At 36.2% G+C, this 144,179-nt stretch overlaps 1 long non-coding RNA gene across 1 annotated transcript, besides 2 other annotated features; it reads right to left on the reverse strand.

The window, feature by feature from the left end:
* Positions 1-262: 262 nt before the first annotated feature.
* Positions 263-36,343, reverse strand: LINC02174 (long intergenic non-protein coding RNA 2174). The gene is made up of 5 exons (NR_147157.1): positions 36,240-36,343; positions 33,565-33,657; positions 18,076-18,155; positions 1,638-1,732; positions 263-443 (listed from the first exon to the last, which is right to left on the reverse strand). It is a non-coding gene; the product is annotated as a long intergenic non-protein coding RNA 2174 (long non-coding RNA).
* Positions 48,177-48,246: an enhancer, noted in NCBI's record as "active region_22150". NCBI's record gives its function as "activates an Ori minimal core promoter by ATAC-STARR-seq in GM12878 lymphoblastoid cells {active_cell/tissue: GM12878}" and the evidence as "EXISTENCE:reporter gene assay evidence [ECO:0000049][PMID:35858748]".
* Positions 48,407-48,456: an enhancer, noted in NCBI's record as "active region_22151". NCBI's record gives its function as "activates an Ori minimal core promoter by ATAC-STARR-seq in GM12878 lymphoblastoid cells {active_cell/tissue: GM12878}" and the evidence as "EXISTENCE:reporter gene assay evidence [ECO:0000049][PMID:35858748]".

Below are 144,179 nucleotides of genomic sequence, written 5' to 3' on the forward strand. Positions count from 1 at the left end.
TTAGAGAAAGAAAAAGTCAGTTCTATACTCATTTGCTGAGTGAGGAACTAAAATAAAATAGCGATGCTAGCCACCGCATGCTTTCAATTAAACAACAGTAAACATACAAAGTACATTATTTCATTCATTTAAAAATAAGAATCTGCTCATCATCCGATAGAATCTTTATCAGATCAACCAGATCCTTAAATGATGTGAACATTATGATCTCACAATACTAATTCAGGAATAAGCTGTCTCAGTATTTCCCATAGAATGTTTCTTGGTATGTTAAATGTTTTATTATAATTTGATTTTCTATTACATTTGAATAATACTGACAAGACGCCCTATTTGATGGCTATTTTCTCCTCTGTTCCTGACTTGAGACTCCTTGGCAGGCATGCTTGAGATTTATAGGTGAGATTCTCACTATCTGATGAACTCTTCCACTGGAGTGATATCTAAGGAATATAAAAAAGCATCCTCTACAAAACAAATGCAAACATTAGTCTCCTCATCTAACACCGTTAAATAAAGAGGTGTAGCATTTGCTATGGATAAGTCTTTTAATTGTATTGCATGTTTTAAAATTGCAGCTGAATATAATATAATTTTAGTAGCTCATTTCTCCTGAGGCATCAACATCATTTATCACTCCTGCTGCCATCTGGCGTGTCTGAACCATCATGATCAGCAGTTTATGTGGAAATTAAAACATTCAGTGGGTCGCTCTTCAATAATGCTCTGAGGTCAGGGACAATATTGCTAGCAGCAGTGAAGATGCATTTTTATTGCACACTTGAGAGGCATCCGTTTGACGTACTTTATAGCTTTCTAGGTTAAGACTAGCCAAGTTTCCCTTATTTGCACCGACCTGACATGGGGGTCATTCCATATAATAACTATCTAAGGATCATTCAGAGTAATTCCCCCTTGCTATCGTGCTTATGCAGCTACATTCAGATAAAAGCGCAGCAGCAGTAATAAAAGTCCCATTCTCTCTCTCTCTGATTGCTTGTTTGTTTTCTCTGTTAAAGAATTCAGAAACAGCAAGAAAATACCAACCACAGGACTAATTAACATAGTAGTCCTCTAAACAAACATATCTTTGCAATATTATTTGGTGATATTGTCAAAGATAACTTGTTTGAATTTAAATTGAATTCCCGTGATTGAGAATGTGAAGGACATATTTTAGTCCATAAGCTAAGTTCCACAATTATTGAGCTTCTCAGAATGGTGAGTTACTTAGGTCAAATGGACTAAATGCCCAAGTAATGTAAATGCCTAATCTTTTAAAGTGTTGCACTACAGAAATATCCCAATCTAGAAGAAACTGTTTCTTTGCCATCAGGAAGATTATGACTTAACATTTTTTAAACGATAAAAAAATACAGTAATGTCATTCCTTCCCCAGAAAATGAATGTTTGCCGAAGTGAAAGGAAAACGTGCAAATTTCTTCTCTTGGTTATTCACTCAGTCTTCTGGTTTTTATTTTATCTGCCCAACATCACTACACAACATACACACTTGTACATACACACACACACACACACACACAGAACACCAGTCCCGTTCATGAATACAGTCAGCAGACATTAAAACAGAGATGTTACCATAGAAAATATGGAACCTCCATGGAAACAATACCCACATGTGCTCTGTATTTAAGAACCAGTACTTTTGACAGTACTGAGTTTGTTGTGGTATATTTCAACGTCAGGAAAACTTCAGAGAGGAAGTAAGTCTCTATAAAAAATGATGGAAAAGGAGAGATTTGTATCCATTATATATGTACTCATACTCATCCTAAAAAAACTAATAATTCACAAAGATTCTCTCTTATATTTCCTTAAACTTTTATACATTTTATGTTTAGATCTATAGTCTTCACAATTTAACTTTCGTACAAGGTTTGAGGTTTAGTTTAAAGGTTTTTGAGTATTTAGCTTTGGAAGGGTTTTTAAAATTTTCCTCCTAATGCTCAAATGTTCCAACATGATTTGTTGAAAAGGCCCTACCTCCTCCATTGAATTAATTTTATGGTTTTGTAATTCTGTCAAAAGTCATTTGGCCCTACTAGTGTGACTCTCTTTCAGAATAGAATATAAGAATTTCTGTTCTGTTCCATTGATCTCTGTATCGATCCTCCACCAAAATCAGTCACACAGCTTTTAATATTGTACCTTTACAGTAAGTCCTAAAATAAGATTAGTGTGACTTTTTCAGCTTTATTCTTCTTTTTCAAAATTGTTTTGACAATTTTAGTTCTTCCATTTCCCTTCCCTTCCTCCCTCCTCCGCTCCCCTCCCCTTCCCTTTTTTGTTGCCTAGGCTAGAGTGCAGTAACATGATCTCTGCTCACTCCAACCTCCGCCTTCCGGGTTCGAGTGATTATCCTGCCTCAGCCTCCCAAGTAGCTGGGACTACAGGCACCTGCCACCACACCAGGCTAGTTTTTTGTGTATTTTTACTAGAGATGGTGTTTCACCATGTTGGCCAGACTGGTTTGGAACTCCTGACCTCAAGTGATCTGCCCACCTCAGCTTCCCAAAGTGCTGAGATTACAGGCGTGAGCCACCATGCCCGGCCTAGTTCTTTCCGTTTCTATATACATTTTAAAACCAACTTATATATATATATACATATAATCCAGCTAGGACTTTTGATAGGAATATTGTTAAACTTGTAGATAAATTTGGGGAGCATTAATACTTTTACTATGCGGATTTTCCAATCCATGAATTTGATATACCTCCATTTATTTAGGTCTTTTTAAAATTATAACATTACCATAGTTTTTAGTATACTGATCCTGTACATGTTTACAGATTAGTATTTAAGTATTTTAAATTTTTGGACCAATTATTAATGGTATTGTGTACTTTATTTTTACTTTCTGTTTTTTATTGCCATAATAGAGAATTTTGATTGAATTTCATATATTGATCTTGTATCTGTAATGTTGTTAAATTCATTAATTAGCTCTAGAAGATACTTTTTCTTATGTAAATTCTGCTGGATTTTCTACATGGACAATCAAATTATCTACACATTGGGACAGGGTCGTTTTCTCTTTTCCAATCTGTATGTCTTTCATTTCCTCTTTTTGCCTTACTGAACTGGCTAGGGTTACCATCACTGTGCTGAATAGAAGAAGTCAAAGCAGACATTCTTTCCTTGTTTCCAGTTTTAGGGGTAAAGCATACAATCTTACACCATAAAGAATGATGTTATCTGTGTTTTTTTTGTAGATGTTGAGGATAAAGTTGAAAATACTACCTTCTGTTGTTTGTTGAGAATTTTTATCAGGAGCGACGTAGAGTTTTTCCAAATATTTCTTCTATATTAATTGTAATGATCATTTTTTCCTTCTTTAGACTATTATTGAGGTGAATTATATTAATTTACTTTTTAATCTGGAACAAGTTTTGCATTCTCTGAATAAACCACACTTAGTCCCAATGTATTTTGTATATAATGCAATGTCGATTTTCTAATATTTTTTTGAAATTTTTTGAAGGTATCATTATGAAGGATATCGTCAGTGTTTTTCTTTTTTCTTTCTTCTTTCATTTTTTTTTGTACTGCCTTCGTCTAGTTTTGTTATAAGAGTAAAAATGGCTTTATAAAATGAGTTGGAAAGGGTACTACTCCCTTTTTTTATCTTCTGGAAGAAATTTGTTAGAAGTGATACTAATTATTTTGTAATATTTGGTAACATTCACCAGTAAAACTATTTGACACTGGAGACTATAGAGGAACTTTTAATTACTAACTTAATTTTGTTAATAAATCTAAGACTATTCCACTTATCTGTTTTATCGTGGATGAATTATAGTAGTTTATCGTTTTCAAAGAACTGCTTAATTTCAGTTATATCATCTGATTTTTATCTGAAAATGTGATTTGTAGTATTCCCTTGTTATACTTTTAGTGCTTGTATGATCTATAGTGATATCTCCTTTTTCATTCTTGATATTGGTCATTTTTTTACTCTCTTTTTTTTATTTGTAAGTATAAATTTTTATAGATTTCTCAGAGAATCAGCTTTTAGTTTGACTGATTTTTTTCATTGATTTTTCTGTCTTCATTTCATTAATGACTGTCATGATTTTTATTATCTTTTTTATTACATTTACTTTGATGTATTTTGTTAGTTTTCTAGTTTATTGTGGTGGAAGCTTAGAGTATTGAGTTGAGACCTTGTTCCTTTCTAACTTAAGTATTTAGCGCAATAAATTTTTCCTCTAGTGCTCACTTTCACTTAGTCCCATAGATCTTGATATGTTGTACTTTCATTATCATTCAGTTCAATAAATACATGTTTTACTACTCTAGAGACTCCCTGTTTGACCCAAAAATATTTAAACATTTATTAATATCCAGGATGTCAGAGATTTTTTTTATTACCTTTTTGTTATTTCCTTTCAGTTTCAACTCTTTATGATTAGAGAACATATTGGTATTGTTTTAATTATTTAAAATAGTTGAAGTTTATTTTATGACTCATAGTATGGTCTATCTTGATAAATGTCTCCTGCAGTTATGAAGAGAATATTTATTGTCTTGTTCTTCAGCAGAGTGTTTTATAAATATTTAGAATCCATTGGTTGATGATGTTTTTCAGTTTTTTTATATTTGTGTTGAATTTTTGCCTAGTGGCTTTACCAATTACTGAATAAATGGTGTGGAAGTTCCTAACCAAAATTATACATTTGTCTATTTATTCTTTCAGGTCTATCAGTTGTGATTCTTTATTTATGTATTTATTTATTTATTTATTTTGATATGGAGTCTCACTCTGTCACCCAGGCTGGAGTGCAGTGACATGACCTCGGCTCACTGCAGCCTCCACCTCCCGGGATCAAGTGATTCTCCTGCCTCAGCCTCCCAAGTAGCTGGGATTACAGGCACCTGCCACCATGCCTGGCTAATATTGTAATTCTAGTAGAAATGCAGTTTCACCATGTTGGTTAGGCTGGTCTTAAAATCCTGGCCTTAGGTGATCCACCCACCTCGGCCTCCAAAGTGCTGGGATTACAGGCGTGAGCCTCCGCACCTGGCTTGCTTCATTTATTTTAGAGTGGTATGGTTTGGTGCATATTAAAGATTGTTATATCTTCTTGGTGAATTGACTCTCTTATCAATATGTAACCTCTTTTTTCACCCCGATGCTTCTTTTGCTCTGAAGTGTACTTTATCTGATGTCAATATTGCCATTCCAACTTTTTTTCTTAGCGTTTGTATAGTATATAATTTTTCATAGCCTTTAACCTTTAAATCTGAAGTAAAGTTATTTTGGCCATCATAAAGTTGTCATCATTTTTATTCTCTTCTGCCAATCTTTGTCTTTTTTATTGATGGGCTTAGGCTTTTTACAACCAACATAATAATTGATATAATTTGTCTGCCATTTTATTATTTGCTTCCTGTGTCTTCCCCCTTTTTTTCTTCTTATTTCTCCTTTCTTGTCTTTCTGTGAGTTACATGAATGTGTTTTATTCATGTTAAACAGTAGTTTAGTACTGAGTATCGTTTTTTATATTTTTAAAATGGTTATTCTAGGGATTGCATATGCATGCATAGTTTATGTCAATTCACTAGCATCAATGTTTTATCATTTTAAGTAAAATGTAACCATTATTTAGCTCCCCATACTGGTCCAGTCTGAAAAGATCAGATTACTGAAGGAAAGAAGGAAAGACAAGACTTAGCTCAGAGGCACCCCAGAGATAGTTGACCCCGTCTATTTAGTGGGGGTTGGGATGAAAGTTAGGTTCTGCCAATGGCCTCTGCTGCTGTAGCACATGCTAGAGTGGAGACAGAGCATGGCTATTTTCATGGTGTTGCCTGGAGCAGATGTAGCTAAAGGTTTTCTACCCAACTGGCCTACCAATTTTGTTCTCCTTTGGCTAGAGAAAGCAGTCTTTTTGTGGGATTATTTCTTTTATCTACTAACATTTATAAGTTGTGGCCTTTTCTAACACTCAGGTCAAAATACATATGAGGCAAGAAAAAAATTAGAGAATTCACTACCAGGTTAACCAAGGTCCCTAGTCAATCTGCCTTATTTTCTTCACTTTTCAGAGCTCTCTGGTGGGTAACTTATGTGTCTTATCCTAAAAGTTTTGTTGGGATTAGCAGAAGGAATAAAATGGAATGCACCACATTTTGTCTGGAACTGAAATTTCATGCTTTGATCATAATCTTCAAGTATTATTTCAAAATTGCAAGAAAATTAATATGGTAGTTTAAAATGGATAGACAGTTGATATTAGGTTAAACAGAGGTAAAATATGGGCTACTCAGCATTCAGGCTTTTGAGGGACTAGTCTCTTCAAGACGGCAGATAGGAGGCAGTGTTATACCTCTCCCACTTGGAAGGACAGAATAGTGGGCAGAGATTCACACTGTGAATATATTTTTCCCAAGAACCATCACAGGAACTTACCAGAAAAACTGAAAGAACCCACAGACCCTTTGAAAGAAGTAGCAGGCTACAGTCTACTTCTTAAGATAGGCAAAAAACTATAAGTTTCCAGAGTGTGAAGGGGTAAACCTGCCTCTGAGCACACATTCCCCACTGGGAAATATGAAAATCCAGACCATGGGAGAAGAACTCAATCCTACCCAAAGCTGGAACTGATTTAGGGAGTGGCAGGAAATATAAAAGTAGAAGCAGCAGCATGAAGTGCCTTGTAGGCATTCCCAGTCTCCAGTGCAAGACCAGGGAAGCCATTCCTGATTCTGTCTCACAGGAGTCCTTGCAGAAGGCAGCCAGTGAACTCAGGGAGAAGTTGCAGAGTGAAAGAAGCTTCCAGCTGAATTTTGTGATATAATTTCGAGTGGGGACAAATTTTCTTTAATAGAACCGTGGGGTAAGCAGGAAGTACTGCAGATATGCACACAGGAGCCAGGCACCTGGCCTTATGAGCAAATGGGAAGGTATATGATTTGAAAACCATGCTTGCTATTTGCATGGAACCCTGAGGAAGGTCTGATTCCTGTCTGCTGGCTGCCTGGATCTACACCTGGCACTTTTAGCTGAGCACTGAAGGAACAAGATCAGCCTTGCCAACTGCATGGGAGCCAGGTGAGGCTTACTGCTGCCGGCTACTCTTCAATCCCTTTGTGAACTCTTGTGCACAGCAGAGACAGTTATACTGCCTCTGCAACATTACCCCAGTGGCGTGAGAACCAGCCCTTATCTCCCACAGTGGCCTCCCACATCAGACCCTGCCCAAGGAGAGTCTGAGCTGAGATCCGCAAAACTCTGTCCCTACCTGGTGGTATTTCTCCACCCACCCTGGTAGCTTAACACAAAGGACATAAGCTTTTAGGCGATTTATGGCCCCACCCATCACCTGAGAAACCAGAATACTTCCCATGGGCACCTTATGGCAAGCTCATATCCCACTGCTACTACTGCAGCTGGTGCTCTTGCAAACACCACATCCTGGCTGGAAACCAACCAACTCAGGCCATTACAGCACCTCTCCATGGAATAACACTGCTCCTAGGAAGGAGAGAACAGCTGTGGTATCTTAGCTAATACCACTGCCTGCAACATCCTGGCTAGCCAGAGGTCCTGAATCTGTTCAGGTGACAAATTCACTACTAGTATAACCAGCATTCAAGAAAGCCAGCATACTAAGCCTATCTACAACCAAGAACTCTCACAGAATCTACATTACTCCCCTGCCACTTCCATCAGAGCAGGTGCCGGTAGCCACTGATGGGAGACTTGAAAACGGTCACATCACTGGATCCCTTGCAGACATTCCCGAGCAACAGCCTGGAGTTTGGTAGACCCATTGGATGGCTAGACCCAGAAGAGCAATAATAATCACTGCAGTTGTCTCTCAGGAAGTCCCGTTCCTAGGAGAAAGGGGAGAGCACCACATTCAGGGAACACCCTGTGAGACAAAAGAATCTGAATGACAGGCTTTGAGTCCCAGATCTTTCCACTGGTGAGATGTTTCTTACAGCAGAAGCACAATCACAGTGCACCTCTACCCCAATAGGAAGGCAACCTCTGGGATCGTGAAGAGCCTTGGAGCAGGAGTCCTTGTTCCCCCCGGTACACCACTGCAGACATACCTGGGGTTTCTCCCAGCTCTCCCAGTCTCTGCTATCTTCAAGAGGTACACCTCACAAGTAAGGACTTACATAAACTTAAGGTAAAGAGGTGAAAAAAGATATTCCATGCAAATGGACTGAAAGTGAGCAGGAGTAGTTACTCTTATATCAGATAAAACAGACTTGAAAGCAACAACAGTAAAAGAGGCAAAGAAGAACATTATATAATGGTAAAAGGGTTAGTCCAACAGGAAAATATCACAATCCTAAAATATAAGCACCTAACACTGGAGCTCCCAAATATATAAAACAATTACTACTAGACCTAAGAAATGAGATAGACGACAACACAATCATAATAGGGGACTTCAATATCCATTAACAGCACTAGACAGGCCATCAAGTCAGAATGTCAACAAAGAAGCAATGGACTTAAACTATATCCTAGAACAAATGCACTTAACAGATATTTGCAGAACATTCTTCCCCAAAACTGCAGAACATAAATTCTTCTCACCAGCACATGGAAGATTCTCCAAGGTAGACCATATGATAGGCTATAAAAAAAGTATCAATAAATTTAAGAAACTAGAAATCATATCAAGTATCCTCTCAGACCACAGTGGAATATATATGAAAATCAGCGACAAAGGAACCTTCAAAAGTACACAAATACATAGAAATTAAATAATCTGCCTTTGAATGACCTTTAGGTTAACAATAAAATCAAAATGGAAATTAAAAAATATTATTTGAACTGAATGATAATAGTGACATCACTTATCAAAACCTCTTGGATACAGCAAAAGAAGCGCTAAGAGGAAATTTCATAACGTTAAATGCCTACATCAAAAAGTCTAAAACAGCACAAAGAGACAACCTAATATCATACCTCAAGGAACTAGAGAAACAAGAACAAACAATCCAAATCCAGAAGAAAAGAAGTAACAAAAATCAGAACAGAACTAAATGAAATTGAAACAACAGCAACAACAACAAAATATATATAAAAGATAAATAAAAGAAAAAGCTAGTTCTTTGAAAAGATTAACAAAATTGATGGATCATTAGTGAAATTAACCAAGAAAGGAAGAGTGTAGATACAAATAAGCTCAATTAGAAATAAATCTGGAGACATTACAAGCAATACCACAGAAATACAAAAGATAATTCAAGGCTACTATGAACATCTTCACATGCACAAACTAGAAAATGTAGAGGAAATGGAAAAATTCCTGGAAATATACAACCCTCCTAGATTAAATCTGACAAAAAATAGAAATTCTGAACAGTCCAGTAAAATGTAACAAGATTGAAAGAGCAATTAAACAATTGCCAACAAAAAAGTCCATTACCAGATGGACTCACAACCGAATTATATCAGACATTCAAAGAAGAATTGGTACCAGTTTTACTGAAACTATTACAAAAGATAGATAAAGAGGTAATCTTCCCTAAATTCCTCCCTATATGAAGCCAGTATCACCCTAATACCAAAAGAAGGAAAGGACATAACAGCAACAACAACAACAAAAACTACAGAGTAATATCCCTGATGAACATAGATGCAAAAATCCTCAACAAAATACTGGCTAACTGAATCCAACAGCATTATGATCAAGTTGGTTTCATACCAGGGATGCAGAAATGGCTTAACATAGGCAAGTCAATAAATGTGATACATCCCATAAACAGAATTAAAAAAAAATCATATGATCATCTCAACAGGTGCAGAAAAAGCACTGGATAAAATTCTAGTACTCCTTTATGATAAAAGCCCTCAACAAAACAGGAATAGTGGAACTTACCTCAAAATAATAAATGCCATATATGGTAAATCCCACAGCCAACATCATACTAAATGGGGAAAAGTTGAAAGCTTTATCATTTTAAGTAAAATGTAACCATTATTTAGCTCCCTGAGAACTAGAAAAAGACAAGGATGCCATTTTCATCACTTCTATTCAATATACTACTGGAAGACCTGGCCAGAGCAAACAGACAAGAGAAAAAACAAAGAGCATCCAAACTGGAAAAAGAGGAAGTCAAACTGTCACTATTCACTGATGATATGAACTTATACCTAGAAAACCCTAAAGACTCATCCCAAAAGCTCCTATATCAGATAAACAAATTCAGTAAAGTCTCAGGATACAAAATCAATGTACACAAATCAGTAGCACTGCTATATACCAACAATGACCAAGTTGAGAATAAAATCAAGAACTGAGTCTCTTCTATAACAACTGAAAAAAAAATACTTAGGAATATACTTAACCAAGGAGGTGAAAGATCTCTAAAAGAAAAACTACAAAATACCACTGAAAAAAAATCATAAATGACAGAAATGAATGGAAACACATCCTATGCCCATGAATGGGTAGAAACAATGTTGAGAAAATGACCATACTGCCAGAAGCAATCTACAGATTGAATACAATTCCTATCAAAATACTAACATCATTCTTCAAAGAACTAGGAATGATGTCAGAGTACGTGTAGCAGTAAGTTTTTGAAAACCACTAAATTAACAGTGAGCACCTTTTAGATGATCAAGGCTTGAGAAAGAATAATTGAACTTTTGAGCTTAAGCCTCTTAGGTGGATTGTGCAATACCAGTAGAAGTACCAATTGAGCAGACTGCTATCTGGGTGGCCTCTCAGAAGCCTGAACTCAGACTGGCATGACTGATACCTAGGGTGGAAATGATTGGAAAGAGATTAAGGATCCCTACAACTTAAGTGCTTGAATACCCAAAAGACAAAGCTAGAGAAGCTGAATGTTCTAGGTCCAAACATCAAACCAGGAAACGTCACTAGAAATAATTCAGAAGCAGGACAAATGTAGAAATAAATTCTGAGGCAGAGAGGAAGGGAATAAAAAGAAGGGGCACCAAAGGGGAAGTCGGCACATCTACCACACAGAGAACCTTACAATTGCCTGTGGTTTATTTGGTATATGGATAAATTGGTTTACTTCAGATGCTTAAAGTCATGATACAATTTGTGCAGTTTTGATAAAACAGTATTACAAGGAAAGCACAGCCTTCCAAGATAGGCTTTGGTTGATTATTTTACATGGAAGAAAATCCAGAAAAATCCCTATTCAAAGTTAAAATGCACATATAGATGTACATACACTCTGAAAATAAATATTATAAATTTTAAAAACAGATAATATGTTTTTGCTCTTCTAAGTGAGTGCATGTTTCTTTAAAAAACTACACAGAAAAAAGACAGTAAAAGCACTTACACAGTTGATAGAAATTTTGGAAACTAATTCCCTCAAATGATGACTATATTACTGTAGCTAACTTTCAAAGAGTGACCTTGTTGAAGAAAATTGTCTTTTATTGCCATTATCATAATTACACAGTGGTAATATTTTGTAAATTTTAATTACAGTGATAAAAAATCCTTATAATTGGGGTGATTTATTTTTTATTATTTGAATGCTATTAAGCTTTAACACTATTTCAAGTTTTTTATATACTGATATAAAATATTCCAGAATATCAGTATAGCTTCTTTTAACTTTATTAGCTATTAAAATGTTTGAGAATTAATTATATAAAAGCTGTCAAAATGAAAATTCTTATGTTTTAAGAATGCGACATATTTCCTATTATTAAGACATATCTCAAATCTCTTTTCTGGAAAGAGTTTTGTGCACTTGAATCAGTGTACTGTTTTCTTTTCTTATTCAAATGCATATTTCTACAAAAGTGGTGTTAACACTTTATATATTAAGCAATTTTCACCAGAAAGCTGACAGAAGCATGAGACAACATATTATCTATTAAGATATTGATCTGTTAGAGAATTCTAGATTGCTATTCCTAAAATATTTAACTGAATAGAACCTTTTTCACATACTATAAAGATGTTTACAATGATATACTTGGACTCTATTCAAATGTGATATCACACACAGAGTTTCTGATCAATGTTTTTAAGGGGCAGTACCACACCATACAACCTATTAGTTATTATACCTTAAAAGTCTATACATGGTGCAAAAAAAATCAAAAAATCAAACGTTACTCTTTTGCCTCTGTGGTTGTCTTTCTTTTTTCCAATTTGTCTTTTAATTCTCTCATAATCACACCCATTCTGTACCGTAACACAAAGACTGTAGTATAGTCTGGCAGATCTCATTTGAATCTTTACTTTCTCCTACTTACCACAGGCAATGACATTGACACCACATTAAGAGTTTTTACTCTTTGTGTGTTGGGTTTTTGTTTGTGTGTTGGGTTTTTGATTTGTTTGTCTCTTTATCCATTCCCAGTAGGCAGATTGAGTTGGAATATAATTAATGTCATAATATTTAACAACAGAGGGCAGTTTTAAATTGGTTCCTTAAAAGAGGGGTGCCTCACCCCCCCACCCCCCACACAATGCAGTGTTCCTAAAGAGCCGCCTTACTAAAGTCTCACAGAATTTAAGTAAGTCTCAACTGCGGGAGAAGAGTAAGCAATTGTACCCTGACTTACTTAAGCTTCTGATGCTGGTGGGCCAGTCACGTCTTCTGACAGGAAATAAAAAAAAAAAAAAGAAACCCAGAGACAGCCGAAGTGATACTTGTGTACTTACCTTGGACCTGACTGGCCATTTACCATGAATGGAGGAACCTGGTCTTTACTACACGGCAGAGTTAGGTATGAATCTAATCCTAGTATCTGCAAGTGATAGCCCAGTAGATCTTGGAAACACACATATGCACACACATACACACACACACACAAACACACACACGTATACTTACTTACTCTATGGTAAAGATGGTAAAACTGAGGTGATGGGGGTGGATAATCTCAACTTGCATTATTAATCAATTATGATAAATATTGAAAGTAAAACTTTATGTTTAATATTCAATGAATTATTACACTAAAGGAAAGACAATGTGAGTGGTCTTTTATAAGCTTTTACAAATTGTACTTTTCTATTTATAGTTCACAATTTTGTAATGTCTTTTTCCTTCTTCTCAATTACTCATTACATCTACAGGTTCCTAGGCAAAGGCTGAAGTAGAACCCTGCATTCTCTCCCAGCCCTTCTCATCAACCTCCCATTGCATCTTACCAAGAGGAGCCCCATGTGCCTATGTTGAGCCTCTCCCTATATACTGCCTCCGCTACAAACAGATACAACTTTGGCCCTCCTCTAACCAAGAAAGAATTGAAAACATTTCACTAGCCTACTCTTGGGGAAAGAGACAGTGGGGAAGAAGCCCATGTATGCTCTAGAACTGGAACTGGGTAATTATCCATCTAATTAGGAATTTCCAAGGTCCCATGCATCTGGAACATGATGTATAGGTGGGGCTAGCTCTAATGGGGACATCTCCTTAGCCTCATGGATTTCACATCCCATGGAGAAGGACATTGCCACAGTGGGGGTCATAGTAGAGAATTTAAAACTCAAGTGCTACGTTTAAAGGCCATACTACTCATGCTGCAAGAAAGAAAAAATAACTTGTGTGTATGTGTGTGTGTTAAGTAGCAATAACTGCTTTAAAATAAAAATAGTAATCCAAAAGTGGTAGGTAATTCATCATTTTTGGCACAAGACTTTCCTAAAAACAGACCCTGAGACAAAAATTTTGGGCAAATAACTGATTAAATGATTGCACTTAGGAGAAATTGGTAAAGAAGCAGAAGAAGAAAGAAAGAGACCAACAATAATGTGACTTTAGGTGAAATCGTGCTCTTTGCCTAGTTGTATAGGGAGCTCTGGAGCATAAATTCCATCATAGATTTTGTTGTGCCTTGTGGCAGGGAGCTGGGATTTCATGACCCTTCACCAGTTAGCTTTTGGCAATGGGCTATCCTAGAGCCTAGCAGACACATACACCTCTTTAGGAAAAACTGCCATAGTAGTCCCAGCATAATTTCTTTTAGAATCTCCATAAAAGCTAGAAAATGGGCCTGTGAAGGAAGCCTGGAGATCTGGGAGGAGCATAGAACACAGCTCTATAGAAGTGAAGCCAGGATGCAGTTGACAAATGAGATTACAGTAAAAAGATGAGGTTCAGATGAGATTTAAATGACTGTGTCCATCCTCATCACCATTGTCATCATTATTGTCATCAGACTTGGTGGAAGCAAATGAAGAATTCTGAAAAATATAATTATTTAACCTTTTGACTTTTTTTTTTTTTTTGAGACAGAGTCTCACTCTGTCACCCAGTCTAAAGTACAGTGGCACAGTCTCAGCTCACTGCAACCTCTGCCTCCCAGGTTCAAGCAATTCTTCTGCCTCAGCCTCCCGAGTAGCTGGAACTACAGGAGTGCATCACCACGCCTGGCAAATTTTTGTATTTTTAGTAGAGACGGGATGTCACCATATTGGCCAGGCTGGTCTGGAACTCCTGAACTCATGATCTGCCCTCTTCGGTCTCTCAAAGTTCTGGGATTACAGGCGTGAGCCACCATGCCCAGCTTGACTCTTTTATAATAACACTTAGCTTAAAACAGAAACACATTGCAGAGCTGTACAAAAATATTTTCTTTCATTATATTCTTATTCTATAAGCCTTTATCTATTTTGTTATTTTAACTTTTTAAGCTTTTTTTTGTTAAAAACTAAGATACAAACACACATATTAGCCGAGGCTTACACAGTATCAGGATCCTCAATATTACTATCTTCAACTTCCACATCTTCTCCCACTAGAAGTTCTTCAGGGGCAATAACAGGCATGGAACTGTCATCTCCTATGATAGCAATGCCTTCTTCTGGAATACCTCCTGAAGGACCTGCCTCAGGCTGTTTCATAGTTCATTTATATTTTAATAAGTAGAAGGAGCACACTCTAAATTAACGATAAAAACACAGCATAGTAAATATTAGGCGATGGGAATTTTTTAGCTCCATTGTAGTCTTATGGGACCACCATTCTATATGCCATCCATCATTGACCAGAATGGTGTTACGCAGCTTATGGCTGTATTTTCTATGGCCCTTTACTTTTTAGATATATTTAGTCAAAAAAGAAAAGCAGCAGATAGGAGAGAAGTTTATACAAAACATAACACCAATTGTAGAATCTTCAATGACAGTTTAAAATGCCTTAGCAAGGTGAAAACAATATAATAAACACAGTATCTTCTGAACTAATAAAATTGGAACTGAGAAAGCAAATTAATGCACAGTAATGAAATTAAAATGGGGCATACTTAAACTTAAAAATAGACTCTGCTCTTTTAGTACTAAAAACAATACTTATTTATAATTACTGCCTAATTCATGTGTCACCAATTTTAAGGCCATTTTTAATGTATTTCTATCCTTACGGGATATACACTTTTTTGGCGTCTATGGTCACTAAGTCCAGATCCTCCAAAGTCCATTCAAAAGAAATGAAGATTCCTTTGTTTAAATTCTATTTTTAGTTTAGATTCAGGGAGTACATGTGCTTGTTTGTTATATGAGAGTATTACATGTGTAATAGTGGAGGCTGGGTTTCTAGTGTACTCATCACCCAGATATTGGACATTGTACCCAGAGGTGATTTTTCAACTCCCCTACCCTACACCCTTTAGAGTCCTGAGAGTCTATTTTCCTTATCTTTATGTCCATATGTACCCTTTGTTTAGTTCCACTTATAAGTGAGAATATGTGATATTTGATTTTCTGCTTCTGTATTAGTTTACTTATAATAATGGCCCCCTGCTCCACCCATGTTTCTGAAAAGGATATGATTTTATTCTTTTTTATGGCTGCGTAGTGTTCCATCATGTATATATAACATATTTTCTTTATCCAATCAACTTTTTGCAGACACTTAGGTTGGTTCCATGAGTTTGCTATTGTGAATAGTGTAATAACATATGAATGCCGGTATCTTTTTAATATAACACCTTTTTTTTTTTTTACCTTTGGATAGATACCCAGTAATGAAATTACTGGGTCAAATGTATTAGTTCTATTTTTAGCTCTCAGAAATATCTCCATACTGTTTTCCATAGAGTTTGATCTAAGTTATATTCCCACTGACAGTGTATGATTGCTCTCTCTTCTCCACATCCATGTCAACATCTTGTTTTTTGACTTTTTAATAAAAACCATTCTGACTGGTGTAAGATGGTATCTCAGTGTGGTTTTAATTTGCATTTCTCTGATGATTCCTGATATTAAGTATTTTTTCAAATGTTTGTTGGTCACTTGTATTTCTTCTTTTGAGAAACGTCTGTTCATGTTCTTTGCCCAGTTTATAGTGGTTTTTTGTTTGTTTGTTTGCTGAGTTGATTGAATTCTTTTTAAATTCTGGATATTAATCCTTGTCAGATACATAATTTGTAAATATTTTCTCCCACTCTGTAGGATGATTATTGTGCCCTGCAGAAGCTTTTTACTTTAATTAAGTCCCATTTGTATATTTTTGGTTTTGTTGCAAACGTTGGAGGTCTTCATCATAAATTCTGTGCTAGGCTAATATCCAGAAGAGTTTTTCCTAGGTTTTCTGCTAGGACATTTGCAGTTTTAGGTCTCATGTTTAGGTCTTTCATCCACCTTGGTTTAATTTTTGTATATGGTGAGAGATAGTGGTCCATTTTCATTCTTCTGCATATGGCTAGCCAGTTTTTCCAGCACTATTGGTTTAATAGACTGTCCTTTCCCCATTGTTTATTTTTCTTTACTTTACTGAAGATTGATTGGTTGTAGGTTTGTGGCTTTGGCTTTATCTCTGTGTTCTCTGTTGTGTTCACTTGATCGGTGTATCTATTTTTGTGCCAGTATCATACTGTTTTAGTTAGTTATAGCCTTATAAAGTAATTTGAAGTCAGGTAATGTGATGCCTGTAGATTTTTTTTTCCGTAGGAGTGCTCTGGCTAGTCAGGCATTTTGTTATTGTTCCATATGAACTTTAGGGTTGTCTTTCCTAACTTAGTGAAAAATGACATTGGTACTTTGATAGGAATTGTGTTGAATCTGTGGATTGCTACAGGCAGTATGGTCATTGATTCTTCCATTTCATAAGCATGAGATATTTTTTCATTTATTTGTGTTGTCTACAAGTACTTTTATTTGTATTTGGTAGTTGTCATTATAGAGATCTTTCATTGTCTTCTTTAACATATATTTCTAGATTAGTGTGTGTGTCTGTGTGGCTATTGTAAATGAGATTGAGTTCTTAATTTGGTTCTCAGCTTAAATGTTATTGAGATATATAAATGCTATTGATTTATGTATTTTGATTTTGTATCTTGGAGACTTTACTGAAGTCACTAATCAGGTCCAGGAGCTGAATTTCACCAGACATACAAATAAAAGCTGGTGCCAGTCTTACTGAAACTATTCCAAAAAATCAGGAAAGAGGGATCTCTCCCTAATTCATTCTATGAATGCTGTATTACCCTGATACCAAAATCAGGCAAGGACACAACAAAAAAGAAAATTCTAGTCCAATACCCCTAATGAACATAGATACAAAAATTCTCAGCAAAATACTAGTAAAGCAAATCCAAAAGCACATCAAAAAGATAATTCACCATAATCAAATAGGCTATATTCTAGGGATGCATGGATGGTTTAACATACATAAATCAATAAACATGATTCACCGAATAAAAATATCTAAGAACAAAAGAAAGATGCAGAAAAAGCATTTCCTAAAATCCAGCAAACTTTCATGATAAAAACCCTCAACAAACAAGGCATAGGTGGAGCATACCTGAAAATAATAGAAGCCATATATAAGAAACCCACAGTCGACCTTATACTGAATGGGGAAAGTTGAAAGCAATTCCCCTGAGAACTGGAACAAGGCAAGGATGCCCATGTTCACCACTCTTATTTAACGTAAAACTATCTGGCAATAGAAAGAAATAAAAGTCATCTAAATTGGAAAAACAGAAGTCAAATTATCTCTGTTCACTGATGACAAGATCATATACCTAGAAAAATATTTTTTTAAGAGGCAAATGTCTATTAACATCATATTAAGTATTGTGCTTAGCATCCAGATTCTATTTGCAGCCAGGGCATTGTAAAGATTATTTACCTGCTAAAATGTGTTTATACCAGATCCCATTAGAATCTCAACGGCCCATCAAGAATCCCCAGATTTCCATCATTATTTGCCTAAAGAATGAATGTACACATTGCACATATTGAGTATAAAACATTCCTAAGCAGTTTATGAGCAAAGTACTGTATTAATTTCAAGTTGACAGAATCTGAAAACATGATATTTCAACCACTTGTCATTTATTATTCTCCACTCTAATGGCTCTGTCAAATGGTGATCTAGATGTTTTTTTTGAATCGATGTGGTCACAGGAGTTTTATCTACCTTTGTAGCGGAGCTTTCTTCTTAGGTATTATAAAGCTCTTTTTTTAGGGACATCTGGTATAATAGTAGAGACCCCATTACACATTGAAATACTATAAAACATTTAATAAGGTAAAAACATCCATACTGGTACATTAAATGTATATTACGACTATGTAACAAAACACAATAAGGAACTGTACAAAACATATATCTAAGTCATCTGGTCACTATATCCTGAGTCAAATTTATGATTCAGGCTATGAATGAGCAACAAGGCTCGTTTAACAGCCGCCACCTTTTCACGTGCAGAAGTCTCCTAACGAGGAAAGCTGCATTGTCCCAGAATACAGGTTACAAGGGAAGAAGAGAGGATTGGAACAATATTACTTTTCCCTAATTTTCAGGCTTTATAATTTTCTGTACAAGCATAGGGAAGCCTGGAGGTCCTTTGCCAGGGAGAATAAGCTTAATGTTAAGCTATAAAGGAACATTTACATTAGAAAAGATAATGCAGGTGTCCTTATCACCCGCTTTATGATGAAGCTCATGGCAACTGACAATTTGTAAATTTCAAATGCCAAGATTCTGCAGCTATCATTACCAGAGAAGGATTAACATATTTTATGGTACCAATTTTTTAAAAAATCAGTGGATGTCTCAAAATGCTCCAACCTGAAACAGATGGTTAGCCTCTGGGTCAATTACCCATGGCTGGGTTGGTGGTAGTGAGGATGAGTTCTGAGCACATGGCAGCCTGCATTCTGCAGCAGAATGGACCAAGGAGACATCACCTACCAAGCGGGATGAAATCACCGTTTCTCTCGGTTGAGTTAATGTCTCTTGAATTTTCTTTCTGCTCACATATTTGTTTGCTTATCAGTCTACCTCAAGCAACCAGAGTGAATCTTTAAAAAACATGTCAGAGCATGTGGATCCTCTGCTCAGAACTTTCCAAGGACACTCTCCCAAGCCACAGATTAAAGCCAAAGCCAAGGACTTTTTCAGCATCTACCACACCTTCACAATCTGGCTTCCTATTCCCTCCAGACTTCCTTTCTCATGACTCTCCTTCACCACATTCTGTCCTGGTTGCACTTCCTCAAACAAACCAGGCAAGTCAAGGCCTTTCAAACTACCCTTATCTTTGCCTGTAATCCTGGAGCCTAGCTCCAGGTCTCTCCCTCAACTCAAATCATACCCTTTCATTGAGGCTTTCTCTGAGCCCATATTTAAAATTGTGAAAATCCCAAATATCTTACACTCCCTTATCCCTTATCACTTTATTTGTTTTCATAGCAATTAACACCTTCTTAAATGCCCTCAGATTTACTGAGAAGGCAGAATGTTTGTCTGTCTTGTTCACAGCTTTGTCTTTAGTGCCTAAAACAATGCCTGAAATATAATGACATTTCCTTAATAAATACTTGTGATTGAATAAAAGTTAACTAGTATTATGATAAAGGTCAGCTATGGACAGTTTAAATGATTGTTCTCCAAATCTCACTGTTAATAAGTCTTAAGGATAGGGTTCAGAAATATATTCCTGTGAAGCCTGAAATTTTTTACTATTAAAAAATTAGCATATGTGCCAAAGTTCACAAAGCTTTACGAATATTCATTCATTTTGCCCTCACAAAAAGCATGAGATGAAGTTACTCCTATTATCTCTACTTTAAAGAGTAGGAAAGCAATCACTAGACATTTAGTAACCTGACTAAGATCACAAGCTAATAAATAATCTGTGCTCTGAACTAATTTCTATAAGATCATGTTAACATGACTTGTTTTTATAACTGTGATTTTATATTTTCTTTAGTATATATGCATGCTTTCAGACATTTTATTTTTGAAATTCTAATAAGAACGTACGTATGCTTGGGCCAACTTCAATGTGGAGCGTGTGCAGCAGGGCTCCTTACCAGCCCCGTAACTCCTGTTGATATGGTTTGGGTCTGTGTCTCTGCCAAAATCTCATGTCAAGTTGTATCCCCATGTTGGAGGTGGGGCCTGGTGAGAAGTGATTGGATCATGGGGGTAGATTCCCCCATTGCTGTTGTGTGATAATGAGTGAGTTATCACGAGATTTGGTTGTTTAAAAGTGTGTATCACTTCCCCCTCTCTGGTCTACTGTACAAAACCCAGACTTTTGGCCAGAGCTCAGGGGAATTCAGGCATACCTAACTGTAAGAGAGGCTAGTAAATGAAATTTAGCTGCATGCTCAAGAAGTAGAGGAAATAGGTTTTGGTGCCACACGTGTTTCAAGAGAGAGCATGGGAAAGTGTCTCAGGCATAGAATTGAGAAGGCTCCTGCTCTGGCCGTGTAAGAGGCACCTGCTTCTCCCTTACCTTCTGCCATCATTGTAAGTTTCCTGAGGCCTCCCCATCCGTGTTTCCTGTACAGCCTGTGGAACTGTGAGCCAATTAAACCTTTTTTATTTTTTTAATTTTTTTTATTTGAGACGGAGTCTTGCTCTGTCACCCAGGCTGGAGTGCAGTGGCGCGATCTGAGCTCACCGCAAGCTCCGCCTCCCGGGTTCACGCCATTCTCCTGCCTCAGCCTCCCGAGTAGCTGGGACTACAGGCACCTGCCACCACGCCTGGCTAATTTTTTGTATTCTTAGTAGAGACGGGGTTTCACCGTGGTCTTGATCTCCTGACCTCATGATCCGCCCGCCTCGGCCTACCAAAGTGCTGGGATTACAGGCGTGAGCCACCCCACCCAGCCTAAACCTCTTTTCTTTATAAATCATCCAGTTTAAGGTATTTCTTTATTGCAGTGCGAGAAAAGACTGGTATACCTGTACACCTTTGAACTGCCACATGACAGTTTTCTGTTTTGCTCTAGTTAATATATGACAGATCTCTTCACTAGAGCACCTTCACATACACACTAAAATATAATGATGTTATAAAATAATTGTAGGAGAATGGTTAAATAGGTTAAGCCACATGCCTAAGCTATAATAGTAGATAGTAAAAAAATAGTTATTACAATTATTACCATGCTAAATGTTAGGTTATGAAAATTATTATAAAAAATTAAATAGATAATATAATCTTACATGCATACATGTAAAAAGACCACATTGTTATAAGAAAAAGTACTCCAAATATATATTATATATGGAAATTATATTATAATGTAGCACAGTATTACATTATAGGGTTAATATAATTGATTTTGTTTATTCTATTTTACTTTTAGAGGAAAAATCACTTTTGTTTGTTCATTTATTTGATTCCTTTACTGTATTGAACACAAATATGCCTCCCTTTCGCATTTGTACTCTATCCCAGGACACACAGAAGATGAATGCTAATTATAAATGAGGCAAGTATGTGTGTGTGTATAATTTCTCTCCCTTGGTCTTTACTTATCCAAACTAAATCAAAGTTGGTTTTACTTTTGTTTAACTGGTAGCCAAGAGATAAATACCTAAAGTTCCTTTCAAATAAAATTGCTGTAAAGTGGCCAACAAACATATGAAAAAATATTCAACATCACTAATCATTGGAGAACTGCAAATCAGAACCAAAATGAGATACTATCTCTCACCAGTCGCACTGACTACTATTAAAAAGTCAAAAAATAACAGATGTTGGTGGAGATACAGAGAAAAGAGAACACTTACATATTGCTGGTAGGAATGTAAATTAGTTCAGCCCCTGTGGAAAGCAGTTGGGAGATTTCTCAAGGAAGTAAAAATACAACTACCATTTGACACAACAATCCCATTACTGAGTATATACCCAAAGGAAAATAAATTTTTCTATGGAAAAGACACTTGTATTCACATGTTTATCACAGCACTATTCACAATAGCAAAGACATGGAATCAACCTAGGTGCCCATCAACAGTCTATACACCATGGAATACTACACAGCCATATAAAAGAACGAAATCGTGTAGCAAGAGGGATGCAGCTGGAGGCCATTATCTGCAGTGAGTAATGAAGAAACAGAATACCAAATATTTCATATTCTCACTTACAAGTGGGAGCTAAACATTGGATACACATGGACATAAAGATGGAAAAAGTAGACACTGGGGAATACTCGAGTGGATAGGGAGTGAGGGGAGACAGGGCTGAGAAAATTTCTACCATGTACTATGTTCACTATTTGATGATGGGATGAATAGAAGCCTAAACTTGAGCATCACAAAATATACCCTTGTAATATACCTGCACACGTACCAACTGAATCTAAAATAAAATTAAAAGAAGTAGCCAGAAGCAATGGCTCATGTGTATAATCCCAACATTTTGAGAGCCTGAGGCAGGAGAATCCCTTAAGGCCAAGGGTTCAAAACCAGCCTGGGCAACATAGTAAGACCCCATCTTTACCAAGAAAAAAGAAAAAAAAGTGCTGGGCCTGGTGGCGTACACCTGTACTCCCAGTGACTTCAGAGCCTGAGGCAGTAAGATTGTTTGAGCCCAGAGGTGCAAGGCTGCAGTAAGCTGTGATCCCTAACCCTACTCCTAACAAACAGTAACCCCTAACCTTAGACAACTACAGTCTGGGCAACTGAGGAAGACCCTGTGTCTAAAAAAATAAAATGTAAAAAACTCAAAAATTTTTTTATAGAGAGAAAAAAGAAAAAAGTAAAACTGTTGTAAAGTTTTGAAGGAGTGTGGATAAATACCATATATCTAGAATTATGCAGGAGGTTAGTATACAGCTTTGAAAAACTTTTGAATTATTTTAAGTAGAATAGATCTGAGGCATTACTTTGTTTTGTACTGAATTGTGTACCTGTAGAAAGAGGCTTTAAACAGTTATGGTTAATAAAATGCCTTCTCCGTTATGTTATTACACGTAAGACATTTAATTACATGACAGAATTATCAAGTCCCAGATTGAAAGAAGCATAAGGTCTACATACGGCCTATAAACCTTGAGGCCATTTTCCTCCCATTATAATTCTGGAGGAAATAGACACTAGTTAATCTGCTAAATTTTGTTCCCACAATTTCTATGTCTAAATCTCAGGTTAGAAGTAAATGTATTAAATTTACTTGTTCTAGGCTTATTTGGAAGTAACAGGAAGTTTGTGTTGTATTTTATGTTTAATTTTCCTATGATAAACTATTTTATGTTATAGATGACTAGTTAACTTCCTTTCTTAGCTTCTAAACTGTCATCAAAAATTAGATGAGACCTTTGTGTTTTTGAGTATTAGGGAGAGAATACTTTCACTCTTTTATTTGTAATTGGTGAAAAACAAGTTTTTCTCAATTTGCTTATTTAGATGTTACCCAAAAAATGCACACAAAAGATGATAAGAAACATAAATTTCTCATCTCTATTAGAATTAATCCACGTATAGTTTTGCCAAAACCTCAGCAGACACTCTGTGGCTATATGTGAAACCATCTTCTATGTGTCTGCTGCTTAAATCCAATCAGGAAAATGAGTAACCACCATTCCTTTAAACTAGTTTACACAGTGGGTGGTCAAAATATCACCACATTCCCACTGCTCACCTCCAAGTTCAACTCCAGGAGTCTCTATATAGTAACATTAATGTCTGAAATTGGATTGAGGGATTCCCGTATGCTGTCATCTAAAACCCATTATGATGGCTATAAAGCAATGGCCACTAAAATTGATAGAGGAAGATGAACTGAGAAAAGAGTTTAATAAGTGAAAAACAAGAGTTCTTGAGCTTAAAAGCAATTTTCACAGTAGGTCTTTGTATGCATCTGCACAGACATGAAACTCAACAGGAGAAAGTAGAAAGCCTACTATCTTTTCAGGGAATTATCTTTGAAAGAAAACCTACAGACTGGCTGGTCAATGTCTTTAAACAATTTATGAGACCCCACAAATGCACAAGAAGGAAGTGACCTGTGAAGAATGTGCAATCCCCAAAAAGGGCTTATTTTCCAACACCCTCCTGCCATATAGTCATGAAAAATTTCAGACGTTAAAGAAATTCCAAGAAAACAAATTTATCAGTCAATGCAGGCAAGAAATGTTCACCAAGAGAGCAGAATCAAGGCCTTACACATGGATAAACACAGGATCATTATCACCGGTGAAGGTACCCCTCACTCTTCTTGTCTTGGCGTAGTTCCATCAGAACTCTGGACATGTGAAGGCTTTGTGTTTTTCATGTATGCCTCTCTGAATAGAAAACATTTTCTTTCACTGATTTTTTCACCGTATTTGTGCATTGTATATTGATACTTCATGGCAGACTTCTCTAGACCTGATGGACAGAACCAACTATAAGTCGCCCAGATATACTCAATTTTCAGCTGGATGAAGTTACTTGAAAAACTTTGATTGGTTCCCTCCAGGAAAGAGTTCTGTATGTGAGAGAAGAAACATGCATGTAGCCAAAGAAACAGTCTGCACTAGAGACTTCTACTAGTCCTTTGTAGTAGAATTCTCCATTTTTTAAGCCTGTACCATTTCCCTGCATGTAAATTACATTATCAGGTTCCTTTGCAGTTACATGTGGAAATATGATTAAGTTCTAGCCAGTAAGCTGTAAAGAACAGCCTGTGAAAGTTATTTCTAAAGAAGGAGAATGTACCCTTTGTCCCTGTAATTTTCTGCTACCTGGATTGCAGATTTAATCGCCAGGGATTGAGCAGTCATCTTGGACCATAAGGTGACATCTAGAAAAGGAAAGTAGTAAGCTCAAAGGAGCCCATGGTATGGTATCTACCCGATTCCTTTTATGATAAATAAACATATCTCACCCAAGCTATCATTATTGTGGGGTTTTCAGTAGGTGGTAACCTAACTGAATCCTATGTAAAGCAGTATGTCTAGTCCCATTCTTTACATATGGAAAAAAAAGCGGTAGTAACATTTCCCAAACTATACAGCCTCTAAAAGCTGATGTGGAATTTCCTTTTTTTTAAAATTTTATTATTATTATACTTTAAGTTTTAGGGTACATGTGCACAATGTGCAGGTTTGTTACATATGTATACATGTGCCATGTTGGCATGCTGCACCCATTAACTCTTCATTTACTCAGCTGACTTTAGAAATTTGTTTCTTAATCCCCAAAATAAATAAGCATTCACTGAAGATTTACATGATATATTTTATTCCGCTGGTTAGAAATTAATATAAGTAAACCTAATTTTGTGAACATGAACCATCCAAGAGCCTGAATGAGCATAGATATATAGATATATATGCTTATTTTTTATAAACCTATACCATACACACACACACACCACACACACACACACACACACACACACACACACAGGTCATGGGAGTGGTAAGGAAAATGATTGCTATTTTAAATTTTATTCATAATATTTTTAATGTTAAATTGGAACTAATATACTATAATAAAATATAATAAATTATGAATTTTAGGTGACATATGATCAGTAGTAGGCAGTTTATTATTCCACTTTTTTATGTCAATTTTTTTAATGAAATAATGAAAAATAACAGTAAAACAGCATAGGTTAAAAACAAAACAGCAAATTACATATGTGCCTTTGTGTAAACATTTTTTCTTAAGTAATTTAAAATACACTTTTTTTTTTTGAGACAGAGTCTTGCCATGTCTCCCAGGCTAGAGTGCAGTCACTTGATCTTGGCTCAATGCAACTCCACCTCCCGAGTTCTAGCCATTCTCCTGCCTCAGCCTCCTAAGTAGCTGGGACTACAGGTGTCTGCCACCATGCCTGGCTAATTTTTGTTGTTGTTGTTGTTGTTGTTGTATTTTTAGTAGAGATAGATTTTCACCACGTTGACCAGGCTGGTCTTGAACTCCTGACCTCAAGTGGTCTGCCCACCTTGGCCTCCCAAAGTGCTGGGATTACAGACGTGAACCTCTGCACCCGGCCTAAAATACACATTTCCTACTTGGTGATATTTTTTGACAAGATAAATATTGACTTTTATAACCAGCAGTGTTAATTAGCTATTTGATGTGAGGTGTAGAAACATTCCTCCATTGTGTCGACCGAGTCATGAAAGAGTTTCCAACAACAAAAACACTCCTTGGGTTTGAAGGTCACTGGCTTGTTACCTTCTGAGGTGAATAATTTCTAGAAAATTCCTTTGTTGCTCTTAATAATGTAAACTATTTAGATTAGCAAATGTTTAAATAAGTTAAATGTTTTCATACATTTGAGTAGCTTTCCTTAAAAATATAGCAGTGCTACTTGGCAGAGGGTAGTCTGCTAAAATAGTCAAATAATTACAATGAAAAGACGATAAAAGGAGTACAACATAAATTAATAAATAAATACCAAGAAGAGATTACTGTAAAGTAGGGATGGTTGTAACTTTTGTGGGAAGGGGAGATTCAGGATGAGGACGGTCTCATGGATGGCTTCGGGAGTCAAAGTTGTGTTTCTTGACCTTGCTATCAGGAAGTCAGGGAGAAGGGTCATTAAAAAGCTGTTTTTTGTTTGTTTGTTTTTCCATTTGGTAATTAATTAAGCTATATATTTCTTTAGGCGGCTTTCTGAATCTGTATTTCACTTTAAAACAAATAGTCAATAAATATGAATGCACAGGCAAGAAGCTAACTAGAGTACTCATTTCCTCTTCCCACCCCAGAAATAGTGTCCTATTTAGAAAAACTTTAACCACAACATGACGATCATATATAATAGTGCAACTCTCTCATTTCTCCTATTTTACAGTTAGTGATTCTTGATGATTTGGTTCAGATTTCCACACCAAAGCATCATTGCTCTCCATCATAGCACCACTAGCAGTATCTGTCGAAGCCTGCTAAGGCAATTGGTATTGAGGGACAGGACTAGCTGGATTTCCTAGGCTGACTAAGAATCCCCAAGCCTAGCTGGGAAGGTGACCACATCCACCTTTAAACAGGGGGCTTGCAACTTAGCTCACACCCAACCAATCAAAGAGCTCACTAAAATGCTAATTAGGCAAAAACGGGAGGTAAAGAAATAGCCAATCATGTATCGCCTGAGAGCACAGGGGGAGGGACAATGATCGGGATATAAACCCAGGCATTCGAGCTGGCAACGTCTACCTTCTTTGGGTCCCCTCCCTTTGTATGGGAGCTCTGTTTTCACTCTATTAAAACTTGCAACTGCGCTCTCTTCTGGTCAGTGTTTGTTACGGCTCGAGCTGAGCTTTCACTTGCTGTCCACCACTGCTGTTTGCCGCTGTCACAGACCCGCCGCTGACTTCCATCCCTCTGGATCCGGCAGGGTGTCTGCTGTGCTCCTGATCCAGCAAGGTGCCCATTGCCGCTCTCGATCAGGCTAAAGGCTTGCCATTGTTCCTGCATAGCTAAGTTCCCGGGTTCGTCCTAACTGAGCTGAACACTAGTCACTGGGTTCCACGGTTCTCTTCTGCGACCCGCGGCTTCTAATAGAGCTATAACACTCATCACGTGGCCCAAGATTCCATTCCTTGGAATCCCTGAGGCCAAGAACCCCAGGTCAGAACACGAGGCTTGCTGCCCTCTTGGAAGCAGCCCGCCACCATCTTGGGAGCTCTGGGAACAAGGACACCCTGGTAACAGTATGAGCTCGAAAATGAACATCACACAGCACAGATTTGGAGTCCAGAAGTAAACTGGCAAAAGTATATGAGGAAATTCAACAATACCTTACCAAGGTATTTTTTATTTCACATTGGTGTTAAAATTGATTAAGATAATGATAATTCAAATTTATTGACTCAATTATACAATCTATTTTCTTACTTCCTATTGCCAGATTATTCTTATGCCTTATTAAATTACGAGCAAATATGATTAACAGTATGTTCAAACCTTGGTCAGACTAAAACTTAATTTCGGTAACCCCAAATATTTCAAATATAAAACTATAAAGTGAGCCATAATTTTGTTAGTTCAGATTTGTATACATGTTTAGTGTTCATAGTAAAGATCCAATAAATTTTAAAAAGTTAAAATTAATTTGAATCCACTCTATTAATTTTTAAAACAGTCGTTTCATTTGGAAAAGTACTCAGAGAAATATTTTTGTGAACTTTATATGACTGCATATGAATTACTTCTGATCTACTTTTAGATGAAACTTCTTCCTTTTGAAGAGTATAAATTATTTTCTGAACTAGACATTTAAATACAGGAATATAAAATGATCCTTCCTCTTGACATCTGTTTAATGTGCTTACAAATAATCAAACTATTGTATTTTAGAAAGTGTTATCTCAAAACTTCCAAAAATGTAAATGGATAAGAGTCATTTTAACTGTTGAATAGTATAGTTGCATCTCTTTGCAAGCACATGTCCTACTAATAAGGCATATGGGTACCAGAGTGTCCAGAGAAATCAGAGTGAAATTTCAACAGCACCGGACAAGAACTAAAGCAGATTAATGCATTCAGACTAATGGTAGAGAAGACCCGAGTGACCACCATTGCAGCTGACGTATATGAAAGCTTTTAAAATTTCATTTCTTGTTAGTTTGATCTCTCTACATTAAAAAGGATGTGCTGGGAGGCAGTTTAAAATGAAAAGGTTCATTTATCTCTGGGCTAGAAAGTTAGAGTTACCCAATTTTACCTCTTAAAGAAAGGAAAGTGAGAAAAATTGATCGATGGTGGATCAGGCTCAAGGAATCTTAGAAATGTGTCTAAAATTGACTTGTTCCAGATCTTCTCACAGATGAAACTGACACTTTGCCTTTCACTAAAAACCTTCAGGAATTGAGGTCTAAAACAATACAACCACACTAAGATGTCATTAGCTGATTAGATCTTAATGAGTTATTTTTTCACATTGAGCTCATATTATGGTCAGAAATATTCTTCCTCAGGGAACTAATATCAGATGCTAGAATGATAAATAAATTTGCCCATTTTTAGAATTTTCTCCTTTCTATAGGTTTTCGGGAAACAGGTGGTATTCGGTCACATGTGTAAGTTCTTTGGTGGGGATTTGTGAGATTTTGGTGCATCCTTCACCTGAGCAGTGTACATTGAACCAAATTTGTAGTCTTTTGTTTTTCTTGTCCCTTAAATTATCTTCTATATAAACCTATAGCCAAAATTGGGAAGGTGAGACGTGAATGTTCTAGCTCCTTCATCTATTTCCACGGTATTTTACTGGAATATTTTCTTCCACTTATCTCTAAAATATACAGCACTGCCACATCCAGAAATACTTTATCCCATGAAAACTGCTTTCTTTCCATAATTTCAAATATTCTTTAGCCTCCTTCTATCCTGAATCTTGCCAAATATCTCCTAATGCTTTCAAATCCAAATTCCCCAAAGGTATTTGATGGGAAAAAGATCACTACTTAAAGATTTGCAAATGTATTAAATAGCATATCTATAAATATGATTTCAGGACAAAATAGAAAGAAAACATGATTTTAATCTAAGAAAAATAATGGGCCAGGCGCGGTGGCTCACGCCTGTAATCCCAGCACTTTGGGAGGCCAAAGTGGGGACAGAGTGAGACTTTGTCAAAAAAAAAAAGGAAAAAAAGTCTTATAGCAAAAGCAAAGTGTGTGTGTGTGTGTGTGTGTGTGTGTGTGTGTGTGTGTTTATTTGGAAGATGAAAGAGACAGTTGACACAGTTTTACTACCCAAATATGCATACCTATTTTACTGAATCAAGAAACATGAAGTCCTCCTAAAAGGAAATAATTTAACATGGGTCTTATCTAACCTCCATTTTTTTTTCTTTTTGGTCTCTGACAGCAAGAGCGTTGGAATCCTATCTAATATTTCATAGATGTCTCAGAGTTACTTGAGCAACAATAGTTTTTAAAATCAAGATCTAAGCTTTAATGAGCAAAATGTTATGAAAAAATAAAATATAAATACGTTTTCATGTGGTTTATGGGAAATAGGCTACGATAAACATTACAAAACCTTTTTCTTTATTATTTTTAGAAACAATCTTACAAAAACTTTCAAGTATAATATAAAGAAGTTTTTCTAAACTATTTGAGAGTAAGTTGTAGACATGATGCTCCATCACACTGAGCAAACAAGAATATGCTGTCCAACTACAGCAAAAGCATGAAGACCAGGCGATTAACATAGAAATATTACCATCATCTAATCCTGCTAATCCTCAGGTCCTCAAATTTCACCATTTGTCTACTGATGTCCATTTTAGCAAAAGAATCAAGTTCAGAGTCACATGTCATTCCAATCTCCTTTTGTCTGAAACAGTTCCTCAACATTTCCTTGGCTATCATGACCTTGACAATCTTGAGGGTTTCAGGCGGGTACAAGTAGAATGCCATTTAGTTTTGTTTTGTCTATTGTTTCCTTATGATTGATTCAGGTTATTTATCTTTAGCAGAAATATCATAGATGTTTCTATGTTCATGCGGTGGCTCACACCTGTAACCCCAGCACTTTGGGAGGCTGAGGCGGGCAGATCACCTGAGGTCAGGAGTTTGAGACCAGCCTTGCCAACATGACAAAACCTCATCTCTACTAAAAATACAAAAATTAGCTGGGTGTGGTGGTTCATGCCCGGCTACTTGGGAGGCTGAGGCAGGAGAATGGCTTGAACCCGGAAGGTGGAAAGTTGCAATGAGCCAAGGTTGTGCCACTGCACTCCAGCCTGGGTGACAGAGTGAGGCTGTCTCAAAATATATATATATATATATATATGTCTTTATGGTAGAACAACTTATTTTCTTTTGGGTATATATGCAGTAATGGGATTGCTAGGTCAAATGGTAGTTCCACTTTAAGTCCTTTGAAAAATCTCCAGACTGCTTTCCACAGTGGCTGAACTAATTTACATTCCCACCAGCAGTGTATAAGCCTTTCCTTTTCTCCTCAACTTCACCAGCATCTGTTCTTTTTTGACTTTTTAGTATTAGCTATTCTGACTGGTTTGAATGGTGTCTCATTGTGGTTTTGATTTGCGTTTCCCTAATGATTAGTGATATTGAACATTTTTTCATACACTTGTTGGCCACGTGATGTCTTCTTTTGAGAAGTGTCTGTTCCTGTCCTTTGCCCATTTTTAAATGGGGTTGTTTGTTTTTCGCTTGTTGAGTTCCTTATAGCTTCTGAATATTAGACCTTTGTCAGATGCACAGTTTACAAGTATTTTCTCCCATTCTGTAGGTTATCTGTTTACTCTGTTGATACTTTCTTTTGCTGTGCAAAAGCTGGTTACTTTAATTAGGTCTCACTGGTCCATCTTTGTTTTGGTTGCAGCTGCTTTAGGAGTCTTCATCATCAAGTCTTTGCCAAGCTGAGATGTCCAGAATTGTATAGCCTAGATATTCTGCTAGAATCTTTTTCCTTTTAGGTTTTACTTTTAAATCTTTAATCCACCATGAGTTTCTTTTTGTTTTTTGTGTAAAGTAAGGGCTCAGTTTTCAATATTCTGCATATGGCTAACCAGCTATCCCAGCAGCATTTATTGAATAGGGAGTTCTTTCCCCATTGCTTGTTTTTGGTGATGCTGTCAAATATCAGATGGTTGTAGGTGTGCAGCTTTATTTCTGGGTTATCTAATCTGTTCCATTGGTCTCTGTCCGTTTTTGTACCAGTACTGTGCTGTTTTAGTTACTATAGTCTAGTAGTATAGGTTGAAGTTGGGTTGTGTGATGCCTCCAGCTTTGTTCTTTTGGCTTAGGATTGCTTTGGCTATTCAGGCTCTTTTTTGGTTCCAAATGAATTTTAGAATGACTTTTTTCTAATTATGTGAAAAAATGTCATAGGAAGTTTGATAGAAATAGCATTGAATCTGTAAATAGCTTTGAGGAGTACGGCCAGTTTAACAATATTGATTCTTCCTACCCATGAATATGGAATTTTTTTGAGTTGTTTGTGTTTTCTTTGATTTTTTTCAGCAGTGCTTTATAATTCTCATTGTAGAGGTCTTTCAACTCCTTAGTTAGCTGTATTCAGAGGCATTTTAAGGCATTGAAGGGACATACATCAAAATAGTAAGAGCCATCTACAACAAACCCATAGCCATCATCATACTGAATGGGCAAAAGATAGAAGCATTCCCCTTGAGAACCATAACAAGACAATGATGCCCACTCTCACCACTCCTATTCAACATAATACTGGAAGTCCTAGCCAGAGCAATCAGAAAAAAGAAAGAAAGAAAAGGTATCCAAATAGGAAGCGAGGAAGTCAAAATATCTCTCTTCACAGGCAATATAATACTATACTAGAAAACCCCATAGTCTGTGCCCAAGGGCTCCTAGATCTGATAAACAACTTCAGCAAAGTTTCAGGATACAAAATCAATGTGCAAAAATCAGTAGCGTTTTTATCCACCAATAACGTCCAAGCTGAGAGCAAAATTAAACATTTAATCCCATTTACAATAGCCACCAAAGAATAAAACACTTTTTAATGTGAAACTAAAAAAAAAAGATTATAGCTACAGGTATAAGGTAAATAAGCAATTAAAATGATAAGAGCATATTAGGCCAAACTCCAGTTATATATTTGAGATTGTTAATATGATTGATGATATTTTGAAAAATTACTGCAAAAATTGATCTCCCTAAAGTAGAATTGATTATACCATTTCTGAAGAAAATTGAGAAAGTTACAAATATTATCAATGTGTCTTCCATACATTCCCTAAAGGTGTCATGAATATATATATACATACTTTCCAACATCCATAAAATTCTGTAAGCTAAATAAAATCTTAATTTAGAGAAACTTTCTATATTTTATTTCTAAATTTCTATATCCAATACTAAAATTCCCCCAAAGATAATAGTTGGGAAAAAATATGTACCACTACTTAAATATTTGCAACTGTATTAAATAGCATGCCCATACATATAATTTTAGCCTTAACTACAAATTAGCAGAAAAGCATGATTTCATTCTGAGGAAAATAATGTATGCTTGTTGCCTGTATGTATGTGTTGTTTGTGTGACTCAAGCTGAAACAAGCCCTAATGACTCCATCATTAACTCAGAGAGCTAAGCAGACTGGGGGAAGAAATTGGGAAAATAGAAATAAGGGAAAGTCCAGAGCTCCCTATCATTTGATTGAACTGAGTTTCCATTGGCAGAACAGTGTTCTTGATAGGGCCACATATATCAGAATATCAAGTAGTGTAATAATAGAGGCTTGCATAGATTCAAAGCCTTAGCAGACACTTTAGTTCCAATAATTTGATAGTCAATTAAAAATAATAATTTACTATTGTGTGAAATATTATAATGGAGACTAGTGCAGGTATCTAAATCATCTCAATTACTGTTCATTATATAATTTAATGCAAGACAGCTGGGCGTAGTGGCAAGTACCTGTAATCCCAGCTACTTGAGAGCCAGAGGTGGGAGGATTGCTTGAGATCAGTAGTTTAAGAGCAACCTGGGCAGCACAACGAGACCCCATCTCTGAAAACAAAAGTAAAAGTGAATTAGCTGGGCATGGTGGAGTGTCTGTAGTCCCAGCTACTCAGGAAGCTGAGGCAGGAGGATTGCTTGAGCCCAGGAGTTTAAGGCTGCAGTGAGCTATAGTCGCACCACTGTGCTCCAGCCTGTGTGAAAGAGCAAGACCTCAAGTATAAATAATAAATAAAAACAATAATAGTAATTTAATGTAAGAAAAATGGTAATTTGTTCTTTACAAGAATGGGAAATTAGGCAAGCATTGACATAAGTCAGTTGATAACATTCTGCTCTGTTGCTTAAACAAAGGAGTTCCAGTGTTGAAAGAGCAGAATGGTAAGAAACATAAGGAAAAACTGGAGATAGTAAAATCTGAGACCTCTAAGAAAATGATAAATTATTCTAAAAATATGTGTTTGTGTAGATTTCATATCTGCATTTAAATGTATTGAACATTTTAGATGTTTATTCTTGAAATTGAAGCTTAAAGATTCTGTGCCATGGTGGTAACAATTTTCCAGGTTTTTCTATAATATTTCTTGTTGTTGCTTTACTAATTTGAAGAAATTCTTTAAAACGGTGACTTGAAACTTCTGTTGCTTCACTCACATGAAGCAAAGACTTTGCGGCAGTCTATCATCTTTTGACTTGCTTATAATGGATATTAATATCCTAAAATTTCTTACATTCATGCAGCCTATCCTGTCATTTTTTTCCTTTATGACAGGTTTCCTGTCTTGCTTAAAAATGACTCATAAATGTTGAGGCTGCTGCTCATATTTTTGTTTCTATATTTAACACATTAATCTCTTTGGAAATCATTCCATATAGTTGATAAGGCAAGCTTTATTTTTCTAAGTGGAAAGCCTATTAAGCAAACATTATTAATTTAAAAAACAATCTTAACCACTGCATTGAAATATCCCTTTAATATATGTTATATTCCCCATATTCTTAGATATGCTCTGAGATCATGTAAATTATCTTTTTAATTTTTTATTTATCCTATAACATAATTTTAATTATAGCAGATTAATATCTTTTTATTATATTGAATCACAAGCTCTTGATCCTAGAATTCTATTATAAAGTTATATTGAAGTATCTCACCTTTATTCTGCCATAAAAACTTACAAAACATTTTAATGCTTTCCAATATGGAATTCTGATTGATTTTGAATTAAATAAAGATTTACAATAAATTTTGCAATGTGGAAAAACAAAAAGTTAAGTTTTAAAATTCTGGAACATTATAAGCCTCTCCATTATTTAACTTAAAACATTATTTTTCATTATTATTTTTTATTTTTGAGACGGAGTCTCAGTCTGTTACCCAGGCTGGAGTGCAGTGGCACCATCTCAGCTCACTACAACCTCCGCCTCTCAGTTTCAAGCAATTCTCCTGCTTCAGCCTCCCTTGAGTAGCTGAGATTACAGGCACCCGCCACCACTCTCCAGCTAATTTTTGTGTTTTTAGTACAGATGGGCTTCCACCATATTGGCCCCAAACTCTTGACCTCAGATGATCCACCCACCTCGATCTCCCAAAGTGCTGGGATTGCAGGCGTGAGCCACCACTCCCGGCAAAACATTTTTAACATAACTCTTTAAAAAGAATGAATTTAGGTATCCAAAAATTAGCTAGGCATGCCAATTTGTGTGAGAAACACATCAGATGTTAATTGTTTGGGATATTTAACATTTGAATAGGAATTAATTGTACTAAATTTTGTGTATCAATTGAAATGTCAGACTTTCATGATGAATGATTAAAACTAAAGGCACAAGTGAAAAGTCAGATTCCAATTCAAATGTGAACATGAATAGAATTCTGCAGGTTTTTATTATATATTTAATACCTAATTGATTAGTTCTCATTTTCTTTGACAGTGAGATTGAATGAATTAAATTATGGTCAATGTTATCAATGAATGCATTCATCTTAACCTTTTTTTAGTCAATTACCACTATAAGCACTATTCTTTTCTCTTTTTTTTCTATATCCAAATTTGAATTAAAAGTGTACAGAGTCAAATGTACTTAGTGTTAAATGGTAGAAAGATAACAAGTATGAAAAAGTATAAATCATAAAAGTAGCAATTATTATAGAATCCAGCACTCTAGTATGTGACATTTAAGCATCTCTCTCAAGACTTCATCATGAACAATTTATAGCCTTAACTACAAATGAAATGTCATAAATAATTGGTCATGTACCTTTGACATTTCATCTCAGATTTGGTGAATCAATTTGTAATCTGGAACATTTGAAGCCAATATCTGGGGTCTGAAATCTCAAGGGTAGTTATTTTTAATTATTTTATGGAATGTATATATTTTGCTCATTTCTTTAAACATAATAAAACAAATCCTTGACTAAAGAAAAAGAACAAAAGTTGTAATAAAGAAAGCTGCCAAACATCCTAAAGGAACTATTAACAATATTAATAATTATAGAGGTCATTTAATTTTTTCTATTAAGTGAATTAAACTTAATATGTCATTTTGTACTTCCGAGGCTTAGGGGGAAAAGCTTTGCATATTCCTGAAGAATTTTCATTACCTATAGAATATTAATTTCCACTTACGGTTCAGTTCCAAGTTACAGTGAGATAGTGCTGTCTCTTCCAAACTTTGGTATCCATTAACTCTCTTTTGTGACTGTCCTTAAATAGGCCAAGTAAACTTAGCTGAAGAAGGAAGCAAAGATATTAACAACGCACCAAAGCATCTTGCTGAGTCAAAGTCCAAGGGGATAAGAAGTCTCAAGTTAGGACTCTGGAAAAATTGGAATCAAGGAACGGATCACTATCAGAATTCCCTTTCCAACTTCCTGCTTTCTATCTCTCCGTTTAACTCACTGTACTTTCATGTAGCCAATCATATTTATTTATTTCCAATACTTGAATCAGAATATGATAGTCAAGAGTGTACATGTTTACATTTCATTACTTAAAAATAGATAACAAGTTGAGTTGAAATTTTAGTAGGATCCAAACTAAGGAACCTTCCTAATCAGACTGAGAAGGATTCTGATTGGCTCAGCTGAAGAATGCTGGCACTTCAACCAATTCATAAGGAAGGAGGCAGCTGTGGGGACATATTTCCCAAAACAATAGTGGAGGTGATTCTCTGAAAATGAGATGGAGGACAAATGAAGCTAGGAACAAAAAATAAGAAAGAGTGGGCAATATATTTTCTTTTCTTTTTCATTCCTTTCCTATTCTAGGAATATACTGTCCTATGATTTAAGATTGTCAATTTTACAAATCCAAGGAGGAACCATTATTAGAGAGGATATATGAAAAGAAAACAAACTAAAACCTCTTTGATATGCCTAAATAATTTTCTGGTAAATTGAGCTGCTTTTCTCTCAAGTTTAAGAAACAGCGTTTAGAGTTACAGAGGGTGGCTGGAAATCAATAGCTCAGAGACCTTGATAAATGAAATCAGGAAAATGAAAACCTCAAAAGGGTCAAAAGTGAACATTCTTGACCTTAAGTGGAAAATACGTCTGTATTTTCTAACCACATCAAATCTGTTCACCTACATATTACTATTTTACCACGTCGTTTATGACCACAAAGCATGCATCCTGGATCTTGCTCCATAATTCATCACTGTCTTGCTAGCTCTTTGATACTTCCTGGTAAGTTTAAATATATATTCAGTCTAGTTTTTCAGTTTTACTCAATGAGAGAGAGTAAGAGGGAGTTTGCAAGAGAACAAGAAAGTGAAAGAGAGAGAGAGAGAGACTGTGTGTGTGCACGCAAAACCACCTTTGCAAAATTATGACAGTAAGAGAAATCTGACATGTTTGGCTCCATCTTATTTCTGACCTCCAAGCTGTTCTCGGTCATTCCTGGGTTTGGCCATGCTAGCTTTGGGAGGAATTTAGTTCATAGTTTAACTTGAAAGCAAGGATGATAATAGTCCCTCCCTAAAATGAACTCCCTCTTTGCTCAGGAAACAAAAACTGCCCTTGTAAGATTAATGAAAGGCCATAAGAATAGGATTATGCGACAGGCCTGAATTCTGCTAAAATGTAGCAATAGTTTCTATAATCCTCTGCTTCTCAGGAGTTATCTAGCTAGAGGTCACAAGACTTGTGACTTTCTCAATTGTTCCTACTGATAACATCACTATTGTAGAATCTAAGATTTCTTTTTTGTTGTTGTTTTTTGAGATATTTTTCAGACTGACCCTGCCTGAACCCATGACTCATGACCCAACTGGTCCTGTGGTCCTACCCAGAAGTGGATTCAGTGCAGAGGGCCACTTCCCACAACCCTATGATTTCATCCCCAACCAATCAACAACACCCATTCCTAGCCCCCTACCCACCAAATTGTTCATAAAATCCCTAAGCTCTGAGCCTGTGCAGAGGCAGATTTCAGTAATAACTCCTTCTCCCACATGGCCAGCTTCCTGTCAGTCAAACTCTTTCTCTACTGCAATGCCATGGTGTCAGTTAATTGATTTTGCCTGTGCAGCAAACAACCTATCAGGTGACTACAAGAGCAGAATCGCCTACTCTACCATCATCAAATGCTACTTGTCAATTGGTTTTAGTGCTCACGGTGATTCATACCATAATTCACCTAGTAATTATAAAATGATTCATATAACATTTAGTATTTGAAACTTTAAAGAACCTAGTAAGACACCAACTATATGTTTCTATCAATGTGGCTGAAAGAAAAGAGCAAGCTGTATTGTGGGAGAAGTGTGCCCCTTCACTGTTCACACAGCTTGGGGACACTGTTTTTAAAATATCTAGAGTTGGTATGGCTGAAATACCGTTTATAGTCTCTCTTCCTATCTTTCACACATGCTACCTCTATCCTTTTACACCACTTTCTTCCTTTCTCTTTTTCACTTCCTTGCTTATTTTTGAAGAAATCATTAGGTCAATCTCCAGTTTCACCTAAATGACAGTATCAGTCATCTTGAGCAGGCCAGAAAATAATATTGTCATCTTCCATGTGTCCTACCAAATGTAATGCCTTTAGCATCTGCTTTGAGGTTTGACAGAAAAATAAAATAAAAATAAAGTAAAATAAAAACACACACACAGAAGATTCCCTCTTCCAAACTCTCTGAACTACAATGAAAGCTTGTCTCAGTCCAAATTCTGCCATACTCATAAACATATAAGAGGCACAAAATATGGGGCCCAGGTTCTGGAGCCAGCTGGTTTGTGTGCAAAACCTGACTCAGTCAATTATTATATGTGTGACCTTTGGAAATTCACTAAGGTTCCCTGGGTCTTAGTTTCTTCAACTATGATTATCATGCCTACCTTGAGTTATGGTGAAGGCAAATGAGTTGATATATGTAAAGCCTTTAGCACAATGCCTGGAAGACAGTGAGCACTCAATAAATGCTGATCATTTCTATAAGAGGTACTATAGGTTGAAGGCTAAGGACCCAGGCTCTGGAGTCAGCTGTCAGGCCCCGAAGCCTAGTCTGCCTCTCAAGTAGCTGCATAGCCTTAGGCAAATTATTTAGTAGGTCAAACTGTTTTCAGATCCCAAATTATTGTTTTTTGTAATCCTTAGGGGTCAACAAGAACTGCAAGAGACTTTTCCACTATGTACATAAAGACAGAACTGGCCCACCAAGGAGAACAAATATTCCTGTTCCCCTTCCTGTTATCTCATTATCCTTTACAGGAACCACAGATGAACAGACCGTTTTTCAAGATAGTGAGTGTCTCCAATTATTTAAAATCCAAAGAACATTATTTACAATCAATTTAGGTTCTAGATCCTATCTTTCTCCCTAGTAATCATTTATTGCCCCTCAATGGAATTCTTCGTAGTCCTTCTCCCACAACTTGTTTTACAACGATCCAAGTGCCCATTCTTTCTGTAACCTCAAGATGATACATAAGCTCCTGTACCTCATTGGGAAGTTGCGTCTTCATTCTGATGGCTCCTGTGTAAACATGTTAATTTGTATGCCTTTTCTTCGGTTTTTTAAAAAAGTTCAAATAATATCCAAAAAGTTAGCCATCACAGTTATACATTTAATAAATCCTTCCTTGTCTTTATTCCACCTTTAAACTTCCTAAATTACCTTGGTTTTCTTCTCCGAAAGTTTTAATTACTTTCCTTTATAGTTAAGGTTTTCAAATTTTGTGGTTACATACTTTGGTGGTGTAAGGTACATGGATGTGCTTTGGTCAAGCAATAGGCGGAGGCAGATATCCAGGCCTTCATGACTTATCGAGTTTGGCACGCAGGTGCACACCTCCACTTGTTATATAACCTCTATGAGTTTATAATTGGCTCTGAGCCACTGTTGTTTGTAAAAGGTGTAATTGCCCTGCTAACGCTGTACAGGGGCTCTTGGGGCTCAGCTGGGCTCAGCATGGCTTGACATGTTGGGCTCGCTGGTGCCCAGAGAGAGAGAACCAGAGCTGTCCATCTTGCAGACGGACATAGGGGAGCCACAGCATGGCTCACGCTGGTGCCCAGAGAGAAAAGAGTTAAGCTGCTGACCCAGAAGGCAAGGGAGAGCTGGCCATGCAGCTGTAGGTGTGGGGGTGGCAGGAGCCACAGAGCCAGAGCAAACAGCTGAGACAAAGGTGGACAATGTGAAAAGAGCTAATGAGAAAGCTGATAATGAAAGCTGCTGCTAAATAAAAACCATATTCACCTGCCTACAGCCCTCCGCGTGTTCTTTCTGACCATCCACCCACTCCCCTCAAACTTCAGCATAGGCTGGACCTGGACCCCGGGATCTAACAGGTGGGTTTATTTGTCATTCATTAACAGGTCACTAACTGGGCTCTTCCAGTGAGGGGATTCCTATACTGAAACTCAAAAAATTTCTTCCTTTTGGTGGTAGGAAGAGTGGATAATTTCCAGAATTTTATTATGTAAACCAAGAATAAAATTCTAAGTGCCTCGACCAACTGAATGGACCTCCCTCTTGGGCAAGAGGACCCAAAGAAACCTGAAAAACTAGTTCAGGCCATGACAGAAATGGAGGCCAGGCATATCTCATTACACCCTCCTCTCTTAGGAGTTCAGGCACATCTGACCAGCACTAACATTGAAATAGAGCTCTTCAGACTGACAAAACAGATTCTTTGTAGCAATAAGCTAGCAAATTTCAACCTGACTCTAGTAGAGCATCACATGACAGCAGGCCCTGAAGGAAATCAAAGTATTTACACCAAAATATATTTCTTTGACCTATTTTGGAATGACTCTGCACAGCTGTCTCTTGTGGGGGAACTTTGCATTCTGTTGAGAATCTCCTTCACTTACTAGCTCACTTCTGGAAAGGCTGGCACCCTTTAAATATCTGAATAGGAAACATTTGCTCTAAATAGAAAACTTTGCTCCCCTGAGCTCTGAACCTTTGGGGAGGCAGATTTGAGTGATAGCTCCATCTCCCACATGGCCAGCTTCCTGTCAATTAAACTCTTTCTCTACCACAATGCCATGGTCTCAGTTAACTGATTTTGCCTGTGCAGTGGGCACAAAGAACCTATCAGGTGATTACAAGAGCAGAATCACCTGCTCTACCATCATCAAATGCTACTTGTCAATTGGTCTTAGTGCTCATGATGATTCATATCATAATTCACATTGTAATACATAAAATGATTCATATAACATTTAGTACTTGAAACTTTAGTACTTGAAACTGAGTGGCCACCTGTGAGATTTCATCTGTATAACAAAAATGTTGTTCTCCACAACCCCTTATCTTAACCCAGACACTACTTCCTATTGATTCCAGGTCTTTAGATAATAACTTAACTCTTTCAACCAATCAGAAAATCTTTGAATCCCCCTACAAACTGGAAGCCCCCACTTCAAGTTGTCCTGCCTTTCCAGACTGAACTCACATGTACTGATTGATATCGTATGTCTTCCTAAAACATATAAAACCAAACTGTAACCTCACGAAGTCAGTAGATCCAGACCATCCTGGCTAACATGATGAAACCCCGTCTCTATTAAAAATATAAAAATTAGCCGGCTTGGTGACGGGCGCCTGTAGTTCCAGCTACTCGGGATGCTGAGGCAGCAGAATGGCGTGAACCTGGGAGGTGGAGCTTGCAGTGAGCTGAGATTGTGCCACTGCACTCCAGCCTGGGCGACACAGCGAGACTCCGTCGCAAAAAAAAAAAAAAAAAAAAAAAAAAAAAAAAAATATATATATATATATATATATATATATAAAATATATATATATATATATATATAAAATACATATATATATAATCTAACCACCTTGGGCATATGTTCTGAGGACCTCTTGAGACTTTGCCTTGGGCCTTGGTCACTCATATTTGGCTCAGAATAAACCTCTTTAAATATTTCAGAGTTTGACTGTTTTTATCAACTGCTGAATTAAAAAGTCACAAATCTATAAATTTAGAAAAAAGGGTTTTATTTCTAAAAGTGGGTATCATAGCCTGAAGGCAGGAAGAGAAGCCTCCAACTGAAACCGAAAAGCAAGCGCTTCAAGGGAGGGGCAAAGGGAACAGGAATTTAAACTGAGTGAGGTAGCTAAGTTTACATATTCAACAGATTATAGGAGGTACTATGAATATTCACAGGGGGTGGCGTGCACATGCATAGTAGGCTAACATGTACGCAATATGCATCCCATGTTCACCTTGGGGACAGAGACTTAACATTTAAATGTATTACTATTAGGCTGTTTACTTGTAAAGCCCTTTGGGTGCAGTCTCTGTGCTCTGTGAACTGACTGCCAGAACCACTTCCTGGCCAGTGGTCTCTTACAGGGAAGAAATACTGATCAGTTGTTGTGCCCAACCACAGAAAGGGAAAGGCAGGGTCAGTGCCCAACCAAGAAAGCCTGGTTGATATTCGTAGTGGAATCTTTTTCAAGGGGTTGGTTTCTGTTTAGCCCTTAGGTGAAAAAACAAAACTAATAATGGCAGTTAATGAGAGAGGAGTACAACGAGGCGTATTCAACCCTTCCTCCTGTGGGGGCTGGAACTCAGTATTTTTTCTTGGCCAGGTGGGGTATCCAAGGGCTCCCCTTGGACAAAAGATGGTCTGTTCAGTTGATTGGGGGCTTAGAATTTTATTTTTATGTATCATATTTTATCTTTCTTGAGCTCATTTTATTTAGATATTTGGCATCATTTATCAATACTGTTTGTCTCTTATCTTTCACATTTTCTTGTTTCTCTGATTTTATTTGGTGTTTTGGGAACATTCTGTGATTATGTTTTCTAAACTCCCTGGCAATCTTTTAATTTTATTTTAGACACTTATTTATAATTTTCTGGATCTTTGGTTTATTACCTGATTTTTCTTTTTTATTTAAAAAATGGATGCCATATCTCTTAAATTTCTCTGGGCATACACATTAGAATGTCTTTTTGTATTTTGCTTTTGTTCTACATTCTTTTTTGTCACTTGTATTGCTTGTGTTCTGGGGCAATTTTTCATTGTGATGGCTTAAGATGTTGAGAGAATATTTTGTTCTCCATTCATATCTAAGAATGAGGAAATAAAATGCTGGTTGGCAGCTCTGGGTATGCTACTGTGCTCATTTCTTGTTCATCTTTGCATTAGTGGAGTAGAACTAGAAGCCAGGGTTAAGAAGGAAGGCCAGGCTGGGCACGGTGGCTCACGCCTGTAATCCCAGCACTTTGGGAGTCCAAGGCAGGCCGATCATGAGGTCAAGAGATCAAGACCATCCTGGCTAACAGGGTGAAACCCCGTCTCTACTAAAAATAAAAAAATACAAAAAAATTAGCCGGACATGGTGGCGGGCGCCTTTAGTCCCTGCTACTCTGGAGGCTGAGGCAGGAGAATGGCGTGAACGCAGGAGGCGGAGCTTCCAGTGAGCCGAGATCGCGCCACTGCACTCACTCCAACCTGGGTGACACAGCAAGATTCTGTCTCAAAAAAAAAAAAAAAAAAAAAAAAAAAAAGAAGGAAGGCCAAAGCCAGTACTCATCACCTTCCCCTGGGACCTGCACATTCTCCTAGATGAACCCTTAAGATACCAGCTTGGGGGCTTGGGGGCTACAGCTGGGATACCATGTGGTGTGTGAATCTCAGAGACAGGAAAGTAAACTCTCTTATGAAAAGTTTCAGTTAATCCCTTTGAATTTAGCTCCATGTTTTATTTCTCCTCAGTCATACTTTGCATTCTTGAGTGTTTAGATTCTAGATTTCTGCAGGTAAAATCAGCTTCTTTCTGAGCTGCCTCACACTTTAGAAACATTCTAGGCTACTTCTTTGACTGCCTGGCACAGTACTCACTACTTTTAAGTCCAATTACCGCGATCCAAAATTAAATTGAAATTGCTTATGTGGTCTTTTGCCTGATAGTTTTGTTCATCAGAAGTTTATACCTTTCAGTGGCTTCCTGTTATTTTATTGGCATTTTAAAAGAGAAAAACAATTGGTGGTGATCAATTCATTTTATTTACCCAGGCCATCTAAACTATGGGTAGGACATTTCCCTATGCCAGAGACTTTAGGACCTTTAAAAGGCTGACCAGACTATTTCCCACGCACTATAATAGTTGTTCCAGTATGAATCTTTTAAAAATTGCATCAATTATAAAAACATTTGCATTATCCCATCAAATGCGACAAAAAAATTGTGATTAAATGCATTTGTCTTTCTTATATACTACTACTTCAAATAGCAAAGTAGGAATGAGATTTCTTAATGCCTATCTCATCTCCATCTTTTGTAAATATGAGATAGTATGCATTTTTTTCCAAAAGTTTTTAAGATAAATTAAACAATGCAAGGAAACATCCAGCTTAAGATTTAGTACACTGTAAGCCTCTAACAAATGTCTATTCTCTAGCCATCTATTACAATCCCAACTAGAGAAACAGATTTATATTTATTAAGACTTTGAAATAAAGGTTTATGTTTAACAGATGTCTGGTAGCTGCAATTCTGAAATAGTCAGCTGTCTCTAACTTCATCCAAATATGAGATAATTTGAGAATAATTTAAACAGCCAGGGCGTTAGGATCCTTTGAGATAATATTGCACCTCACAGGCTGGTTTTACTGACTTACTATATGCAGAGGTTGTCTGCCAAGTGCATGACTTTGATGCGACAGAATGTCCACACATGTCAGACAAAGATTTATTACTCAAGGACAGGCAGCACAGATAACTGGAAGTGTAGAACCCATGGTGAGCTGGTCTCCCAAGAAAGCTGCCGAGGGAATAGAATCCCACTGGGTGCTTCCCATGTTGCACGGCAGCTGAGGGACACTGAAAGCACTCCAGCCAACTGTAAGGTGCCACCGGGCTCACTAAGTGCAAGCGCCATAGAACATCTTATTCTAAGAAAATGAGGACACAGCCCAGGTTGTTCCGGACAGTTCTTCCTTGTTTCAGCATGTTGCACTCTCAGTACATTCTGACTGAGAAATGCAAGCAAGAGAGGGAAGATTTGGGTTAGCTAAGTACATCCAACTGGGGACTTTTCCTCCTGGGATATCATTAGAAAGCTATGCACCCCACCCGACTGTGAAAATCTATTGGTCATTGTCTATAATGGAATTCATTGATTAAAAACAAGTTTTATCTTCAACACATTTTGCAATGTATTTTAAAATAATAAATCGGCAATACACAATTTACACATGTATGCAGTGTGTAAAGACTATAATTACTTAGTAATATTATTTTCAAGTCTTCATATAAAAGAAAATAAAAATAGAAACTTTAATTCAAAAGTTGAATAATTAAATCTGTAATATACTTTTATTTGTTTTCTGTCTTTTATGAGGAATCAAAACAAGTTTTGGCTTGTTGTACTACTTGAATGAGAAAATATTATTAAAATGAGTGCAATCATAAAACTGTTCTCAAAATTATAGAAACACAAGCAGGTAAGGAACACTATTCCGGAAGGCAAAAAATGGATATAGCAAGCAATAAGAGTTTTAATTATTAGTATTTCTCTAAGAAGAGATCATGGATTATCACCAAGAAACTAAAACAAATGAAATACATTGCGTGCAATGAAATATCAATTTCTGATGTTTGCCTACTGCTTAAGAAAGGTATTAGAATAAAACAAACTGATGTATATCACAAAAGAGAAATAGTTTATTTATTGTTATGTTTTCTTTATTTGTATTTTTTGTTTTAGTAATTTTATACTGTAGAAGTGCTTTTGAGGATATCTTTTTTTTTCTTTACGAAGTAATTAAACTTATCTATTGTACAGCATGGTGAATATTGTTAATAATAGAGTACATTTCAAAATTGCTAACAGAATAAATTTCAAATGTTCTCACCACAAAAAAATGATAAGTATTTTAGGTTATGAATATATTAATTAGCTTGATTTAATTATTTCATGTTGTAGTCATAAATCATATTACTTTGTAATCCATCAATATATAAAAATATAAATTGTCAATGTGTAATAAAATTTTCTTAAAAAAGTTTTTAAACCTGCTTAAAAAAATAAGTGATTAAACTTGTTTAAGCTCTATCCTCTTTCTCGTGATCCACCATCATCTCAGGAAAAGAGATTTAAAAGCTGTATATGAAAATAAAGCACAAAAAAGCAAAAGGAAATGCAAAATGAATAAATATAAAAACATGTTGATTGAAGAGAATTTTAAAAGAGAAAGAAAAATTCTAATAGAATTATATAATAAAGCAGTGATGAGATAAATAAAATAACAAATAATTTATAAATCTATTCCTCTACTAAAATGTACATATAAAATCCTTATCTAGGTGCAGTTATGTTTTTTAAATATAACAATAAAAATAATGTTTGTGCACAGAATTTAGTAAGATATATGCCATTCAAAACCAACAGTAGACTATGATGCTTTATATGATTTCCATTTCTCTTAAGAAGTTAAACATTATAGGCTGGGCTCATGCCTGTAGTACCAGCACTTTGGGAAGCCAAGGCTGGCAGATCACTTGAGTTTGAGACTAGCCTGGTCAACACAGCAGAACTCCTCCTCTACTAAAAATACACAAATTAGCTGGGCATGGTGGCACATGCCTGGAATCCCAGCTATCTGGGAGGCTCAGGGTCTCAGGCAGGAGGACTGCTTGAACCCAGGAGGCGTAGGCAACTGTGAGCTGAGACGGTGCCACTGCATTCCAGCCCGGGCGACAGAGTGAAACTCTATCTCAAAAAAAGAAAAGAAGAAAAATAAAGAAGTTAAACACTGAAGAGTCTTCTAAGTATTTAGAAACGGCCAATTCAAAAGTGCTGATAATTTCTAACTTCAGCCTCTGGGATTCCCTGTTCAGGTTGAGCTGTATAAAGATGCATGTATATTTTTTTGCCAGCTGCTCTTCAAATGATAAGTGATGCCTTTTAATTACATTTTACATGGTAATTAATTTAAAATACCCATGGAAATTCTTCATCTTGGAATCCCTCTTCAGGCAGCGCCCAGATGCCCCAGGCTTTCAGCACTTTACTCCAGTTTCCAAAATATTCTTAAAGTACCTAAGGTAATAGAGAGTTTTGAAAATATTCCAAGCAGCTAGAAAATAAAAACAGCCATTTGCCGAATGAACAATAAAAGAGCAACACATATGTTTACACTTTTGAAATAAAGTAATACTTTTCATTATAAACACATGCAAATAGAACACAAAGAAATAGTACAATTTTTGAGTTATCTGAATATTTAGCTATTTTACAGCAGCCTCAATACAAGAAAGCCATCATCTTCAGTAGATGCTTTGATTCCACAGGGCCGTAACTGTAATTTTCATTTTGGGCCAGAGAATTTTTTCTAAAGAAAGCATACTTTTATTTATTTACAATTTAAATAATTACATCATAATTTTACTTCCTATTTGTATTTTATTGCACATTTTAATCTGCTGCCATTTTGTTGACATTAATCTGAAAGAAGGACAAGATTGCCAAATCTGAATGCATTATATTGATCGTGCATCTTATCAGTTCACAGAGCAACTCCGGGTGAGGTCGGTGAGAGCAACTTGCCTTGGCAGGGACAAGTACATTATCACTGGCATTGCTGTAAGTCCTGACACATAGTAATAATAACAGCAGATCAACTTTTATTCTGTTTTATTATTGATGTTGAAGTCTCTGCAGGTAGTGCCTTCTCTTATTTTTTGCATCTAAGTTTCTGGGATTTTCTGCATCCTTACTGCCCTGCTGTCAGCGAAAACCAAACTATTTAATAATATTAATAATAAAGTTTGCACATGTCAAAAGCAAGCTTTGACTTCACACTAAATCCAAAATGAGAAAAATCTTTTTCTCTAGGGAGAAAACATTTTCCCTGCAGAAGTCCATATGCACAAGATGCAGCCTCTAAGAAGTAACCAGGAAAAGCTGGACATTCCATACCTCATATGAAAACTTGAAGTATGATTCTGGAATGGAGACATTTAATACATTTTGTATTTACTAGTGATCAAAATTAATGTTTACAGGGAGACTTAAAGATGGCTGCCCAGAAGCACAGGACACTCCCCTCCTCCACAAAGAAGACACAAAATAGCCAATGTAGATAATCACACTTTGACTAGAGCATCTAAGAGAGAATGCTGGAGCTCAGCAGAGAAGTGACAGGAAACAGCTATGGCTCTGAAGGAGGAGGTAAGGCAGAGGGCCTGGCCAGGAGCAGCTGGGAGCCCAAAGAGGCTTCCCAGTGAGGGAAAATGATAAGTGAGTGACCCCTGGTGGTCCACATTCCCACTGTGAACTCTTGCACACGGCCACAGCCATCTGACCAGCAGAGCTCACCACTTAGGGACTGATGATTGCCCCACACTGCCCACCGTAGCCTGAGCCCTTGTGCATGACCTGCAGGCCTCAAGACTGACAGGCCCAAGTGACCTGGTGCTGAGCCCTCTCCCTGAGCCCAAGCATGCCGCCCAAGACCCTGGAAATTGCCCCATTCTTGTTCACCACAGCCTATGCCCATGAACATCAGATGGGGGGTAGGAGATGCCTAAGGACAGGACTGCCCAGTTTGGCACTGTTCCCCTAGTGCCCAAGCCTGCCACCTTGGGGACCTGGGAATTGATCAATGTTTTTGGACACCACAGTGCATGCGTATGCACCAGGGAATCTAGAACACGCCCAGAAAACCTTCTGGCAGTGGTCAAGCATGCCGTCAGGTCTGGGAACCTCTCTGGCCGGTCCACCATGACTGGCATCTGTGCACCCCTCTCAGGAGCCTGAGGACAGGCCCATCCAACCTGCTCCCACCACTGCTGCTAGCACCCACCTGCACAAGCTCTACCTGGAAGCCTGAGGACTGGCCTGTCCAGCTGGTTGCAGCCACCACTAACACCAGCGCATAGTGCCTGGGAGCCTGAGGGTTGTCCAGCTACTGACATTACACATGCCATGCACGTTGCTTAGGGGCCTGAAGACTCACCCTCCTGCCCAGGTCACTGCTGCTGCTACCAGCACAAAAGCAAACTAACTGGAGGCCCAAAAATCAGCCTGCCTGAAACCAGTAACATCAGTTCCCACAGACACTTCCCTGGGGACCCAAGGACAGGCAAACTCAGCCTACTGATCCTAACACTGGGGCCCGAGGACTGGCCCATGTGGCATCCTTATTCTCAGCAAAACCTCGCCATAGCCTCCACTAACAACTACAGCCTAAGCCACTGAGGAAAGCACAAACACTACTGTCCCTGTTTACAGCTGAGAAACATCATATGGAGACTACACTTCACACACCCAGAACCAAAGCTAAAGTGCCCTACCCAACCAACACCACAGATACAGCCACAGGAAAAAATCTTCCCCTATGACAGTCAGCCTCCAAAATTGGAAGAAGCAACGGTTATACCAGATGCACAGATATCAATGTAAGGATGAAAGAAATGTAAAAAAGCAAGGAAAGATGACACCTCCAAAGAAACAATAATTCTCCAGCAACAGATTCCAATGAAAAAGAAAATTATGAAATGGTGAAAAATGAATTTAAAATAATAATATTAAGGGAGCTCAGTGAGATATAAGAGAACACAGATAATACAAAGAAATCAGAAAAACAACTCAGGATATGAATAAGAAATTTATGAAAGGAATAGATAGATAATCATGAAGAAGAATCAAACAGGTATCCTAGAAAGGAAGAATTTAATGAATCAAATAAAAAATACAATCAAGATCTTCAACAATAGACTAAATCATGAAGAAGAAAGAATTTCAGAACTTGAAGACAGGTCTTTGGAAATAGCCCAGTCTGACCAAAAAGAAAAAAAAGAAAGAAAATAAATAAAAAGAATGAAGAAAGCCTATGTGTTATATGGGACACGATAAAGTTAGAAAATATTACAAATTTGGGTGTTCCAGAAGATGAAGAGAACACCAATGACATAGAAAAGGTATTTAACAAAATGATAGCTGAAAACTTTTAAATCTCGCAAGAGATTTAGACATCCAGGTGCAGGAAGCTCAGAGATCGCCAAATAGATACACCTTTGTTTTTTTTCCCTGACATGTAATAGACAAAATGTCAAAATTAAAAACAGAATCCTAAAAAGAGTGAGAGAAAAGTGTCTAGTCACATATAAGAAAACCCTTCTGTGAGATAAGACATACTTCACCCCATTAAAAATATTTATATACTCAGAAAGAACCAAAATCACCTAAATATGGTATGATAAAGCTGAAATACATTTCCTCATTGACAATGACTGCGCTCTGTACAATAATATCATAGTGACTTCCACTAAATATTTGGTTTTGTGTAGTACAAGTAAATATTTAAATGTCCAAGTGATTAAAAAATTAAATGGCTGATTTAGTTACACTTCATTTTTAAAAAGATATTGTCATTTCTTTCTTTCCATACTTCCACTAAGAATATTTTGTATTCTCTTCCAATTACAAAAAAAGTTCTTATGTAAGGTTTTGAATTATATTTTAAAATGTCTATCTGAGATGTCACAGTGTTTGAGGATCAAAAGCTTAGTGTTTGTGATCAAACTGCCCAATTCTGAATTCCAACTCTGCCATTCATTTACTGGGCAAACTTGAAAAATTGTTTCACTGTTTTTGCTGTCTTCTTTAAAATGACAATAATATAATAATAGGACTATTCATAGGACTGTTTTGAGTATTTAATAAAATGTGTAAAAGCTATGCATAGTGTCTGGTACATATCAGACATTCAATAAAGATTGCCTATTTTCATTGTCTTTCTTTCTCTCTTTCTCTCTCTCTCTCGCTCTTGCTCTCTCTCTCTCTCTCTGCCTCTCCCTTATGAGCTTTACCTTTGCTAACCCTTTCACAGGAACAAGTGGCTAGTTGTTCACTTTAGTTCTTTTTTATCCTATAAATTCAATATTATTTTGTTGTAATTAACATATCTTTGTTTAGATTTAACTTTACGTTTATCAATTTATTTGTTTGTTTTTTTAATTTAAGATCATACTGCTGGGACTATTAACCTTCTTTCAAGAATGCATCTTTTAAAATTACATAACTGAAAGTTGATGACTAAAAATGCTCTCTGATCTGAGTTTAACTGAAGATGTTTGTTAATTCTTTTTGGCTTTCATTCTTGTAAGAAAGTCGTGTTCTGTATAAAATTCTAGGTCTCAAAATATTATTTTTTCATCAATTTCAGATGTCATTTTACTCTCTTCAGGAATCTTTTGTTGCTGAAAAGGAGTCTAACATCAATGTTACCTACACATGTCTTCTCTCTGCCAGCTTTCAAGGTCATTTTTTAATTTTTGATATTTAAGTCACCCTATAATGTAAACTGGTACAATGTATTTATTTTCTATTGATGCATAACACTTTACCACAAATTTACCAGCTTAAAACAGTACAAATTTATTTGCTACCAGTTTCTGTGGGTCAGAAGTCCGGGTACTGCATGTCTGGGTTTTCTGCTCAAGGTCTAGTTAAAGTGAAATCAAGATGTTACCCAGGCTGAGCTCCCATCTGAAGGCTCTGGGAAGTATTCTGTTTCCAAATTTACTCAGGCTGTTGACAAAATTCAGTTCCTTGAAATTGTAATACTAAGGTACTTATTTCCTTGCTGGTTGTCAGATGGGGGCTGCTTCTGCTAGTAGAGATCCCCCACGTTCCTTGCCGTATGCCTTCCATCGTAAAAGCCAGCAGTGGAGAATCTTCTTCTCATCAAATTCGTCTCACTCTTTAAAATTTATTTTGCCAGGAAAAATCCAGTCCCTATTATAAGTTTACCTGATTTGGTTGGATTCACCCAGGATGATCTCCCTCTTTTAAGGTCAACTGAATTGGAACCTTAATAACATCTGCAAATTCCCTTCAGAGCAGCACACAGATTAGTCTTTGACTGAATAATGTGTGCCATACATGGAGTGGGATTCTTCTCTGCGTGGTTTCATTTGTTTTGTAGGTCTAGAATATTGTCATCTATTACCTGGTTAAATATGCTCTCATCTTCATTATCGCACTTGTCTTCTCCTGGAAACTCAGACAAACCTGTGTAATATCAAATCATTATATGTTTTCTCTGGCTTTTAATCTCCTTTTTGCATACTTCAACTCAGAGTCTCCTTAAAATGTTGTTGCAGTGATGTTAACACTTCTAGTTATCTCTGTAAAAGTAAATTGACATGAATAATAAAAAACAATTGACAAAAATCAGAATGATGGCATAATTGAAGGTCCCTTTTTAAAGCTGCTTCTCATCATTCTAGTCATGAAGCATCCCGACTGTCCCAAGTGGAGGTGGCATGGGGGAGGGATGCTACTGAAAACCTTGTTTTATTGAATAGTCTGCAAGTATATATTATTACAGATTATATACATCTTATGTTTATATGAAAATCATGTATCTCTAAAAAGGCATTCTTCATTCATATCATATAATATTTTTACTATCATAGAGCAGTGTACCTGAATAGTACATAGCTCTAATAACCTAAAAATGGCCAAATGCAGTAGTCTTCTTCAATAACTAGAAGGCTACAGATCTAAGTACTTAACTTACATACTGAGTAATTATTTTGGTCTCTCTTCCAGATTGGCAATTCTCTTTTAAGCTATATTTAATATGCTATTTAACCATTAATTTAATTTTCCTTTTAATATGTACATTTTTCATTTCCTTTCCCCCCAGCTCTATTAAGGTATAATTGAGAAATAAAAATTATATACATTTACAGTATACAACACGATGTTTTGATATATGCAAGTACACATTGTGAAATAATTAAATTAAGATAATTAACATGTCCCTCTTCTCATATAATTATTATTTTTTGTGGTGAGAACATTTAAGATCTACTCTCTTGCAGTTTTCAAGACTACAATATATTATCATTAACTATAGTCACCACACTGTACAATACATCTCCAGAACTTATTTTCTTTGTCCAACACTTATATTCTTTGACCAACACCTCCTCATCCCATCCTCTGCCAGCCCCTGGCAACTACCATTTTACTCTCTGTTTCTATGATTTCAAATTTTTTAGATTCTACATATAAGTGAGATAATGCAGTATTTCTTTTTTTGTGCCTGCTTTATTTCATTTAGCATAATATCTTCTGGGTTCATCCATGTTTTTGCAAATGACAGTATTTTCTTCTTTTCTGTTTTAAGGCTGAATGGTATTCCATTGTGCATTTGTAAATATATATGTGTGTGTGTGTGTGTGTGTGTGTGTGTGTGTGTATACAATTATATATCACTTAATGACAGGGATATGTTCAGAGAAAAGTATAGTTAGGAAATTTTATCATTGTACAGAAATCATAAAGTGTACTGACACAAATCTACAGCCTACTAAATCCCTAGGCTATGTGGTATATTCTATTGCTCCTAGACTACTAACCTGTACAGGATGTCATTGTACCAAATACTATAGGCAATTATAACACAGTGGTAAGTATTAATGTATCCCAACATATAAAAGTAGAAAAAGTACAGTAAAAATAAAGTATAAAATATAAAAATAGTATACTTTAATAGAAAACTTACCTTGAATGGAGAATGGAGGACTGGAAGTTGACTCTGAGTGAGTCCACGAGTGAGTGGTGAGTGAATGTGAAGCTCTAGGACATTACCATATACCATTATAGACACTATAAGCATTGTACATTTAGGCTATACTAAATTTGTTTTTAAACATTTTCTTTAGTGATAAATTAAACTTAGCTTACTTTGACTTTTACTTTATAAACTTTTTAATAATTTTCAACTTTTTGACTCTTTAATAAAAACACTTAGCTTAAAACAAAAATATTTTACAGCTGTGCAAGAATATTTTTCTTTCTTTATATCCCTATTTTACAGACTTTTCATTATTTTTAAATTTTAAATTTCTCTTTTTCACTTTTTAAACTTTTTTTGGTAAAAACTAAGACACAAATACACACGAGCTTAGGCCAATACCGGTCAGGATCATCAGTGTCACTGCCTTCCACCTCCAGGGCTCGTCTCCCTGGAAGTTCTTCAGGGACAATAACAGGCATAGAGCTGTGGTGTCCTATGCTAACAATGCCTTCTTTTGGAATACCACCAAGGGACCTGCCTGAGATCATTGTACCATTAATCTTTTCTTGTTTTTTAAGTAGAAGGAGTATACTCTAAAACAACAACAAAAAGTTATAGTATGGTCAATAAATAAACAAGTAACATTTCATTTGTTATCATTATTAAGTGTTATGTATTGTATGTTACATGCCTTTTATGACTGGTAGGCCTGTAGTAGGTTGTTTATGTCAGCTTCACCACAAACACATGAGGAATATGTTGTGTTCTGATGTTAAGACAACTATGATGTTCCTAGGCGATAGGAATTTTTCAGCTTCATTATGATCCAATGGGACCACCATTGTATACGCGGTTCATTGTTAACAGAAACATCATTATGTGGCATGTGACTGTGTATATATATATATATATATATATATATATATATATATATATAAAACCAACCTCAGTGCATTGATGGATGATGAACGGATAAAGAAAATATGGTATACGCATACATACATACGTATATATATAAATGTATATATAATATATATTATATGTATGTATATACACACATACCTATATACATATGTATATACATATGTACGCATACATACATATGTATATACACACACGCATACATATGTATATACGTATATATATGCTTATATATACGCATATATGTATACGTATATATGCGTATATATGTATATATGTATATATGTATACGTATATATGCGTATATATGTATATATGTATATATGTATACGTATATATACACATATATGTATATATGTATATATGTATATGTATATATACACATATGTATATATACACATATACATGTATATATACACATATATGTATATATGTATATATACGTATATATGTATATATGTATATATACGTATATATGTATATATGTATATATACGTATATATGTATATATGTATACATACACATACACGTATATATGTATATACGTATACATACACATATACACATATATATGTATATACGTATACATACACATATATGTATATACGTATACATACACATATGTGTATATACGTATACACACACATATGTGTATATACGTATACACACACATATGTGTATATACGTATACACACACATATGTGTATATATGGATATACGTATACATACACATATATGTATATATGGATATACGTATACATACACATATATGTATATATGGATATATACATATATACGTATATATAAATACATATATACACATATATACACATACATACATACGTATATACATATGTACACATACATACATATGTATATACGTGTGTACATACATACGTATGTATATACATATGTTACATACGTATGTATATACATATGTTACATACGTGTGTATATACATATGTTACATACGTGTGTATATACATATGTTACATACGTGTGTATATACATATGTTACATACGTGTGTATATACATATGTATGCATACATACGTATGTATATATGTATGTATATGCATATGTATGTATGTGTATACCATATTTATCCATTCATCATCTATCAACGCACTTAGGTTGGTTACATACCTCAACTGTTGTGAATAGTGCTTCAATAAACATGAAGTGCAGATATCTCTTTGACATGCTGATTTTATTTCCCTTGGATGTATACCAGAAATGAGACTGCTAGACCGTATGGTAGTTCTGTTTTTAATTTTTGAAGAATTCCATACTGTTTTCCATCATGGCTGCACCAATTTACATTTCTACCAACAGTGAACACGCCTTCTGGCTTCTTTACATTTTGCCAACACTTATCTTTTGTCCTTTTGATAGTAACTATTCTATTAATAATAACAGATGTGAGGCAATATCTCACTAGGAGGTTGACGGGGAGCTCAGCTCAGCACCAGAATTCTAGTTGTCATATGAGGAAACAATAGCTAAGATTTACCTATCACTAACATCAGCAATCACACAACACCTGTATCACACAGAGGAAGTGATCTGTGACCATCTGCACTATCTTAATGTGGAGGAAAAGTTAAATATTAGATTTGAACTCAATTGAACATGGACACAAACAATGGTTACCAAGTCCCAGAACAGGTTGTGTGAACACCTTGAGGTGTTCATTCAGAGCTGTTTTGGAGAAATCTCTATTTCAATCTATTCCTATACGTTAGTTATTGAAAAACAATAGACAATCACAAAAAACAAGTTGACTTTTTGTGTTCCTTGAGCCCAGTCACAAAGGGCCCTCGTAACTGGACCTCATGCCAAACAACTCGTTACAAAAAGAGATAGGGTCCCAGACTGTGCCAAAGCTTCATGACACCTCTCCTCATCTGTAAACAGACGAGTGACCGACTCTGGAGCCCAGGCTGTTGCTTCCCGGTCTAGTGGTGAATCCTCCATAGTCTGGTGAGTGTAAATATCTTTTCCCTTCTCTCCTTCCCATTGCAATTTGCTTATTATATCAATCTATTTATTATATATTATTATATCATTTGCTTATTATACCTGCATTGCCATTTACATGGGATAAAGATTGTTTACCCTTAAAGGTATTGTGTTTGTGTCTTTTCTTCTCCCCTCGTGCGTTGCCCACACAGAACACTTATTCACATAAGATAATCCCAATCCCTACCTCTTTTGCCATATAAAAAAATTTCGATAGGCCAGTGAAATTAAATTTAGGAACTGGAGGAAAAGGAGCAAAAAGATAGTTGAAGAGAGAAGGGACATCTTGTTGAAGTTACCTTGAACCAAACAGTGACCGTGAATATAACAATTTGAGTCAGGCCAGAAAATAAATGAATAAATCAAACACTATATCTAAATTTTCTGATTATCTTAATTTTTCTTACCTCTGACAAGAAAGAATGAGCTTGTGTTTTTATGTCAAAGAAAAGTGTTTCAGTTACTAAAAGAAAGCAGGTTTTATATTTGTATATAGTTTATTGTTGAATGCACAGTTCACAGCCTCTGTTGAAAAATTCGATCCTATAGAAAAAGTTGTCACTCAATTTGTAATGTGGACAGGAAAACTTTTTTTTCACAGAAAACTTGTATTGCCAGGATCCTCTATGTTCCATGTAGCTTGATTTTTTTTATAAAGATCAACTAACACTGCTTAAGCACAAATGTGGTATATATTGTGTTAGAATTATATATAAATCAAGTAGCACAGACAGAGCAAAAACAACATGTAATACAATAGATTTCTTTATTTGAGATGTAATTTTCCTGATAAAATTGCTATGCTTCATTTCCAGCAATATATTTAACTCAAGTAGCATAAAACCAGGGAATGTCAGAAAGCTGCCGATTCTCCAGAGAAAGGGGCTCATCTTATTAAGCAATGCAACTGTGACAATGTGTAGGATATTTCTCAATTAATTTTCTTTTTCTGATAAGGTATTCTATACATTGGGGAACATGATATGTGTGAAGGTTTCTCAATAGCATTACTGAAAATTGATTTATGACAGACAGAATCAAGATCATGGGGCCCCCAAACAGCCTCTTGGAAGAGTGATTTTCCAACATGAAATAAAAGTAAGATGATTCAAAAAATTCATCAGAGAACACCCTATGTGTAATGAATGTCTCAGGAGCCTTAGCCAGCTAAAAATCCAATCTATTTTCTTTAGAAGAGATTAGAAAATCTCTAAACAACTCAAGCCACCTGCATCACTATTTGAAATGAAATAAAGAAGTTTCAATTGTTTAACATTATTTAGGCTCCAGGTACTTGTACTAAACTTCAGTAAGAGAAAAGACTCTCAAAAATAGAATGCATAAAATGTTAAATGCATAAAATGCATAAAAAGACTCCCAAAAATAGAATGCATAAAACGTTAAATAAGACACAGATTTTTGTGAAGGAAGTTACCTTTATTATTGCTCTCCAATTTTTAAAGGTTTAAGTTGTGCTGTTTGAAGACTCTGAACTAGGAAGATAAAAATCAACATCATTTGAATAAGTAACAACACCTATATCGTGCTGACTTGCCTTCCTTCATTTTCAGTTACATCAGGATTTCCTCATATTAGTCTTCTTTGTATGCTGACCTATATTCTCTACTTGATTTAAAGTAGATAGCTTACATTATGTAACGGCTAGATTTAAAGTAGTCGCCTTACGTTATGTAGTGGTTGTTAAATTCAATTGAATTTGACCTAAAGTGGCCTCTATATGTAGTGAACTACAACTTAACTTAGTATGTAAACTAACTGCAACTTAAGAGTATATTCAAAACCACAGTAAGATGCCATCTCACACAAGTCAGAATGGTTATTATTAAAAAGTCAAAAAATAGCAGGTGCTGGCGAGATTGCAGAGAAAATGGAACACTTATATACTGTTGGTGGGAGGGTAAATTAGTTCAGCCATGTGGAAGGCAGTGTGGTGAGTTCTCAAAGACCTAAAGACAGAAAAACCATTCGACCCAGCAATCTCATTACTGGGTATATATCCAAAGGAATATAAATTATTCTACTATAAACACACATGCATGCATATGTTCATTGCAGCACTATTCACAATAGCAAAGACATGGAATCCACCTAAATACCCATCAAGACTGGATAAAGGAAATGTTGCACATATACATCATGGAATACTATGCAACCATGAAAAAGAATGAGATCATATCCTTTGCAAGAACGTGGATGGAGCTGGAGGCCACTGTCCTTAGAAAATTAACACAGGAACGGAAAACCAAGTACTGCATGTTATCACTTGTAAGTGGGAGCTAAATGATGAGAACACGTAGACAAATTTTCTCAAAAGTCTTAAAAATTTAGATTCAAAATATCAAACTTTAACATTTCTCTTCTTTATACTTATTAATAGATTATAAGAAATTTAGCCTCACTTATATTAAATATATGGATTACTAAGGATGACAGTGTATTCATGTATTATCATTATACATAGAATATTATAAGAATCATATGAAAGAGGGGTGTGGTGGCTCATGCCTGTAATCCCAGCACTTTGGGAGGCCAAGGCGGGCGGATCACAAGGTCAGGAGATTGAGATCATCCTGGCTAACACAGTGAAACCCCATCTCTACTAAAAATACAAAAAATTAGCCGGGCATGATGGCAGGCGCCTGTAGTCCCAGCTACTCAGGAGGCTGAGGCAGCAGAATCGCCTGAACCCGAGAGGCGGAGGTTGCAGCGAGCCGAGATCGTGCCACTGCACTCCAGCCTGGGTGACAGAGCGAAACTCTGTCTCAAAAAAATAAAAGAATAGTATGGAAGAATGAAAATAGAAAATAGTATTTTTATATACTCAACTTTTAACATATTTTACCATAGAGCAACTTATACATGTGTGGTTAATTATGAAATAATCTGGTTTTATCAAAACGATCCCTCATCAAATTAAATGTTATAAAATTTCCTATGAAATTTTATGAATTTCATTAAATTCCTATGAATTTAATTTACATGAATTATAAGCTATACTAATAATGCAAGCCAAAAAGGAACCCTGATGATAAAGTCAAAAATTCTTCTAATATGAGAAATGTTTTAGTCTGCTACAAAAAATGTGGTCTTACATATATTCTTTTCTTTTCTTGTTTTTTTGAGACAGAGTCTTGCTCTGTCACCCAGGCTGGAGTGCACTGACACCCTCTGGGCTCACTGCAACCTCTGCCTCCCAGGTTCAAGCAATTCTCCTGCCTTCCAACTACCTGGGACTACAGGCACGTGCCACCACGCCTGGCTTTTTTTTTTTTTTTTTTTTTTTTTTAGTAGAGACAGGGTTTCACCTTGTTGGCCAGGCTGGTCTCGAACTCCTGACCCCAGGTGATCCACCTGCCTGGGCCTCCCAAAGTGCTAGTATTACATATTACAGGCATGAGTCACCATGCCCAGCCACATTTATTATTTTCAGTGTTGATTGTTAACCCAAGTAAATAGTGTGCTTTAATTTATCAGCCAGTACTTCTATAAAAGCATAATCTTTAGCAAAACCCATTACTGCTATTAAGTCTTTATCATATTGTTTTAAAAGCCAGTTCATTTATTTGTTTAGGTAAGATATTCACATAGTTTAAAAAACTATACAAAGTTATTAAAGAGATTTCTCAACTCTACATCTGTCCTTATTCAACAGTTCTTAATGTTTTTGCCATTTTCTGGTGTATCTTTCAGGGGTGCTTTTCAAAAAGAGTTTTCTTTTGTATCTTTTCAGGGTTTCTCTAGCCTATATAATATGTATAATTTGAATATAAAATTATCTATATTCTGTCTCACTCTCTCTGTCTCAAAATCACAAGTGATAGCACACTTGGTAGTTTCTTAGGTACTTGGTTTTCCTCTTAAACATTTTCTGAGTTCCAATGTTAGCCTGGTGATGTGGAGAGCTGGACAGGGCATGACTTTCATGCTTAAATCTAGAGAAAAACTAGATAAACTGAAAATTAAATTTGCCTTGAAAGCATTATAGAACTAAGGTCAAAGGGAAAACAACTTTCGACAGTTCTAGAGAAAGAGACATGGCTATGGGGAGAAATAGGACTAGATCCATTGCTTACCTGGGACAGGCATTGCCAAACTCATTACTGTCTAGTGGAGAATTGTTATGAATTGCTAAAGGCTGAATGTGGGTTTGCATGAGACTATGAACCCCCAGAGGTTGCAGAAATAGGAGTGTTCACAATTTTTTGTAGGCTTTTCTTCCAGGAGCCCTCCCAGGCACTCACAGGAAGATAGGGGAGTATCCTGAGAAAGCTTCCCTTGTGCAGCTAGCAAAGGGAGAGCCCTACCATCCCTCTCAAAACACCCAGACTCAACTCCCTGATCTCCTATACAGAGAAAACAAAACCTAATTTGCAGGGAGTTGGTAAAAACAAACAAGAAACAAAAAACCTGTAGCACGAGGGCAGTAGTGGAAACCCACTGAAGCTGAAGAAGGGAAATAGGTGTGGAAGGCAAGGGGAGGGAAGCTAGAAACTACCAATGTGTGTGGGGAAGGAAAGCAGTCCAGGCCCAGCACTGGGTCTGGATGCACATGGAAGGCAGGCCACTCGGCCAGTGTTCACCGTTCCTTCTTGAGACTGAGGTTAACTAGAACATTAAAAAATACCCATTTCCCACATTCCCCCTACCACACCAGGGTTGAGTAAAAATAACTGAATCACACAGGTGGGAAACCGGCAAGAATAGGCTCTCTGGAGACAAAAACAAAGAAAAGATCAGAAATCAAAGTCAAAGTTAGAAATAGACATAAGCTATCACTAGAGAAATTGAAAGCCTCTGGTGACTATAATTAATAAGATTGTATTATATGCCTGAAAATTGCTAAGACAGTAGATTTTAAATGTTCTCACCACAAAAATAAGAGATAACAATGTAAGGTGATAGAAACGTTGATTAGCTTGATTATGGTAAGAATTTCACAATATATACATGTATCAAAACATCATGTTGTATACTAAAAATATATATAATTATGTTTATGTGTTAATTATACTTCAATTTTTTAAAAAAGTATATATTAGAAAAGAATCAAACAAAAATATGAAGTAAAAGTGAAATATAACTTGTCAATCAAAAACAAAAAATTCACTGCAGCCAACACAACCTATTCTACAAGAAATATTCAGAAAGCTTTTTGCATGGAGATTCTGATATAGGTCAGAAACTTAGAAATACAGAAAGAAATATAGAGCATTGAAAATGGAATAAATAGAGGTAAATAAGTTGTTTCATTATTAATAATTTTTTAAAGATGACTGAGTGTTTAAAGCAATATAATAAGAGTAACCATGCATTGTGTGCTTATATAAGATATCAAAGTGGAATGTATGGCCATGATTCCACAAGAGAAGAGATGAAGAAATTGGAAACATATTGCCTTACACGTGAAGCCATATAATATTATTCAAAAGGGGCTCAGATCATTTTTAAATGCACATTTTAAAGCACAGGAGAAATGACTAACACATAGGCAATAGAAAAAATGAAATGAAATAGGAAATAATGGCCGTTTAAACACAGAGAAGAAAGAAAATGATTAAACAATCAATAAAACAAATAAGAAAGGCTAGCTAGTTTTAAATACAAATATATTTAAAACTACCAACTTAGTTTGAACATAAACAGGCCACAGGCATTTGCTGCCAAATCTATTCTCAGGGTGTGGAGAGTTGTTGAAATGTCAGAATCATGGCACCTTTCAAAAATACACAAATAGGCTCCATCTGAAGATTGTCCAGCATATGTTTTGGTTTGTTCTTCTGCAATAGGGTAAAGCAACACAATTTTCGAGATACAAAATTTAAGAATTACAAAATATGAACAGGTCAGAATAACTCAAATGATCATAGTACTATCGCAGAATCTGCAGCAGGTGCTTTTCTTAACTGTAGACATGAACTACCTGGCACTGTACAACTTTGTGTTGCTTCAGACACACTGCTTTTTACACACCTCAGTGATTTTATATTCTGACTGTAACCATTATTTTGGGGATAACTATTTTTAGTTTTATAATAACGCCAAAGGAAGCACATATACTCTAGAGAATACTGATGATTCAGGATAATATTGCTCCTGACCCCTCGACCCCTACACTGCCACTCAAACACAAACTTACAGTACACTTTATTAATACCCTGATCTATAAACAGTATCCTAATATTGCAAAGAAAGAAGAAAACTTCTCTGTAATTTTGTCAATTTCAGAGTCATTACTCCATTTCTGCACTTTGCTCTTCTTTAGGATACAATCCCTTTGAGATCGCTAGTTTTTACTCTTAGCTGGAAATTCAGTACATGTGATCATTTTCCTTGTATAGAGCTGAACACAGCAATTGTGAGAGATAAGCTGAGGGTCAAAGGATTACAGTAGTGATAATGCGTTTGTATACGTGGGTCTTAAGCAGTGCCGCTGGTGGGGGCTGTGGGGCTTTGGAGAGGGCAAAGATAGTTTTTTCTTCTTACTTCTATTCTCTGCTGTCTTGTGCCCTGGGAGGCTGATATCTGTATGCGGCGTCATTCAGCCTTCCTTGCATTTCACTTTTCATGAAGTTTGGCCAATGGAAATCACTAGCTAGAAAACAGAGAACATTCTATTTCTTAACTGTGGCTCCAGCTCTGGTTCAGTATCCTCACACCCTCAACTGTGACTCTTGCCAGATTCTTAATAATCTTGTAACAGCTTGTAATCACTCCACTGGTGTAAACCCTAGATACCTCACCATCATTTGTTGTTTCATTTAATTATTCCTCTACCTCTGGAAATAGTTCCTTTGTTAAACTTTTTTCATTTATTTTCTCAAATGGACTATTTCATGCTGAAAGTCTGCAAGATACAGTAACTGGTACCAGCAGAGATCCCAAGAAACGTACCCTCAAACCAACATTCTGGTGTTCGGTTAGTCACATATGTCAAGTGTACCTATAACCTCTGATATGGTTGGGATCTGTGTCCCCACCTAAATCTCTGTTCAGTTGCAATCCCCAGTGTTGGAGGTGGGGCCTGGTGGGAGGTGACTGGGTCATAGGAGCGGAGTTCTTATTAATGGTTTAGCACCATCCTCGCCTTGGTACTGTATAGTGAGTGAGTTCTCATGAATTCTGGTTGTTTAAAAGTGTGTAGTACCTTGCTGGGCTCATGCTTGTAATCCCAGCACTTTGGAAGGCCGAAGTGGGTGGATTATTGGAGCCCAGGAGTTCTAGACCAGATTGGGAAACATGGTGAAACCCTATCTCTATAAAAAACACAAAAGTTAGCTGGGTATGGTGATGCATGCCTATAGACCTAGATACTCGAAGGCTGAGGAAGGGGGATCACTTGAACCCAGGAGGTAGAGGTTGCAATGAGCCAAGATGGCACTACTGCACTCCAGCCTGGGCAACAGAGTGACACCCTGTCTGGAAAAAAAAAAAAGTGTGTGCGGCACCTCCTCCCTTTTTCTTTCTCCTGCTCCTGCCATGTGCAGTGCCCACTCACCCTTTGCCTTCCACCATGATAATAAGTTTCCTGAGGCCTCTCCAGAAGCTGATCAGAAGCCCTCATGCTTCTTGTACAGCCTGTGAAACTATAAGCCAATTAAACCCCTTTCCTTTATAAATTACCCAGTCTCAGGTATTTATAAGAGCGCAAGAACAGACTAATACAACCTCCTAATCAGAGAGAAATGAGGCACTGGTAATCTGTGGCATTTGGTAGCATAGCAATTGCTCAGTGGTAGCATGAATTGGACTGCAGGTTGAGGTTGTCAAGTGATTTGTGGAACTTGGCAATTACAATCATTGTGGGGTAGGCTGGATAATTCCAGATCCCTGAATATAACTTTCAAAAATGCACAAAGACTAATCAAAACACTTGAATTGCCAACCATGAGCAGATGGAAAACTTAAAAATCCTCAATTGTTGTTTTAAATAAAATTTTTTCTCATCTGAGATCTAGAAGATGCCTGTTTCAAGAACTACACAGTTAGAACATTAATTGAATGTACCACCTCAACTACTGTCTTATGCTAAGATATATACTATTGGGAATGAGCAAGGTACATGCGAATAGAAATAAAAGAGACTGAAAATTTTAAACTTTCACATTCTCCAAAAGCTTCCCTGACAGAACTGCAGTTCCTCTCATCAATACTCTTTAACTTTCATGAGATTTACCAATACCTTCAAGAGGGCCTGGTGCCACCCAAGGGGATAAGGATACTCCTCAGGATGTACCATCACCATCGTTCTTTCTCTTCAAGACCATGATAAAAGGTAGATCCATATGGAGAAGTACAAGCTTGTTCTGGGAGGAGATAGCTTTTATTCAAAAGGAGTTGCCATATCCTGCCAATTTATAGCACAAAGTTTATGAGGAACAGGTATGGATGGATTTTTAAGAGTGTTAGATCAGGACAAATGTTGAACCATGAAGATTTGATCAAGCTGAAGTTGTTGATACGTGTACTTTCTCTCAGAATATGAAATTTAGTAATTTGGCTTGGGCACCTGAGAAAAGTGTTATAAGTCTGCTAGGCTGATCAATTAAAGCCTGAATTCAACTGTGTTCTACAATTAATGAAATAGAAATCCTCTTACTTTTCTAGCATACTTAAAGAAAGTACACAAAAGGCTCAGGGAGGTAAGCCTAGCAAGTAACTCTGTTATATGCAAACTGCTCAGACACCATTTACTGTATTAACTGGAGATACTCAGAGGACATTCCATTTATCAAGATATTAAGAGGCAGGGAGGGGAGTAAGCCCAAGATGAGGTTGCTTCTCTATTCAAGTAGTCACTACACTATTGATAATTCAACAAGCTGTATATTTTGATTGGTATGTTTATTCATTTGTATGCTATAGGTTTATGAAAATGTTAACATGTGTTAGTGAGGGAAGCACACACATCCTTGAATACACAATTTGGTGACTGTCCTCTGAGGCCTGTGACAATGGTGAAGGAAGTCTCAATGGAATTGGATTTTATTATTTTAGTGGGGATAATAAGATCCCAACAGGAATAAATCTAACATAATTAGCATGATATGCTACTGCAAACCTGTGGTAACCAGATGGCCCTGGCATGCTGCAATCCATGGATAATTGATGACAAGGTCCCTATGAATGAGATAGCTGGACAGCCTTCTAAGGGGTTGTTTGGCCAATGCATCTCATAATGTCTAGGTCTGTTTGGCCAAAACTCAACTTGAGTTAAACTAGTGTGGATTCTCAGCCAGTAATAATAAGAATGCACTATGAATAATTCTCACAGCTCACTCAGAGACCTGGGGAAAATAATTTTCTCAAATATTTCAAGGGTTATTTCATACTGTCAGTGGACTCCACAAGTTCCTGGGGGCACAAATCACCATTAAGATAAGAGTAGGTACTTAGGGGGGTCAGGTGATATAATAGAATCTTGACCTAAGCCTGAAAAAAAAATTGCAAAACTGATGACAGAAAAGGACAGAAAAAAATACGTAAATGGTCTTATTATAATGGGTAAAAATTATGAACATATTCATATTTTGTGTAAAAGTCCACCCAAAAGCATCTGCCAAAGGAGAGGCTTTCAACAATCACGTGATCAAAAGGGTTACTTTAATATCCATGTACTCAAAGGCACTGAAAGTGTCTGTGACAGGTAGGGATGTTTTGTAGAGTTGTAATTTTTTGTTGAAAGCTGGATGTTATGTCTCAAATTGTAGGAACTCAGGAAATAAAGTTTTGAGTGTGAGATTTTTTGTTAGTTTGGCTAGGAGTTGCGCTGATATTTGCTGAAGCTCTAGGTGCCAGGGACTATTGTTTATAATTTTTCTGGTTTATTTTCTCTCTTTCCCTTCTTGTCTTGGTTTTCCCTAGAAATTGCATCTTTAGTAGTGCTGGTGTCTTGCTGCTCTGTTAGTTGTAATGTGCTGTCATACCGGAGCACTCTTGTTACGGTGGCAAGGTTTTGTGGAATAGAGACATTTGATAACCTTACGTTTAAATCTAAATTTTTTAGTTGGCCTGTGACTTTGGATGCACTCCTTAGCCTTTTTCTCCTTATGTGAGATGCTTAGACTGGAGTGGCCTTCAGTTGGCTAGTTGTCTTTCCCGGAGTCAGAGAAAGGTCTCCTAAATGTACAGTGATTTCCTTTGTAGGACAGGGTTTTTTTATGGAGATTTCTTTGGGCCTATTTCAGAATTATTATTTTCCCCCTACTCTGGCCAAAACAAGAGGAATTTTTTTCTCTTATATTTACCATCAAGATGGGGGGTGTCTCCCAAAAATAAAACCAAGGAAAGTGCAGAGGTGCCAGGAACTACTGTAGGCTGAGCTCCTAGGAGTTTTTAGCTCTAAGCTATTTTTTTTTTGAGGTGGAGTCTCGCTCTGTTGCCCAGGCTGGAGTGCAGTGGCATGATCTCGGCTCACTGCAACCTCAGCCTTCCTGGTCCAGGCGATTCTCCCACCTCAGCCTCCCAAGTAGCTGGGATTATAGGCGCCTGCCACTACACCCGACTAATTTTTGTTTTTTTTTTTTTTGTTTTTTTTTTTAGTGGAGACAGGGTTTTGCCACGTTGGCCAGGCCAGTCTCAAACTCCTGACCTCAGGTGATCTGCCCGCCTCGGCCTCCCAAAATGCTGGGATTACAGGCATGAGCCACTGCGCCTGGCCTCTAAGCTATTTTTTTATGTAGCCTCCAGCATCTCATTAACGTTGTCATTTAAATGTTTCTATTAGCTACTGGCCCTACTGGCTACATGTCAGGTTAGCTGATCTCAGCTGTGATTCTCTGTAGTCATCTGTCTATCCAGATTCTGGGGTGTGCATTTGCCTTGTGACATCAATTCTTTGAGGTATTTAAGGAAGTTTACTGATTTTTAGTTTGCTGAGGTTTTTCCTATCGTAAGGGTAGGAACAATAACTGAAATTGGAAGGTTTCATTGTCTTTTTAAACATTAATTATTTATTCATCCTATATTATTGTCCCAGATACCTCATAATCAAAACCCTTGAGATAACCAATGTTTTGACTTCGATTCTTGGAGGATTATGACTGAATTGGCATCACCTCTCAGTAACATTTTGAATATGATTTTGTGATTCACCAGTGTTGGCAATAGTTTGTTGTTGTTACTGTTTGTTCTTTTTTTCTCTATATGAAAGACAATTATTGGTGTTCAGAGAAAAAAGAATAGACTTTCCTAGGTTTGTTCTGTTTGGCCCTTCATCTGTGTTCACAGAACTTCAGCAATCTTCTGCTGCACCAGGAAACTAGTCCCTAGGGCCTCAATCACTGGACTCTTGTCTTCTGGTTTTTTGGCAATGAGTAGCCTCAGCAACAAATAATAGAACAGGAGAATTCAGAAGTCAGAGTATTTTTTCCCTTTCTACTTATGTGGCAGGCCATGATTTGGCAGAGTTTGTGCTCCTATAATTATGGTCATATATACTGCTCAGTGGACTTTCCTCTATGACACCGTATCTCATTAGGCCCTGGAATACCATTTCCTTCCCTTACCAATTCAGACCTAAGGGTGGCAACAACTTCTCACTATTGCTAGTCCCTGGTGATTCTTGCTTCATCATCCTTTACTATTCTTTTAACTCTGTCCACACTGCTCTTAATAGTCCACTTGTGAAATGTCTTCATTTATCTCTGGTAATATATTATGTTTTGATTGTCAAGACTCAGACTGACCCTGACTGATTCAGGCAGCATAAGACCACTCAATTTCTGAGGGAGGGGAAACATACATATGGTAAGTACAGAATACGAAGAAGAAAGGAAGGTGAACAAGTGTAAAATATAAACTTTACACATTTTAGATTTTGCTTCATCAAAAAAAAATTTGTGATAGAAGATACAATGACTGTATCTAAATCACAAAATTTTACATTGCACTTGATGTCTTTCTATACATAATATGAAATGAAAGTTAAGCTTAAAAATGAACGTGTTAAATATTTAAACATCACATCAGATTTTTCTTAAACCACCTCGGTTTTTTTCCGAATTGAACATTTTTCTATTGCATATTCCAGCTGAGAGCCATGTTGAAATGAGTGTTAAGAAGTCTTCTTAGTGATATTATTACTTTGGAGCTTTAGTTGCCATAACAACTTCCTTTACCTCTCAAAAATGTTGAATTATATGTCAAATAGCAGATGCTTCTTATACTCATTGAAATCACGAGCACTGCCATTCAACATAGAATATTAAATAAAAATACTCTAGCAAAGCAACAAATAATTTGAAGGACAACTTTTAGTTGTGATAATTAACTGGAAGTAAAATTCAATTCACATATTTTCCTTTGTAAATAATTTTTCTTGTCTTTAATGTAAGAAAGCATTTTGTTTTCTTGACTCAGTCTTGAATTCATTCAACAAATTTGCCTTTGCAAAAGTTCAGCAGGGAGTGGTTTCTCTACATATTTATATTACAAGAAAATATTTTTTTCTGCTGTAGAAATAAATGTTATAAATTGTCTACAGGGAAGGCATAATTTATATACCAATTTAAAAATTTAAAATAGACCAACATGTAGACATGTCTCACCTTTCGAATACAGATTTTGTCCAAAGTGTAAATATATTTTATACATTGAGAAGTATGATGTGAATTTAAATTATTTTGATAATATATAGTATTATAGTAATTGCTTAAAGTAATGCTTTTAGCTTGAAATAGTCTATTTAGATTTAAAATACCTGGTTTAGACTGGGGTTAGGCTGAGAGTGCTAGAAAAAACTTCATAGACAGCTTCAAATCTTTGTCATGGAGAAAAAAGATCTGTCAAGTTACTGAATAAATAGCCGAAATTACTCGAATTTTCATGTTTGTAAAAGGTTGCCATTATCATAATATTACAGTGTCTATACTAGCAGTTGTACAACTTAATAATGAGTAAACAAATGCTGCATGCCTAACAGAAAAATAACAAAATACTTTAGTTACAATATACATAGATTCATTTGAAAATATTTTAATGGTATAGCATATAATATGTAACATAATGCTACCACATTAGATATAAAAATATATCATATGTGCTAAGTGTATAAATAATATATTGGATTATATCATATTTCAGTGAGTGTTCTTAGTGATTTCAGCATTTCTCTCTCTTATGGTTATATGTGATTAAATTTTTATTGTTTTTAATGTTTGTTATTCAGGGATTACATAAGACACATGAGTAAGGAGTCAATTACAGAGAGAATGGTAATAATAGCAAAATAAGTAATGATAGCTAATACTTTTTATAGCACTTATTAGATACAAAGTACTGTCCTAAATACATTCCCCCATGTTATTTCCTTTCATCCTTATGTTTACCCTGTGAGTTAGATATTATTTTTCACATTTTATACATGGCAAAACAAAGACACAGGAAGAAGTTAAGTAAATTGACTTGGACCTAAGTAATACGTTGAGGATTCATACTTAGGCAGTCTGGCCACAGTGTCCATCAGTAGTGACATAGTCCTACCTTGTAGCTCCACAGTGTTAACCAAAACCCAATATCCACGCATACTTCCACTCTGCCATCCTGTGAGAACAAGATGGTTGTTTCCTCTCTGGCCACCTGCTCATGTTCCATGCAGAATGAACCATCATGAAGAACAAACAAAAAGGGGTGGTGCAATTAACAAAGTCAAATGTCTTTATTTCCTAGGGCTGCCGTAACAAAGTGCTATACACTAAGTGGCTTAAACAAAACATGTATATATATTTATCACAGTTCTAGAGATTAGAAATCCAAAATCAATGTGCAGGTAGGGTTGGTTACTTCTGGAGACCTCTCCCTTTGGCTGATAGATGGCTGTTCTATCTTTTTCTTTACATATTCTTCTCTCCGTGTAGGTCTGTGTTCTAATCGCCTCTTCTTGTAAGGAAACCAGCCAGACTGGATTAAGTCCCATCCATATTACCTCATGTAACCTTAATTACTACTTTAAATAGCCCACCTCCAAAAATAGTCACATTCTGAGGAACTGTGGGGCTAGAATGCTAACTGCCTGAGGGTTTATTCCTGCCTCCTTACAAAGAATGACCATGACATTGTAGTAGAAAGAGTTTAATAGACACAAGACCAGCCATGCAACATGAGAGATGGAGTTAATACTCAATCTCTTCCAAAGCTTGTAGGTTAGAAGTTTTTCAAAGGCATTTTAGGAGAAGAAGTGGGGGTGGCCATGTAACAGGTGCTTGCTGCTTATTGACTGGGGAGGAGATAAAATAATAGGGGATTGAAGCTGTCTTCCTGCAGGTTGAATTTTTCCTGGCCGCAGCAGCAGGGTTGGCAGATCCAAGTAGTAGAGCCATCAGATCCAGATGGAGCCATGGGTGTCAGACATGCAAAAAACCTGAAGAGATATCTCAAAAGGCCAGCCTTAAATTCTACAATAGTGACATTATTTGCAGGAATAATTGGGGAAATTGCATATCTTATAACCTCCAGAATAATGGCTGACGATCATTTATGTCTATGCCTTAGCAGGACTAAGGCTTCTCTCCTCCCACCAGCTTGACGGCCTTTCATTAGCTTTACAAAAGTGGTTAAGTTTTTAGCAAAGCCTATTACCATTTAAACTATAGCCTAAATTCTTCCAAAGTTATCTTGGCCCAATAGCCCAGAAATAATTAAAGAAAAGGCAAGATGGGGTGTGGGTTAGCTCAGATCTCTTTCATTGTCATAATTTTCTCACTGATACAATTTTTGCAAAGGTGATTTTATTAACATATAACTTTTTGGAAGGTAAATAGTGGTGGACAATTTAGCTCATAATGTTAGTGGCAGTAAATCTGTATCTGAATGGGTCTAGAGCAGTCTGAATTCTTGCCTCCTCAGAAGAAAGACTTTGATTGAGGGGCATAATGTAGAAGGAGAGACCAAGGTAGGTTTTACAGCAGGAGTGAAAGTTGATTAAAAAGTGTTAGAGCAGGAATAAAAGGAAGTGAAGTACAACTGGAAGAGGGTCAAGTGGGTGAAGGGTTTGAGATCCCTTCTTCCCTGATTATTCCCTTGGGTTGGGCTGTCCACATGCACAGTGGCCTGCTAGCCCTTGGGAGGGGAGCATGCGCAGCGTGTTTACTGGAGTAGCATGCATGCTCACTTGAGGCATTCTTCCCTTAACAGTCGAATGTCTCTAGGAGGTTATGCTCCAGTTAAAATCTGCCATTTTGACTCTTAATGCATAAACTTGAACCCACTCACCCAACTGCTGAGAACTTATCTGGAAGCTGATGCTCACCAGTTTCAGGTGTTTCTGGTTACTGGGAGACTGCCTTTCTCTGGCACTGGCTGGGTCCAGTTATTCTTTTAGAGATGGATATGGACAGGAGACAGGGAAATATTGGGTAGAAGAGGGTGGTTCCCCATCAAAGGCCCCACCCTCAAGCCTGGTTACCCGCGGCCCTAAGCGAGAACAGGCATTTCTGCTTTTGTGCCCAAAAAGTTGCCTTTGGGTCCATGGTGCTCCCTATCCTGTACCCATATAAACCCTGAACCCCAGGCTCCAGAAGCAGGAGACGAACAGTCAAATGGCAGAACTGAGCAGCAGAGAAGGAGAGAAGAGAAGGAGCAACTGAATGCTGAGAGGAGTTTGGCTAGGGATGATCAGAGAGGAGATCAGCCACCGGATGGTCAAACTCCAGGGAAGATCATCTGCCCACCCCAGCCCCCTTCCGGCTCCACATCCATCCTGCTGAGAGCCACCTCCATCACTCAATAAAACCCCTGCACTCATCCTTCAAGTCCATGTGTGACCCAATTCTTCCAGGATGCTGGACAAGAGCTCGAGATACAGAAAGCTGTCACACTGGCCCTCTGCCCTTGCAAAAAGGCAGAGGGGTCCACTGAGCTGGTTAACACTTAAGCCATCCATAGACAGCAAGGCTAAAAGAGCGCACTGTAACATACGCCCACTTGGGCTCTGGGAGTCACAGGTTCCCAACCCTGGATGCTGCCGTGGGGCCGAAGCCCAGCACCCCTTCCCCTGCACCTGTCTGTCTGCATGCGCCCCCTCCCTTAAGGGGTTTGAGTAGCAGCGGTGACCAAACAGACGAGCCACACCGTGTTGCATGTCCTGTTAGGGAGGTCAGGGAACTCTTCCATTTCAGAGAGATAGTTTAACAACAGCCTGACCATCACCTGATGGTCGCCTGACATTCCTGGGGGATGTCGGGGAGAGGGGCTCTCCTGCCCTGTTCATGTCTGACTAGCTACCTTCTGTAAAAATAACACCAAATTCTTCCAGAAAGTACCAACAGCTTTAACCTTAAATATAAAAAACTGTAAGATAACTCTCCTAGATGCAAAAACAGAAAAGAAATTGTGCTGTGAAGGAAGAAACATAGATATTTGGGCAAGCATTTAGAAATGCCTGTTACAGTATATACCTTTGAGTCATTTTGTATGTCACGCCAACCCTGCTATTGTAAAACCCTATGTAAAATCACCTATTTAGAATTGTTTTAAAATACTGAAGCTAGGGCCGGGCGCGGTGGCTCACGCCTGTAATCCCAGCACTTTGGGAGGCCGAGGCGGGCGGATCACGAGGTCAGGAGATCGAGACCATCCCGGCTAAAACGGTGAAACCCCGTCTCTACTAAAAATACAAAAAATTAGCCGGGCGTAGTGGCGGGCGCCTGTAGTCCCAGCTACTTGGGAGGCTGAGGCAGGAGAATGGCGTGAACCCGGGAGGCGGAGCTTGCAGTGAGCCGAGATCCCGCCACTGCACTCCAGCCTGGGCGACAGAGCGAGACTCCCTCTCAAAAAAAAAAAAAAATACTGAAGCTAGTTTATCTCAAAGCCTGTATGTTTCCAGAGCCTGTGCTCTGGAAAAACCCTAGGCTTTGAAATGCAGATTATAATTAATTGCTTATCTACACTGGGTAGGAATTGTAAGACCTGAAGCACAGAAATCATTAAAAGGGGGTTATTGCAGTGCATAGTTGGTCTTGTGCAATGCTATAATTAAGGAAAAGATATTGATGGTATGGAACATTAAATTGTAAAAGTATAAAAAGCTAATTTCAAAGATGTGAAAACTTCTGATCTGATAGGATCCCACTTTACTGGGACATAAGGTCACTCATACAGGACATTTCATGAGGGACTATGGAAGTACTGGTGAACCACAGTTGCTTTGAAATTACATTTACTCTTTTTTCAAGCTTCATTATAAACTATATCCATTGTTTAAGCCAAGTAAAGGGGACTGGACATCTGTATGCAGTTTTCTAAGGGTTGTATTTCTACTAATTCATAACATGTCAAGGGGCTCTGGGCTTCCGTGGACACTCAAAATTTGCACACTTCTTCCAACGTGTAGAACAATCATTATTCTCCCTAGGAAGATAATCCAAAGACCAGGTAGCTAATTTATAACTTTAAAATCCAGATTTTCTAGGTGATAAATTTTTCTCTCTATTATACTGGATGTAGCTTTTGTAAATAATAGAGATAATCTAAAACACAATTTTCTTTCCCTAAACATAACAATATTAAGTGAAAGGTAAAAAAAAATAGAATGATAGCATGAACCCCAAATATCTGAGACAGGTCTTAATTTAGAATGCTGATATTGCCAAGGTTAAGGACACACCCCTACAGCCTCAGGAGGTTCTGACAACATGTGTCCAAGGTAGCCAGGGTACAGCTTGCTTTTAAATATTTTAGGACATAATACATCAATCAGTACATGTAAGATTTACATTGGTTCAATCTGGAAGGGCAGGACAACTCGAAAGGGGGTGGTGTTCCAGGTCACAGGTAAATTTAACCATATTCTGATTGGTAATTGGTTGAAAGAGTTATTATCAATAGAAAGGAATGTCTGGGTTAAGATAGGGATTGTGGAGACCTAGGTTTTATCAGGCAGATGAAGCCTTCAAGTTAGCAGGACTTAGAGAGAATAGACCGTAAATATTTCTTATTAGACTTAAGGTTTGTATTAACGTTCATGCTGTAGGGATGCAGTGAAGCATATCCAACCCCCACTTCCTGCCGTGGCCTGAACCAGTCTTTCAGGTTCAATTTTAGAGTGGGCTGGCAGAGGAAGAGGAAGTCCATTCAGATGGCTGTGGGTGCCTTCAAATTTTGTTTTTGCTTACAATAAGAATTAGCATTAAAAGCCCTAAATCAGGCAGAAAGATAATAGAAAATATGTAATTGTCACTGGTCTAAAACAATTATTAAATCCCAGTAGATATAATAGTGAGGACCCTTTGCCATATTAAAATATTACATTTCTAGTGCTGATTTTTGGAGACATTGCCTTATCTATTATCTCCCACAGTTACTATTTCTGCCCTGCATGGGCTTCCTTGTCCATTTAATCTATGGAAGTCTATGGTGAATCTTGAGAAAATATATTTCCTAACGGCTACTCGGCTTTCACAGCCAATTTTTTGTTGGAGTGATTTTGCAAAGCTGGAGATGGTCTTCCATAAAAATGGTTACAGGTTGTTGACAATTCAGCAAGATATTTCTCAGGCAGTACAATTTTCTTAAAACCTGAGTTTGCAGTGTATTTTCTTTCAGTCAATCCCTGGTATGAACTTCCACAACCACATATCTTGTTTAGAAGTATCTTTAAGCCTGTGAGTTCTCCTATTTTAATAATGATTTCTCTGCTCTGAAAAATCCTAAAGGTTTTAGCTTAATTGTCAATGCTTTAAAGAAATTTAAAATATGTCTTACAGTGGGTGTGGTGTCTCATCCCTGTAATACCAGCACTTTGGGAGGCCAAAGCAGGTGGCTCACTGGAGGTCAGGAGTTCAAGACTAGCCTGACCAACATGGTAAAACCCTGCCTCTACTGAAAATACAAAAATTAGCCAAGTGTGGTAGCACATGCCTGTAACCTCAGCTACTTAGAAGGCTGAGGCAGGAGAATTGCTTGAACCCAGGTGGCAGAGTTTGCAGGGAGCCGAGATCATGCTACTGTAATCCAGCCTGGGCAACAGAGCTAGACTCTGTCTTAAATAAATAAATAAATAAAAATAATAAAAACCTAAAAGGCTTAAGTTATGAAGGCAATCTTTTTCACCAGCAAGCAGGCAATTACTGGCCTCTCAATAGCAGACAACTCTTAAGGGGAGATTTTGAAAAGGCCCATGGCAAGAGACTTTTATCCTTCTAAGGTTATCGTCTTACAGAAATTATAATAATTAGATAACATTTCATCTGGAGTAAAGGAGCAGTTTTTTTTAATCCTTCAAGTTGACCCTCAGTCAAATAAACTTGAAGACAGCAGAGATGATCCTCAGTCAAATAAACTTGAAGACAGCAGAGATGAAATATTTTTTTCACCTCTGCTTGCACATTGTCTATATCGGGCCTGTGTTCATCCTCCAATATTCAGAGCCACACTGAAAGCAAAACATGCCAATACCCCCAATGTTTATTTTCTTCCCATTTATACTAACCATATTGTTATTAGTCAGCTCTTTCCCAAGATACAAAATTTAACATTTAGACCAAATGTTTTGTTGTAGCATCACAAAGGTCACCAGCTTTCCAGACCCCAGTATTTATATCCTTATGGCCCATAGTGAAGTTCTTTCCTTCAGCCAATGTCACAGTTTTCTTATTTTATTTTTCACAGCATCCCACTTCCATATAACAAATTCTGTATTAATTTTTATTTAGCTGAATATGATAAAATCAGATTAAAATTCTAGAAATAAAAGTGTTAGTTCCATTTTTTATTAGCACTATTGTCACTTTCTTTGCACTTGTCTATTTTGAATATATTTGTTTAATTAATAATACATACTAGAACCTAAAAACACCTATCCAAATGTGCTTTAAAAATAATACATAAGCATAGGCTAAAAATGAATAATGGAGCAAAGCTATCTTCCTAATCCCCCAAGTTTTTGGATCTCTCACTTTTCTTCACATGAGCAGGTTAAGAATGTCTGACAAATGGAATAACTGAGAATACCAGTGTTGATTCATATATTCATAAATCATAATTCATTTTACCTTTAAGATAAAAATTAGTAGAGGTTTTATTTCCTTCCTTAACTATACAGATGGCAGTGTTCAATCCTTGGTGCATATTTACTCAATGTTTTGCACAAAACAAATATTTCGTATTTTTCTATTTTTTAAATGCAAGGATTGTAGTCAGATGGCAAATTTGGTTATATTTTGTATAACAAGTAGTTTAACGTTGCAAAAAACCCATCAGGAATTTTCTGATTAATAAAATTGGTGAAGATGCAAACATACTTAAGACAGCTAATTTCTTTTTGTTTGTAAACAAAAACAACACTATAAATTTTAAGGGGTCTCTTTTATACATTTGAATATTAAGGGCTAATAAATAACATTCATTTCTTTCTTTTGAAAAATTATGATTAATTGATAACTAAGACACAGAAAAAAGAAAAATCAAGCTCAGAAAAGAAAAATACCAAATACTTTCATGAACACCAACTGGAGACTGTAGCTTTAAATCTGTGGCTGAATGTGCTCACCCGTTGTACTCAGCCTCCCTTTGTGGAGATTGGTGTGGCCCACCCAGGAGAATATTTGATGCTTCTCTATAGACCTGTATTGAGTATATCTTTCTCATAATGTCTGGGGAAGAAATGGAGAGAGAAATGACACCCCAGTGACTAACAATTTACAGATGTTTTTGTTTGTTTGTTTTTTGTTTTTATTCCTACTCAATTAATATGGGAGCAAATGACTATCACCCACCAATCAGATAACTCATTTTTTTTTCCTCTGTAAGGAGAAGTGAGAGATGTGGGTCACATGGAGTAGGTCAGAAAGTTAGAAAAGTTGACCTCTGGGCAGATTCCTCCACAGAGAGAAACATGAGGTTAGAGGATCAGTCCACATATTGAGAACCATTTTCCTTACGTAAGCCGCCAACACCCATTATTTAAGGATTTTTACTGTTTCATTTTAAAACTATATTATCTCCTCTTTGAATGTCTAAAGTTATTAAAATGATGCAAAGTTATTAACATTAGGAAGAACTAAGTGTGCTTCTTTCATTAATAACTAATGGTAATGAACTTCAGCAAAACCATAGAACTACTTTAATCTTTACATTTTCATAGCACTAATGTAAATGTTAATGTAAATTCTATCCATGAAACCCACATCAATTTTATCAACAGTCGGCAGTACATGTAATCAGAATAAACTCTAAAACCTTATAAATTCAAAAACCATTTCTCTATTTTTGCTTCTGCAAAGCGAAGCACTTATTTTTACCCAATGAATAATCTTACAGTAAACCAAGGATTTACCTCTGTAAAACTTATCTACATTGTTTCTTTATGGGCTAGAATTAGAAGTTACAAAATAGAAAATGAGAACAAAGCTTATCTCTTTACAAATTCACTTCATTTGTGCCACTGTGGATTTGCTCTCTCACTTTCCCTAAGCCAACAATCTAGAAAGGTAAGGCCAGTGGTAATAAGCAATTATAAGCAAATGTATTCTCTACTCCTAAACTGAGCAGAGCTGAGGCAGAAAATTTAGTTTCCCTTGTGAGAAGTCATGATTTCTATCAGTGCACAAGGGAGTGAAAAAGTTTTAAGCTGCTGTTACTTGAGATATTTACTTGTTTAAAGCTTACAAATTGAAAATCCTTGATATGTTAATATTTAGGATACACCTTTTTAAAATGAAAGAGAGGTAAGTGGGGTTATTCGTGATTTCCTACAAGGTCCTCATCATATCTTAAGAATTTCCATTTACAAATATAATTTTTTATATCCCTTTACCAATTTTCTAAATTTATTACTGAGTATAAATCCAGGACGAACTGAATTCGGTTTTCAAGTCATATTTTAAACAGTCTGTCAAACCTTTTTGAAACATTTGTCAACCATTTTGAAGCAATTTTTTAAAACTTAATATCAAGACAGACTGACTTTTATTATTTTTATCAATATTTTGTGATTCTTGACAAACTAATGATATTTGCTTTCTATAGTAGATTTCTTCAAAATCCTTTCTTTTTGTTCATCCTTCATCCCTCAATATTACACTGACTTGCTCATTTCTGTCTCTCTCTGTGTGTGTGTGTGTGTATGTGTCTGATACGTAGCCCTAAGGATTGAAACATGTCAGAAAAGTATCTGCTATACATTTTCCTCCACTTTGCTTCTTCCTAGGGTCATTTTAGAAATCATTAAAAAATTCGCTATTAATTTTGAAGGATCCTGATGTTTAATGCTATTCAGGAACAAAGAAAAATCTAAGGCTGTGTGTTATATTATTTATACTCAAAACTCTTCCCACTAGAATACCAAAGTAGAGTGATTAATAATGGAATGTTATTAAATATTATAAACTTATTTACCATAGAAACTCTTCAACATTTGAACAGTTTTCCCTGTATTCATAGAATAGGATATAGGACATATAGGGAAAATAGGAAACATATTGTAAAACATTATAAATGTGAAAGTAGAAAATACTCCATTCTTGAAAGAAAACAAGATAGCTAAATATTTTTCTAACAACAGAGCTATAATACAGATGGTAAAATCAAAGTAAATATTTCTTTTCAATAAATCACTTCAAAGCACTCAAAGGAGGAATGACAGAAGTTACAGAGTACAGACTCCCAGCCTGGATGTTATTCACTGAAAATAATTTGTTTCTCTAATGGGGGAAGGAACTGAGAGTTTCACCTTTCACTTATCTCAAAGAGCGTTTTCTGGCTGGGGTGTGGTGGTTCATGCCTGTAATCCCAGCACTTTCAGAGGCTGAGTCGAGAGGATCACTTGAGCCCAGGCGTTTGAGACCAACCTGGGCAGCATGGCAAAACCCCATCTCTACAAAAAATACAAAAATTAGCTGGGTGTGGTGGCACTTTCCTGTAGTCCCAGCTTCTCAGGAGGCAGAGGTGGGAGGATTGCTTGAACCTGGGAGGCAGAGGTTTCAGTGAGTTGAGATTGTGCCACTGCACTCCAACCTGGGCGACTGGGCAAGACTTTGTCTAAAAAAAAAAAAATTATATCCCTGCCCTTTTTCTTTAAAATGACTGATTTCCTGTTTTTGTTTTTGTTTTATTCAATCAAGAACTGGCACTGTTTTGTGCATATATCTTTGTATGGATGGACTGGACAGCTATGCTTACTAATTCTTTTTTTTTTTTTTTGGTAGGTTTAAAAGGTATATCACAGCAGCAAGAATAAACTGTGGTATTCCGCAGCATTCCTAGTTTCAAAGTTCTTAACTCTCTTTTTTATTCCAATACATCTGAAGCATATGATTTGCCCCCTTAGCAACAGTAGTGACACATTTCAGCAGGACAGCAGAGTCAACTTCAGGACAAACTCTTCTAGAAGGCAATTGCCAAGTATGAGGCTGATAGTGGCAGTGGAGAGCCTCAAATTTTGATAAAATCCCTTCAAGAACTTTCACAAATCATTGTCCAATGTCATTTCAATGAGCTAATTTGATTACTAAAGAACTTATTGCGCATTCAGGAAAGCCTACAGTAGAGGTTTGACTTATCCCTGTTTTCTGGTTAGTTTGTCATGTTAAGTCCTTCATATATTGTATTCTTTGCTCAGGGATTACAGTTGAAAATGCAAGTTAAGAAAAGAAGAAAGTAAATAGTATGAAGGGTTTAAAATTAAAATAACACTAGAGAAAAATTACTAATAGGAATCAGGTGTAACTCCTGAGTGCTGGCCGTTTAGAATTCTTATGTTGTATAGTATATTGTTCAAATCCTTGTAATCATTAGTTTGTCTATATCAGTAGGCTGTTTTGTGTTTTATAAATCACAAGTATATTTGTATCAATATTGGGAAACTACTGACTTGAAATTATTAAGTATTGCAATGCAGACATTAACTTTGCTTCCTCTGACTCATTATGGTCTTGTAGATTATATAGCTAGCTGCTAAATGTCATGACAGTAAAGCATCATCCTTCTGTAAACATAGTTGTTTGGAACAAAGGTAAACATCTGATCGGTGCTGGGCTGAAGAACCACTTCTTCAGGAAGGTCAGAATAAGAGATGAAATATTCCAGCCCATTTTTCTAGTTTTCTATCCTAGGAGGTTTAAATGAATGGCATGTGAACATTAGGATTTTAAATCTAGGACTGACAAAAGAGATTTCTCTTTGAATACCAATTGTATGGTTTCTTAGAGGCAGCCTTGAGGACTATACTGAAGAGTGTGGAGAGTTCTGTTTACTATTTCTAATCTAATCTTCTTAAATAAATATCACTGTTATTTCTAATAACATCTAACATTTATTGTGCATTTACCGTGTACCAAGGTCTCCATTCTGTGCTTTACATTGTCTGTTCATTTGACTTTCACAGTCTGTACCTATTTATTTTCCTATTTTGAGAATGAATAAATTGATCTTTTAAAAGCTCAACGACATATATTTAGCAAGTAGCAAGGAAAATGAAAGATTATATAGTTTCAAAGGAAAGAGAAATTTACCAATTATAGGAAAACAATACTAATAACCAATAAAGAAGTCAAATTGTACACAGGATATTGGAGAAACTGATGCTGTTCTCTTGAAAACACGAAAGTCATCGAATGAGCAGTATTGCTCAAAACCTTTTTTTTTTCCACAAATTGAACATGTGATCCCTAATCTTTTACCCTAGTGTCTACATTTTGGCTTACAGCATAAAAACATACCTTCAAACATTCTGCAACTATTTCTTTCTTTCTTTATTTATTTTTTGAGACGGACTCTTACTCTGTCATCAGGCTGGAGTACAGTGGCACGATCTCGGCTCACTGCAACATCTGCCTCCCGGGTTCAAGCAATTCTCCTGCCTCAGCCTCCCGAGTAGCTGGGATTACAGGTGCTCACCACCATGCCCAGCTAATGTTTGTATTTTTAGTAGAGACAGGGTTTCACCATGTTGGCCAGGCTGGTCTCGAACTCCTGACCTTGTGATCTGCCTGCCTCTGCAACCATTTATTAAGAATCCACCCGATAGCAGGTGCTGCACTAGAAGCTAAGGATGCAGTGGTGAGAAAGAAAAGGTGTTGCTGTCTTTGCACAGTTTAGCAAAGCAGACATTATTAAATTAGCAATTACTATATATTGTGAGTGGAAAACACAGGGGAGGATGAGAAGACACATGAAGAGTATCTGGATTTAGTTCAAATTGTCTGAAAAGAACTTTACTTTTAAGATACTAGTTATAGAATATGTAGGACTTAAAATGTTTGATGGGGTGATAATAAATGTCCTAGGGAAGGGGAATATCATGAATGAAGGCCTGGAGATGAGATATTAATGGAGTCAATGATGACTCCCAGATTTCAGGTGAGCACATATCATTGTCATTGTATAAATATTAAGTTAATTAATCTAACTCTCACATATCATCCAAAGAAGGATGATGAGAATTGAGATTCAGCAAGTAAGCAGGACTCAGGTTATTAAGGAGATTTTAAGCAACCTTATTCAACAAATACATACTGTGTGCCTATTATATGCCACAGCAGCAAAAAAAGAAAAATTAGCTTAAAAGTGTGTGTTCTTATAGAGCATGTATTCTAATAGATGACAGAGAGTAAAGAGAAAATAGGTGAAGTCAGTTCTACTACTTCTGAAAATGCATATTTTTTCTAAAGTCACACACACACACACACACCACACCCGCACGGCAAAAATTCGGAATAAAACTATGCATGTATCAAAGAAAGTCATTCCGTGCTGAAAGAACAGGAAGTGCGAAGAACTTCTCCTAACATGGATGTTATTAAAATCCAGTTCTTTTGCATTTTTGATAGCACAATTGATTATAAAGGAACTATTTTGCACTAAAGTAGGCGATTTCATTATGCGCAGTTAACGTTTTATAGAGATCTGATATGATTAAACGTAATGGAAAATGCCATCAGACTCACAATGTGAGTGTTATACTTTACCTGTGATACCTTCAGGTCCTGCCTATTGTACAAGTATAATTATTAGTGGTCTCTATTGCTTTCAAAAATGTTCAAGTTTGTACAAAAATTAAATGATTATACTTACCATTACAGTTTCCTAGTATGAAATCTCTCAAAGCCTTGTAGAATATGACTGACTTGCAGTGTTTCACCACTGAATAGTCTTTTATAACATAGAAAAACAACAAAGGAAGCAGAGAAAAATGTATAATTATTACCAAAATAATGTGTTTTGAAAAAGTATCTACTATATGTTGAACTACACACACACACACACACACAAACATGTCCCGATGCAACTTCTGCTGCAACTGGGAAAACTGGACTTTATTTGGCAGCTTCAAGGGACAAGAGGAGCATTTATGGTACTGCATTTTGGGATGAATCATAAATGGTCGGATAAATAATAAATTGATCCAGAAATTCAGAAATTGAGTTTTGCTTTTTTTGCTTTATTCAGTGTTTCTCCCATGAATTGATTATCATAAACAGAACAGAAGAGGTGGCAAATTTATGAACACTTCGTTGACTTACATTGGCTCACAAAAGTGGAAGAAAGAGCAGATTGTTGAAGTTAATCAGTGTTCAGGAAAATCACCAACATAAAACACAGGACCATAGGACATCCTTTTTGTACTACTAAAGTCCTTAGACATGGAGTTTATTCACCGCCATCATCTCAAAACCCTCCCGAATTCTACTGCAATTTGTCTCCCTAAGTACCTTCTCTCTGTTTCAAATGCTATTTACTTCCTCACATATTAATTGCATGAAAAAGTGCCTACCTAATTGGGACAACCAGATGTAATGCTAAGCAGTCTTTTCTCGGTTGAGATAGAGTCCCCACTTGCTTAGACTTATCCTGTGTCCTTTGGGGAATTCCCTTGTGTGGCTTCAAGAATGTAGTTTATTTACAAATCTCAACTTCGTATCTGTCCTGTGTTTTGTATGTCTTTCATTTGGAGTGACGACTTGATTACTTTATATCCACCAATGAAGATATTCCCAAGTGTGGTAGATTATGTCTTTATGAAGCATTCACCACAAATGATGAAATCTGTTTTAGTGCACTATAGTTCCCTTCTAATCCACTGTGCTATAAAAATACAGAAGAAACAAGGTTTAATAACATGTATGTTAGAAAATTCTCCTATTTAATCTTGGTAAGCTCATTTTCTCTGCGATTTTCGATAAATATATTGGTAAGACAGGAGAAATAAAAATGTGTTATTTTTGTATAATATGAAGTTGTCACTAAAAACAGGCCTTCAATTTTGTGAAGGGAAAGAGAACTCATTAAAACAATAAAAGTAGAACAATTATTATCTCCAACAAGAATGTTCACACTGGCACTAATGCTTAGCCTACATACACTGAGAGAATTTATATGTGTGTGTGTTTATGCATAAAACCCTGTCCAAATGAGTATTTTTTTCTAAATTATAGTTTATAGTTCATGCAGTTTACTGTTAATTCTGATTAATCTTGACCAAAACACTTGAAAACTTATCAATAATCTGGTAAGGCCAATATTGCATTCATTAGAATATTAGATTTATCTTCCAAAATCTTTTTTTATTTAGTTCAGTGATTTTTCAAGTTTCTGTTATTTGCATTTTATCTTCAAAAATGTTTTCATATACAATTTGAATGGGTACCACTAGTTTACTTAATGTTTTTCTTTTAATCAATCTTAAATGAACCAATTTTTCATAAATTTATCCTAAATATTAACATCAATTTAGTCATTAGTATTTTGTACAAGTTATATCTTCCATGTATACATAAAATTAATGTGATTATTAAAATAAATATGATTATTAAAACTAAAGGGTTTCACCAATGTACTATGAAGAATTCTTTCATGTATCACTGAGAAAATAAAAGGGTTTTAGGAAATGTAACGAGTAATTATGGATTGTTTTAGTTTTAGGACACGTGATGTTAAAATGATCCATCATCACTTCTGTGTAGCTGATTAGAAAGACATAAGATGATTCCTTTTAAATGAAACACACTTACCATTTTAGTGAGTTCAAGGAAATACAATAGAATGTAAGATTATATTACTGTGACTCAGAAACCAACGAAGCACGTCCGCGCGTGATGTTTTTCACATTAAGAAAGCAAACGACATTAATGAGGTCAATAGAGCACAAAATAGAAAAGCTCATTAAATCTACATGTCATTTCATAGCTAACAAAGTTTTACTGGGTTATATATTTAAATATCTACAGACATGAAGAGTATATTGTACAAGATAAGTTGACAATTCATGGGGGTGTGACTATTTTTCTTTCTTACACACCTACATAAACACAGTCAATAAGGTATCTCCATTCAGCACGTGGAATTGAAGAAAAAAAATTATAGCACACTCAGTGTCTCCAGAATTAGACCTCTGGAAACCATAGTATCTGAAATAATACTTAATGGCATTGAGAAAAAAGTGGGAGTCATTTGAGTCTTCTGAATGTCATTTAAAGGGTTATTTGACAATAATCAATTTCTAGGATTATAAGAACAAAATTTATTTGCTAACTTAAAATTTTATTGTCAGATAAATTCATGCTTGCAAAAATAAGACTCAGAAAAAATTCTCAGGGGAAAATCTTTTTTAAAATAACCAATAATCATGCCAGGAGCAGTGGCTCACACCTGTAATCCCAACACTTTGAGAAGCCGAGGCGGGTGGATTACCTGAGGTCAGGAGTTCGAGACCAGCCTGGCCAACATGGTGAAACCCCATCTCTACTAAAAATACAAAAAATTAACCAGGCATGGTGGCAGGCACCTGTAATCCCAGCTACTCAGGAGGCTGAGGCAGGAGAATCGCTTGAACCCGGGAGGCGGAGGTTGCATTAAGCCCAGATCACGTCACTGCACTCCAGCCTGGTCAAGAAGAATGAAAGTTCTTCTCAAAAAAGAAAAAAAATACCTATAATCAATCAATAGGCAATATCTTCATGAAGGGCCAAATTCCAGAATTTTTCAACGTATTCAAATAATGCTTCCACAAGGTTTACAAATGTAAACCACTGACACTTCATTCCAATCTGTCCATTGCCTTAATTTGCATGAAATTAAAAGTGGCCTTAAGAAATGCAGAGGAGAGAACAGAGAAGTGTTCACAGGAGCATTTCAAATTTGTAAAAAATTAGATTAGTCAACCACAGCGAAATGATTAAGATAAACTTATGAACCTCTGCAATAAGAAGTCATATGACAATGAATGTATTAATTTCATTGAGGGTCATTTTCTGCCAGACAACATGGAACTGTCATTTTTTCAAACCAAGACTGCTTTAAGAATACAATTTCAAGTGTGGTCCTCTGTTACAGAGAGGTAAATGTTATGGATACATAGTGCTATTTTGAGTTGCCCTGGATTTGAAGTAGTTAAAAACAATCCTTATTGATGTGATAGAAGGAAATACAAGGATAGACGTCTAGATATTCACAACTACATAAAGTTGAATTTTTAACCACATATAATCTCAACATTCCACAGGGATAGAGTATTAAAAATTATATCTCATCTCAGTCCATCTCATCTGCTCAAATAAAGGCCTATTACTTCTTCATAGTGTTTTGTATGCTAAGTCTAATATTAAAAAGTGCATTGTTGTAAATTCTAATTCAGCATATCCTTTTCATTTGGGGAGATAGGTAGGAACAAGGAGGATGTGGTGTTTTTGTAGCTCTTCATTGCAGTAAAACATTTAAATACTATTATTTAAAAATGACATAGTTAATATTCTCCTCAATACTTAGCATATGTATCTTATCTTTTCTAGTAAATACAGAAGAAATATTCTTCACTTCAAAGAACCTCACTGAAGCTTTAATATGACTGTAAAATATATATAAAAAATAAATAGAAAATTGGAGACAACTATCATGATGGGTTCATCTAACTTCTACATGAGACTGTCTACATCTTGTCTATTTTAAAATGAGACAAGATACAATTAGTGATTAAAAGAGTAAGCAAGTGTCATTGTTTGCATAGATATTTCTAAGACTATGATAAAATAGCCATATATGTTTGCAAGAATTTTTATTGACTATGTGAAGTCAAATGATAAGAACTGTTACACATTCCCAAGGAGTTTTCGTATTAATTTTAATTTATTCTAAAATGAAAAGCAATAAAACAGAAAAATATGTGAACAAATATTTTCAAAAGATAAATACTAATGGATTTGTCATGGTTTCTCTGGCTTGACATTGAGTATTTATTTCTCACATACAATTGCTTAGCTAAACATCAAGACCAATCAAGTTGAGTGTGTAAGACAAACACAAAATTGGACGCAAGGGATAACTAAAATTACGATTTTCCCTTAGGGGTTTCAGTTAGTAATTTTTGAATTCAAAATAATCCAATCAAATCTACATTATATGCCAGCAGTGCTCTAAAGATTTTAAGCATCTCAGTATGATAGAAAACGGAATAATGTTTAACTTTATCATTAATTAAGACAAGAGCATTTTATTATAAAATGGCTACTTTCAAATATCCCTATTCAAAATTATTCAAAAGCTTCTAATTTGAAATTAGCAGGATAGATCCGTACTAAGACTTTTCAAAAGCTAATCTTCTATTCTTTCATCACCCAATCTATAATTTTTTACAAAGGGAAAGAAAGATTATAATTTTTCTTTAATTATGACCATCCTGCTTGTAATAATGACATTAATTTTGTGCTTCAGAGCTAGACATACTGTCTTCATTGCTAAGAATTAATAAAAAACTAGCATGTTTATGATCACATAATTATAGGATTCCAAAGTGGGAAGAGGGCCAATTATCCAGGCCAACTTCTACTTTTCCTAGATGAAGGGATGCAAACAAATTTTATATCTAAGCACTAATTTAGGTTATATTTAAAAGTATCTCTGCTTGGTTTTTGGCTTCTATGTCTTTTTCTAAACTTTGCATACTCACAGAAAGCCCAGTTATTCAGGCAGTTCTTTGTTCTTTCTTGTGAACTGGTTTTCATCTCCCTTTTGGGGGACATGAGCCTGTAGATTATCTCAGCCTCTTTTCTAGGTTCTTCCTAAAGCCTAACACAATTATAAAGCAGGCTCTGTCTTGTCTTCAAGCTGACAAAAATATTTTTTGAGACATAATGAAAAATTATAAGAATTTCTTGAAGGTGGAGTGAGAGGACGTGGAGAAGAAAGAGAAGAAGAAAGAAACAGGTGGAAGGGAAGAAGAATTCATCACATGAGTCATGGTGTTTTCACAAGAAAACAGAGTGGCTTCATTTACCACCAAAATCTTTTGAATGTCTACATCTTTTTAGTGTTTCAATATTATTTAAACTTTAAACGTTTTGAGAATTCATTCTGAATAGGGTAATTATTGGAATCCAGAAGGATGAACCAACTATGCTGTAGGGTACTGGGACAGGCAGTTAGAAAATTTGTATTTGCCAAAGGAAAGAAAATAAAATGAAAGGCAGAAGTCAGCTGTTCTGGCAGGGAAGATGATAATAGACAATGCTTGTCCTGCCCCAGCACTGTTCTAAGTGCAATATATATATTGCACTTAGAACATATACATATATACATATATAATTATATTATATATTCCATATATGGAAGTTATTTAATCTTTATAAGAAGTCTATGAGATAGCTAAGAGGAGTTCATAGAGCGGAAGTAGTATACATTTCATTTCATTTAATTCAGCTCTTGAACAAGTTATGATAGGACATGGACATTTATATTTGTTCCGATTAAATATTTCTTGTTTTAAATAAAAGGCTGACTTCTTAATTCTTAGAATAAAGAAAATAAGCAAAATTAAACATCAAAAATATTTATCATATTTGATGGAGCAATCATCAACATCTGGCATTTAGTGTGTGTCTTAGATACTATTTTTAAACTTTCCATTCATTGTTTTTTCTGCCACTGCCTTCATATTATTTCTTAAAGTATTGGGGTGGAAGTTTTTCTGATAGCACTGCTTAGTTACTGCTTAGAACTTAGATTTATTCTCCTGAGTAAACTATAGACAAGTTTTAGTTTTAACTATCCAAGATGCAACCACATAATCCAGAAATCTTGTATTGTTGAGAGAATATAAAAACCTACATTTACAAACAATCAAATCTACTTTCTAAGTAGAAAACTAATGTGCCTTGAAGAGTTCTTCAATACCCATTTAAACACTTCTAAGAAAGTAAAGTTATTTACTTGTTTTTTTTCTCAAGATTGATTTTCTTAAATTTCTCTCAAATAGCAATTGAATGGACACACTTGGAGGTTTTAGATTTGTTCTAGGCTAGTTTACTCTTGGCCTTGCAACTTTTGAATCAATAGATTGATACTTGAGTAAATACATTTAGCACCAGTTTTACATGTTAGGTCACTGTTAACAATAAATTAAACCTAAATACAAATTTTAAGGGAGAAAATCAGAAAATGTTTAAAGAAGACCAGTTTCGAAGAGAAGGTGAAAAAGAAGAGGATGAAGGAAACTATATAAACCTTTTTCTATGAATAATTAGCATGATATTTGAGTAATAATACTCCAAGAAGAATTCTGCAGTCATTGCATGATACATATACTATATCTCCGAAGCCATTGCTTTACCAGAATTCTAGAGTATGGGTCGGGATTTGTAATTTTAACTTTTAAAATCAAACTCTATATAAGTAAATTACATTCTCTAATGAAGTCTTTCTCTCATACTTATTTTTGATATTGCAAATTCTGACTCTTACTCTTCCTTTTCTCCCTCTCCTGCTCCTGACTTCACCTTGTTTAGTTTTCTTCTTTTCTTGAACACATAGATTCTAAAGCCATTTGGTCAGGGTTAGGTGGGCATCCACATCTGGTTGGGTGACGGGGAGCTGTGATGGCCCAGAATTATGAGAGCCCAGGCAAAATGGAAAACAGGTTCACATGGGAGAGCCACCTAGCATGGAGTCAGAGCTGAGAGAGGGGAAGGACTTCCATGAAGAGGATGATCTAGTGCAAGTCATATGAAGACAACAGATTGAGAGAGGTATCAATATTCAGGCCAGACTCAGTGATATTGTCAGTGTCTGAGACTGTTGAGTAGGGCCTTCATACCAGGATTTTCTGACCATGATGTGTTAAGTAGAATAGCTGTGCAAGAGACATGACAGTGTGGCAATGGCAAATTATTTACATCAGGGCAATTGATCAAATAGGTACAGATATTAAGAATAATGAGAGAAGGTTTCTCATTTACAAACATTGAAAGGGAAAATCTAGAATAAATATCCTGGTGTTGAGTTAGAACATTCATGATTTTAGTAAACAAGAATAGATATACAAATAAATAAAGGTTCAAATTTGTATGTCTCTGTGTGTGTACAAATAAATATATTCCTTAGCTCTGTTTAGTCAGAGGGCCTAGAATTAGTGACACCTCAATACCTAGCAGCACAGCACATTGATCTTGGTTTCTAAATATGTCTGATTCTTGGGGAAATGGCTGCTTCTAGACTGGAGAAGAGAAAAGACAAAATAAGCATGGAAACACATGTTGAGATAGAAAATAAAAATGTGCTCAAAACACAGGCGCATGTCAAAAAAACAACAAAAAAATGGAGTATGTCTTAAAGAACTAGAGAAATCTGGGACAATTTCTGTATCAAAGCAAAGAATGAGAATAATATGTCTTAATTCTTTGAATAAAATAGAAATCCATGAATCCATATTTATGCTTAATAAGTAAATTGAAAGCTTCAATTTTAAATGAGAACAAATATTGACATTATTTCAAAGAGTTAATTCACAAATGAAAATCCTCACAGAAACCATCTTAGGTGATCAAAGTTAATATAACCAATAATGGGACAAACCAAATCATGTACCACCTAGTAAGATGGGATGAAAGAAAACAGCACCTCTTCTGTGATATTCCTGATAATGATGAATAACCTCAATGCACTTGTGAGAAAACATCATTAAGCCAAATCAGAGATATTCTACAAAATACCTAACTTGTAACTTATAAATTATCAGGATGATAGAAATCAGAAAAAGAATGAGAAAATGTTTCAGAATGAAAGTGCCTGCAGGGACATGACAATTAATCACACATGTGATTGTGAACAGGACTTCCTTTTTTATTTTTACTACATAGTTAACATTATTGACACATTTGATGAAAATTCAAAGGATCTTCTGATAATTTGATGGCAGTAATTTATCAATGTCAGTTTCCTGATTTGATTAATGCATTACTGTTTTATAGGAGAAAGTCTTTATGGGACATACATAGTAAAGTATTAAGGGATAATGAGGCAACAGATTAGACACTTATTCTGAAATGGTTCAGAACAAACATTATTTTTAATTTACTTGCACTTTTTAGATTAAAAATTATTTCAAATTAAAATGTATATTGTTTAAATTCAGTAAGTGACACATGGTATCATTGCACACACTTAATTTTCATTTTCTCATTAAAAGCCAGTTTGAGCCTGGCATGATAGTGTGTGCCTGTAGTCCCAACTACTTAGGAGGCTGAGGCGGGAGAATGACTTGAGCCCAGGAGATTGAGGCAAGTCTGGGTAACATAGTGAGACCCCATTTGGATTTAGTTTTTATAATCAAGAGTTATTTGTCTTTTTGTGTGAACTTTCTCTTTCAAATTTTCTTTTATTTTCTCACGAGACTGTTCTTCATGTATTTTCCTATTAGATATGTTGGCGCATTTTCTGTGATACAGTTGCTATAATCATTTCCTAGTTTGTCTTTTGATGTTATTTTTAGACATTTATTAAACTTGTATTTAGTAGTATTTATCAATATTTTGACTTTCTGACTTTGAATTTTAGTAATTTTGGACAGTATCAATTTTTTAGTTATAAGAAAATTTACTTAGGCTTTTCTTTCCTTTTTTTTTTTTTTTTTTTGTATATAATGAGAACATTTGGACACAGGAAGGGGAACATCACACACCAGGGCCTGTTGTGGGGTGTGGGGAGAGGGGAGGGATAGCATTTGGAGATATACCTAATGTAAAAGACGAGTTAATGGGTGCAGCACACCAACGTGGCACATGTATACATATGTAACAAACCTGCACGTTGTGCACATGTGCCCTAGAACTTAAAGTATAATAAAAAAATACTTAGGCTTTTCTTTATGTACTTACATGATTTTGGTTTTTACATTTATATTTCTGATAAATCTTTAAGTTACTGTGATGTATAAGATATGAACGCAATTTTATTTTTTTCTGAAAATAGATGTTCATCTTTCCTCAGTATCATTTATTACAAGCTCATATTTTTGCACTGATTTCAAGCATCACTTTTATCATACATAATAGTTTAATATATGTTTAGATCTCCTTTCTCATCTGTTCTGTTGCAACAGTACAGTTATATATTCTTGAGCCAACACCTCACTGTGTTTAGTTATAAAGGCTCATTATTTTAATATTATAGGACTGGGCCTCCCTGATATTTCTTTTTCTTTTTTTAATTAGTCTTACTTGCTTATTAATATTTTTTCATATGGATTTTTGAATTAAGTAATATAGCTCTAGAAAAACCATATTGGATTTTTTTATTAAAATAATGTCAGTCTTACAAGTTAACTTAGAGCTTTGTCATTTTATACTACTAAATCTTCATATCTTAGAACATGGTATGCCTTTCCATTTATTCAAGTTAACTTTTGTGCCTTTCGATGATTAGGTTTTCTTCATGTGGATTTTAGAAAACTTTGTTAAGGCCTCGGTATTTGATGTTTTTATTGCTCTTGTAAATGAAGTATTCTCTTTCAATATATCTTTTTACTAGTTATTGTCTCAATATATGCAGACTCAATATGTGTGTATTAATTTTATAAATTGCTATTAAATATTAACTATGTTCCTTTTCAGCAGGTTTCTTTTTCTTATTGCTTGCTTTAGGCTTTTCATATAAATTATATCATTTTGTAAATAGAGATCTTTTTATTTCTACATTCCAAAATATTATGTAAATTATTGCTTTCTCTTATCTAATTGCATTGGCTAATGGGAGACACTCCTCTGTGTATCTCTTGGGCTCATACTCCTCTTACTGATTGTGCTACAAATGCATAGTCCTGACAGCTCATTACCTCGGCTTTCTCTTGGCACTTTTTTGTGTTGCAGAAAGCAACTTTAAAAGATGGAAGTATCTTTTCCCAGGACAGAGTAGGCTTGCTTATCACTACTATAAAAGTAGCCGATTCCCAAAGCAGCTCAGTTTTTTTCACATACCCACAGTGTACACGGCATCCATCTGGTCCACCCACATCACCCCTTGCCCCACTGTGGGACTCAGAGGGCAAGGGGAATGGGTGAACTCACCATATCATGCAGCTTGCTGTGCTATAGTGACAAAGTTCTGTGTCTGTAATTCAGAAGTCATGTATCTTTTCCCAACATTCGTAAAATAGAAGCGTATTAGCTTGTAAGTAGTATAAAATCAGATCTCAGACCCAATAGTTATTTCCTCCAATGCAGTTTTAGATACTAGCAGTACCACAGAACATTTTATTTTACTGATTTTACTGGGAAAGCCTCATCAAGTACGATTTTTAATTGTTGTACACATACACACAAACACAAACACAAATTAATCATATTAAGGAATTATCTGCTGTCCATGTTCTTGAGCCTTTTTAAAACTCAGAATGTGCACTTTATTATACCTTTCAGAATCTGTGGCATTAATAATAAATTTTATTTTATTAGAATTAATATAATAAATTAAGTTAAAATATTTCCTCATTGAAGAAGCATTCTTGCATTTTTGAGGTACATTCCATTTGGTATGCTTTATCACTTTTAAATGTATTGCTGAATTCTATTTGCTAATATTTTATTTATGATTGTTGCATAGGTATTCATGAGTGAAACTGGTCTTTTGTTTTATTTTTAGTACAATCTTTATCAGGCTTTAGTACCTTTAAAGACAGAGAAAATCACTTCCTATAATGCAGAAAAATATTTTAGACCTTTATAGAATATAGTGACTAAAAGTAAAGGTGATAATATTCAGGGAGTAAATTGTGAATAAAAAGATAATGACAGTTTAGAATATGCTTACTAAAAATGCGTAATGTTATATCCCTTATTCAGAAATTTTTGTTAAAAATAGAAGTCACATCTCTCTAATTTAGGGAGGAAGTACATTTTAAAAGTTACTTCTTGAGATCATCCTAATATCTAAGATAATATAATTTGAAATGATTGTCCCTGTGGACTGAAAAATGAATCTTTGAGACAGAAATCTGTACCATTTAAAAGCAAAATACCAGTTCAAGGGCTGTGGCTCATGCTCTGTAATCCCATCACTTTAGGAGGCCAATGCAGGAGAATTGCTTGAGCCCAGGATTTCAAGACCATCCTGGACAACATCTCTGGACTGTAACCTCTGTAGATCTCATCTCAAAAAACAAAAACAAAAACAAAAAACAAAAAACAAAAACCTAAAATAATACTAATAAAAGCAAAGTACTTAAGACCTCAGATTATTTTGTCAGAGCTAATATTGGGGTACCCATATAGCTTACACTTAGCATTTTATGAAAGCTCCATTTTTCACCAATTATTTTCCAGATTAAAGAAAATGCTACAACTATATTTAAAACCTGCTTCCTATTTCCCTCCCATAGTTTCATCTTCCTTTTGTCCTGGATGTTACTACTCTTCTGATGTTGTGAGTGCATTCTTCCTTGTTTTCACCTACTCTGTAACATGGCTTTATCTCAGTCCTTCAAACCTTCCATCATGGCACAGCAGCTCATGACTCCTCCTCAGCCAAATCCCCTACACTCTGCATTCTTTCTGGGTACAGCTCCTTCACCTTCTTGCTCTAACAATTCCCTGGCTCTCCTTTGAGTTCATTGCTCTCCCACTAGAACTTTTCGGTGGAGGAACTCAGCATGATTAGTAACTGTTCATGGACTGTGTCCTCCTGGCTTCTCACTGCACTTTACAGGCCACTCCCACTCCTTCCTAAAACTGTCAGCTCTGAAGTTCATGCCCTCAAACCCTATCATCTGCCGTCCCTCTGTACTGCAGTCATTGATTCTCAATCTTTCATTCCCTAAAAATGTTAATTTTGGCTGGGTGCGGTGCCTCACGTCTGTAATCGCAGCACTTTGGGAGGCTGAGGAGGGGTGATCACCTGAGGTCAGGAGTTCAAGACCAACCTGGCCAACATGGTGAAACCCCGTCTCTACTTAAAATACAATAATTAACTGGGCATGGTGGCAGACACTTGTAACCCCAGCTACTTGGGAGGCTGAGGCAGGAGAATCACCTGAACTCGGGAGGCAGAGGTTGCAGTGAGCCGAGATTGCACCAATGCACTCTAGCCTGGGCAATGAGAGCAAAACTCAGTCTCAAAAAAAAAAGAAAATGTTAGTGTCTATTTTATTTTTTACTTTTTCAAATTAAAAAATATATTTGTACAAATTTGGGGGGTACACAAGCAATTTTATTACATATATATAATGATTAATTATCAAATCAGAGATGTTTACTATAATCACCACTGAAGTACAATACATTTTTGTTAAGTATAGTCACCCTACTTTGCTATCAAACATTGAATTTATTCCTCTGATCTTACTTTATGTTTGTAACCTTAAACCCACTTCTATTCATCTCTGCCAAACAACTCACTCTTTCCAGTCTCTGATAACTATTTTTCACCCTATCTCCATGTGTTCAATATTTTTAGCTTCCACATGTAAGTGAGAATATATGATAGCCCTTTTGCATGTGGCTTATTTCACTTAACATAATGACCTCCAATTCCGTCCATGTTGCTGCAAATTGCATGATTTCTTTTATTGTGACTAAATAATATTCCATTGACATATGTACCACATTTTCTGTATCTATTCATACATCGATGAACACTTAGGTTGATTCCCTTTAACATGGCTCCAATAATAACTCTTGATGAAAATTTGATAATCTATCTACTAGCCAAGGCGGCTTTGAGTTTCTCAATGTCCTTAATTTTCCTCCTGACAACTCACTAACTCCCTAATTTGCTCCCAACATTATATCCTAATGTCATTACCAAAAACCTCATCTGGCACAGTTCCAAGCATTGTGTTCCCAGTCTACCACTTTATATGTTTTGAACACAACTCCAAACTGCTATTAGGATTTATAGTAAAATCATTCCTATTGAATTTTCTTTGTCTCATCCCATGCATACCCTCATTTTCTTTTCTTACTTTTAGTCCAGTTTTCAGTCTATTTTGGTCACTCCTTTGCATACACAATCAAACCCCTTGCTTCTCTCACCCTTTTTAATATTGGCCTAGAAACACCCCACCCTGGCTAAGTCCGACCTACCGCCTTGGAAGTCACTTGAATTGCCTAATGCAACTGAAGGAACAACACAGAATAAAATCATGCAGTCTCATTTCAAATTCCTGGTTACTTACCTTAATTGGTCTCTCAGTAGCCTAGCAATCCTACAACATTTCCTTAGTTTTTACATTTTCCCATTTCCCTGGATGGATTTTTCATACCTTGTCTTTACAGGAACACCTAACACCCCATTTCTTTTTCTCACTTTTAGCTGCTGACCTAGTTTCTTGTTTTATTGTGAAAAGAAATAGAAGATCATTTTCAAATACCCTCAGAGCACATAGATCCACTTACTTTTATCTGCACCCACCTAGTCTATCTTTCTCCGTGCTATTATGAATGAACTGTCTGCAGCCTTTCATAGACAGATGTGGCTACCTCTTCCCTTGTGAACTAAGTCCTGTCCATTTTTATGTCCTCAATTATTTTCCTTCAGCAGTTCTGTATTGTCATCTGTCTGATCAGTTTCTTCCTCACTTCTTGATTGCTCTTATTATAATAAAACTGCAATGCAATATCTTATTTATTTTTAAAAATCCCTTGACTCAATATTTCCCTCCAGCTAGTTCCTCCTTCATTCTTGCCTCTTAAGAGCAAAGTTACTTAAGATAATTTTCTATACTCACTGTCCCAAATTATTTTTTCATTGTCTCATTAACCTAGTCAAAACAAACGTTTGTCCCCAGCAATCCACAAAAACAATCTCATCAATGACAACTATTTGTTTTTCTAAATTCAGTCTTACTTGACCTATCAGTAATATTTGATAGTCTTGATCATTTTATTCATCTTGAATCATTTTCTTGACTTGGCTTCCAGGGTGCCCCATTCCCTGGCTTTTCTCCTGCCACACTGGCTGCCACTTCTTTTGTTTCTTTGCTGGTTTCTCCTCATCTCAGTTATTAACAAGTTTTAGAATGCCCTCTCTGGGCCCAGCACTTGGACTCTTCTCCATGGAAGCTTGCACCCTCTTTGATCTCATTCAGTCACATTGCTTTAAACATCATGTGTACACTGCTGCTTCCTCTATCAGGCAGAATTCAAAGAAGACTGTATCAAACAAACAATGAGTTAGGAGAAAATAGATTTCCCTACATGCTGCTCCTGTAATCATTCCCAATCACAATTCATGACAGTTCTATTCTTTTCCACTGCTCACACCAAAATACTTTCAGTATTTATTGAATTCACTCACTTCCTCACTTCTTGTATTCCATCTAGGAACAAATATTGTCAGTTCTACCTTCACAGTCTCTCCATAATATGAGCACATCTCTTTATCTTCACTGTTACTACCCTAAGACAAGCTACCTCTATCACTTGCCTGAGTCACTACGAAGGTTACTAATTAATCCCTCTTGTCTTCCTTCCATAAATTGCCCTCCTTCTTAACACCAATGTGATAACTAAATTTCGAGTCAAATTATGCCATGCTGTGCTTACAATTCTTAAATAGCTTTGAATTTCTCTTCTAAAATGTCTTTGCTTTGCTGCACAAGACTAAATGACATCATATTTCACTTATCCCTCTGAAATTTTCTTCTTTTATATAAACTTCTGTTTTCAAGAACCATTATTGTTGATTCATTGAGAGATACTCTGTTTTTAACTGCTGTAGAGTAGATATTTTATGAATATGCTTCATTTCAGTTATCCATTTTCACAGTAGGGATTTACATATTTCCAAATTTGTATCACAAATTATCAATATATTAGACTCTTCACTTTTTGAGGTATAATCATGAAAGTTTATCTTACTTCCTTTAAACACTGCTTTCAATTTTCATAGATGAAATATTTTACTTTCCATCCTTTTGTGAAATATCCAACAGATCCCATTACTTTCTGGTGACTTCGAACTTCTCTGGCCAATGTAAAGCTTTATACTCATATCCAATTCAAAACTGGTAGTGTATCTGCTTACTTTTGGCACTACAGCAAATAAACATACGCTCAGTGGCTTTAAAGGACATACATTATTATCTCACAGTTTTAAAGGTCAAACTCCATATGGACTCTCTGCTTCCTCTTCTCTGGTTTTATAAGTCCAAAATCAAGGCATCAGCTGGCCATGGCTTTTTTCTAGATGCTCTAGGGGAGAATCCACTTCTGACATCATCCAGGTTGTTGGCAGGATTCATCTCCTTACAACTATAGGGCTGAGGTCCTGCTTTCCTTGCTGAAGACTCTTCTAGCTTTTTAAGGCCACCTGCATCTCTCATCACACTGCCCCTTCCATCTTCAAACCAAAGACAGCATTTCAGGTCCTTTACACACTTCAAATGTTCCTGTCTTCCCCTTATGAAACATGTCTTCTCTAGCTGGAGACAGTTATCTGTTTTCAAAGACTCATATGATGAGATTTGGTCCACCAAGGTAATCCATGATAATCTCCCTATTCTAACATCTGTTACCTTAATTTCTGCAAAAACCCCTTTACTATGCAATGTAACATATTCACAGGTTCCCAGGAGCTGGGTGTGGACTCTTTAGGAGGGTCTGTCATTCTCCTTACCACAGTCTTCCCTACATTGCCCAAAGGTTCATGTCTCTTCCAAATGTAAAATATATTCACCCCATCCCAAGATCTCAAAGTTCTCATCCCATTATTGCATCAACTGAAAGTCTAAACTCCCATTTAAATTCATAAATTCAAAAGTCTCAAATCTCACCATCTAAATTATTGAAATCAGTGGGAACTGAGAATGTGAATATAATCTGTCCTGGAGCACAATTCCTCTTCATCATGGACCCATCATTCTACAGAAACAAGTTGTCTTCTACCAAAACATGTCCTGATTTGATTTCTATTTTAAAAATATAGTTGAATGCCGCAGTAAAACTCAGACCTTCATGGCTGTGGGCCATATTAACCCATCAGCAATTCTAGTGCTCTGAGAGAAACAATATATTTAAATGGGTACTGGGAGACAAATATCCATGGGTCGCTCATATTTCTTCCTATATCTTGCAGTAGAGGCACTTTCATCCTTTGTTCCAAAGTATCTTTTCATGGATATTTGTATGTTCAACAGGTATGGAAGACAGAGATAGTTTCTTTCTCTGAAGCAGAAAGCAGATTTGTTATCCAATGTAATATGTATATATGTAATGTCTCCATCCACTTGGGCAGATTTGATTGCACCCCCTTACAAAAGCTCAGGGCTTCTTTATCTTGGGGTTCTTCAACTGTGATAAAATCTCACAGTGTGTACAGCATCCTGCTGAACCTGGCTTACCGTCACCTTCCTGGAACTTGGGGCAGGGGGAGATTGTCAAGGAGAACCAAAGTGAACATGAAGCTCATGCTTCCCGCTAGGCTGTGCATTATAAAGTCCCCTTTTTCTGACTAAGGAGTCTTGTATATTTTGATAGCAAACTAACAGTAGCTCATAAGCAAATTCAAATCTCAGACCCTTACACTTCTTGTCAGATTCGACAGGGAGGTTGGGATGATTTCAGAGACATGACTTTCTAGAAAAGATGGACTAGAGACATTTGTGAGCTTGGTGAGGGAATATGAGAAGATGACCCAGGATCCTTTAGTAGAATCCTGCCCATATGATGAACAAGGGATGGCAAGAGGTAAACGCCACTGTCCTGACTATCAAGGACTATTAAGAGGTTGAGGGGTGAGAGGTGAGATTGAAACAAGCAGTGAGATTGGTGCTTCAAATGCTGTGCACTCTCCTCCAGTGGGAAGAAGAAAGGTTAAGGAGTCACAAAAGTTGATAACAGAGCTTTGGATGAAATGAAAACATTAGAAATTCATCTGGTTAAATCAAGAGTGTCTATTTCACATCTCTTGAACTTGAAAGAGCCTTGCTTTCTGGAACAGAGCTTCTCCTTCCCTCCATGGCCCTGATCCTTCCCTCCTGCTTTCCCTGACTTTAGCTCTGTTTCAAGTTCCATTTGATTGAAAGTAACCAAAACCCACAGGGCTTATGAGAAAAGCAGAGTTCATTGATTCACAAAGTTTGTAAAGGATAAGGTTAAATATGGTGACACAATAACTTAGAACTGGATCCTGATAGCTTTACAATTATCTTCTTATCTCTCCTCTCTTATTTTAAATCCTAGATAACAGCTCCATTCTTTCATAATGGTTGGGGCCATGGTTATCAGTCCCATGTCTCACATCTTTAACATTTCACCATTAGAGCAATATTGAATTTTTAATTCTAGGTTGAGTTTGAAAAATTTCAAGGAAAAATGTTCATCAGGCCAATTTGCAACAAAGTTCAACCCACAGGATTAATCACCTTAGTTGAAGAGGCAAAAATATATGACCATCACGGTTTTAGTTTTATATCCATTCCTATGATCTGGGGCAGGACAACGAGCCATGATATTATAATAATATGCTAAGAATATTAGACATACAAAATGAATAGCCAATATTAATTGTTTCTTTAAATGATCTGCTTTATGGAATGTTAATTTTTAAAATGACAAAATAATTAAATATTGTATAAATATATACACTTACAAAAGCACAATTTTTATAAAATAGAGAAGTATTGAAATTGAAGTAAACTTGTTACAGAATTATTTTAAAATATGAGTAGCTATTTGTATTCAAATACCAAAAAGATTTCTGATAAACACTGATTTTCTTCTTCAAACATGAAAGTCAAATCACATATTAAAAATGAAAAGAAGTATTTCTGTGTTTATAATGATCTGATCTTACTCTTTGTGTAAATATATAAATATCAACATTCAGTTACCTAAAGGTAATTATGCATCTAGTCTTTAAAAATGGAAATGGTGGGAATATCTTCATTATTTAAAAATTACTTTATATATCAAAAGGCAAAATTATGAGTTGAACAATTTTCTTAAGCATGGGTTATCATTACGGTAGGGCAAATTATCAAAATACTTTAATCAGATAAATCTTTCACTCACGATTATCAAATATGATTTTCCTTGCTGCATATCCATAGGCCCCAAAACCGAATACCATAATATCCACAGCAGTTTGGCTACCAGTGATACACACTAAGCTTTTCACATATTAATGTCTATTCCATGGGCATTATTCCAATAAAATATTTAATAATTCAACCAATTTAAGTATTGTTTCTCCTCCCTCAGTATAGAAAATCCAGTTTGAAGGAGACATCAATTTATTTCTCATAGAAAACAACATTCTATGGAATTAATAACTAAAGATATGAGAGAACGCATGCACACAGATGTGTATTAAAAATTAATGAGTGTTTGTAGACTCAAGAAATATTAAACTTAATTTCAACTTTGTAGGCATAAGCATATGTCAGCATATGTCAATTTAAAAAATTGTCCAATTTGAGTTAATACAATATGGGCCAAAGAAATAAAACAGAGAGGTCTAATACAGAATTAAGACAAATAAGAATTCTAAGACAGAAACCATCTTTTCAACCCTATTGACCAGCAGCCATGCCTGCCAGAGCATGAGGCAAAATTTATTAGAATTGGTACTGAAGAACAAGAAAATCTATCCTCAACTATAATTTAAACAGACATCATGCTAGGACAAAAAACCAAACACCGCATGTTCTCACTCATAGGTGGGAATTGAACAATGAGAACACTTGGACACAGGAAGGGGAACATCACACACTGGGGCCTGCTGTGGGGTGGGGGGAGGGGGGAGGGATAGCATTAGGAGATATACCTAATGTAAATGACAAGTTAATGGGTGCAGCACACCAGCATGGCACATGTATACATATGTAACAAACCTGCACGTTGTGCACATGTACCCTAGAACTTAAAGTATAATAAAAAATATATATATATATAAAATGAATAGACATCATGAAGTAAGGAGAGTCCATAAAATAACAACCTTTTTAATTTTGATAGTTTAAATGTATATGTATAATATATATATGTACACACACATATAAGAGAGACAGAGAAAGAGAGACAAAGACACAGAGATATGTTTATATCTTTTCTGAGAAAAGCAAAACTCTTCTCTCTATAATAGAATCTAGAGGGTAAGGAAGTTCCAGGATCTGGGAGCAAGAGCTATTGAAGTAGTCATATAGTCAAAAAACAATCAATATGATTTTTCCAGCTTGAGGTAGCTTTGGTGTATTGTGTTCTTCAGTATTGTCCCTCATTAACTCATCCTGAAAAAGATATTTTAGCCATTTCAGAGTTTCTAGGGTTTTGTATTTGTGTATATGTCTTGTGTATCTTGTGTGTCTTACTATGCATGAACTGAAGAGTTTTTGGAATAAATAAGCTCTGAAATAGGATTAACTTTGTCATAACATACTGCCCTTACTTTCAGGAGGAAGAAGTTAAAGCTCCATGTTTTGCCCCAAAGGGAAAAGTGTTAAAACTGACCTTTGAGTAAGTATAATGGCATTTAGATTATTATATTATGATTAAAATGAACTCTAATTTCAGATGTATTATGAGACCCTGACCTTTTTCTATATTAGCAGTATAATGCTTTTAGAAATGGAAAATAATAGCTGTCTTGAGCTTGTAAGTGACTATCCAATATGAGATGTCAATTGCTCGCTCATTCTCTTTTCACCTGGGAGTACAGCTGGTAACACAGTCTTTATTGATCTCCTAGAAAGGCAATAGATGTAAGCACATCAAATACCTACTTGGCATTCCACTTATCTGGAATGAAGAGTCATCTACAATGGCATATCTAATACTTAGAATACTATGTGCTTGATAGAATGTATAAGCTTTTATTAAATCAATTAATTAAGATGTACTTGTCCAAGCACATGCACATAAAATTAATATGTTCCTGCTCAAGTAGTTCGTAGAAGGCAAATAGGATTCTTTATATGCCATACAGAACACTAACTGCTGTCTGATTTTAAGAAAACTTAGCAATTGCCCTAACATGTAAATTTTGAAAAGTGACCTCTTTATTAGGGCACAACCCTTCTAGGAGAGAATGTGTTGGAGACTAGCAGCAGGAGGTTGCTGTATATCCTCTTGCTCTCTTATCCCAGAGTCTCTGCTACTATAACAGAATAAGATCCTATAGCCCTTGGCTCTGTAACAAAAATTCCCCAATCTGCTTCATGGGTCCTGCATTTTCTTTTTGGGGGTTTGCAGGAGCCCAATAATAATACTTCTTGTTTGTTTGGAGTTTGCAGGAGCCCAGTAAATAATAGTTCTCTATCTTTTCTAAATTATGACATTGTTGTGACAAAAAATATTAAGTCAAGCAGGCATAAGAAAAGCAATCAAACATTTATTACTGATAAATATAGTCTTGGAAGGTGTGGCTTTTTATCAGTAGGCACTTCCTGGAGAGTCAGGACTCTGCCATCCCATGCATAGAACAGGGCAAAATATATGTCCTTTACAGCTAGTCTTGCACCCAAAAGAAAGAGAAAAAGAGACCAAATACCCAAGATATGCATACTCACTTCTCTTTCCAAAGTCACCAATCTGATCAAGGAAGAGTGAAGAGGGCAGAAAGAGGAGGGAGTGCTAGGCGAGATGAACTCCTTCCATGTGGAAGAAAACATCAGCAGAGAGAAAAATTTCTTCCACTTGCCCCCTACTAAGAGAGTTCCCCAGGTTTTCAATCCACTGTTCTCCTCCCTCCATGCTACTTTTCTGGGGTAGTCAGGGCTGGACCCATAGTTTTGCCTATTATAGCAATCAAACAATATACTTATAGCTATCAAACAATTACTTCCAAAGCTAGTTTCCAACATGAGTTTCAGATTCATGTATTTAAACGATGACATGATAACCTGATTTGGATTTTTTCATCAACATTTTAAACTAAATACATCCAGAATGACCATCCTCATGTGCCCTTAAAATATTTTGTCAATTTCCTTCTACTATTCTTGCCCTAATTCTAAATTTCACTACACAAACCAGAAATTTGAAGCAGGCTTGAGTCTTCCTTTTTCTCATGACATGCAGTGAACCACGTACAATTGATCTCATAGCTCACGTATTTGCTAATCTTTATCCTCTTTTTATTCCTACTATTTAAACCTTTTGCTTTTTACTTAAAGGGAGCCAAGATAACTTTTGCACTTCTAGGCATCATATGAAGATGTCATGAAGAGTCAGAAACGGCTTTTAGCCAGGAGCAGAACAGAATGAAAATCATAGACATGCAGGATATGTAGAGTCTATTCACGAATTGGTCACTCGCTGATTAATTTTTGAAAATAAAATTTTCCAAGCATTTTTTGCTATTAAATAAAGTTGTTGGTTGAATAATATCTCAATTGTATTCCAGATTTAAGATGTTGGATTATCTGCAGGTAAAAGGCTTTGTAATTCCTGACAAAGTACAGTAGCAGAGGACAATGAAGCCAAAAATACAAGCAATGAGTCTAGAAGCGACCAGAACATGTTTTCTCACCTTCTCCATTTTTCTTACAGAACTATAGGATGATAACATTTAAAGGAAATTTAAAGTTCAGCCACCACAAGTACTTGGCAGTTCTACCATATTCCTGACAAGAGATCATTCATTCAACGAATGCCTAAGTCCCTAGTGATAAAGGACTTAAATATTTCCTCCAATGAGAGAGTCTTACTGCTCCCAGTTTCTATCTGGTTGACTTATTTTGGGAACAACTTAGGAATCTTTCTTCTACATGAATAGTCACATAAATATTCCCATATATTAATAAAAACAGTTATTACACATCTATATTGTTAGTTTTTTGAGGGACCTCTGTATCATTTTCCAGAATGGCTGTGCTAATTTACATTTACACCAACAGTGTATAAGATTCCCTTTTCTCCACACCCTCACCAAAACTTACTACCTTTTGCATTTTTGATAAAAGCCATTCTAACAGGTGAAATATGGTATTTCATTGTGGTCTTAATTTGTGTTTCTCTGATGATTAGCAATGTTGAGGATTTTTTCATGTATCCACTGGGCATTTGTATGTCTTCTTCATGAGAATGTGGGGAATCAAAAACAATTTAACTAATAGAAGCAGAGAGTAGAATGATGTTTATAGAGGCTGCGGGTGGGAGAATGGAGAGATGATGCTCAAAAGGTACAAAATCCTAGACAAGAGGAACATGGTGTTTTTTCCCCCCTTTTTGGAGGTTCTATTGCCCAACTTGTTGAATATAGTTAATAGTAAGAGTGCTGTAAATTTCAAAATTGATAAGAGAGTAAGTTTCAAATGTTCTCATTACAGAAATGTTCCATATTTGAGGTGATGAATGTATTAACTAGTTTGATTTTTAATTATTTCACATCTTGTTGATTATTACTTCACTTTGTATGCCATAAAAATTATATAATTATAAATGGTCGATTTTATAATAGGAACAAAGTATCAACTGGAATGTCACAAAAAATAATTTAAAAATAAAAAGAGTTCAGGCCCTTCCTGGGGCTTCTCTTTCTAATTTAAATGTCTCTTACTTTAAGATTTACACTTGGCAGGTCATGAGGTCAGGAGATCGAGACCATCCTGGCTAGCATGGTAAAACCCCGTCTCTACTAAAAATACAAAAAAAATTAGCCAGGCGTGGTGCTGGGTGCCTGTAGTCCCAGCTACTCGGGAGGCTAAGGCAGGAGAATCCCTTGAAACTCCGGGAGGCGGAGTTTGCAGTGAGCCAAGATCATGCCACTGCACTCCAGCCTGGGGGACAGAGCGAGACTCCTCCTCAAAAAAAAAAAAAATGATTTCCACTTATAAAGTAATTTTATATTTTCAGAAATACAATTTGCTATTTGGAAGTCTTTCATTTTATTTAGGTGTACATTAGGACATGGCAAAAAGAAAAACTTAATAATTTACAGTTCAGTTTGGTCTACCCATCCATCCATCCATCCATCCATCCATCCATCCATCCATCCATCCTTCATCTATCCACTCCATTCATGCACCTATCAGTCTATTTGTGTATTTTTTTCATTGTTCAACAAAATGTTTCAGATGTGTTATCAGATAGGTAAGTAGGTAGGTAGGTAGATGATAGATGGATAGATAGATAGATGATAGAAAAAAACAGAGAGCAGAGCAGGAGTGTCAACTCCTTTGTTATTTCATGTATTCTAAACAATAAATTTTATGCTATTACTTCTATTAATTATACACAGAAAAGTCTGTACAGAAACTGAACGTCAAAAGCATTGTTCTCTGGCCATCTTCTTTAATAATCTAGCTGTCTCTATTCAACTTGTCACAAATCTATAAGGAAAACAAACTCCAAATGTATATATATACATACACACATGCTTATTCACATCTATCACCTATAGTCCTATCACACATTGTGGCAAAGCCCATTCAATTGGTTTTGCTGCACATACATTTACATAAATTTTATTCTATTACTCGTGTAATATTATGCTGACTTTAAAATTATGTTTTTATTCTAAAATGTGTTTATTTTTAAAGCTAGCATTCATTGCAAATTTACAGTATACAAGATATAATCCACAAAAGTTGCGTGCCTTTTCAATGCTCGCATAGTCTGTATGACACAGATAAGTATAGCTGATGTAAGAAGCAGCATATCATCATTGTTACCCCGAAATTTGGAGCCAAACTCCACTTTTCACTAGCTGTGTGACCCTGGGCAAGTTACATATCATGTCTGTTGCTTTCGTTTGTTCATAGGTAAAATAGAAAAATACTTCAAATGTTTGTGAAGATTAAATTGCTAGTATATCTCAGAATACTTCAAATGCTTATGAATATCAAACTAGCTGGTATATCTAAATGAATATTATGAATACTAATATTTATATAAAGTAAATATTAAATTAGCTAGTATATCTAAACCCTGGCATATAGTTAGCTACATTAAAATAAATAAATGCTCTCAAGATTACACCATTACAAGGTAAGGGAGCTGGGAACCAGTTAAGATTAACTTATTTTTTTAAATGTTAAAGATATGGATAAATAAGCGAAGGGATTTCTAAAATAAAAAAAAAGTACCTTAAGCTGAATAATGAAATGTACCAATATGTTGATTTTTATTATAGTCAAATTTACAATCCAATCATACACACACTTTTCAAATCAACTTTTCCTCTGAAACCTTAGTATTTTGCTTAATTTATAATTTACATGTTCTTTTTTTTCCTATATTCATTCTCAGTTGAAGGTAAGCCGGTGCCTACCAACACAGTTCCTCTTGTTCCAGCAGGGCTAGTATAATTACCTACTCACATGCCACTGGAAATCTCGAGCTTCTAGCCGAGTTCGGTGAAACACAACCTTTCATCCAATTGATTCCATAGTACTACAATAAGGTCATCCTAACCATTGTCATTTCCTTTACTCGACATAAGTATACATGAAAATCTCTACTCCATATATTGCACTGCAAAGAAAGCTTTATTGCTTCAAAACTACTCATGTCACTTTATTTGTGGGAGCTACATACACCAGAATGCATTGCAAAAGACTTTTTTTTTCTGAACATAATTTATTCCCAGAAGAGCCTGGCTCTTAGAAGGTAAAATAATTTTGTTTAATAATCAATAAGAGTTTAATTCTGAAAATGGCTGGAGAAACTTTTTTGTAATGTTTAAGTCACTGACTGGGGAAGGGTGGGATAAACAGGTGGAGGGTAGCACTCTGCCCTACCCTAGTTCTCTGCAGATCCATCTGGGCTTTTCTACTCACTTTCACGAAGCTGGGCTGATTGTTTTCCAGGAATGGGCATAGCATGGTGTGGTTCCCAGATTGTTCTTCCTATCCATCAACTTGAAATTAGTAAATTTTTTTTTTTTTTTTTGAGACGGAGCCTCGCTCTGTCGCCCAGGCTGGAGTGCAGTGGCGATCTCGGCTCACTGCAAGCTCCACCTCCCAGGTTCACACCATTCTCCTGCCTCAGCCTCCCAAGTAGCTGGGACTACAGGCGCCCGCCACCACGCCCTGCTAATTTTTTTTTATATTTTTATTAGAGATGGGGTTTCACCGTGTTAGCCAGGATGGTCTTGATTTCCTGACCTCATGATCCGCCCATCTCAGCCTCCCAAAGTGCTGGCGTGAGCCACCGCACCCGGCCAAAAGTTTTTCACAATTCTGGTTTTAGTGGTTTTTTTTTTTTCCTAAGTCTTGGTTTTCCATATCACTGTGAATCTTGATCACTTCACATCTTTATAGGTATTTTAGCGGGAAGTCTGAAGAAGCTACCAAGAAGACATTTCAATATGCACAATTCTAATTTAACATTAAGATGTTTTATTTCAGCAAAAATAATATATTCTGTCAGATTAATACCAATACCAGCTTATTTTGATGGATAGGTGCATTATGCATGTAAAAGCAACTTTAATCTATAATAACAACATTAGATATCTTATTGATATGTTAGTAGACATTTTTTCTAGTATGGAAAAATCAGAGCACAATAATATCAAAAGAATGTTGGAAGAGTTCTGATAGTGGAATATGGGAACCTGCATTTTTTTGAATTATACTAGATTTTTAAACGTTACACTTGAAAAAAATTAAAAACAAGTAAAACAAATACTTTCACACAGAAATTATGAAACACTGGGATTAAAACTAAAGGCACTCTTTCACATGCCTTCCAGGGTGTTCCAACCCCATGGGAAATGCCTGCGTCTCAAAATAATAAGAACACCTTGTGTGAGAGGTTGCCATGACAGCACATAGGGCAGCAGGTGCCCCATTGTTCTCTCTCTACAAAGACTTCACAGCAATTTCTCATCTCTCACTTAAAAGCTACTGACCAAGATGCTGCCTTGTACAGGGGCTAACTCTGTGTTCAATTGCATTAGCACTGGAAATCAGGAGAGCAAATGGTCAGCCACTGGATCCACAAACACAATTGAATTTGATCCAAATAATGTTGGCAGAGCTCAGTCACAAACTGTGAGGAAAGTGACCAAAATTGCCACTTCACAATCTTGAAGAATATTTACGTAGAATACTTTTCTCACAATATTCGAATAAATGTCAACAGACACAGAGAGACTTCATTTGAAACATGGAAATATAAGCATTATCTTTATCTTTAAAAATTAACATAGACATTTCAAATTATTTTCAAGTTTATGTATACAGACATTTGAACTTGAACACACAGTTTCTCTTCCTATGCCTTACCATCCAATACACTTTATCTTAGTCCTTGATAGAACCAACTGTGCAACTAGCCATTATTCATCAAAGTGAAGTCCAATGTTGAATTATTAGCAATTTGCCTAAATTGGGAGACATTAGGATAAAAAAGGGAATATTAGATAGATAAATATTAGTTAATAAATTTAGCAAAAATGAGAGATTTATGAGGGTGAGCAGAGAGAAAGGAATAAATGACTACTATAAGAATAGAGGACTCTAGAATTCTTTATTATGCCAGTATTCTTTTTTTCTGCTCGCAAGTTTAAAAGTGTTTTATCCTTGCATGGGTACTGTTATCATGTAGAGACTCACAAGTTTAAAAGTGTTTTATCCTTGCATGGGTACTGTTATCATGTAGAGATATTCAAATGATTTGGAAAGCAGACATATAAATTATTTAGAGGACGAACCCTGTCAAATGATTTGGAAAGTGGACATATAAATTCTTTAGAGGGGGCCCCAGAGCTCCCATGGAAGCTATCATGGACAGTAAGACCCTCACTCCAGCTTCCAATATTTGTAAGTTAATGATAATTTGGAAAAATAAAAGTCTGCTTTAAAAATTTTGAAAGTAAGTCTTTACTTACTTTCTACTCACTTATAGGGCTCACTTATGGGCTGTCTACTCACTTATAGTAAAATCAGAAATAAATACTTAATATTCTGATTTCCCACACTCACTAAAATTACTAGATTTTTTGGAGAAACTGTGTTACATTATGGACATATGAGAATGAAATTGAGGTAGGTAGAAGAAGAGGGGTTTTGGGGTTCTTGTGTGTTTTTTTTAATATGTAAGGGCAATACTCTTTGATGAAGTTAAACAAATTTCAAGTATATTCATAAAAGTGCTGCAAATTATTTTGTGTTTCATATAAAGAGTCAATGCTTTGTTGAATCTTTTTGGGATCATGGATCTCTTTGCTAATGTCATAAAATTTATAGATTGTATTCTATCAAAAAAACAGAATCATCAAGCAATTTTATATGTAATTTCATGGTTTCATAGCCTATGAAGCTCATCCATAAATTTCCCCTGAATTCTGTGATACCAGGTTAAGATGTCCTGTAATAGAACACATTTATAGCAAATAATTCAGAGTATTTCATTTGACCCACCAGTCCAAATCTGGGCAGCTGTTGTTGAGCCTACTCCCTGACTCTTGTCTTACAAACATGTCCTCAATTCTTTCTCAATAATAGGCAAGAAATAGAAAACTGTTTATTGCCAATTGAACATATAGTTTGGTCAAAATGTCTGCTACTGAGTCCCTGGGTCTTCCTTCAAATTCCACTGAGCAGCCTCTTCTCTGCACTTACCAGAAAGCCATGGTTGTATCAGCATCCTATTTTCGTGGCCAGAACTATTTGGATTTTACCCTATTTGCGTAAGTTCAGCAATGTGAAGAGGAGCTAGAAGCAGAATCTCTCCTACCAAAATAATTATATCAGCTAGTAAATTACCTCTAAACATTCTGTGGATGTTGACAAAAGACAAGAGACTACTGTCTCAGCCACAGTAGACTATCACTCAGGAAAAAACAGTAGCAAGAATATCAGCATAGTCGCACGTGTTTTTTGTGTCCCAACTCCCACCTGATGATGCAGTGTGTCAGGGGAGCCAGTGTATGGACAGGGTTCACCACGGGAAAAAAAATGGGTTTATGAAATCCACTGTCATACATTTCCTAAATATTAATATGATACTAAGTGGTACGTTCTCCTGATGCATTATCTCACCTCTCAGGTTTTCATCTGCTTAAACAATCCTGAAAAGTGGCTTGTATGAAAGAAGCTGAGGTCATAGCTTTGCAATTTTTACACACTCAGAAAAAATGCATAGGAGTGTAAGAGGTTCATGGAAGACTGCCTCTTAATGATACCATGAAATAAAAACTGCTAATAGTTTGAAAAATTTTTGACAGCTCAAGCAAATGTTTGTATTATGTAAGAATACACACTATAGTTTTTTGGCCTCCCCATGGAGTATCTCAATAGCCCAGCCTTTTCATGCAATCTTCACAGGAAGGATATCGACTCTATGCAGCTTATTTTAAGAACTCAGGAATGGCATTACGTTGATGACATTCCCCCTTTCTCTAAGCTCTCAAGGCCTTACAGCTTCTCCCAACATTTGCATTACTCTGTGAACCAACATTTCCTAAGTGACCAATGCATACATAAAACAATCTATTCAAACTGCAAAATAGATCAACAAATTTTAATATACCTCATTTTAAAATATTACCTTATATGTTTTCATATTACACATTAACTCTAAGCTGTAAATAATTACCACTTGTTTAGTTTTGCTGTGCATCAAAGAAACTCAGCCATAATTATCTGGTAAGGCTATTAAAATACTCCTCTCTTTCCCAACTACCTATTTGTGAGGAAAATTTTAAAAGACCTAAATAAATGGAAAAATATATATTTCTGGATTCAAAAACCCAGTATTTTTAAGATATACATTTTTTTTTTGAGACAGAGTCTCTCTTTGTCTCCCATGCAGGAGTTCAGTGGTATGATCTCAGCTCACTGCAATCTCTGCCTCTTGGGTTCAAGTAATTCTCATGCCTCAACCTCCTGAGTAGCTAGGATTACAGGTGTGCACCACCACGCCTGGTCAATTTTTGTATTTTTAGCAGATACAGAGTTTCACCACATTTGCCAGTCTGATCTTGAACTCCTGACCTCAGGTAATTCACCCACCTCAGCCTCCCAAAGTGTTAGGATTACAGGTGTGAGCCACTGCACCTGGCTGATACATTTTATTTATATATTCTTATCATATAAATAAGATGAAAATTTAACACAATTCCAATCAGAATTGTTATCAGACTTTTTAAATAAAAGTTGACAATCTAAATGGAACATTTCCATAGTAAAGCAAATCATCTAAAATAGTCAAAAAAATTTGAATAAAGAAAAATCTAAAGAATCTACACTATCATACTAAAAGATGTATTATAAAAAAAACAATTGAGCCATAGTAGTACTAGCATAAAAAACAGATCAATAAAAAAAGAGGACATAAATTAACACATATATGGTCAATAGATTTTTAATAAATATATCATTAATTTTGTGAGAAAACGAGTCTTTTTTAAAAAATAAACAAAATGTTACAATTACTTCTAAAAGCATTTTGGAAGCTTTTTAAATATGGAAATGTAAGCATGAATTAACCATGTACTCAACTGACATTATCTGTACATTAAATATATACTAGTCATTTGAACTACAAATTCAAGGTATTTACACAAGAGACATAAAAACTTATATCTAGACAAAAACTTATACATAAATATTCATAGAAGCTTTAGTAATATTTGCCAAAACTGGAAACTCCCCAAATATCCACCAATAGGTAAATAGATAAGCAAATTGTGATATATTCGTATATTAGAATATTGTTAATGATGGCAGTGGCGGGCTGTCTGGAGCAGCTGCTGCCATTGTGCCATGACTGCAGGGAGGGCACAGGGAGGAGGCAGAACTAGGCCTGCACTCCACAGAGCTAGCAGGAGCCAGGGACAAGCAGGAGCCCTCCCTAAGGCTGCTGCCCTGGGGGCTGTTGCCATGGGGCTGAGTCAAGCAGCCTGAAGGCAGGGGAGCAGTGTGGTCAGGCACAGAAGGATGGGCAGAGAGGGGCCCAGTAAGGACCAGGATCGTCACCCCAGGCTGCAAGGAGGTGCAGCCAGGGCTGCCTGCATGCTCCATGGAATGGGCAGGAGCCCTGCCTTCCCAAGTGCAGGACCCAGGCATCTCTGCAATCTGCACCCTTGGGGCCTGGGAAGGACCCCTGCTCCCGAAGGCTCTGGAGTGTCTGCTGCTCCCACTGTCTCGCCTCTCCCCAATCCCGGTGCCCACTCTGACCTTGGAGCAGGGTTGGGGCCAAGCCTGAACACTGTCACAGCATGGCTGGGTGTGCACACACTCAGGGCAGCACTGACACACCAGCCTCCTGCCACATTCCCCTTCAGACTTTAAATGCCTACAAGCACTGGGGGAAGTTGAGGAGGGGCTGAGGGCAGCTCAGTGCTGGCCTGCAGGTACCCCTTGGCATGAGCAGCCTGGGCATCATGGAGAGTAGCAGGAGGCAGACAGGATCCTGGGCAGAAAAAGGTGGTTCCTTCAGGCCAGGGAGGGCCTCAAGGCTGGGGGCCAGGCTGCCAGTCCCACAGACTGGAGTGGGAACTTGTGGTGCCTTTTCCATGCACACCTATGGCCACCCAAGGACCAATCAGTGCACACTTCCTCCCCTCTGAAGCCCATAAAAGCCCTAGGCTCAGCCAGAACTGAACACTCATCGAGATGACCAGCTGCAGAGAGGAGCTACCCTCTCTGCTAGGAGCTGAACACCCTGCTGTGGAAAGGAGCTTCCCCCTGCAGGCCTCCTCTGAGCTGTTCTATTGCTCAATAAAACTTCTCTTCATCTTGCTCACTCTTCACTTGCCTGCGTATCTCATTCTTCCTGGTTGCAGGACAAGAACTCCGGATACGCTGAATGGCGAGGCTAAAAGAGCTATAAAACAAACAGGGCTGAAACATGCCCATTGCTCACCACATTGCAGGCGAAGAGAAGAAGAGAAGAGCTGTGGCCCTTTGGGGAGCCCAGCCCTGGGAACTCCCTGAACCAGGGTTGAGATTCCCTGTTTGGGGCCCCATGGTCCCTGGCATCTCCAAGCTTCTGGGCACCACCAGATTCCCCCATGCCAGCTGTGGAAGCTGCTTGTGGCGTGCCTGGTCTGGCCACAGCCTCACAGAGAGCCAGTGCCTGTGTCAGCACCTGGAGCTGCCTGCCTGGCTGCAGCAGCCAGCATGTCTGACTGTGTGTAGTGGCTGAACCCCACAGTCACTCACACACCCCTCTCTGCTCCACACCTGACTCACCCTTGGCAGGCATGGGATCCAAGCCCTTGGCAGGTGTGGGATCCAGGCTGATAGTGTTAGCCAAGCACAGCCTGCCAGGCTGAGTGGGTGAAACAAGCCCAGTGGACCCAAGCTTTCCTTGGGCAAAGGTGCTAGTGGCCACAGAGGTTTCTGCCCAGAAAAGTGACACCTCAAGGATCTTGTAACATTAAGTCACAAAAATCAATAAACTACTAATGTAAGTAAAATCATGAGTAAATCTCAAAAACATAGATAACTGCTGACTTGGAGAAACTAGACCAAGAGAGTATATACTCAGTGATTTCTTTGTATGACATTCTAAAAATGTCAGTGATTATCTGGGGTCAGCAATAGATGATAGTTTGGTGTGAATAACCGCAAATCTGAGCGGGAAAACATTTTGGGTTGATAAAATTGTTCTTTACATTGTAATGGTGCTTCCATGGAGTTATGGACTGAATTATGTTTTCCAGAATTCTTAGGTTGAATCAATAATCCACAATGTGACAGTATTTGGACACAGGGCCACTAAAGCAGTAATTAAGATAACATGAGGTCACAAGTGTGGGTCCTGAATACAATAGGACTGGTGTTCTTATAAGAAGAAAGTGACACACTAGCAGTGCAGTACACAGAGAAAGGGCTATGTGAGGACAGCAAGAAGGTGGCCATCTTAAATCCAGGAAAAGAACCCTCAGGGGAAGCCAACCTTGCTGACACCTTGACCTTAGACTTCCAATCTTGACTGTAGAAAACACATGTCTGCAGTGTAAGCCACCCAGTCTGTGCTATTTTGTTATGGCAGCCCTAGCTGACTAATACGCATGGCTCTAAGCATCTGCCAAAACTCATCAAACTACACATTTAAGATGGGAGCATTTCATTGAATACAAATTATACCTCAATAAAGTTGATTTATAAAACCTCCTTAAGGAATGACAAAAAGAGCACTACACTGAATGCTTTATACATTAAATTGCATTCCCTAAATGAGAAACAGAACACTTGTTCTCTGTTTAGGATTTCTACAGGATGACTATAAATTCTTCAAAAGATATAGTACTCTCACAATGGCATAAATATCCTATATCTAGAGTGGAAAAATTACAGTGGGCAAAGACATCTGGCTTTGAAATGGTTTTGTTGGCAGCTTTGGAGTGTCAGCAGAAATAAGTGACATTTCTCTACAGCTCTGGAAGCAGAAGAAAATCACAAATGCCATTGTCATAATAGGTGCATTCCTTGTGTAAATATGATATACTCCCAGAGGATGCCTGAAGTAATTGAGAGAAATTAGAGGAAGCTGTAGTTCTAGCAGAGTGAATACAGTTAGAGCCAGAAATAGAGATTTGATTTATTATCATTATTTTGACTTGATGTATTTCCCCACATAATTGTGCCCTGGGAAAAATAAGCTAATATAAAAATAGAGCTAGAGATAGAGCTGGAGGTTAGAGACATATATATAGTAATATAGATAGATTAATAGATAAATAATAGATATAGATAAATAGATGGATATATATGAAGTTATATTAATATATAGGATTATAAATGCATAGATGTATAAATATGTAGATATAAAGACAGACCCAACTGGTCATTTTGAGAGTGGATTTGTGAGTGATTTTTAGCTAAGCACTCATACTATACAATTAAACTATAATGCTGAGTGTGTCCTTATGGGAAACTTCAAAATTCAAAAAAAGGGTTTTAAGGGGGAGACAAGATGACCAACTAGACGCAATCAGGAAGAGTATCTCCCACTGAGAGAACAGATCATAAAGAAGGCTGGCACACTCCAAGCAGATCTTCAGAAGGAAAGCATTGAGAATAATCAGACAGAGGATGCAGACACTGGGATGAAGTGGGAGAAAGCTGGGAATTCTGCACAGGGCTGCTGAGCACTAGGACTAGTTCCTGGTCTCAAGTGTCTCCTGGGAAAGGGGTGAGTTAAATAGGTAGGAGTGGCCTAGTCTCACCACAGACTTCTGGAATCCTACCTGCAGGAGACCACACAACCACCCACAGACATCTGAGCTGACAGGAGAGCTGCAGGGAGAGGTGGCAGGGACAGGACTCCACCCTGAGCAGAGCCCAGCGGGTTTGGCATGGGAATAGCTGCAGTGAAGCACAGCCAGAATGTCTGTCTCCTAAGGCTTGCCATGCTCCCCCAGGTGGTTTTGGCCTTTGATCTGTCAGACTTTGACAGAGCAGAACAGTCTTGCCAATATAATGGGGCTAGTCTTATCTGAGCACTGCCCTGAATGCTGGCCTCTCCCAGAGTTCCTGCCTGTCTGTACCCACTTGCAGGGCAGCCTCAGGTGCCCAACCAGGCTATTTCCTGGCAGCTAACATCATAGCTCCTTTGCTGGCATACTACACTTGACAATCAAGGAGCTTCAGCCAGGCACCCCTCATCAATGCATACCAATTAACCTGCAGCTTTCACCCACCACAACTTCTGCCCACCAATTTGCTGGTGCACATGCATCCACAGCCCCCACCCCCACCACTTTGATGGTTTATGCACATAGGCAGACCTCACTGCCCTGCTTCTGCTTGTGCATGCATAAACAACTCACCACCCTACTCCTCTCAGCATGAGCACATGCGGACACCAGCACTCCATCCCTGCATGCACCCCACCACCCCATCCCCACTGACATGTGTTACCCTGCTGCACATTTCTATTGCTCTCATGAATGTTCAAGCTTGGGTCCCATTGCCACTGCCGCAACAAAGTACTTTGGCTGGTACCCTTCATCAGAGTATTGTTGCCAGCAGATTGGGAACACCTTAACCCTTCCAGCACAACAGGTGCTTAATATCAAGGACATAGAGAACAAAGCTGTGAGCCTGGTGGCAGGCCCACAGGGTTAGAGCACACAGCGCAGGTGTGTTGAGCTGAGACTTGCCCCCTGAAATCTTCCCTAAATGAAATCAGTTGGCCAAACTCACCTTATACCACAGTCAAACCCTCAAGGGCATCAAGGAATATAAAGGCAAGAAAAAATAAAACTATCCAAGAGATGGCAATTTCAAACATTCAAACATTAAAGGAACATCATCAGCCTATGTAGATGAGAAAAAACCAGCTCAAGAACTCTGGCAACTCAAAAAACCAGACTGTTTTCTTACCTCCAAATGACCACACTCGCTCCCCAGAAATGGTTCTGAACCAGGCTGAAATGGCTGAAATAACAAACATACAATTTAGAATCTGGATAGGAACAAAGATCATCAAGATTCAGGAGAAAGTCAAAACATATGCCAAAATATCTCAGGAATCCAATAAAATGACACAAGAACTGAAAGATAAAATAGCCATTTTAAGAAAGAACCAAACCATACTAATAGAGCTGAAAAAATGCACTATAAGAGTTTTGTAATACAATCAGAAGTATTAACAGCAGTATAGACCAAGGTAAGGAGTGGATCTCAGAGCTCAAAGACAGGTTATTCAAATGAACTCAGATAAAAATAAAGAAATAATAATTACAAGGATGAAAAAATCTTCTGAGAAATACGAGATTGTGAAAAGAGACCAAACCTATGAATCATTGGCATCCTTCAAACATGAGAGGAAAGAGCAAGCAATTAGAAAATATTTGAGAGTATTGTTCATGAAAATTTCTCCAATTCACTAGAGAGGTCAGCATTCAAATTTAGGAAATGCAAAGAAGCTCTAAGAAATAATACATAAGACAGGCATTGCCAAGATACATAGTCATTAGATTCTCCAAGGACGATGTCAAAGAAAAAATATTAAAGGAAGCTAGAGAGAAAGGGCAGAACACCTACAAAGGGAAGCCCAAAAGGTTAACAGCACATCTTTCAGCAGAAACCCTACAAGCAAGAAGAGATTGAAGGCCTATTTTTAACATTCTTAAGAAAAGAAATTCCAAACAAGAATTTCACATCCAGCTAAACTAAATGAAGGGAAAATAAGATTCTTTACAGATAAGAAAATGCTAAGAGAATTTGTTACCATAAGACCTAACTTACAAGTAGTTCTTAATGGAGTGCTAAACGTGGAAATGAAAGGCCATTATCAGTCACCAAAGAAACACACACACACACACACACACACACACTTATGCACATAGACCATTATGATGGTTAATACTGAATGTCAACTTGATTGGATTGAAGGATGCAAAGTATTGTTCCTGGGTATGTCTGTGGGGGTGTTACCAAAGGAGATTAACATTTGAGTCAGTGGATTGGGAGAGGCAGATTCACCCTCAATCTGGGTGGACACCATCAAATCAGCTTCCAATGTGGCTAGAATAAAGCAGGCAGGAGTTGGAAAGAACAGACCTGCTGAGTTTCTTGGCCTTCATTTTTCTCCTGTGCTGGATGCTTCCTGCCCTCCAACATTGGACTCCAAGTTCTTCAGCTTTCAGACCCTTGGACTTACACCAGTGGTTTGCCATGGGCTCTCGGGCCTTCAGCCACAGACTGCAGGCTGCACTGCTGGCTTCCTTACTTTTGAGGTTTTGGGACTCAGATTGGCTTCCTCGTTCCTCAGCTTTCAAATGGCCTATTATGGGAATTCACCTTATGATCGTGTGAGTCAATACTCTTTAATAAACTCCCTTTTATATATACATATATCCTATTAGTTCTGTCCCTCTGGAGAACACTTAGTAGTACAACTATTGACACTAAAAAGCAATTACACAATCAGGTCTGCAAAATAACCACCTAACAACACAAAGATAGGACCAAATCTGAACGTATCAATATTAACCTTGAAAGTAGATGAGCTAAATGCCCCACTTAAAAGACACAGCATGGGAGAAAGATGTAGGCTGGGAGGCTAGGCCCATCTCTATTTTTCATGTTTTTCTGCCTGTTTTATATTTGCTGGCAGCTGATTAGATTGTGCCCACCAGATTAAGGGTGGATCTGCCTTCCCCAGCCCACTGACTCAAATGTTAATCTCTTTTGGTCAACACCCACATAGACACACCCAGGATTAACACTCTGCATCCTTCAATCCAATCAAATTGACAGTATTAACCCTGCAAGTCCACCCCTACATCTCCTGAGATCATACGTACTCTTCAAATAAAGACAATATTGAGGTCATAATTATGCTTAACATAAAAACAACTATCCTTCATACAAGGGGAAATGCACTAATCCCCAACCCAAATACTATTACATAAAGTTAACAATACTTAAATGCTGATATGAAGTCAATAAATCTTATGTCACATGATAAAGGAAAAGGAAATAACATGAAGATATTTCCTTAGTACAAGTGTATACATGCACAAACATGTTTTCAACAAAAGAAGGAGGAAATACTCATGACAATTACAGTTCTCATTTCCGCAGCCGGTCATGTGGTCATAGCTGGTACTGATGACTACCTTCTTCTACTACCCATTCTGTATCCCCTTTGCCTTCAGCAAGCACCTCAGCAGGTCATGGTTTTCTTCCTGGTGGAGTGACCCAAACCTTCATTCCTGAAGAGTCTGGAACATTTGTAGTCCTGCCTGGATTTGGCTGTTGTACTTTCCCATTGACCTTAATATCCACTCCCATGCCTGTTCTCCAGATTGCTGTTTATATAAATTAGAGAACTCAAACAGTTCTTTTTGAATGTAGTGCATTTCCTCATGGGTCACACTGTCAACCTCACCTCTGGGGACCCACCAGGACTTTAGTCTAGTTACAGGTCTAGAAGCAAACAGAGGTGTTCGGTGTGACTTCTGAGGAGAATCAACATTATCTTGCCTGGCAATTGCCTTTGGAGAGGGCATCACTGTTGCCTCAGGCAGTGCAGGGTTTTTCTCCTCAGACAAAGGTGGAAAGGCTGATGGCAGCATGAGTCAGGGAGGGGATGTTGCCACTACTGGGGATGGGGATGTTCCTTCTGGCAAAGATGATTCATCAGAGTTTACAAACTCAGTATCTGCAGCTTCATCAGGGTCCTCCCACATATCCCCATTCCAAGTTGCAGGGTCCCATTCTTTTCCAATGAATGCCCTCACTTTAACAGTAGACACCTGGTGATGCTGTGCATGCATCTTTCGTTCAGGTCAGCCACTCTCATAATAAGAGTTTGTTTCTTTTTCCACAAATCCATCTCTTTCTCTTCAGGAGATTAGACTCTCACTCAGGGCAATCTTAGCAGATTTGAGGCTCAGTATCTGCTTCTGAAGCCTTGAGACAGAATCCTTGAGTTCATCATTTTCTTTCATCACTTTGTCCATTGAAATTAGAAGCAACCAACCAGCTTCATTATGTCTCTTGGTTCTCCACAAATGGTCAAAGGTATTATGTACAGAGTCACTAAATTCTTTGCCCCTCATGAGCAGTGAAACAGGAGTGTCAAATGCATTATTGTGCATAACTCTCTAAGCAGTTCATGCCAAGGAGTATCAATGTTCTCCATACTAACAATAATGAGAACAAAGACATAATATATCAGAATTTCTGGGACACAACTAAAGTTGGATTATGAAGGAAATTTATAGCACTAATGCCCACATCAAAAAGTTAGAAAGGTATAAAATTGACAAACTAATATCACACCTAAAGGAATTAGAAAAAGAAGAGCAAACCGGCAAACCAACTCCAAAGCTAGCAGAAGAAAATAACCAAATTGTAGCTGGATTTAATGAAATTGGGATGTGAAAAACCACATAAAAGAACAATGAAACTAAAAGTTGCTTCCCTGAAAGAATAAAATTGATGGACCACTGGCTAAACTAATAAAGAGAAAAAGAAAGAAAATCGAAATAAACACAATCAGAAATGACAAAGGGGACATTACCATCAACATTACAGAAATACAAAAGAAAACAACCCCTCAGAGACTATTATGAACACCTCTATGCACAGAAACTAGAAAACCTAGAGGAAATGGGTAAATTCCTGGAAACACACAACCTCCCAAGATTGAACCAGAAAGAAATTGAAACTCTAAACAGACCAATAATTAGCTCCAAAATTGACTAAGTAAGAAAAAGCCAGAAAAAAAACCCTGTACTAGACAGATTCAAACTGAATTCCACCAAACATATGAAGAAGAATTAGTACCAATAATATTGAAACTTTTCCAAAAACTTGAGGAGTAGGGACTCTGCCTTAACTCAGTCTCTGAGGACAGCATTATTCAGATACCAGAATCTAGCAGAAAAACAACAACAACAAAACTTCAGGCCAACATACCTCGTGAAAATAGATGCAAAAATCCTCAACAAAATACTAGCAACCCAAATCCAGGAGCACAGCAAAAAGCTAATCCTTCACAGTCAAGTAGGCTGTACTCCTGGGATGCAAGATTGATTCAACATAAACAGAACTAAAAACAAACACCACATAATTATCTCAACAGATGCAGAAAAGACTTTCAACAAAATTCAATATATTAATGCTAAACACCCTCGATAAAGTAGGTATTGAAGGAACATACCACAAAATAGTAAGAGCCATCTATGACAAACCCACAATCAATATCATACCAAACATGCAAAAGGAGCAAGCATTCTTCTTGAGAACTGGAACATGACAAGGATCCACACTGTTACCACTCCTATTCAACATAGTACTGGAAGGCTTTCTCAGAGCAATTAAACAAGAGGAAGAAATAAAAGGCCTTCAAATAGAAAGAGAAAGAGAGAAAGTCAAAATATATCTCTTTGCAGATAATATAATCTCTGGAATACCTAAAAACCGCATAGTCTCTGCTCAAAAGCTTCTAAATCTGATAAACTATTTCAGTAAACATTCAGGATACAAAATCAATGTATAAATATCAGTAGCATTTCTATACACTGACCACATCCAATCTGAGAACCAAATCAATAATGCAATCTCATTTATATTAGACCCCCAAAACATAAAATACCTAGAAACACATCTAAACAGGGAATGAAAGAGCTCTACAACAAAATTTATAAAATACTGCAGAAAGAAATCAAAGACAACACAAACAAATAAAAAAACATTCCATGCTCACAGATAAGAAGAATCAACATTGTTAAATGGCTGTGGTGTCCAAAGCAATTTATAGATTAAATGATATTTCCCTCAAACTACCAAGGACATTTTACAAAGAATAAGAAAAAACTATTCTAAGTTTCATATGGAACCAAAAAAGAGCCCCTAGAGCCAAAGCAATCCTAAATAAAAAGAACAAAGCCAAAGGCATCACATGACCCAACTTCAAACTCTACTCCAAGGCTACAGTAACTAAAACAGCATGGTACTTGTATAAAATATAAATAAAAATAGACACATAGATAAATGGAACAGATTAGATAACCCAATAATAAAGCCACACATCTGCAATTACCTGATCTTTGATGAAATCAACAAAAACAAGTAATGAGGAAAGGACTCCCTATTCAAGAAATGATGGTGAGATAACTCACTAGCTATATAAAGAAGACTGAAACGGAAACCTTTATTTTCACTGTATACAAAAATCAACTCAAGATGGATTAAAGACAAATGTAAATCTGAAACTATAAACGCTCTAGAAGATAACATAGGAAATACCATTCTGGACATAGGTCCTGATGGAAATTTTATGAAAAAGACACCAAAAGCAATTGCAACAAAAACAAAAATTGACAAATGGGATCTAAGAGCTTCTGCACAACAAAAGAAACTATCAACAAGTAAACAGACAACCTACAGAATGAGAGAAAATATTTGCAAACTATGCATCTGGCAAAAGTCTAATATCCAGAATTTATATAAAACATAAATCAACAAGCAAATAGTGAACAACTCCATTAAAATATGAAGAAAAAGACATGAACAGATACTTTGCAAAGGAAGACATACATCCAGCCGACAAGCATATGAAAAACTGTTCAATATCACTAATCACTAGAGAAATGCAAATCAAAACCACAATGAAATACCATCTTACACCACTCAGGGTAGTTACTATCAAAAAGTCAAAAAATAGCGGATACTGGTGAGGCTTTGAAGGAAAGGGAACATTTAAACATTGCTTCTGGAATGTAAACCAGTTCAACCACTGCGGAATGCAATTTGGAGATTTCTCAAAGTACTTAAAACAGAGCTACTATTCAATCCAGCAATCCTATTACTAGGTATATAAAAGGAAAATAAATTGTTCTCCCATAAAGACACATGCACACGTATGGTCTACCATCAAGACACATGCACACACTATTCCTAATAGCAAAGACATGAAATCAACAGTAAATGCCCATGAAGTGTGTGCTGGATAAAGAAAATGTGGTACATATACACCACAGGATGCTACAAAGGCATAAAAAAAGAATGAGAACATGTTCTTTGAAGCAGCATAGATGGAGCTGGAGCCCATCATCCTAAGGAAATTAATGCAGGAATCAAAAACCAAATACCTATAATTGGGAGCTAAACATGGAGTACTCATGAACATAAAGAGGGTAGCAATAGATACCAGGGCCTCCTTGAGGGTGGAAGTTGGGAGGAGGGTAAGGATCAACAAGCTACCTATTGATTACTATGCTTATTACCTGGGTGATGAAATAATTTGTACACTAAACCTCCATGGCACACAATTTATCCATGTAACAAAACTGCACATGTACCCCTTGAATCCAAAATAAAAATTGGAAGAAAAAAATCAAAGATCCAGTATCTTCTAAAAAACATATCTTTCCACTCCGTATTCTAAAAACCATATTTCTCTACTCCATATTGAGTAGAGTTAATTGAATAAGTTAATTGAGTAATTTACAGTGTTGCATGTTTTTTTATTAAGACTTTTTCTTGGGCTTTTCAATTTGAGACATACTATATTAAAACTAGTAATTCAATGTAAGATCTGTATATTTCTAACTATATTTATCTCTTTTACAGTGTTATAAGACTTTTAAAACTATCACATCTGTCCTACATTAGCCACATTTTACTCTTACATTGCTAGTAAAACAACGCTACTTAATGGTAATCTGAATTATTTCTAAAGCTTTCCAGGGTTCTTCCCATTATTTCTTTTTTTTTTTTTTTTTGGTTGTTTGTTTAGACAGGGTCTCACTTTGTTGCCCAGTCTGGAGTGCAGTGGCATGATCTCGGTTCACTGAAGCCTTGACCTCCCAGGTTCAAGCGATCCTCCTGCTTCAGCCTACAAACCAGCTAGGACTACAAGCATGCACCAACATGCCCACCTAATTTTTTGTATTTTTAGTAGAGATGAGGCCTTACTATGTTGCCTGGGCCAGGCTTGAACTGTGGAGTTCAAGTGATTCACCCACCTAGGCCTCCCAAAGTGCTAGGGTTACAGGCATGAGCTGCTGTGCCCAGGCTCTATTATTTCTGTAACCACTAGTCTTCCTTTTCCTGAATTCCTTTGTGATTTGGAGGGATTAATCTCATTATTATATTCCCTTTTTAATAGATATACTCAGATTCACTAATTCTGTAAAGGCTAATATTTAAGTAATCATAAATATAAATGCCCTTTATATTATTAAGATATTCCTAATCACCGACTAGAAAAAGTTGCAAAAAAGTATAGAGTCCATATTGCAAATACTATAGACCTTAAAATGTAAAAATTCTGGTCACTGGATATCATTAGAACTTAAATAAATTTACAAGAAACAAACAAACAGCCCCATAAAAAAGTGGGCAAAGGACATGAACAGACACTTTTCAAAAACAGACATACACATATGTCAACAATCATATGGAAAAAAGCTCAACACCACTGATCATTAAGGAAATGCAAATCAAAAGCACAATGAGATACCATCTCACACCAGTCAGAATGGTGATTATTAAAAAGGCAAAAAATAACAGATACTGGCAAGGTTGTGGAGAAAAAGGAATACTTGTACACTGTTAGTAGAAGTATAAAGTAGTTCAGCCATTGAGGAAAACAAGTGGTCCGCAAAGACCATTTTACCCAGCAGTCCCATTACTGGGTATATACCCAAAGAAATATAAATTATTCTATTATAAAGACACATGCACACATACATTAATTGTAGTACTATTCACAATAGCAAAGACATGGAATCCACCTAAATGCCCATCAATAATAGACTGCATAGAGAAAATGTGGTACATATACATCATGGAATATTATGCAGCCATGAAAAAGAATAAAATCATCTCATTTTCAGGGACATGGATGGAGCTGTAGGCCAATATCCTTAGCAAACTAACACAGGGAGAGAAAACCAACTATCTCATGTTTTCACTCGTAAGTAGTACCTAAATGATGAGAATATGTGAACACCTAGAAGGGAACAATACACACTGGGGTCTCTAAAAGGTTGGAGGTTGGGAGGAGAGAGAAGATTAGGAAAATAACTAATGCATGCTAGGCTTAATACCTTGGGGATGAAATATGAAAACAACCCCCTTGACAAAAGTAACCTATGTAACAAACATGCACTTGTACCCCTGAACTTAAAAGTTAAAAAAAAAGAAGTTAGACAAAGGAAAGAAGGCAACTGGGAAGTTTTTCATATTTAAAAAAAATGAGAAAAAGAAAGTCTACTTCTTAAACTTATGGAGCAGAAATAGTGGTTTACAACTGGAAATTAATGTTTAAAAGAAAACTGATAGAGACTTTAAAAATAACAAATCTTGAAAGAGGATAAAGGAAGGTGAAGATATTGAGGTAATTTTTTTCTTTTATAGCAGGGGAAAATAAATATTTATGTTGATAAATTTAAAAATATATGTATAAAAATATTAATTACAATTACAGACTCAACCATTTGTAAGAATGCAAATGTACAGGGGTAGATATCTCTAAAATTGAGTTTTGTAGTTTGATATGGTTTGGCTCTGTGTCCCCACCCAAATCTCATTTTGTAGCTCCCATAATTCCCAAATGTTGTGGGAGGGACCCAGTGGAAAATAATTGAATCATGGGGGTGGGTCTTTCCTGTGCTGTTCTCCTGAGAGTTAATAACTCTCACAAGATCTGGTGGTTTTAAAAATGAGAATTTCTCTGCACAAGCACTCTCTCTCTTTGGCTGCTCCATCCATGTAAGACGTGACTTGCTCCTCCTTGCCTTTGTTATGATTGTGATGCCCTCCCAGCCATGTGGAACTGTGAGTCTATTAAACCTCTTTCTTTTATAAATTGCCCATTCTTGGATGTGTCTTTATCAGCAATGTGAAAATGGGCTAACAAAGTAAATTGGTACCAGTAGAGTGGGGCACTGCTCAAAAGATACCCAAAAATGTGGAAGTGACTTTGGAACAGGGTAACAAACAGAGGTTGGAACAGTTTGGAGGGCTCAGAAGATAGAAAAATGTGGGAAAGTTTGGAACCCCCTAGAGACTGGCTGAATGGCTTTGCCCAAAATTCTGACAGTAATATGGACAATAGAGGCCAGGCTGAGGTGGTCTCAGATGGAAATGAGGAACTTGTTGGGAACTGGAGCAAAGGTGACTCTTGTTATGTTTTAGCAAAAGACTGGTGGCATTTCACCTCTCCCCTAGAGTTCTGTGGAATTTTGAACTTGAGAGAGATAATTTAGGGTATTTGGCAGAAGAAATTCCTAAGCAGCAAAGCATTCAAGATGTGACGTGGGTGCTGTTAAAGGCATTCAGTTCTATAAGGGAAACAGAGCACAAAAGGTCAGAAAATTTGAAGCCTGACAATGCAATAGAAAAGAAAATCCCATTTTCTGAGAAGAAATTCAAGCCTGCTGCAGGAATTTGCTGAGGTAATGAGGAGCCAACTGTTATGCCCCAAGGCAATTGGGTAAATGTCTCCAGGGCATTATCAGAGGACCCTCCCATCATAGTCCTGGAGGCCTAGGAAGAAAAAGTGGTTTTGTGGTCCGGGACCAAGGTCCCCGTGCTGTGTGCAGCCTAAGGACTTGGTGTGCTGTGTGCAGCCTAGGGAATTGGTGCCCTGTGTCCCAGCTGCTTCGCCATGGCTGAAAAGCACCAATTTAGAGCTTGGTCCATGGCTTCAGAGGGTGCAAGCCCCAAGCTTGGCAGCTTCCATGTGGTGTTGAGCCTATGAGTGCACAGAAGTTAAGAATTGAGGTTTGGGATCCTCCGCCTAGATTTCAGAAGGTATATGGAAATGCCTGGATGCCCAAGCAGAAGTTTGCTGTAGGGGCAGGGTCCTCATGGAGAACTTCTGCTGTGGCAGCACAGAAAGGAAATGTAGGCTTGGAGTCCCCACACAGAGTCCCTACTGGGGCACTGCCTAGTGGAGCTGTGAGAAGAAGGCCCCGTCCTCCAAACCCCAGAATGGTACATCCACTGACAACTTGCACCGTGTGTCTGGAAAAGCCACAGACCCTCAATGCTAGTCCATGAAAGCAGCTGGGAAGGAGGCTGTACCCTGCAAAGCCACAGGAGTGGAGGTGCCCAAGACCATGGAAACCCATCTCTTGCATCAGCATCACCTTGATGTGAGAGTCAAAGGAGATCATTTTAGAACTTTAAGATTTGACTGGACTGCTGGATTTTGGACTTTCATGGGGCCTCTAGCCCCTCTGTTTTGGCCAGTTTCTCCCATTTGGAACAGCTATATTTACCCAATGCCTGTACCCCCATCGTATCTAAGAAGTAACTAACTTGCTTTTGATTTTACAGGTTCATAGGTGAGAGGGATTTGTCTTGTTTCAGATGAGACTTTGGACTGTGGACTTTTGAGTTAATGCTGAAATGAGTTGAGACTTTGGGGGACTGTTGAAAGGCATGATTTGTTTTTAAATGTGAAGACATGAGATTTGGGAGGGACCAGAGTCAGAATGATATGGTTTGGCTCTGTGACCCACCCAAATCTCATCTTGTAGCTCCCATAATTCCCACGTGTTGTAAGAGGAACCTGGTGGGAGATAATTGAATCATAAGGGTGGGTCTTTCCCATGCTGTTCTCTTGATAGTGAATAAGTCCCACAAGATCTGATGGTTTTAAAAATGAGTTTCCGTGCACAAGCTCTCTCTCTTTGCCTGCTGCCATCCACGTAAGACGTGACTTTCTCCTCCTTCCTTCTGCCATGATTGTGAAGCCTCCCAGCCATGTGGAGCTGTGAGTCCATTAAACCTCTTTCTTTGGTAAATTGCCCAGGCTCCAGTATATATTTATCAGCAATGGGAAAATGGACAAATCACAGTTGCAACTGAGGTTTTCAAAAAATATATTTTACTTGAAAATTTGATAGTATTAAAAATTTCTTAAATGTTTTAATTTATTATAGTAATATTAGACACTTCTTTTAAAATAAGATTAGACATTTTATTAGATATCACACAACTGAATTCCTTCCTTCTAATTTCTGGGAAAATAGATAAATATATTTCAAGAAAACTTATATTAGGTATTTTTCTAATGCATTTTGTTTGAGTATGGGCTTAGCTTTAATCAGACATTATTTATTGTTGTTCCAAACTGATTATAGTATTTATAATACTCACCTTTGATGAAAGAAAACTTTACACTGTATTCTTTTTATGAAAAAAATTCCGAGTGTTTTGGAAAGAAGGCTACAAAAATAGGTACCTACGTAGTTATACTTTGGAAACAGAAAAATTTCACTGGTCTCCTCTCTCCCAGTTTCAAACACACAAATTTTTAAAATGTGTTTCCAGGTGATAGTAATAATGATATAAAATAATAATTCTCACTGATTTTCAAGGAGATCTGAATTTTTATGTAGGTGATAATTGTAGCTCTGATTTATCTATTTCTATAAATAAATGCATACATATTTTATGTATCATTCCATACATCATACATAAGACATTCTGGTAATTTTGCTGGAATTTTTTGAAAAAGAAATCACTGAAAATGTTTGTGCTGGTTTCATATACATGTTTGTAGTTATACATATAGAATTCATACTTACATGTTTAAGTTATAGATTAAAATAATTTTAATACTTTCATCTACTTAGTAATCTCTGAAGGTATTCTCAAGTATATTACAAGACAAAATCAATTCCAACAGATTCAATATTTGATTAGATTTCTTAGGTATTACTATATTTCACTTAAAGACATTGTTAATAATGATGTATTTTATTAAATCTAATTTAATATTCTATGTTGCAAAATCAGCAGGAATTCAAATGAAAAATAATGGTAAAAGATCATTTAAATTCACAATCAATTTAATTCATTAATTGATCTGATAAAGCTGCTCTCTCATTCTCTGTTATAACAAAAATATTAACATTTCTTTGACAAACAAAAATCAATTTTCATTTGCAGCAGGAGCTACATCTTATTTTACAGAACAAACACACATTCAGTGTGAATAAGTAGTAGTAAAAATGAGCCTGGTATCTGGAAATTACTACTTAGCTTACTGCTCTTTTATGTGTGTATTTTTTTCCTGACTGAGAACATAGTTTAATTGCTCTATAAAATTTAGAGGGTTCAAAAAATTGCAATAAAATTAAATGAGATAAAAATGTATGCTAACTAAAGTGCCATTGCATTGCACTATATTTTTGTTTTGCTTTATATTTAGAGAGGTGAAATAAAAGGGTCAGACCCATTAAAGTTTTATAGCAACTCAAATCCAAGTTGACACAGTGTTTTTTTATAAGTTTTAAAAATTCCCTAGACTCAGTAAAATGTGAATCAAATTTAAGAAAACAGAGAAATGGGAAAGCAGAAGTTTCAAAAAAGGCTGGGTTGAATCCCGTCCTCACAGGAGGAGAGGTTGCTAAATTTCTCATCAGTTGTGGTTCTCAGCTTTTTTCCATTTTGTAATATAAGATAAAATCTGTGAAACTTTGAGATTATCTTTTCAAAAAGGCAGCTAAATTTTTTATAAAAATAAAGACGGGCCAGGCGCCGTGGCTCATGCCTGTAATCCCAGCACTTTGGGAGGCCGAGGCGGGCGGATCATGAGATCAGGATATCGAGACCATCCTGGCTAACACGGTGAAATCCCGTCTCTACTAAAAACATACAAAAAAATTAGCCTGGCATGGTGGCAGGCACCTGTAGTCCCAGATACTCGGGAGGCTGAGGCAGGAGAATGGCGTGAACCCAGGAGGCAGAGCTTGCAGTGAGCAGAGAATGCGCCACTGCACTCCAGCCTGGGCAATAGAGTGAGACTCTGTCTCAAAATAATAATAATAATAATAATAATAATAACAAAATAAAAGATGATGATAATGAATTAAAGTTGTTGACAAAAAAGAGTCAAACTCTGTAAAATATTTGAAAGGATTAATTCTAACGCAAATGAGTTACCAAGGCTTGAGGAACAGTCTCAAGAGGTTCTGAGAATATGTGCCCAAGGTGGTTGGCATACAGCTTGATTTGTATATATTTGAAAGGGACAGAAGTTATAGGCAGACATCAATCAATACATGTAAGGTGTACAATGGTCTGTCCAGAAAGGCAGGACAACTTGCAGTGGAAGCTTCCAGGTCATAGCTACATTCAAAGATTTTCTGATTGCCAATTGGTTGAAAGAGTTAAGTTATTATCTAAAGACCTGGAATTAATAAAAAGAAATAACGAGTTTAAGATAAGGGATTGTAGAGACCAAGGTTCTCATTATGTAGATAAAGGCTTCAGGTAACAGACTTCAGAGAGAATAGATGGTTAAAAAACTCCCAGTGTAGGGATATTGCATTAAGGGGGATACCACAGTTTTGTATCTTTTACTTCTGGGAGCCCGTTTATATTTTCAAAGAAAAATTCCCCAGTGTTTCTGGCAGAAAGAGGACTAAAAGTGGTCATTTTGAAAAAAGTACAAAGCCTTCTCTTCTCCTTAGCAAACCCTGCATTTATCATAAACTATGTTGCCAAAGTCTAACCCACATGGACATTACCAGAGCTTAACTGACTTGAGGGAAGGAAAATACGCAATTTCAGACCCTTCCAATCCTTCTGTCTCATCTCAGGGTGGTGGAGATGCGTAGAAGGAGTTGCAAAGGTCACATTCCAAGAGCCAATTATCACTAACAGACTGAATTATCACTAATCATAGGACTACAGAACACTGCCTTTCCTTCTACACCAATAAAGCTCTGGAATAATAACGGGATTACAAGGCAAAGAACTGCAAGTCTCAGATACTACTAAATAGGGGTCTCTAGGGGAAACCAAAGCCAACAGGAGAGGTAAAAAGAAAAACATTAGAGGAAAGTTTTAGCCTCTGCTATTAACAGATAAAATAAACAGTAAACACAGCATAACCACTAGCTAAATAAAAATAAAATTACACATTAATGTCCTCTTTAATTCAGTTCCTTTCTCCTGATATGTCATGTTCAGCTATCAACAAAAAATTACAAGGCATGCTAAAAGACAAAAACACAGTTTAAACAGACAAATCAAGAGTCAGAATCATATTTCAATATAGCAGAGACTTTGTAATTATAAGACCACAAGTTTAAAATAATTGTCTTTAATATACTAAAAGATATCATGGAAAAAGCAGACACCATGCAAGAATGTAGAGGTAATATAAATATTATTGGTGATTTTTGCCTCCAATAAACCTAAGAAAAAAGTAAAAGGAAATAATAGAATTCAAAAGCAATGTACAGAAATGAAGGATGGCTTTGATGGACTCATCAGTAGAATTGTCACAGCTGAAGAAAGAATCAGTGAGCTTCAAAATATGTTAATAGAAATTTCCCAAACTGAAAAGCAAAGAGAGAAAAGAATAAAAGAAAAATGAAATAGAAAATCCAAGACCTATGGGATAATTACAAAAGTTGTAATATATGCATAATGGGAATAGCAGAGAAAAGGAAAGAGAAAAAGGAACAGAAAATATTTGTGGCAATAATGGCTGAGAATTTCCCAAAATTGTTGACAGATACAAAACAGCAGATACAAGAAGCTCGGAAAACATCAAACATTATACATAATAGGCGAAGATTGAAGATTGGGAAAGAGGCACGGATGTCTACTCTCACTGCTGTTATTCCACATAGTGCTAGAAATTCAAGCCAATGCAATGAGAAAGGAAAAAGAAAAGGCGTATAAATCAAATAAGAAAAAGTAAAACTGCCCCTATTTGCAGATGACATTGCAGTTTGCTGTTTTGGAAATCCCAAGGATTCTACCAAAAGAAACCTAGAGTGAATGTTTGAGTTCAGGAAGGTCATGGAACACAAGATAAACATAAAAAATGTTATCTACTAGTGATAAAGACATATGCACAACAATTAAAAATAAAAATCAATTTATTAGCACTCATTACAATATGTTTGGTATAAATATAACAAAGCATGCACATGATCTATATGCTGAAAATTATACAACACTGATGAAAGAGATCAAAGACCCAAACAAATGGAGAGACATATTATGCTCACAGGTTGGAAAATTCAACACAGTAAAGGTGTCAGTTCGTCCCATAATGAAATGTAGGTTAAACACCATTCTTATCAAAATCCTAGCAAGATTTTTTTTGTAAATATGTCCAAGATTATTCTAAAATTTACATGGAAAAGCAAGGGAATTAGAATAGTTAATGTTGAAAACGAAGAGAATAAATTGGAGGGAACTGATAACTGGACTTTAACATTTATCACCTAGCTACAGTTATCAAGTCTGATTGTACCGGCAGAGAAATAGACAAGAAATCAGTGGAATGGAACACAGAACTGAGATATAGAATCGCAAATATGCTCAACTGGCCTGCAGAAAAGTTGCAAAATCAATTCAATGGAGAAAAGACAATCTTTTCAAGAATTGTCTTCATTGATAAGGTTCTGAGTGGAAAATACACAGTTAATTATGACATTGGGTCTTACACATTCCTATGGAACTGACTCTCTACAAGAAAGTAGGAGTGGTGCTGGCAGCACAAAATGTGATAAGTAGTTTCACTGAGTAGATTTTCCTATCTGCCACAAACACTTAGTAGGTGTTGGAAGAACTGAGTTATATGTGTTAGGATATGGCTTGAGTGGGTTTTACAGAATGAACATTGAATGGCATTCTGAAAAGCTGGGAGGCCATGTAACCCATGTAAGACACAAATGTCAGTACATGGAATCCTGTAGGAATAATATTGAATGAAGTGAATGGACATTTTAAGCAGGTGATATCGCGAGTTCTCAGTATTTAGGAAGTCTACAAATTACTCTTCAATATACTTAGAACATTTTTTTAGAATAAAATATAATATGTTGAAGGAATATTTCTTAACATTCCACATAATCTCAGGAATTCTGGTAAAAGAAAATTCAAGGCTACTTGAAAATACTTCATAAAAATAATTTCCTGGGAAATATTTATATAATAGACATATAAATATTTTACATAATTTTATAGGGAATGAAAATTGCAAAGGTCTTCATTATTTTATCCTCAGTTTTACATTCCAAATTCCTGGAATTATCAAAGATACTGGGTCAGAACCTATAAATTTTATGTAGTTTAAACACAAGACATATTATGTACAACATGGTTAAAAAATATCTTTATAGATCAGCCCATGGATTTTGTCTGTGGCCCTAAGCAGTATGCCTAATGAATTTTCTTGTAACAGAGTAAGCTGTATAGTAATTTTGAAATTCTATTGAAATAAATGTACTGAAGGAGTATTTCTTGAATTCCCTTGGCATTAAGTTCCTGAAAAATTATATTTTTGCATTTTCAATTGTGACTTATGCTGTGATTTAAATTATAATATAAAATTCATCTACTTGGTTTTATTTTCTTGGAGCTATAAACTAGAATATGCTACAAAAGTAAATTGAATTAAGTTGGAAAATATGGTTAGATTCTCATTAGTTTAAAACTTTTAGTTTTCACTTTGTGCCAGCTATTTGTTCTTGGTGACATTCTGCATACAATACAATCATGTCAACAGCTAAATATACTTAAATTCAAATGATACCCCCATTAAGAATTAGGAATGTTGTCATTTCAATGTTTCAAATTGTTCTAAAATGTGATATTAAAAAATGAAAAATCATGTTCTGAATTAAAAATGTAATGATCTGAATCGCAATGGATATGTTGTATTTGGTCTATATGGAATTTTTCAGTTTTATGTGAAGAATTTTAATTGTTCTAAATTATCTTCCAGGTTTATATTAGATTTCCGTAAATAATTGTAAATATTTTTAGAAAGTTGTTTGCATTTAAAGTACAAAAGAGCATGCAAAATTATTTAGAAAATAATAGAATTATTTAAATTTTCATTATAAAAATTGTGGAAATCGTGGGAATAAGGAGTAGAAAGAAAGAAAGGAGAATGTAGCTGAGGCAGTAACAGCAATAAAGGTGACACAGACTTTGTTCTTATCAAGTTTATATGCTACAGGCAGTAAATAAGCAAAAAGTGTAATTTTGTATAGCAATAAACCTCATGAAGTAGACAAAAGAGGATAATAGATGGAGGTGACATATAAGCTGCAACCTAAATGACAATAAACAAATGCCAGGTAATTTGGGGAAAGAGTTTTCAAGGTAGATGGGATAGCAAATTCAAAGGCCATGAGGTGGGCACAAGCAAATGTGGTTTAAACGGTGGACCTGAAGTACACAGATATAAGATAAATTCCAAAATGCAGGCAGGGGCCAGATCATTGGCTCTAAAATGATGAGTTTGTATTGTATTTCAATTACTCTGCAAAGCGAGTATAATCAAAATTTTATCATGGCCTGATTTACATGCTAAAAGGATTTCTCCTGCTGCTGCCTGGAAAATGCATTGTAAGGAGGGGCAAATTTGAAATCTGGAAAACCAGTTAGGAAGTAAGTAATTGCAGTAGTCTAAACAAGAAGGGAAGGGATTTCTATATAGAAGAGAAAATAGGGCGGCCGTAGACTACCTAAGGCATAATTTGACATCATTTATCAGAAAAATACAACAATTACTATTTTTAAGTACAACTTCAGATATTAAAGTTCTAAAATACCATACATTGAATTGACTGAATCCAGTTATCTAATCCAGTTATTTGGATTTTATGAATTTTAGATGTTTATAATATAAAAAACTTATGAACCTTCTATCTTGATGCATAGGATAAGATTAAAATTGTATGTCTGCTTGTTTTTGCCCTAGTCTCTTCTTTCAAGTCCTAGTGAATCAAAGTTCCTAGATCATTGTAACCTCCATGACAACAAAATTGTGCCCATTAAATGCACACAGTTTTAGTACATAGAGCAATGTGTTTTCAGGGTGCTTTATGTCATAAAGGATAACTGAGAGTTGTTCTATATGAGGACAAAGCACACTATCGAGAGTATATCATCATTGGAAATATAGTTTAAGGGACAAAAAGGAAATTATGATGAATACTAAACTTCTCTTTGAAGTGCCTCATGCTAATCTACACTTTAATTGTATGCTCTGGTTCCCTACATCCACATGGGGAAAAGTATTTTATTGACTCTGCTTGCCAAATATGTTTGGGATGCCATAGAAAATAAGCTGACATTACAGGATATATTGTGACTTCAATTACTAAAGGAATCATGAGTCTATTTTTAAGACTAGAAATTTTCTCTTATTGAAAGGAAGAAATTAGAAAGAAAGCAGTTAAGCGGTTTTGTACAGGTCATATCCCAAGCTAGTTGGATATTTGGTAATAGAATCCCAACAACTGAAACTTGAAATTCATCACCAGAAGATCATGTTCTCTTTTAAAATAAACTAAAAAATCTTCAAATGATATATATTATTAGCTCTCTTACTACATCTTTCCTTTGTTTTTAATCAATGTTATTGAGGTGTAATTTACATACAAGAAAATACAGCCAGTTTAGTTGTGCAGATCAATGAATTTCTAGCAATATTATCACCACAATCAATTATAGAACAATTCCATCACCACCAAAGTTTCCTACTGACCCCCGTAGTAAATTCTCCCTTACCACCGGTCTTAGACAATTACTTATTTACTTTCTGTAAATATAGATTGGTTTTATCTTTTTTAGAATTTCATATAAAAGGAAAGCTATAGATTATATAGTTTTCTTCATCTGTTTTCCTTCACTCAGCATATTGCTTTTAATATTTATTCATATTATTGTGTGTATCAGCCAGTACTGCACGTTTTTATATTGCCGAGCAGTTCTCTCATACATGATTGTACCAACATTTTTATCCATTCAGTTGTTGCGCATTTGAGTTATGGCCACTTTTGCCAGCTTTATACATAAAGTTGCAAAGAACAATCATTTATAAGTATTTGTGTGGACATGCGCCATCATGGATCTTGAGCAAATACCTAGGTGTGGAGTCCTTGTATTATATGCTGAATTTATGTTTAACTTTATAAGAACTGTTAAAATATTATACAGCGTTGTGCTCCTGCTAAAAATATGTTGAAGTTCCAGTTGCTCTACATTTTTATCAATACTTGGTATTGCTAGTGTTTTTTAGTTTTAGCCAGTGTACTGGGTGTGAACTTGTACCATATTTTTGGTTGCAGTTCCCTGATGATATAGAATATCTTTGCATATGCTTATTGGCTGATTTGTACATCTGTTTTTAAAGCATATGTTTAAATATTTTTCCTCTTGAAATGGAATTCTTAGGATTGAATTGTAAGGATTCTCTGTATATTCTTGATACAAGTTATTTGTCAGATATATAAATTATGAATTTTTTTCTAATTTGTAACTTGCCTTCTGCCTTTCATATTAAAAGGTAACATTTAAAGATGTTTATAATTGTGATAAAATCCAATTAGTTTTTATTTTACAGTTCATTCTATGACATTTTTGCTAGCCATATTTAAAATTTTTTTGCTAGCTTACAGTTGTAAAGTTTTTCTCCTATGGTTTTTTCTAGAAATGTAAAAAGTTTATCTCTTACATTTACATCTATGATTCATTTCATGAGAAACTTGTATATTATTTGAGAGAAGGGTAGAGGTTTACTTTTAAATTATGATGATGTTCTAGTACTATTTCCTTAAATATTATTTTTCAACCATTACATTTTCTTGCTGCCTTTGTTGAAAATCAATCAACTTTATATGTGTTGGTATATTTCTGGACTCTCTATTCTGTTACAGTGATCTATATGTCTATCCTTATGTCAATGCCAAACTGCATTTATTACAGTAACTTTGTACCTAATCTCGAAAACCATGCAATTTAAGTCATTCAACTTTGTTCTTCTTTGAAATCATTTGTGCTCTTCTAGTTTCCATTGTGTGATCACATATTTTTAAATAAGTTTGCTTGTTTCTATGAAAACTTTTTACTGGATTTTAATTGGCATTGCATTGAATCTCTAAGTCAATTTGGGAAGAATTGATACCTTAACAATACTGAGTCATCGAATCCATGAATGTGGCATATTTTCAGATTTCTAGGTCTTCATAAATTTCTCTCAGCAAAGCTTTGTAGTTTTATATGCACAGGTGTGGTGGATATTTTGTTAAATTTATCTTTAAGAATTTTATGTTCTTGATGCCATTGTAAGCCTTTTTAATGTAAGCCTTTTCATCTTCCAGGTTATTAATGCTAGCATATATATAAATTAAAAATAAACTTGTGTATCGAGTTTGTATTTTGTGCCCTTCTTGAATTTGCTTCACTGTTCTAGTTTCTTTTGTGTACATTTGTTAGAATTTCTATGCATAGAATTATAGATATACTTACCTATTTTTTTCTAATTTTTACAAATTTTATTTCTTTTTATGACCTATTGCACTGTACCTCCAAGATTCCGTTGGAAATAGAGAAAGTGTATATCCTTTCCTTTTTTTCAATCTTATGATGAAAGTATTCATTCATTCCCCCATTAAGTATGTTGGCAAGAGTGAGATTGTTGTGGATATCCTTTTTCAGGCTGACTCTGTTCTTTATTTTCTAAGTTTATTGTTATTGATGGTTTTAAATGAATAACATTATATTCTACATTTATTCAAACTAGCATATATTTTTACCTCTTTTTTATATTAACATGGTCAATTAATTTCTTGAAGGTTAAACCAAGCTTACATTCCTATGACAAACCACATGTATCATTTTTTTGAAATAATTGTAATTAATTTCAATTGATTCCTTAGTATATTTTAAGCAAATATGCATTTTAAATCATGAGAAATATTGTTATGCAACTTAATTTCCTTTTAACACATTCCTCAGTTTCAGTAGTAGGTAAACACTGACTGCAAACAGAAAATGACTTTTTTCTGTTTTTTTCCTCTATTCTTGGAAGTTTGTCTAAGATTAATACCTTTTATCACTTAAAGATTTGATAGAATTAGAATCTACCAGATAAATCATCTGTACCTAGAGATTACTTGTGGTAATAGAGCCCATGGCAGGAATGGGGTGAGCATCCTGGGTGCAGGCAGCTGAGAGCTCACATGGTAAAGGATGTCTGCCACCTTCCCAGCCACACTGGGGTGCTGAAGACCAGAGACAGCACCACAGTGGAACACAAATGGGTGAGAACCAACCCATGGGTCCACATACATGCAACTTAAATTCAAAAGTAGGTGATGAATCATGGGTATTCAGAGCCCTGAACTTATCCTGGTGTGAAACATGAAGGAGAATCACCAAAATCAGACAGCCAAAATCAGCCTGTCAGTACCATTCTGGCAGTCTAGTGTCAAACAATCCCATAAAACAAATAACTACACGGGATAGCAAGAGTGGTCTGTTTACATGAATGCCCTCCTGGAATTGAGTTGCTTATGGCATAAGGTCAATTATGGAAGCAGAGATGAAGATGCTGAGACAGGAACGCTGGGACCCATGTCTGATGAGGTCCAGTGAAGCCAGGTTCAGATTCAGTGCATTCTGCCCAAATGACACTGCTGACACTGAGACAGTCCCCAGCACTGGAGAGAGAAATAATTTGAAGAATTTGAGGAAGATGATCAAATATGTGAGGCTCCTTCAGCAGCCAGGCTTGGAAAGGACCCCTGCTTACTTGGGTACACGGGTGGTAGTAGATATCAACACCATTTACTGAGGTAAAGAACACTGGGAGACTCTGAATAGATAAATTAGTGAATTCAGCTTCTGAATATGTGGCTTCTAAAGGGAAATATTGAAGAAGAAATCAGATAAATGCTTACAGGAGATGACATATGCATTCAGGAGGAATATATATGTATAGTATTATGTGCATATAATATTGTATTAATCTCTCTTTCCTCTATCTATCTATCTATCTATTTAGTGCATGAGAGAGACTTGGGTGAGAATGTAGGGGAGAAAAGAGATGACAAACCACTGAACAAAGTCCTTGAGAAGTCATAAATACTCACCTAGAATTGCCTAAGCCCACAAAGAATACAGTGATAAGAATACCTAGTAAAGGAAAAAGGAAAGAGAATAAAAGAAAATGTTACAGAAACCTGGGGGAAATATTTTACAGAAAAAGGGAGTGAAAAGCTGTGTCAAGTCCTGCTGGGAGATCAAGTAGGATAGATCAAGAAACATGTCTGTTAGCAACATGGAGTTCTTGATAACTTTGGCAGGAGCACTTTCCCTGGCCTAATGGGAGTAGAATCCCTTTTTTGAAGTAGATTTAGAAAGTAGCTAGATTGAGAGGTGAGTAAATCAAGACAAGTGTAGTTTACTCCTTTTTAAAACATAAGTTTGACACTGAGAAGTTGAGAGATAAAGAAATGTAGTAGGAGGGAGATTCAGAGCACAGTGGAACTTCTGGAAAAGGAAATATCATTCTCAGAAAAAAAATTAGAATATTTAAACTTTGAGAGTGAGGGCAAGAGGAGGTGAGGTTTGGGAATACGTTTCCTGAGAAGGTGACAGAATTGTATCCAGAGCACAAGGAGGCACAGGTGACAGAGTTGGCCCTTGAGAGAAATGTTTCTTCCATTAGAGCCAGAGATAGGAAAAGAGTAGGTGCAAAAGTGGGAACATTTGATGAAGTTTAAAAAAATTAAATTGTTTGCTGTGATAATGTCTATTGTCTCTGTAAGGTACCAGACAGGGGTAGGATTATGAAGTATGAGAGGCTTAAATGTATGAAATAAGCCAACAGTGTTTGAACTAGTCAGTTCTGGATGTGATTATTGGGTAGAAATAAGAAACAGTAAATTTCAATGCTGAACATTGTGACCTGTGGACATCAGTGACCAATAGTTAGGGACAATCAGAGTGCCCTTTTGATTCATTTTCTCTGCCTTGGCTCAGCAACCAAGATGCAGGCATTGAGAAGATGAATAGTCAGCTTTGTCCACAGCTGGGTCAAGTTGGGCTCTCAAGGTGTGGGCAGAATACAAATTGAAGTTACTTCCCATTGCTTCTAAAATTACTAGGAACCAAAGTGTATACGGTAGAATAAGGAGGAATAAGAACAAATAGAGAAGTCAACAGGCCATCCTAAAAATAGCAGTGGTGATTCAAGACAGAAGGATAGGGTTTGGGGATTGAACATGAGATAAATGGCTTGGAGATTAAAGGATGGAGCAATTTCAGCTGGAAACATGGCTGATGCTTCGGAAAGCAGTGGTTTGATGGGTTAGAGGAGACAGATAACGAGGAACAGGAAGTTTGGTGTTAGATAGCTCCACTCCTTCATACGCATGACACTGGCTTTAGAAGTCCGGAAGTTTTATGACCAATGAATTCATCAGATAAAACAGTATATTCATCAAAAATTCTTTTAAGTACATGATTTTTCTTTCAGAAATCATCTAATCCTTTTGAATTATCTGTCCATTCCCTTGCTCCTCTCTATTAAGAGTAGTTTGAGATGCATAGAGATTACACGTTTTATATTCATGGTTTGTCTTCTGAATCTTTTCAAACATAAGATTAATATAATCATCTCTTTCTATCTCTGGCTTTTCTCCAGACCTCAAAGGATTTAATTCATTTAATTAATAGAATATTCAGTATTCATAGGAAGGCTGCCTTGAAGTAGAAATAAATGATCCTTCATGGACAGGTTGATTATATTGAAACTATCCTCAAATATTAAGATGTATCAAATATGTCACATATATAAAAAAACTCATATAAAAATATACTTGGATCAGGCCAGTGAAGATTAAATTTTATATTCTCTCTATAAAATGTATAACACGTTCTTTTCTTATATAAAAATTAATTATACAAGCAATGAATAAATATATTATCGTTATAAATAAATCAGTAAACATATAGTATATAAAACATGAAATGTCATTCTTTAATGACACACTTTCAGTCCCTTAAAAGTAATAGTTTTGTATTTATCCTACCAGCTTTTCTCCCTTTTAAAAAGTTATTTTTATTGGAAAAGACATTAAGATTCATTGAAGAAATATATAACATATAGACAGTTTTAAAGAAGAAAAAATCATCTATTTATGGTAATCAATTTGCTAGAAGTTATATACACAGACGTATTCTGCTTATTTTCACTTACTGTTCTTCATAAACATCATTGATTGCTGTGTAATGATATTCTGTTTCATAGATTTACCAAACTTTATTTCTTCTAGTTCTGTCTCTACATGTGTAGGTGGCTCCAATAACAAGTGATGCCTCAAAGAATATCTTACAATCTTTATATTTGTCTTCGTTTTTGAATATTACTTTAGGAAATATTACTTTAGAAAAGAAAGTTATTGTTCAAAGTATATGAAAGTTTTAAAGAATCTTGAATTAAATCACCAATTGTTTTTCTAAAAGTTTGTTTAAACAAATACTTAATTGTTTAGGGCTATTTATTGATATTGCACCACTTAACTACAATATTTTCATTATTCACAATTCTTTTTACAAATTGTTTGCTAAAATTTGTGTTCATTTGATGATTTGTTATGTTAAATATTCTTTACTTGTTTATTAACTGTAATGGACCTATTGTTTGGATATATACGAACATTTCACCCAGGTTAACTATTTGTTTGTTTTCCTGAAGAAAAATAATTTATTATCTAACATTAGCCAAAATGATCAATTTGTCTGATTAATCTACCTCTTATGGATTTTTATTTATCCTACTAGTCTTTTCTGATAGCAAAGAACAACAAACCACATATATTATAAAAGTGGATGTGTATGCATTTTTTTGTCCTTTTTGTCATTTGTTTTGCTTTGTTTGACTTTTACATTTCAAGAATATAAGAAACAGAAAGCCAAATTCCTGCACACGAAGTGCTGCTTAAACTGTACAAGGTACTATTACATATGTTCATCCTCCCCTCTCCAACCTAAAAAGAACTAAGAACGCAGGACAAATAATAATTTTTAAAGTAGGGGGCATCTTTGACAGATAAGTGGTGGAACATTAAAAATAAACTTGGTCAGTCTACAGTTGTATCCATTCTCTTTAGACCTGGGTCAGTCCAATTTAGACAAGGGTCAGTGTCATTCAAGAATTTTGCTGAGGTGGCCCATTCCTCATTTTCCTTTTGCAATCACCTTGAGTCTAAGTAAACAAAAACTATCAAACCATCCTAGTTGCTAGCAAAACTTAGTTGCTAAAATTCCTCAAGGGACACTTCCAAATCTGGAATTGGAGGGGACTTTAGCCTGGAAAATTAGTATGCTATCCTGTTTAGAAGATACAAATTCATAGGAAAAGTATTAACTTGTTTAGCAGAGTGAAGGAAATGGTAACACACAGTGTCTGCAAGGCGGAGGTTCATTAGAAACGAACCAATGTCACATTTTCCAATAATGTGAATGAGGAAAGCCTTATGTTAATAAGATAAAATATTGTTAATTTTCGGAACTGTGTGGATTAAAAAAACCTAAAAGTTTCTAGAGGGAATAAAAGGATAATAAAACAGATCACATATCAAGAAATGAGAATAAAATAGTATCACATTTCCAACAGAAAACAAAGGCAATGTTTTTAAATTTTTGAACAAAAGTATTAGGTATAATTCTACATCCAGATTATTAATCCAAGTGCAGGCAGAATACAGATCTTTTCAGAAATATCAAGAACAAATACTTCTGCCTCCTTTCAACTTATTTTTAGGAGACTGCTGGTAGACGTGCTTTTGAAAAACAAGACTGTAACTTACAGGAAGAAATGAAACCCAAAATATAAGAGGTTCCAACCAGGGGAGAAGTGATGCAAACTTCTGAGATTCCAGCTGTTCAGCTGTCCTATGAGGCTGAGTCCAGATTGAAGTAGGGCGACAGAGGACTTCAAGAAGGATAGCTCCAGGAAATAAACAACAATAACAAAATAGAGAATTATCGATTATCAGACTGTGTGTCAGCATCTGGAAGAAACTCCAGTTTTGCGTATGAGATATAAGTGAGTAATACTTGATCAAAAAGGAGAGACCCAAATAAAAATATAAGAAAAAAATAGCTTAACAAAGTTAAAAGTGACTTTTTTCCCCTAGAAAGTAGAATTGGAGTGGAGAAAATATGGAAGGAAAAAGCTTCTTTTCTTTGTTAAATATGAAATATATGAATACTTTGATAAAATGAAAACATAAATAGCGATCAAAATAAAATTGAAAGATTAAAATAAAATGGCTGGGAATTGAAACAAGGAACTAGATAAGAAACACAAAAAAAGTTGAAAATAAGTTAATAAAATTAAAAATAAATTATAAGAAGAGAACAAAAAACAACAGAACAAAGTTCACATTTGATCATTAAAACCAAAACTTTTTTTTTTAATGTCAATAAACGTGGGCAGGGCTCCACAGGGATTTGCAAGACAGAAATTGCCCAGCTCCTTTTAGTATAGTCAGAAATAAGGACAATTAATTGGAGATAAAATTATTTTAAAGATAACAATGAGATTCCTTCATCCTTTCTGTTTATCCTTCTACCTTTACATTCAAAGCCAAATGCTATGGCTTTAGTTTCTTTGATGCAGACATGTTAAATGCAATCACTTAGTCACAACTCGATATTATTGTTGTCTCCAGAACTTCACAGAGCATTTTTCTGGTAATAAGTGAAGTTTATTTCCAACAAGTTGTAAAAGCATGGTGTAAGATCCTTCTTGTTTTTAACTTAATGAAAAAAAAATCCCATTTACATTTTGCAATGTGGGAAAACACATGCCACATCTCTGCAACTTGTTTGTGAGAAATAGAAAAGCTTACACCTACATTCTCTTAACACTTCTCTCCTTATTTTTGGTCATTACATTTGCAGATATGAGTCAGAAGTCTATATCATCTGGAGATGAAGAAAACATAGATAATTCCTGTGTGTGTGTGTGTGTCTGTGTTTGTGTGTCTTTCCAAATAGTGCACAAATGACCCAAGCAAGGGGAAAATGCCAAAAATCAGAAAAATAACAAACAAAAGTCATTAATTCATACACTATTGTGAACTGCATTTTCACACTGAAAAAAGCTAAGTAGGTAATATAAATATGCTGCAGCTGAAAAGCATTTGACAGTCTGATATCACTTTAATCAGTGTGTGCTCACAGTCATTTGAATTGTTCACTCATAACCAAATGGGCTATTTTCATCTTCCTCCAGTGTAATACTTACAG

Source organism: Homo sapiens, chromosome 4, assembly GCF_000001405.40.
Source record: "Homo sapiens chromosome 4, GRCh38.p14 Primary Assembly".
Taxonomy (NCBI): domain Eukaryota; kingdom Metazoa; phylum Chordata; class Mammalia; order Primates; family Hominidae; genus Homo; species Homo sapiens.